We start from the raw sequence: 144179 nt of genomic DNA on the forward strand, positions 1-144179 counted from the left end.
GAAGTTTGCAATTCATGGTGTTTAAAACAACATCCAGCTTATTGCGGAACCAAATGGTGTACATACCACACCAACAGAAAATAAAAGCTGCCAAATATCGTTGAAATTGCTGCAGGATACAATCATCAAAATTTCCCCCAAATTCTAATCTTATGAAGAAAATGTATCACCCATCATCTTTTAAAACCCACTTAATCTAACACAAGGGAGGGGTTATTTTCTACCCCACCATGTGCTAAGGCAGTTTCCAGGAATTTAGAAAACATATATACAATACGTTTGTTATCATTGACAGCAGCTCAATGTCCAAGAAATTACTTTCTACATTTTATGAGAAATACTCTGGTAAAAAAAAATGCTGAGCTCAAACAAAATTCCAGATTATTGACATCACACTACACTGTCGATATAGCCAGGGCATCTAGCCACACAGTCCACCCTTCAGTCCCTGAGACAACAGTTCCAGCCCCAAGCCTCTATTTTAGTCCTACATGGTTTGGTCTCCCTGAATCTCCTCAGTCTTCTCTCTATGAGCTCATGGAAGCCCAGGGACTGAGTATTATTAAATCAGTCATGCTGTCCTTTGACTGTGGAAGAGTCTAGCTTCTTAGGAACCAAATGTAGGAAGCCTCTTCTGTCTCTTTAATTTTCTCCTTCTATCTGGCTTTAGTCCTAAAGTGATTCAAATGTTTTCAGCAGAAAACCAAACCATCCCTGGCTGAGGGTGGGCAAAGATGGCTCCTACCAGACTCCTGTGAGAGAAACACATAAATGTTCAATTCTCCTTTAGTTCCCAAATGACCTCAACCTCTACATCAAATTACAGCATTCAAGACAGCTAGAGCCAATTGCCCAAAAGCAACTTGATTACAAATCAATATCTGCAGGTGTTTAGGAAACATCTAAAATTCCTCTTTGAGCTATCCTCACGCATCCCAAAAAGGTAAATTTCATATTTCATGGATTTCACACAGCCTGTATTTTAAGTCAGACCATCTAAATTTACTCTTCAAAAATGCGATGAAAATCCATCCAGCCATTCTTCCGTCGTGTACTAGTAGGCAAACAATTTTCTTTTATAGATGGGAAAGAAACCAACAGATAGGTCATACCTGCAAGAATTTCTCAGTTCAAATTTCAGGAAAAGAGAAATGAGAGGGATGATAAAAGTTTGGGCAAAAGCTTAATTGAAGTATTAAGATAAGGAGCAAACTCTAATGCATGGAGGAGGAGGAAGGTGACTCTCAGAAAAGCTGCATACGTGAGGACAGGGGCACTAGAGAGCACATGTTTTTAGAATGAGAGCAGCAGCCTCTCCATTCCTGCTGCTTCTGGCCACATGCGTAAACTAACCCAGTGTTGCCAGGTCTGTCTCTCCAGTCTCAAGCATGTTTAATTCTGAGTCTGGTAGTTCAAATTCTTGAGAAAAAAAATATCACTGAACAGCTCAGCCTATGTACTTGTTCTCCTGGGAGCAGATGTCTACTCCTATTCCAGTTAGCTGTGGCTAGGGGACCTGAGCCAGGTCACACAATCTACTGCCTACATTGGAGGAACTTGGGAATGGGGAGTTGATTTATGAGAAAGGGGCTGTGGGAGAAAATGGTACAGTAAAGCCTCCCTTTATAGACCTAAAGGGCAAATGTAGACTTATGATAGCCATATAGTGATTTCTACTGGGGAAGAGATTCTTTCCCACCATTCCCCAATGCACAAACAGGTACTGTATTTGCCTCTCTGATCCTGTGTTGCTTATTTGAGCCAAGGTGGGTGTATTAGGCCATTCTTGCATTGCTATAAAGAAATACCTAGGTAGGACATGGTAGCTCACATCTGTAATCTCCACACTTTGGGAGGCCAAGGTAGGTGGATCTCTTGAGCTCAGGAGTTTGAGACCAGCCTGGGCAACATGGCAAAATCTCCTCTCAAAAAAAATATAAATAAATAAATACATAAATAAATAAATAAATAAATAAATAAATAATAGCTGGGCATAGTGGCTTATGCCCGTGGTCCCAGCTACTCAGGAGGCTAAGGTGAGAAGATTAGCTAATCTTGGGAGACAGAGGTTATAGCGAGCTGAGATCACACCACCGCACTCCAGCCTGAGCAACAGAGCAAGACTCTGTCTCAAAGAGAGAGATGAGAAAGATAGAAAAAAAGAGAGAAAGAGAGACCTGAGACTTGGTAATTTATTAAGAAAAGAGGTTTAATTGGCTCATGATTCTGTAGGCTTTACAGGAAGCATGGTGCAAACATCTGCTCAGCTTCTGAGGAGGCCTCAGGAAACTTACAATCATGGCAAATGCAAAGAGGAAGCAGGCATGTTACATGGCCAGAGCAGGAGGAAGAGAAAGAGTGGGTGGGAGGGGGTGCCACACACTTTTAAATGACCAGATATCAAGAGAATTCACTCACCATAGCGAGGACAGCAAGAAGGGGTTTGTGCTAAATCATTCATGAGAAATCCACCTCCATGATCCAATCACCTCCCACCAGGCCCCACCTCCACTGGGGGTTTCATTTCAACAAGAGATTTGCATGGGGACTAATATCCAAACTGCATCAGTGGGAATGGGGTGTAAATAGCAAGGCTTCTCTCCTTGTTTCTCTACACTATTATTAAAGGCTGGGCATACTTGGCCAAGGAGGAAGCTGCCTCAGACGTATGATTGAAGATGGCTCCAAATATGCCTGTCACTGAAACACTATTGCCACCTTCAGAATATGACATTTGCATCAGGAGTAATGTATTCTTTGAAATATGGCAGCATATATTTAAGAGTGTCTTGCTGTAAAGAGAAAAATCTCCAAGAAAATAACGAAGCTATGAATACCTAACCTACTGCAGCTTGGAAAGCTGAGGTGGGTAAATTTCGATCTGGAGAAGGATGGAGAAACTTTTGGTGGTGTGCCTCCCAAGACAGTATAATCAGGATCTCACTTCACAGACAAGAAATTGAAGCCCAGAGGGGTTTAGAGTCTGGTGTCTTCAAATAGAATATGAGCCTTACATCCAGTCAGGGCTTTTCAAATGTTTGTAGCAGCCTCTGGGTTTGAGGGGGAAGAACCAGAGAGAATATGACACAACTCTAAAAGCTACATTTTTCTATAGTAGACTCCAAACTAAAGACATTTATCACTTGTCAAAAGTAGACAGTGTCTTGAAATACAATGATTGAAGGGCAAATGCTCCTTGACTTGACAAGAGTCTGTTTATAATTACAGCATTAGGATAGACACACTTTAATTAAAAATCATGAAAAGGACCTTAGCTGTACTGTGAAGCCTCCATTAAAATCCTGGCAGAGGAGCCACTTTCTGGCCAAGCTTCTATTTTCAGATACCTGCCCTTTATTAAACGATTTCCTTCAGTCTAAAATTTCTTAGACTTATGCTTTGACTGTTGACGACTTTTTTGGCAATATCCAAAAAAGAAGAAACCAAGAATTATATCCCTCAAACCTGAGCAGATAACATCATTCTGTCCCTAGTCCAAGCAGCTGTGGTTGAGGGGCAGAGTAGTAGAGTCCCAGGACTACTGCCCACCTTGCGGGAACTTGAAGTGGCCCTACAGGCCATTCAGCCCAGCTCTCTAATTTTATACACAAAGTAACTGAGGCTCAGGGAGGACAAGTGACTGTCCAGGGCCACCATCCAGCGGTGGGAGACCTGGAACATACCAGTATCCAGTCTAGATGATCACTTTCAGGAAGCTGAGCTGCTCAGTCAACTGAAAGAGAGAGAATTCTGAAATTTCAAATACCATCACCTATAACTTCCCAAGCTGCACTCCCCAAAGCACCAATCCTCTAGATACTTGGTTTAATAAATAGAAAAATAGAGGAAGGAAGGAAAGAAGGCCATCCAGGGTCAATAAACCTGGGACATGTTACATACCATATTTCCTTCTTGAAGATTCACATCACACACTAGGAAACCTGAGAAAGAAGCCCAGCAGAAAAGAAATCTGTTTAACTCAAAACTCTTTTTTCCAAGTGACATCTATTAACATCCTGCAGACCTGGTGTTCTAGGAAACATACACTGGGACATGCTGGCTTAGTGAGAAGACAAATGAATTTCAAAATAATTGGGCTGGAAAGTAAAGAAATTGAAACAGTCTGGCTCATGTCAAGCAAGAGTTCAGAAATGCTACCATGTCATCTTTATTTTCTTCCCCTGGGTCTTTCTATCCTGGCAACTTGGAAAGAAATGGAGTATAAGGGTGTCTTTGAATAGCAAAGATAAAGAGAATAAACTTCTTAGTTTTCCATTAAAGGTATGTGTAAAAATGTACACACACAGACCCTGCCTCTGCCACTCTTCTCCATGGGTATTTAAATTCCTACCAGAAATGTAATGCTTAGAATAGTATTCCCACCTATTTATAACTTCTTTACGGTCAACTACCATGACTGTTCCCCCTCAAAGCTGGTAAAGTTACATTTCTACCTCAGAAACTGTGAGGAAATCAAATGTGGCCTTTAAATACACTAATTTGAAAGGTTTGAAAAAATATTAGAGACTTTAAAAAAGGAATAGGGGACTTGAATATCCCAAAGTGTGAAAATGCCACATTTTTATACTCAAATGATTCAAAATAGATGAACAGAATGCTTCCAAACTTTCCAAAAATATGCACCTTCAGGCAATAAAAAAAATCAATCTAAAGGGTCATTTATTTCCAGAGCCTACAAGCCCAATTTAGCACTCCAATGAGCCCCCACAGCTGACTGGATATGGGAGACAGGGCTGAAGGAAGGTCATTCACACTCCTCCCTAACTCCTTAATGATATGTTTAGCTGGGCTAATTTTAGGCCTGTCGGAAGCTTTTGATTCAGTTAACCATAAGGTGTTGGTAACCAGACTGTGGTCAACAGCAGGCATGGGCTGCACTCTTTTGAAGTCAGTAGGTGAGTTCATTCCTGCAAGGAGGGTGCCAGTAGGTAGTCACAGAGAACTGCTCGTGATCCACATATATCTCCTGGGAGGTCTTTTCTCCCTGCCCTATTTACTCAGCATGGGCAGAAGACTCTGGGACCCATGTGTGGAAGCAACGTCTTCTTAATGGCACCCATCTCATTATCATCTTTTCTACTGACTGATTCAAAACTAGCTTATTCTTTGACTTGGCTCATGGTTATTTTGGTTTAGGCAGGAAGTAGTAGGCTTCAAGTCAACCTGAATAGGCTGAGTTGTGATCTTCAGTCACAGGAAATGCTTTAAGGATGTCAGAGGTGGAGTTGCATCATAGCTATTCAGGGATGGAGGCTCACTAATGCATCTTTTAACAGGAGCTTCAGCATGGACAAGAAAAGCCTTTTTTTTCTTGAATTCAGAGATGCCTGTGCCTACGTCAACTTCCAGAAAAGGCTACCCCTCCAGTTCCTATGTTTCACCTGGTAATAGCCACCCTTTTCTCTACTTTGCTAGATTTTACAGGGGAGTTTTGTTACCCTAATTTCTTTAGCCTTGTTACTTTTTGTACCAATCAATTCATATCCTTTCTACTGTCTCAAGGTTTACTACGAATGGATTTTATTTGGTGCTGTGCAATTTTGTTCTACATATGCTCTGTAAAGGTATCTGTAGCAAAGAAAATGTCAATGTTCTACTCAAAAATTCACCAGCCCAAATGAGGGAAAAATGCTTTTAGTACTGTCTCTTACTAGATTTCAACAGATTCTTATGCTATAAGGAAAAGTAGGGTTAATCTATCATCACCCTTTCATTTTATAAAATGAGAAAGCAAGACTTAAATTTCTTTAACTCACATTCAGGAGAACAAAAAAAAATTCCATTGAGCAAGAAATCTAATACTATCTTTCCAAATTCTATCAATCACTCATGGTCCTCACTATGGGTCAAAAAGTGTGGAGAACAAGAGGAAGTCAAGGGGGTTGGAAAAGAAACACAAAAAGGGTCAAAAAAAATATGGTTAGACAAAGCCAATTAGAAACTTGTTTCCTGTCATCCTTTATAATCATCCTTTTCTTTCTAACTATATATTATTTTTGGCCCCCTCAGATAAACCAGATATCCTTGGTAATCCATATCCAAGGGGCAGAAAGAGGCAGAGATAGGAACATCTAAATGAGCCCCATTTTCCAGCTTTGAGACTATAGATGCTTCCATGGTTAATATTGCAACTGAGGATTTTAATGCTCACTTCATTGATTTGACAATCATCCACTGAACATCTGCCATGTGCTAAGAACTATGCTGCACACTCTAAGGGACATAAATATGAAGGAGACATAGTCTTGCCTCTAGAAATGTACCATTTAATAAGGGAGAAGAAAAACATGCCTCCTGGTTGCAAAATGCTAAGACTGTGACATTGCACATCAACAACTGTGCCATAGGGAGGAGTCAGCTAGGTGCCTAAAGACAAGCTCAGCCTGAGTATTGTGGGGTCCAGAGAGGGAGTCTGTCACTTCCAGTTGGAAGGATACAAGAAATACTTATCAAAGAGGTGGCTTCTTGAGCAGGGACTTGAAGGATGGAAAGGACTTAAACACAGCAAGAGGTCACTGAAGACTGAGCTTTCCGGAAAAGGAAATTGACAAAAAGACATAAAAATAAAAGGCCTGCTTAGGAACTAGCAAGTGGACCTGTTTGGCTAATATGTGGGATAGATAAATGAAGGGAGACACAGTTGGAAGCATGTTTTAGAAGCCAAGTTGCAGAGTATCAAGAAGAAGCCAGAAAGCTTGTGGTAAATTCTTTAAGTAACGGGCAGCCACTGACCATTCTTCAGAGGGCCTGTCTTTAGGCAGATTCATTGGGCCTCGATGAATTAGAGACCAGAGATGAGAGACACTAGAGGAAGGAATCGCTTATGATCATCAGAGTGAGAGATAAAGAGCACTCTAGCAAGAACGGAGAGGAGGCGGAATCACCAGGCACCACTGATAGAGAAAGAGCAGGAATAATTTGGTGTGAAGCCTGGAGGAGCAGTTTCTAGGGTGTTTGTGATGAAAATAAAATTCCACCGTGTCAAGTAGACACTTGGAAGTGTGAGATTTTGAACTTACCAATATTGATTGATGAATGATTTTGTTATAGGTTAAGGATGTTTCATTTGCTATGAGTTTTTTAACTGTATTGTCTCTTCCATATGTTTTCAGAGGGTAGAATGATAGAATAAGCAAATAGACATTAGATATCACAAATATCTCATACTGAAAAAGAGCACAGGAGGTCTCAGTCTTTTCTGTTGTGTACTCATTTTGCACATAATCATATAGTGGTGGGCCCATAGCTGTTGAATATAAAATATATTACAAACTGCCCAAATCAATTATTCTGCTATACCATATTCTTCCTGTCAAATATATGCTCCTGTCCCCATTCATTTTTATTTATTTATTTATTTTGTAGAGATGGGATCTCATTATGTTGCCCAGGCTGGACTCAAATTCCTGGGCTCAAGTGATCCTCTTGCCTCAGCCTCCTGAGTATATGGGACTACAGGCATGCGCCACTGCACCCAGTTCCCCATCCCTTTTTATATCAGCAATTTTGTTTAAAATTGACATTATTGAATTAGCAAGAACCTATCCATGAATGGTCCCTATTAATAAAGAATTCAATCTTCACGTGTCTCTAACCTCTATTCACTGAGCAGCCTCAGTCACCTAGTCAGATGCTGAAGAATTTGGAAACAAAAAGCAATAGCCCTTTCATCTTATTTAGCTGTGAATGCACACATTGTTGACCATCTTCCTCAGGTAGTCTTCTCTGATAAACTAGAAGCAATCTGACTCCATGTCATTCTCACTGAGCTCTCTATTTGATTTAGACTTTATTTCTTTGTGCACTTGTTCTCTGCCTCTTTCTCCCTCTCCTCCTCCTCTAATATTTAGCAAACATTTAGTGAGTACTTGGTATATACCCAACAGAGGCCCAGTGATGCAATACAAAGATAAAAGGCAACTATCCTTTGCTTTATGCAAATATTAATGTGATGAACTCATTTGCCCCGTGGAATACCTGGCTTAAAGGCAGGGATCATCTCTACCTAAACCTTGTGGCATCTGAACACTAGTGCTCCAAGGTGGTTATGCCAAGAATGCTAGGGCCAGCTGGGCCAAGTACGAGGTGTGCAAACATGACAAGTTATTTAAACCTTCTGAGCCTCAGTTTTCCTCTTCTGTAAAATGGAAAGGATCATACTAGTACCTATCTCAGAGGGTTCTGGTAAAAATTAAATAAGACAATACAAAGACCTTAGGATAACACCTGCTATACACTAAAAAACACTGGCTAAAAATTATCATCATCATTAATAGTATTAATATTTGACCCATGATCAGTCTGCAAATGACCACCAGTGGCTCTGATGGTGACCGTCCTTTTAGCAGGTAAGAATAAAAGACTGGCTGGCATTTCATAGAAAGATCTAGAAAGCAATGCCATTTTAGTTTGCATGTCATAGAAGCAACTCCTCTTCAGCCTCTATGTCATGTTTTCTGTTTTATTTCTCTCATTTTCTTATACCAAAAAATTTTCATCTGCTCCTGATGTTTATCCCCTATTTAAAGACACAGTAGCAGTTTGTGAAGCCAGCAGTTCTCTGCCAATGCTGTCACACACACTCCTGTTCCCCCCAGGTCTGTAGCTCTGAAGGCCTGATCTTCAACAAGCAGTGACACAAAACCACTACTGTTCCATCCAGAGGGAGTTGCTGCTGTGCAGGGCGTGTTACAGGATCAAGCCCCAAGTGAGGAACATAAGAGAAATCATAGAAGACAAGTAAAATAGAAATGTGTTCCTCATGCAAACATTCCGAGCAATTAAAAATAAAATGAAGGAATGCATGAACTAAAATAGAAAACTGTAGTGAGGATGGGATGGAACACTTTTGAAATCAAAGATCGTGCTTCTTTCCTTACTCTCTGGAACTCTAGATCATTACTTAGGTGAATTTATGTCTGTTTTCAACATTTCTGTTAAACACGACAAAGAGCTGGACCCTAGTTGCTGGTTGCCAGGCAGGCTACACCCCAGAAGGTCAGAATGCATAATTAATCCACGTGAGGCTGCAGGAGATTTGTTATCTGGGAGCCTTTAGGTTCCCCATGCACAGACTTCTGCATGCCAGAGCAGGTTGCACCTTATAAAGTTTTCAAGGTGATTCTGACCTTCTCCACCATTCCTCACCCCCAGCTTCCTCTTAGGCATTTCCAGCCTACTTATCCCAATATTTCAGGAAAGGCACGATCTCCTTCAAACACCACACCCTCTCCTTAAACACTATCTGCAGAAACAAATTTGAAATTACATTACAAATTACATCACCACTTTGTGCAGATTACAGACCCAGACAACAATTTCCCACATGGGCCAAGGTGATCCAGGGAGCCTGGAGTACCAGTCTGTCTAAATTGGAAGGGGGCAAGACCTCTTGGTGAGCAGATGCTCTGCCCAGCAGATCTAGGAATTCTCTCTCGTTTTTAATTTTTTTGCCTTTAAAAATACAGATAGGAATATCAGACCTAGAAGTTTTCTGTGCTGCACAATTTATGCTAGCTCATTACCTCCCGCTAGACTCCAAGGCTTTGTAACGGAAATTGGCTGTGATTTCTGAGATGGGCATTACATCATAGTCTTCTTTTAGCACATTATGTCATCCCTGCTGAGACGCATTATCTAGGGTTGGCTCAGCAGTAGTGATTTTTGTGGGCTGACTGCAGTGTTCCCAAAGAACTGCTGGGAACCACAGATTGAAATCTGAAACATTTATCTTCTAAAAAGCTGAAAAGGGGGGAAGATGTTCACACTGGACCCCACTTATTTTCCTTAACCCTCTCCTGTCTCAGCTCCCTTTATGTTACATTGCAGCAAATGCCCATAAACAATATGCTGAATCTGTGCAGGAATGATCATTTTGAGGTAACCACCATTAAGGATGCCTGAAATATTGCTCCCTGGCAAGGGCTGATATACCTGACAATTGCCATGGTTGTATCTCAGGGCATGTTACAAAATGCTTAAAAGAAATCACCTGGCACTCATATTAATAACATAGAACTGCTTAAATCTTGGGTTAAGAAAAAATTTCTTTTCATGATCAGTCTATAAATGCATGTGAATGAAAACTATATGTACACATATATACATGCTTATCCTTCTGACCGTGTTGCAGCGACAAAGGCAAACTTCTAGAAGGTTTGTATGAGAAATAATTTTTATGCAGGAAACTGAGCTGATATTATCTCTTCTCACTTCAACCATGAAATTAGAAGCCCATTTTGTATCTCTCCATCCTAGGCAGGATTAGAAACCATTTCACAGAGGGAATAGACAGGTGCTTTTAGGATAAAGCAAAGATATTCCCAAACCCCAGAGAATCCCAATACCTCTCTCATCACAAAAGCATAATTATAAAAAAAAAAAAAAGTCTCGAAATACCGAAAGGAAACGGGATACATTCAACCATGACTAAAGTACAATTCATCCCTTATGCACCAACTAATGAGATTCATTGGGTGGGGAATAAGTGCTGGGGGAGGGGCCAGAATGAAGGGCATGATGGTCCTTTCCTCCACCCATCTATGCGCAACTTTTTCACTCATTTTTAAATAGTGAGTATTTTTATGCTGTCACTTTTTGTAGCTATAAAATGGTAGCCACATCCAAGCAAACAACCTCATAATTAAATTGGAGATGAGTAAAGTTATCATTTGGCCCAGCCTAAGAGTCTAGCCTTGTTCCTATTCCAATTAAAATGATTTTTCATCATGTTCAATTCTAGTGTACCCCTGCCATGGGTCATAAAGCAAGATGGCAGGCTTCATTCTTTTACTCAGTCCATGGCAAGGCCCTGTGAGCAGTCCCTGCATTCAAAAAGGAATTGGGACCACTGGCCCTACGCTTATGGTAAAAAAGTTACTTGAGTGACATTTTGCATCCTACTGACTCCCCATCTTCTTTCATATTTCATACCTATTGCCAGTTGCCTTTATTCCTGCAAGGGGACAGTGTGAGGATTGATGGTATGACCCTCAGCGTGCTCCAAGGCTTCCAGATGGACAGTGCTCTATAAAATAGTGTTAACAGCTAAGGGTATTTGCAAGAATCCTCTTACCCTTCTTCCTTTCCTTTGTCCCTTCATCTCCACCCCTTCCCCCTAGCTCTAGGAATTTTACGATCTCAAGGCCAAAATGCTTTAAATCTTAATAACTACATGTGCCACTGGGGATACTGAAATGAATCTATATATACTCTTTACTCGACTCATTCCAAGCTTTTACTGCAGCCAAAGTAATTGCTGCACCATTTAAAAATTCCACTGAAAAAGCAAGTAGCCTTCAACACGTTAAGCTGATTTTCATGTAAGTTGTAAAATATTAAATGATCAGAACTTCTATCCAATACTAAAATTACCTGACCCAATCACCCCTTTTCCCCTTGAAGGAAGAAAGGAGGTGGATTCATAAGCCCTGAAGGATAGACACCTGCCCCTAGATGTTGGCTGCCTGGCCACTAGCTTCTGAAGATGCAGTGGGGCACAGGGCTGAGCATACTACTTCATCTTCCTCCAGTGACCTGTGTGTTCCAGTAGGCCATGTCCAATCCTACAAAAAAGGCCTTCAGGATGCCATCAGCCCTCAATCCACTCCCCAAGCAGAACAACTGTGGAACAGAGCTGCTGTGTTCTTGGACCTGTGAAAAAACAACTGGCTGTGAGAGCCTATGGGAGGAGCTCTTCCGGCAACCCTCCTACAGGGAAGAAGAAACCACACCCCTTATCTGTACGTACTTTCTAAGAGTAAGTGTATAATGGGGGGACTAGACTGTACAGTGAGAAATCAATTATCCCCTGATGGATAGGTGGAGGGTAGGGGCAGCCAAATCAGAATGGAAGATCATGCACCCTACTTACTGGCTCTTGACATTACAATAAAACCAGGGCTTGGAGTGTGGAGGGAATTCTGGGCCTGGCTCCATCCTCCTTCACTAGTTGCCTTAGCACCAGTCATTACACAAGACACTGGTCCTTTCAGGCTGTCCTGTGCCGAGAGTACATGGCGAATTGGGATAGCCTCTCTTGCCCCACCTGCCTGCCCAGCATCACTATCAAGACCATCTAATGCATTAAAAAAATTGTTCTATCAATGAAGGCCTCCATCCTGTCTACCGGGCAATGCCAGGATACCAGCTGTCCTCACCACTTGTTTCTCTGGGTGTCACCCCAGAGTCTCATTGCCAATCCTCTGGGGCCTGTGGCATTTCCTAGGCTACACAGACATCCCTGCTTCTCAGAGTAAGTCAACAGTGCACTTTCAGGCCTGCCTTCTCAAGAGTAACAGAATACTTCTTTTCTACAACACAAGCATGTCATGAAAATACAGACCAAAACCCATCAAGGATTGTAATCCAGAACATCAAGGGTTATAGAGAGGTAAGCTTTATCTGGTTTACGGGGAAAAAAAAACACACAGGTTCCCTAACAATGCAAGTCCAGACTATTTCTGGTCAGCATCCTCTTAACATCTAGGACGTTTACATTCCCTTTACCTCTGTTTCTAGTGCAGGCTCGGTACCCTGCCTTCCCCCTAAGGTTTCTCCTTCTCAGACATCAAGTTCCTACTCCATTTCTCCTCCATGACCTGAGTGGTGGCTCTTGTTTACCCCTGAATAAAAATACTAGATCCTCACAAGTCCTGAACAGTAGAACTAGGTAGGGTTCATTCATTCATTATCTATTGAGCAGTGGCAACTATGTCACAATTATTATAAGAAGTTTTGTGGGGATGGGTCAGACATGGAATCAGCCTTTCGGTAACAGAAAGGATCTCAGATAAAGCAATGCAGTCGGCCCTTCACATCCATGGGTTCCGCATCTATGGCTTCAACCGACCACGGATCAAAAGTTTTTAGAAAAAACATTGCATCTGTCCTGAACATGTACAGACTTCTTTTTCTCACCATTGCTCCCTAAACAACACAGTATAACACATAGTTTACATGTTATTAGGTATTATAATCTAGAGCTGATCTAAAGTGTTTAGAAGGATGTGCACAGGTTATATGCAAATACTGTATCATTTTGTATCAGAGACTTGAACATCCATGGATTTTGGTATCCAAGGGAGGTCCTAGAACCAATTCCCCTTAGATATTGAGGGATGGCTATATTAATAATACGTGGCAGAAACTCCTAGCTTTTCACTCGAATTCTTTTTTTTTTTTTTTTTTGAGATTTTTGCTCTTGTTGCCCAGGCTGGAGTGCAATGCACAATCTTGGCTCACTGCAACCTCTACCTCCTGGGTTTAAGCAATTCTCTTGCCTCAGCCTCACTAGTAGCTGGGATTACAGGCAATCACCACCACACCCAGCTAATTTTTTGTATTTTTAGTAGAGATGGGGTTTCACCATGTTGGCCAGGCTGGTCTCAAACTACTGACTTCAGGTGATCCACCCGCCACGGCTTCCCAAAGTGCTGGGATTACAGGCGTGAGCCACTGTGCCCAGCCCAAATTCTTTTTCTTATTCGTGTGTCTAATACACAGCTAGACACACTTCCCCACTTCCTCTACAGTTAGGCATGGCCATGTACCTGAGTCCCAACCAATAAAAGTGGATGGAAACTTCCTGGCCCAGCCTGTGAGATCCTACGCGCACTTTCCCTCTTCAGCCTAGTTGGGATAGGTGTGACCACTGGCATTTGGAAGCCACATGTTGAACAGATTAGCCTCGGATGACCTGAACCCCTGAATACCCACTTGGAGAAAAGCTGCCCTTCTGGCCTATGCGTGTTCAGGATTGGTACAAGAGCAAGAGATAAACTTCTGTGTGGATTCATCACCGATTGAGTGTATTTATAATAGCAGCCAGGTTACTCTAATTAATACAAACTATAAGATAAGGCAGCTCAAATTGTTGAAATGATTATTTATTCAAATGGAAAGATATTCACTGAATAGTAGAGAGGAACAAATTGAAAAACTTATTATAGTGTGATCCTATTTTTTAAAAGAATATATATGCATATGTATACATACACACAAAGAAAGTTCTAGTATAGAACAAAGTATAGGTGTTTATCTATCTCTGGATAGTGGTAGTATAGGTAGGGCTTATCTACATTTTTTGATATGTCAAACATGAATGTATTCTGATATTATAATGAAAAAATAAAAGCTATGTTTAACATTAAAAAGGAAAGAATATCTTAAAACATATATATATAAAAGCATAGCATCTCAAAGTGAGTAGATATCCTGAGGAAAATTAGAAAAGGTTTCTCAAACTAAACATCTATTAATGACTCTTCTAACACTGAAAATCTATAAATTAGCTACAGCATGAGAAATAGATCAGTTCAATTTACAATGCACCTGGCTCCCAGCCTTTACATATTGAGTCCTCATCAATGGAAATCAATTCACCAGAAAAAAAAAGGAAGAGATACATTTTTCACCTTTAAAAAGAAGGTGCCAAGAAACTAGTCTCAGTAGTTGTTTGGGGTGGAGTTGCCTATAGAAATAAAGAGAAAGGGAGGTTTTGGGGGTTGGAGGCAGGAAAAGTAGCATACTTAGACTCTTTTTATCTTCTGAATATTGCTATATGCATTTAATGCCTATTCAAAACATTCTTAGCTCTAAAACCTTTTGTAAATAATAAGTCAGAAATTCTCCTTGAATTGGTTAAGAGCAGAGACAAATGCTAAGCAAACAATTCATAATTTCCAGGTGGAATTTTACTGACCCGTAAATCTAATTGGTCATTGCAGCAAAGATTCCCCCTTTCATCTGGGAAGAGCCTAAATCTATTCTTCCCATATACTGAAGGACAAGGGACAATTAGTGAAGACACCTCCACTCCCCTCTACACAATCTTCAAAAGTGTCTGGAGAAGGATTTTGTTGTACGATAAGAATCAGAAACTGCAAAACATGGTGTGTCAAAGTCTCAACCCCCATTCCACTGTCATGAAGGCTTGGAGGAACGGAGTTGACCTGAGAGAGGTGGGGCAGGCCTCCAACTCTCTGGATTGAGGAAGAGTGTTGCAGGTTGAGGTTCCTGTGAAACAGACTCTGAGACGGTGATTTGGTTATAGGTGGCTTAACAGGGAGGACTCTTGGGTATAACATAAGTGAGGGAGTAAAGGAAGCAGAATGAGGCAAAAGGAGGAGTTGAGCCATGAAGCAGTGATGACAAAGGAGTCAGGGGATGCCACAGGGCACTCTGGGGCTGAGATGGCCCTTCAGTTGGGGCAAGGGCACCAAGCCTTTACATGCCCTCACGGTCTTGGAAAAGAAGCTCTCTTCAGCCAATTTTCTAAGAGGGACTCAGTTGTGAGACATCAGGAGGCAATACTCACAGCATCTGAAAGGACAAGTGCCCAGGATCAGGGGTCACACCACAGCTCCACTACAGAGCAGCAGGAGGGGCTCACCTCTTCTCCTGATCACTTCATGTACAGTAGTCAAACAGATCACACCACGATCAGCTCCTGCCATTGCTCAATGAAATTCCTCAGCAGCTTTCCATTATCCCTGGAAGCAAATAAACCCTCATAAGCCAGCCCCTGGGCCCCTCTCAGGCCCAGAGGCCAAGCCTCATGTGGCAGTTCCCGACGGAGCCGAGACTCCAGCCACATGGGTTTATTCATCAGTCCCAGGAGCTACCATTCTCTTTCATGGCTCTGAGCCTTCATGTATGCTGCTGGAATGCTTTCTCCATTCTAATCTTTCTAGACAATCCCTAATTATCTGTCAACCCCCACAGTAGTTTCTACTGAGAAACTTCCCTGGCTCCCCTGGACCACTCGGACTCACTCTCCTTCACATTCCCACCCACACTATGTGTATCTATACTACCACCCACACCAGCCCCTGTACGACACAGCAATTTTGCATACCCCATCTTCACTGGACTGGGGAATTCTTGAAAACAGAGCCAGGGCTTTCATCTTTGTTCACTTGATACATAGGAACTACTGGATTAAATGTGCATTGAATGGATAAACAACTCAACGTGAAAGACATGTTGCTGGCAAGGAAAAGAGGATGAATTCTGTCAACTGGTAGGAGAGGGACAGTAACTAGAAACTGGAGTAGAAGGTGTTTATAAGCAGCCATGTGCCAGAAAAATGTGACCGTTTGCCATCTTTGGTTCTTGATATCTACCATCAAAGCTTCAATTTCACAGAATGCAGAGTATACCAGGGTCTTTTACGTGGACAGCAAAATCGCTGTTAGGGTGCAAACACCAGAAACTCTCCCAAAGATAACTTTAAGAAAGGAGGATTGAGCTGCATAGATCCCTGGCTTAGGCTATTTATAAATGAAATGGTGGGATGAGCAAGCAGCCCCCTCTCTGTGTTCTCTGCAGAATCTCTGCCAAGAACAAGAGGATCCACCACACATGCATAGCACACTATACTCCTCACTATTCTATGTGATGCTCATCAGCTATTCTTAATGAGGTAATGAGCACTGGGGCTGTATGATCCAAGACTGTTTAGGACAAAGATCCCAGGTAACAAGGAGAAGGAAGGAAGGAACTTGGGTCATCCTGGAGCTCCCTTGGAAGGGGAAAGCGGAAATGCAGACTCCCATTTTTCTTTGCCTCTCATCTCATACCTATCCTCATCTCATACTTCTATTCTCAGGAGGAATGGAACTAGCCCAAACTATGATGAAAAATGATCATATCTCATTCATATCTTAAGCAAGTAACATTGTTTTAGAACCCCTGATGCAAACATAATACTCTGAGTAATGAAGCAAAATTATCCAAGGTCATTGTAAACAGGCATTAAACCTAGTGTGGCTTCAATTGAGATGAATTTTAGGTGTATAGGTTTTTATTTTCAAATCTTACTGTCTCATTATAGAACCAGGGAACTGTCTGGGAGGGAAGAAAAAAAAATCCTATTTCTTCAGAAAATGCCAAGGGGCCACAAGTCTTAATCTGCTGCAGCCAGACCGGAGGCCGGGGACTTATTCAAGCATACAAAGTGTACCTTCTTGAGTTTCCTTCTGCTGACACCCAAGGTCCTCCTTGACCAAAGTTCAGAAGGAGATGTCCCCATATCCAAAAGGAAGACTGCCTGGCCGAGCAAACGTTCCACCCACCTGAAAGCCTGATTATGATTCCCTTGGAACGTGGGAGTCAATCTCTAAATATAGCCCCGAGAGCGGCCTCCGCCATCATCCTTGTGCTGTAGCTTCTCTCCTTCCAAAATAATAAAATGAGGTGGGTGGGCCCCAGGCTTTTTCCCTGGGAGGGCAGCTTGGGGTAAGGAGACAAAGGGACCAGCCCTGTGCTTAGGGAAGCCTTCTACCCCGGAGTTGTCCCAAGCCCAACCCCTTTCCACTTCCCCACTGGGTCCCTCTCCAAGTAGATGTGCCCTGAGATTGGTCAGCTGCCCCAGGGCACTGATTAACCTCAGGTAAATCCTTGGAGGTATGCCTCTCCCCGTCCCTGACCCAGGGCCCCTGCTGTAAAATTCTGAATCTCGTTACCTTGGGTGACCCTCCTCCATGCTTCAACACACTCTGTTCCTAGCTACGATCATTCTTATCTCACTGGATGGCATTCTAATAACCAATCAATACCGGCTCCACCATTAGTCTTTCTCACTCACCCTGAGATGCCCGATGGCAGGTGTCTTTCCTCATCCATGGACCTTCAGCCCCCATCACAGTGCCAGACACATAACAGATGCCCAATAAATGCTGAATGAAGAATCGCCCCAGCATTGCACTTGGTACATAGAAGGAATGATAGGAACACAGCACAAGAAGCTTGATTGCAGCTCTGCGTTGCAACTCAGGCCATGATACTTGAACCCCACAGGGAGCTCTGGGGGCTCTGAGTCCAGCACAATGGTGCCACGTCTCCCGCACTGTGGGTCATCCTGCCCAAAACTAAATCCAGCTGGGGATGAAGGCAGGTGCTTCCTAGCAGGCCCAAAAAGGAATCCAGTTGGAATCACCTGTGGAACACAGAGACCCTAACAAAACCCCAGGCAGGCTTTCCTTTTCTTCACCTGCTGCTCCCCTTTGGAGGATCAAGGGGTGCAGGTACAGTTCCTTCCCTGGTCACCAGCCTGCTGAGAGCGAGCGGGCAGGAGCTCATGGCAGCCCCTACTGCACCACTGATGGCTCATCCCAGATATGGCTGAGGCGGGCCTGCAGTCAGGTGCAGCCCATGGGTTGTGAAGGGCCACAAATGTTTCCTTGCTGCAGGTGGGCTCTCTCCGTGTGGGCGAAGCCTAAGGGGCCATAAGCCTTTGTGTGGATGGTAGTTGGTTTTGTGGCAATGCCATTTCACTGTCTGACTTGTTTCCCGGGAAAGGAGGGCTTTATTATCAAATCAAGACTGCTGAGCTCCTCAAGCATTGGCAGGTCTCCTGTGGCCAGGAAGAGAGAGGCACCAGCATCAGGGTAACCTGAGGTGAAGAGGGATGAAATTAAGCAAAGGAAAAATCAGGCTGGTGCCAATTAATACGGCCAGAACTCTGCTTTCGTTAAGACCCACCTTCTGAGAAGAAAGAGGCCGCCACTTCTTCTTTACCCACCCTGGACCACCCTTCCCACTGAGCCCTCCCTAGCAGGTGAGGATCTAACCAGCCCTACTCATTTAACAGAGAGCGTCTCTGTCCCACTGCAGTTTCTCATCTGGCTTAGGCTTGGTAAAATGAACAGTTAAGAGCCTAATAGAAACCAAAGAAACCACCCTTCACAGAGGCTGAGGCCTGAGGCTTCCTGGCAACACCTGCCACTCTGTTTTGCTTTAATGACTAATTTTGATTAAAGCCAAAGCCAGAGGTTTTGGTCTCTGTTTTTGAGTCTTTTAATTGACTGAGATAAAGAACTACGTTTCTATCATGATTTTATAGAAAATTATCCTGCTTACACATAAGTAGAAAATGTTTCTACAACAGTAAAGTCAAGAAGAGCAGGCTCTTGACATCTTTTGAATAAATCCTAGGTGCCTGCTATAAGGTGCTTCGTTTTATTTAATTTCACTTTATCTTCCCAGCAACCCCATGAGGTAAGTATTAACCCTCAATGTATGAGGAAATCAAAGTTCATAGAAGTTGACCGACGCGCCCACAGCAAACAAGTGGGGAATCTTCCCTTTCTGCTCTGTGGTTTCCAACCCTGGCCGCAGAATAGAATCCCCTAGGGAGCTTTAAAAACAACAGGTGCTCAAGTCCCGTGCCCAGAGCATCTGATTTAATTCATTAGGAATGGGTCCCAAATCTTATTGGTGGGTTACACCATATTCAAATAGAGGGCACCTAGATCCTGGGAGGAAAAAAAATGCCTTAGAGTTTTCATTTCATCTTTACTCCAACTCTGGGAAGTCAAGCCATGTGACTGTCACTTAGCTATGTAAGTGATGCCAGTAAGTCTCAGCTAGGGTGGAAAAATCAGGCTGACAACTGAGCATTTTCGTAGCTCATAAGTGCTTTTAGCCTATCTACGAAGTTATACCAAGTCTCCTAGGTAACTGGGACTATGTTCATTAAACTAGGAAATATTGAGCAAAGTGGATGGTGAACTGCATTGAGATTTTCATCTCCCGGCAGCTCCTTTGCTGGGGAGTTGGAGGTAACTTACCTCTCTGTGAGTCAGCATGCTTCCCCAGTCACCAAAGGAGGAGGAAAGAAGAGAGCACTGAGCGGCCTTACAGGGAAAATTTGGAGGCATAAATCAATTAGTCCATGTTTATAAAGTGCATTGTGCTCCTTGAGTAATAGTAGAGTGTCAGGGCCTGGTATTATTAGTTTTCACACAAGTCCCAAGATTAACTGCTCCTCTCAGCCTCACTCCCCAACTCACTAGTTCTGCTTTGTGTCCATCCTAAGTTACTTTCCTGGCAGAAAGCAATATTGGGCTGGAGCTCTCCCTGTGGAGAGGCAAAGGGACCCAGTGCATCCTATAGCAATCCTTCTACTCAAGGTGGACTCCTCTGAGCTGGAATTCACCTGCTGCTAACTCCTTGGTATTTGTTTAACACAGGCCAAGTAACCAGATCAAAAACTGATGCTGCCGTCATGTCCATGCTGTTTATAACTAGGCAGATTTCTTTTATAAAGCACAAATAATTTCAAAACATTAGGCAATCAAGGCCTCAACTTAACAAGTGGGAAGGGTCTGCACTTTATAACTGCATGCCTCTTTAGCATCATCTTCCCTTGCTCTTCTATTTCAGCACAAAATCAACACAAAACCAGTTGCTTTTCATAAGTGAAGCCATTCCTTTCTTGAAGTGCCATTTCCTGAACAAAGAATGTAACAATAATCAGCTTCTCACAATCAAGTGAGTCTTGAATATGCCTGGCCTTATGACAGATTGCTGTTTTGTTAAGGAAACCATTGTTGAATGTGTTTGACTTTGACAATATATGGTTTTAAATTCAAATCCAGATGATTTATGTATTTGCCCTTGTTTCTATTATAGAATCTAAGGATATTAAGGTGAGAGGGAAGCTTAGGGACCTAATCAAAGTCCCTCATTTTAAAAGAAAACTGAAATTCAGGAAAATGAAGTGACCCATCCAAGGTCAGTCTGAGTGTCCTTTGTTCTCCTCTTTTCCTTATTCCACTTTCTTTCTCTAGAAATTGCATGTGGTCCCAAGTTTAAATGACTCTCACCTATTACTAAGTCCCAGACCTCTCCTCAGAACTGTTGGTTTTCTATCCCAAGCCTCTTCTCTTATCCCCAAGTCCCAAGCCTTCTCCATCCCAATATTTTGCATCACTATTTCATACCTTCTCAGGTCCAAAGACTTTCCATTATTCTTTAATGTTCCATTTTTCATACACTCTATATCTAGGTTGGCATTTGTCCTAAATTAATTTAGGATATGGGGTGTATGAGGAATGGAACCTCTACTCCCAAAATAAATTACAAATTCAACCTTTTTCTTTAGCCCTCTGCTATAACCTAGTTCATACTACAGTCAGCTCCTGCCTATTTTAATAGCTCTGAAAGAGTCTCCCTCTTTTCACTCTTTCCCTTTCCTGTACATCTACCATGTGGTAATGAGTGGTCTTTCTAAAGCATCGATGCATTGCCTCACACCCCTGCTTAAAATCCCTAACACTTCAAATGCAACTTGAACTCCTTTTCTTTCTTTTCTTTCTTTTTTTTTTTTTAACTGAAACTTACAATCATGGCAGAAGGCACCCCTTCTCAGGGTGCCAGGAGAGAGAATGAGTGTTGAGTGAAGGAGGAAGCCCCTTATAAAACCATCAGATCTCGTGAGAACTCACTCACTTTCATAAGAACAGCATGGCAGAAATCATCCCCATGATCCAGTTATGTCCACCTGGTCCTACCCTCGACACATGGGGATTATTACAATTCAAGGTGAGATTTGGGTGGGGACACAGAACCAAACCATATATCTGGGAGAGACCACAACAAGCAAAAATTGTACTGTAGCATCAGTTCCACACATGTGAGTACATACTATATACAAGGTCCTTTACTGAGGCCCTTCTGTGTGTTAAGCATCATGCTAAACATAGTACATTTAAGCCCTGAAAAAACCTGTAATAAGATGTACATACTCTTATATAGAGTATATAGATGAGATACTTCAGGCCAGAGAACTAAATAACTTTCTGAAGATCGTACAACCAGGAATTGCCAAACTAGGATTCAAGTTCAGACCTTAAAGTCTCAAAGTCTCCCACAAATCTAGGTCCTGGGGGGACACTGAGCCCCTAGAAACTTCCACTGAAGTTAGTGAGATAGGCAGAAATATGTTCATTGACAAGAAGAGGAAAATCAATAGGGAAGTTGGTTTCAAGAAGGAAGTGTTGTGTTTAGCCTAGCGCACGTTGGGTTTGAAGTAAGGATGGAGTGTCCAGGTGGGGATAGCCATGAACCAGAGAGAAATAAGAATGTGAAGGTCAGGAGATAGCCCAAAGCTCGGGCTGCTGAGATATGGAGACGAGAGTCAGGTGTCTGCAGGTAATTATAAAGCCTTTAACAAGAGGTTGGGGAGACAAGTAAGGTGACCACCCATGCCTAGGTCTGTCCTAATTTTAGCACTGGCAGTCCCATGTCCCTGGAAGTCCCTCAGTTCCAGGCAAACCTGGACCACTGGTCATACTAGAAGACAGTATTGAAAGAGAAGGCATACAGGCCAAGTATGGAAACTGGAGAATATTTATGCTTAAGGGAATAAAGAGGAGGACAAACTTGCTAAAGAGAGTGCAGTCAGAAAGGTAGACGTAACCAATGCATGCTGGGCTCTTCTTGCTGTGAGTTTGGGGCTGGGAATTCAGGTGGAAGGCATTGAAAGAAGTCTCCATCAGAGAGGGCTGTGAGGAAAGTAGAACCATCAGATAAAACCTGGATTTCCATTAGGGCCAGGCAGAGAAAGGAACTTTGTGGAAAGATGGAAGGCAGGACAACTGGAAGACACCAATAGTTATACCCACAAGAAGGCCTGAGACTGGAGAGGAGCTGGGCTGAGTGGGGAGGAGATTGCAGGAAGGTTTGCTTTTCTAACTGGGGAGAAGGGCGGATCTCAATGGCATGGAGGAAGGAGCCAGGCTTGGACCCTTGGCCTTGAATCTTATCCCCTTCACTCAATAGCTGCGTAATTTTGGGCAAATACTTTCCCCTCTCTGAGATTCAGTATCTTCTACTGTAAAACAGAGATAATAATATCTATGACCTTGCAATCCTAGAAATAGGATTGCAATTAGATCTAGGTAGCAATTAGTGACAATGTACAAAGCAGACTGTCAATAAAAGGTTTCATTGCTGGGTTATCAAATTTTTTTTTTTACTAATATTGTGAGATTTGTCAGGGGCAACATATAAACATCAGAAGAAATTAACTAGGCAGAATTATGTTGTTGAAGGAGTTTCAGGCCTTGTGTTTCTGCTTAAATATCACCAGGCTGACTGTGATGGAACTGTGAGGCACCCAGCTGATCATTTCTTAGAAGCTCGGTATAAGGGCAGATGGTAAGACAGGTCTAACTTTCAATGTCAAATGATATCATTAAAGTTAAACAGTCTGGATAGGCTTGGGGAGGTTAACTCCGCTTCCTATACTCTGCACACCCTAGAGCTAAGTGCCTAGAGCTGAAAGTGCTGCCAGCAAAGTGAAGCTGCTCTCGAGGGGAATACACTTGGCAAAAACAGCGCTCATCAGCAGCAGGTGGTGAAAACTCCACTAAGTTAGTGAGAACATCTCAAAGCCCAGAATCTAGGCTTTAAATATTAATCTGCCTTCAGTAAGAAAGAGCTAGTTTTTACCCATTAGCTGAGAAGCACTTTAGCTCCGACTCGTTATTTTTAAGCAGTAATGTTTTTTTAAAGAGTCCAATTCTGCTCCCCATAAGGGAGAGGACTAGCTTGAGTAAACCCCAGTGGTCTTTGTTTCTTCCGAGTGTGGGAACAGAGAAACAGTCAGCTATCACTGAGCTTGTGCCTTCCTGAGGTCACCACGCCTGACGCTGGTTTAGAGATGAGATTAACCACAGTTCAAGAACAAACTCTCTCCACAGCGTAGGCTGGAATGGCTCCACGAGCCAAACCACTTGACAGAATTTTAACAAACAGAAATCTATTGCTGTTTCCTTTCTATACTGGAAATATACAAGATATTGAGGCTACTCGCCCCACCAGGCCACCAAAAATACGTGTATGTTCTATTGCCATCTGATGCCATCCTACCCCACATGCACAATGCCAGTGTGGGGGCTACAAAGTACCTCAGTGCCTATTTTAATCCATTTAGGCCGCTCTAACAAAAATACCATAGATTGGGTGGCTTACGAACAACAGAAATTTATTGCTCACAGTTTTGGAGACTGGGAAGTCCAAGGTCAAGGCACTAATCTTGGTTTCTGGGGACAGCACACTTCCTGTTCATAAGGCAGCAGTCCCTTTGCTGTGGCAGAATGGGTGAGCGACCTCTCTAGGGTCTCTTTTCTAAGGGCATTAATCTTATTCCTGAGGGCTCCACCCTCATGACCTAATCACCTCCCAAAGGCCCCACCTCCAAATACCCTTACATGGGGGATTAGGTTTCAACATCTGATTTGAAGGAGACATAAATATTCAGTCTATAGCAGTGCCCCAATTCTGGATTTTTTTCCTCTCACTTTCAGAGCAGAACTCATCTGAGTGAGAGTGATTACCTTTTCAAATAGATGTTAGTTTCGTTCTAATCAGGGCTTTGGAAGAGAATCAGGGAAAGAGTCTTCTCAGAAAAGGAGTCTGAAGGAAGAAGTTGGCAGAATTCCAGCAAACAGGAGTTTAAAAAAATCTAACATCATGAATCTGTTCACTAGCAGGAAAGAAAATATATTGTATTTTCAAGGCAGGGTAACAATGTTGCATAACTTAGGGTTGGGGGGTTGCCATTCACTTTACAGTCTATGTGAAGGGTGCCCCCTAGAGTTGTACAGTGCGCAGCCTCTGCACCCAAATTTGAAAAGCCCTGGTTCAGGGTATCCAAGTCAGAAAAGTACCTACAATCATTTCCACACAGGCATGAAAGCTTTAGTCTATGGAAAAAATTAAGTTGTGATAGACTATTCTGTGGAAAATTCTTAATGCACACAGTGGAACCCAAATTTCCCACCAAAGAGTGTCCTAAATTATAACCAGGGGTGGGGAGGGGCACTTGGAGGTCATTTAGGCCATCACTTCATTTTGCAGATGAGGCAACTGAAGCCCAGAGACATATGTCTTGCCCAAGGCCAGCAAGGCTATGCTAAAAAAGTGAAACAGACTTCCCCTACTTCCCATAGATGGCAAAATAGGCCACTTTGCTGTGAATGGCATTCAGTCACCCAGACCCCAAACTGAGTCTAATTCATCATTATCATCACTCTGCACTTACAGAGCACCTTCTAAACACTAAGCCTTCTTGAGAATACACAAAGAGTCTCTCCAAAGGTCCCAGCCCATGAGGCAACAGTAGGGCAGATCTTTGCATAAATCACACATCCTTTGGTCCAGGAAATGAAGACTTTGCTAGAAACGTTTCCAGGCACAAATGTAGTATAACCCTCTTTGAGCCATGAATGGTTATGGTCCGTTGAACAAATCCTTATTTAGGCTTTTCTTTCTGAAGAATGTCCCCGTTGGAGTTGACCAACTTCTTTGAAGCTGCCTTGGTTTATCGGTTAAATATTTACTCATTAATATATTTAAAAGCCATATTATTTACACAATAGATTTGGAACCATTCTGGACTATTGGGTAATTATTACCTATTTAAAATCAGGCTATCCAAAGCAAGAAAACTGATGGTCATTTATAGAGAGAATGGGGAAATTTACAGGTTACTGAGGTTGACCTTTAATTTAAATTTTATTTTTAACCCAGTCATTCTACTCTAACGGGAGTTTTGTGCATATTTGAATGCGTGTGATAAAAGTGAAGTGGGAGGAGAGAGAAGCCCTTTTACCAAAACCCAGTGCAATTAAACTGCTTTATGGACAAGCTCTCTGCCAAATTTCTTGTTGAAATCAAAGACACCTTTGAGTTTGTTATCCAAGAGCAGGGCAAAAAGCACCTGCAGTCACGTCTGTTTCTCATTTTGTACTCGTGTAACTCAGATGCCCTGTGGATTAAGTGGAATCTGCTCCTGAGTTAAAATCATGTACACCACGTGTCAGCTCAGCTTGAATTTGGAAACAGGAGCTCGGAAGGTGCCATTCAAACATGTGGCTCTGGTTTTCCCCGGGTGTAACTTGAACACGGGAGTCATGTTATGGGGCCCCTACCCCCAGCTTCGCTCTAAGTAAGAGATACAGCAGCACCTTGTTTCCATTTGATGGTGCTGCCCCCCACCCCTCACCCCCATATGAGTGCCCCTTTAGGCTTTCATGAGAGAAGGTGGAACATAAGTGCTGTGAATGTGTGTGTGGACAGTTCATGACCTGTGCATGAATTTACAACCGTGTCCTGACACAGAAAGGAAGACAACCAGAATGCGTGACCAAACGTCCCCAGGTAGCCAACATAGGTCACTTCTCTGGGCAGATACTGTTTGTGCCCTACTTAAATGTAAAAAGGATTCTCTGGGTCTAGAGAGGTTGCGTTAGGGTAAAATAAGGACTCAGCTTTTATGTTAAGACTCCAACCAAATTCTTTCCAGTTTTAACCCAAAGAGGCCTCTTTTAAATATCACACTGATAAGGAATTCTGGATCTTGTCTCTTTGATCACATTTTAAAATATTAGCTTCTTATCTGCCTCTTCATTCACTCCGTGGATTCAACAAATATTTAATGAGTACCTGCTATGTGCTGTCGAGCATCAGCAGCTCATAAAACACCAAGGACTTTGCTTTCATGGAGTTTCCTTTCTATCTGGGGAGGGGAAGTATTGGCTCTGAACTAGCTTGGTGAATATGTGTTCCAGTTAAAGTCAAGTCTCCATGTGGCATTCCAGATTTACACAGGATAAATTGGGATGTGATAATTTGCTTCAAAAAAAGATTCAATATTTTACTAAAAAAAAAAAATCACAGAAGGATTCCCTTTAAATCTAAAACTCCTGTAGCGCCCCCTCCCAACCCAGTCATTTTATTTATTCTGCATTTTTGAGGACTCCATGTCTTATTAAATGGAGTGCCCTGCGCTGTTCTGAAATACATCCCCTAATCACCACCGTAGGTAGACAGTCACTTCCCTGGGAGGATTTGACTACATAAAAGAAGTGCCTTATGAAAGCACTACTTATTCCAAAATAAAAACCCAACCTATTCGGCAAGAGGCTACCGGCAGGCCCAGAGAGGAAAAACTCTTAGGGAGTTCACTGTCAGTGGTTTCCCCAGAGCCTCTGCGCACCCTCAGTATTTAAGAACTGAGTTAAGGGCAAAAAAAAAAAAAAATCTAGAGTCAAGTGGAGGTTTTCCTTTAAGTTTTTCCAGATTTTTCTCATTAACAAAAATGAGGTAAAAGAAAAACAAGCTTAACCAATACAATTTAAAAAATGAACCTGGCAAGGTGAAGACATCACTTTTCTCTCTTGACACTTTTAAGTACTTGGATACTTCATTATCTGTCACCAGCATCTCTCCTTGTAAGCACCAGCAATTTGGCCCATTAGCAGTTTGTGAGAACAGTGACCCCACTAAGCTTTTGTGTGAGAAAATAGAAAGCCGCCACACACAAACACACAGACTTGGAAGAAATGAGAGAGAAACTGAAATGAACATTCCTAATATTACAGTGGCCCTCCTGTTATTTTCCCCATGTTGGGGTTTTATTGATCAGTGACCACATTGCTCCTCGGGACCATCACACTGCCAGGAAGCTTCCCGGTTCAGCTGCACTGTGGTTAGTTGGCATTTAAAAATTAAAAAAATTAACAGGTCTTTGTTTTTTGTTTTTTTAGAAAAGTGAATGCCATATCATAAATTTCAGTTTTATGAGTTGGAAGCCCATCCCACTAAAATCAGGGAAGGAAAGTGAAGCCAGACTTGGGTGGTGGTGTTTATCTGTTCAAGAAGGATTCATACTAAAAAGACATCATATTAATTAGATAAGTTTGGTGGATACAGGTACAAAAGGGTATTCAGAAGTCAAATGAGCCATTCTTCAATTTAAGAACTTTGCTTTAGAATAACCATGCTCAGTGCAGTCATTGTCACTTAAATTAGCCCAGGAGGAAAAGTTTTCTTAAGAACATACGTACAAATAAAATGAGATTGAGGTAGGAAGAAATTGAATGTTTTTTCTGTCCCAAGGTTAGATCAGTCTAAACAGACTATATCAAAAGCTAAGCCTCATACACATGCCACAACCATCACTCTTCAAGGCCTCTCCTGGCCTCAGCGTTTGGGTCTTCACAGGCCCAGAGGCCAGGTCCAACACCCACTCTGTTACTTTTTCAGATAAAGACTTTCTGATTCCTCCAGGAGAGCCTGTGATAGCTGCCATCTGACACATTGCAGAATTATACTTGACTTTCTGAAGGGAACCAGATTCCTTTTGCTGCTGCTTAGACACAGCACTTAGAGTGTGTCTTTGGCTGGGATCTGAACTAAATAGCAACTATGCAGCTTCCTAGGCAGAATGGGAGGTGTGGAATCTGCATGTAGGTGAAGCAGAGAAACTCAGTTTTCCTTTGTCTGTCACAGGCCTCCCCCTTCCTGGTGGAAGCACTGAGCAAAAGTATGCCTGGACTTCTCATTACAAGTCACCTGTCCAGGCATGTCCTTCATTCATGCCACCATTTTCCTCAACTGTTTTATTTAAATGAAAAGAACTGAGGAATATTTTCATGGAAAAAAAAAATGTTTCCTCAAGCATACCCAAGTTACTGGCAACTCCCAACACGAAAGTCAAGCCTGGAACTCTTGGTATCCAGGCTTTAGACCGCATGGAAGCAGATAAAAATCTTTGAAAAATCACTCACAAAAGTCATCAACATCTTAAAGCCTATACATTAAAATGCAATTCCTTCTAAGGCATTTACTACACAACAAGAAGTTAAACCAATGGATTTATAATGACACCATGGCTATTAAGAACTGCCTGCCAAGTGGCTGGTGTGATACCCAGCACTGTGTTGCAACATCCTCTATTCCAAGTAACCACTTAGATCTTAGGGTAAGATAAAACCTCAAAACAGACACATTGAAAGGGAGAAGGTAGACATTTGACTTCAACTCCATTTTCCAATTAAAACCTGCCAAACGAATGGTGGAGAAGACTACGGAAAGACCAACTGCACTCAGTGGTAACAGTCATCTGGAATTCCTAAGAGGGGTACAAGAAGATAATGAGAAGATTGCGGTTTAGAATAGAATACATAGGTGTGTGCTTTGGAAATGTGGCATATTCATTGACTTTTTCTGTGTCTCAGTCTCTTCCGTATGGACTAGTGGAAGTTGATGATTCAGATTTCCTGAGGTTTCCCTGGAGATCATTTTTAAGACCTTGGGCTTACTGCCCCTATTCATGGTTCCATGTTCCTCTATTACTTGAGCACAGTTTTTCAGTGCCTGCTTTTCCAAGACAGCGTCAATTAATTCACTCTGAAATGCAAAGGTTATTGAAGAGCTAGGTTTCTTCTACGATAAAGGTGTATCAGGGCTTTTTCATCTCATGAACTGTCCCAGTGGAGTATAACTATAAAACACTGTTCCGAAAATCCTTAGAGGTTTAGGATACACTGCTCAGAGATTCTTGAGGATAAAATTCTGCCATCTAATTGATTCTAATTACCAAACATTTTTGAAAGTTTATCAACTCTATTATCCATATTTATACTAATCCAAATCTAAAGTATTTCCTAGCTAGAATTCCATGATTCTGTAATTCTGGTCATAAGTTTTTTCCTCCCTCTATGCTTTTAAGAAGATCATATCAGTGAGGAGCTTCATTTACTATCTCCGTCTCTAATTCCTTCTCTTTAGTCCTCTGTGTGTCCATTAGAAATAAGAACCAACACATTCTTTTTTATGGCCATTTTCACTTTCATGGAAAACTCCATTTACAGAAAACTCCGTTTTCACAGTGGATATTATTTTTAAGAACTGTGAAGTAGTTGTCATCAGTACATCTGACCACCTCATTAAAGAGCTACTGCTTCACAAGCAGGTCTATCAGAAGGGACTCCTGGCTTAACCTAGAGTCAGCCTAAGGAAACAGTTACCTGTCCATTCTACAAACGTCCTGATGTTCATTAAATATTATTAATGCCTACTTCAGAATTTTATTGGTATTAATGTCAATAATTTTAGACCTGCTTCACATGTTTGCTAGTGTTGCTTAAAATTTTGGCAGATTATAAAGATAGCACGAATTCTGAGGTATACTTGCTTGATAATTTTGCTGCTTTTGTCCTAGAATGCTGAATGTGATGTGACTGAATAGTTCTGAAAGATTTAAACCTGCAGAAATCCCACACACAGTGCTAAAAGGCTCATAACAGTCTTGGATCCAATTTAGCCAAATCACAATCAGATTTGACATTCGTTGACTGACAGAGAGACTGACAAACCAATATTCAGAAGCTTCTTTCTTTTTCATAGTTCATTAACAGCAGGGGAGTTTTCATTTCTTTGTCTCAGTTAGGCAAACATTTGGTGAATTTAACTGATGCAGAGAATCACACTAAAACTCCAAGTCTCAAAGGTAATGTGCTCATATTTGTGGGTTTCTGTGAGGAAAATGGCCACTTTCACGGAGCAGCCTACGAAGCACAATGCTTAAGTTGCCGGTGCCTGGCGTGGGATCTCCAGGCCCTGGTCTCGGGGTCAGCCTTCCCACCAGCGATCTATACAACCTTGCTACGGAGGATCCCACTTACCATTACCCCATACATCAGTTCACTCATTTGGTCAATGACAACGAAAACGTCAACTGTTACTTCTTTTGCAACTCTGGTGATTTATTTATATAAATAACAATCATTGGTTTGTCTCCGGACCTGTGCTAGGCATTGGGATCCTTTATGTACATGACTAGCTCTAAGGTAGTGAATGGGAATCAGAGAAAGAAGAGAGGAGGGGGGTAGTTAGTGCACAGTGTGGGCTGGAAATATAATTAACCAGCTTGAGATTTCCACTGCGCCATAATGCAAATGCAACCCACCAGATTCTGTCAATCTCCAGTTACACCCTTATTTAGAGAGAAAAAAAGATCTAGTTGAATAGGGGACAAGTGCTGACATAGCTCGTTGATTTGTAAATGTAGAAATGACAGTCATAGTGATGAAAACTATATACATTTATATACAGATTATGAAGCAAAAATTTTCCCCCAAAATATCCTATTTCATCAAGGAAAAGAGCTCTTACACCATTCTATACTTTCCTGCCCACCACTTCTCTCAAAATTCTTTTAAGCCTAAATATTCTCATCCTTTCATTTCACCAATGTCTAGGATACAGCTAAGATAGTTCAACAGTAATAATGCATCCAAAACCAAAATTCAACTTAATAGGCATTTATAGCATGATACTATATGCCAATATTCTTACATAAGTTTAATAGCTTCAATTTCAGATGGCACCCTAACTTAGAAGGATTTTATTAGTTTGTATAAAGTTTCAGGTATATTCCTTCCTTATTGGGAAAGTGTGTGAGAACATTTATTTTTGAGAGTCTTTCATTTTTATACTAAATAAAAGACCACTTAAATAAAGAAACAATATTCCTGGTCATAACAAAATTATAAATATTTAATTATCCTACAACCAAAAAGCTTAAGGTTAAGGAAAATATATTCAATAAATTCTTAAATGAAAATTATATATCCCCAGGGCCGGGCTCAGTGGCTCACGCCTGTAATCCTAGCACTTTGGGAGGCTGAGGCAGGTGGATTACCTGAGTTCAGGAGTTCCAGAACAGCCTGGGCAACATGGTGAAACCCTGTCTCTAATAAAATACAAAAAACTAGATGGGCGTGGTGGCGTGTGCCTGTAGTCCCAGCTACTCGGGAGGCTGAGGCAGGAGAATTGCTTGAACCCAGGAGACAGAGGTTGCAGTGAGCTGAGATCGTGCCACTGCACTCCATCCTGGGCAACAGAGCAAGACTCCGTCTCCAAAAAATTAAAAAAAAAAAAAAGAAAGAAAGAAAATTATACATCCCCAAAGGACAATTGTTAGTCTGGATTCTTTCATCCCACTAAATGTAAGTCAAATAGATCCTGATTAAATACCTACTATGTGCAAGGCACATACTTACTAGAAGAAAAAAGAAATGACTTCTCCCTTAAAGAATAACATTTTAACAACCAAGTTAACCAGCTGAACTTTCAAGCAGAGTGCTATTCATGCTTTTGAATAAATGAGTCTGAATATTACCATAAGAATAAAAAAAATTTGATTTCACCATTTCCCAGTGGAGCAGAGACTTGTTGTATCATGTACTAAATGCAAAGTCAAAACATAAATCCCAGGAAACATATATCCTACATGAAAGATCAGCCTGTATATGGAAAGATGCATTCAAAATGGAACTTTTACTTCAATTACATTGATCACTATCTAATAAAAGGTCTTAGAGAGAATATGATTACACTTTCATTTTCATAAGCAGATATCCATAAAGATAGAACAAATCAAAAAGGAAAACAATTGCAGAATAAGTAAGTGATTGAGCTAATTAAAATTATTGCCAAAAAAAGAGTTTAGTCACTATGGAACAAATCAATCAATATCAAGTCTAAACCAGAAAACTATGCCAAGAAATGGTATAACATTTTGCCTTTCCACCTTGAATTTTGAAAGGAATGATGTGCATTTGAAGAACTTCTCAAGTGAGTAATATCAAAAATACAAAGAAAGAGGGGAAAAACAAAGAGATTTCTGCACCTCTCATTTCTAAAATAACAGTGTACAATCTGTTTTGTATAAGAAATATTTTATGAAGTTTTCTAGTGGTGATGTCAATAAAATTAGAATCTTTTTGAATTTAGACTGGTGTCACCCAGTGCTTAAGTACGTATATCTGATGTTTGTTCATTATTATTAGGCTATGTTATAGACTGTATAAATAAGTACCTAATATTTTAGTAGGCTGAAAATCAACCATGTAATATGTTCCTAACTACATATGAAAATGCTATTAAATGAAAATATTTCTCTATGAAAAATGTTCTGACAGTTAAACTAATAGAACATTAAGTACAAAAAAAATTCAACAGGCTTACGTTATGTTAGGTTCAAAGTTACTTAACCAGCACTATGTATACTGTTCCCATGTTTTGAATCTATTAAGATAGTTCAAATCCCATCATAGCCAACTCCACAAGATTGCCCCAGTTCTTTTGTTAGATTGACAATTTTCCATGTCAAATATAACTTGAAATAAATGAGCCATTATACCACCCTTGGAATTAACTTTATTATAAAGAGATAATTATGATAATTCCTGTAACTTACTTTGCTGTTTTGAATATGAAGGTATAAGAAGATTTTAACTACTTAGACTTCTAAGAAGGATCCAGAAAAGGTGCATGTTTAGTTTGAACACTACAGTCAGATTTAAGCTGACATCTGTTTCGATGGTGAAAAAAAAATTCCTCTATTTTATTCACTTAGGGAGGAGTAGTGTACAGTAACTAAGTCAAAGAATAACTGACCAATGGTGCAGCTATAGAGTTGGAAAAGGAGCGTTCCCTTTCAGAGCCCTACTTCTTCCAGTATTATCAAAGGCTCAAAAATAATCCAAATGGCCCAAAAAGCTCCCAACAGTCTAAGTCTCTGACAGGTAACAACTATAAATTCTAGATGAAAACAAAAACAAGAAAACCAACTCCTTGAAGACACAGAACAGGCGGATTCTGGAAGTTGACACTGAGAGAAGAAAACAGCACTGGGTGGAGTTCCTATTTTCATGGCTTCCAGCATGAGGGCAGAATCCCAAGAAGTGGAGAGCCATAAATGGGAAGCTCTAAATTCCCTGTACGAACTCTTCCCAAATCTCTGGCTGACCACCGAACCACACATGTGAGGGCAAGCTTCCAAGCAGTCTCAATAAGAATAAGACAACCACACTGAGGTTGGAGCTGCTGCCCAAGAGGCAGCAGTCACAGTTTTTGTCTAGTTAATTGCCTGTTGTAACAAAAGAAATCAACTCTATTCAAAGAAATATGCAATATTCAGAGGTTCCACAACACATCAGTCATCATCTTTAGGATATGATCCAAAAGTTTTCAGCATACAGAAAATGTCACCTATTCTCAAGAGAAAAAGACAACCCTGAGAGGCCAACCACAGGATGGAATTATCAGAAAAGGACAGTAAAGCAGCTATTGTAACTGTGCTCAATGGCATAAAGAAAAATGTGTTTTTCATAAATCTAAGATAGGAAATGTCAACACACAACCCGAAATTATTAAAAAGAACCAAATGGAAATTTTAAAATGGAAAAGCAAAATGTCTGAAAAAAAATTTAGGGACAGGGTTAACAAAACAGAGGTAATAGAGCAGAGTCAGTGAACTTGAAGACAGAGCAATAGAAATTTTCTAATCTTAAAGAAAAGAGAGAAAACAGATTGGAAAACAATGAACAGGGACATATGGGACAATATCAAAAGGCCAAACACACAGGTAACTGGAGTTCTAGAGGACAAGAAAGAGAAAATGGAACAGAAAAAATTTTTGAAAAATTAAAAGCCAAAATGTTTATAAATTCAGTGAAAGACATAAATTCACAAGTTCAAGAACCTTAATGATTCCCCAAGCAGACTTAATACAAATAACACCACAGCTAAACATCATCAACTGCTGAAAACCAAAGATAAAGAAAAAAATCTTTTTTTTTTTTTGAGACAGAGTCTCGCGCTATCACCCAGGCTGGAGTGCAGTGGCGCGATCTCGGCTCACTGCAAGCTCCGCCTCCTGGGTTCTCGCCATTCTCCTGCTTCAGCCTCTCCGAATAGCTGGGACTACAGGCGCCCGCCACCACGCCCGGCTAATTTTTTTTATATTTTTAGTAGAGACGGGGTTTCACCGTGGTCTCGATCTCCTGACCTCGTGATCCGCCCGCCTCGGCCTCCCAAAGTGCTGGGATTACAAGCGTGAGCCACCGCGCCCAGCAAGAAAAAAATCTTGAAAAAGCATTACAGACAGGGAAACAAAGATTCAAATGATAATTAACTTCCCATCACAAACAAGTCAGAAAATAGGAGAACAACATATTCAAAGTTTTGAAAAAAAAAACTGTAAACACAGAATTCCAGGTTCAGTGAAAATATCCTTCAAGAGTGAAGATTAAATAAAGACATTTTCACATCAAAGGAACACAGAATTTATCATAGTAGACCTGTACTGTAAGAAATGGTAAAGAAAGTTCTTTGGCCTAATGAAAACTTCGATCTTTAGGAAGGAATGAAGAACATCAGAAATGGTTTGGAGTTGTTTGTGATAAAATGATGGACAAAAAATAAGTAAAATATATGTCCCTGAAACTTTACAAATCTCAATATTCTAGTCTAAAGGTCAGAATAATAAGGCTATGCGAATTAAAAGATAAATGAACACACTTTGTTAAAAAGTTAATTATTATTAAAAATGTATGATATGCTTATACACATGCCCAGAACCAGGGAAAAGTCACAAGACTTTAGTGTACAGCTTGGCATTTATGCAACCAGCATTTATTGAATGGCTAGAATTTGCAACATAATATGCTACGTATGTCAGATGTTCTGCTTTTAAAAAAAGTGGTTTTAATTTCCAAACCAATTTGATAAAAATTCTTGCCAAACAAGGATTTTAGGGGAGTTAGGAACAAAATATAAAATAGCCAAAAATGTTGAATAATCTGCACCTTTATTCTAAAAGCCATCTCCAAAAAACCCAGTTTTAGATAATGAATCTATGTTTGTATATTACCTTCCTTAAGGTTTTACTTAATTTTTCCTTGCAAAACAATGCAAACAATGTTAAGTCATCAGATTTCCATTTTGCCAACCTGGTTTCCCTTCAAGATACTCAAAGATTACATATCCCAGTATAACCTAAATTACACAGCGAGTAAGATCAAAGAAATCAAAGTGTTTTATTTTTGACACCTAGAAATTTGCATCGACTGCAAACCCATGGAAAGACAAATGGCTACCCAATTACCCATCTTTGTGATATTACAAATGAAGAGAAGATTTATATGTACATAAACATAATGTATAGAAAGATTATAAGCATAAAGTTCTGAGTATCTTTCAGAAATGTTGATTCTGGGGAAAACTTCAAACTTCATGTTCCTTAACTAGTTCTAAAAATCCCTAACTTTTAGAGATTTCCCTTTTCCTTCTCATTCAGCATCACAAGCTATTTCTACTCTTACTTGACTCCATACCCTGACAGATTAGGGTCAGAAATTGCACACATTCCGTAAGAGATTTCTCTATCACACATCACTGCGATGTCACTTAAAGAAAAATCATAACCAAATGTCAAATATCAGAGTTTTATCCTAAAGTCCTCTTTTGCTTCCCCATGTTTCTGTTCTTCATTCCGTTTCTGCACCTTCTTCCAAACCACCTTCTGAGACAGAAGCAAACTTTTGCCTCAAATTTGGAAAGATATCTTCCTTTCCTAATTGAAAGAGGAATTGGGGACCAATTTGGTGTGTGTGGTGATCTGGCTAACCAGCTATTATCTTTTCACTTGACTCTGCTGTGTGGAATCATGCCTCTTTCATTTGTAGGTGGAAGTTCATGTGTTACAAGAGGAAGGAAAAGGAGAACGCGGTATAAACACAGGTGCCCCTGTCAAGATTAGATTGTCATTCTGGCTTATTCATATCCTTGGCAAGCAGAAAAAGGATATTTATGGGCCATGTGGTCGTTGAGTGAACTAATTTTGCAAAGCAGTGATTAGGACCCATTCAAGACAGGACAAACTATCTGTCTTAGGATTTTATTTTGCCTACAAATTCAGTGAAAATCTAACCCACCCAAATCTTTTGTACCTTTTATATAAATGAGTTTCATACAGTACTATTCTATGAATGCACTCTACTTTCCCAAGGCAAACCTTTTGGATTTCTTAAGTTTAGAAAATTAAATCTTTCTATAATGTATTTCAACTTTGCATTTTAAAGAGCCAGCAAAGCTGACTGATCATCATCCAAGGGGCAGTCCCCTTTGCTTGCTGTTACGCTCAACTAGAAGTATATTAGTGGTGGTAATTGCCCAACGGATTGGGACTGAAAGGATGGATTGCAGTGGGAAGCCTGCTTAACAAACATTGCAATTAATGCCACCTAAGTGTTGGAGGGTGAGCAAGGTAATAAACAAAAGAGTAAATTAATATGCATGTTCATTCCCCAAAGATAGCCAGATGGCTGGCTGCAACATCAGATGTTTCCTCTTTGCCTTTGCAGAGAGAATCACTCCTTTGTGCAGTGAGTGGTACAGTTGACACTTTCTGTGAGCATGGGCATCTGATGGTGGATGACACGAGCCATGAAGCAGCCTAGCTGGGATGCCCCGAGGACCTTGAGCTCAAAGCCATGCCAGGTGTCCCCAGGGACCAGGAAGCACAAGGAACAGCAGTCATAAATTGGATAAAGAGCAAATTTCACAAGCATAGTGCTGACCCTGTCACTACAGACTCACACTGCCCAGGGAAGAAAAGAGGGAATAGAAGAGTTGGAGAACTAGAAAGTTTCATTTTTTCTCTGCCTCAGAAGCTCAGAGTGTCCAAAGTTTTCCATTCTGTGTGGTCAGGCTGTGACTAAAGCCACATACGTAAATTCCTTGTTCCCACTTCACTGTTAGAAAACAAACGGGCCCTTATTTCTCTCTAATGTAAGCAGCCATATCCACAACTTTTGTCATATTCCAAAACCAAAAGGTGGTCATCTAAACAAAGCCCTGGACACCAGGGATGGTCTCAGTGCTCAAGACTGGGCCCACTGGACACATGTGCCACCAAAAAAGCCTTTCCAATGACCCCCTCACTTTTTCCTTCTGCTTGTTTTGTCCTTCTGTCTTTCCAACTGCTCCATTTGTGTTTTACCAAAATTTTTCCAACTAACAAATAACTAAGCAGCCCAGAACAAAAAGTCTGGGCAACAGCACATGGTATCATAACAGAAGGGAGTGTCTCTATTACTCTCTCCCCTCTCCCCAAGGATTAGAAGACAAATAAACAGCACACTCCCTGCTGACCACCAAGGCTACCCACACCTCTATTCCACACCTTGTACTTGATGCCTTTCTGTGGGCACGGGAGGAATGCTCTCCTCATTCTGCAGAATTCATCAAGAGGCCTTCTTAGGCAATGGAGGCAAAACACATTGGAGCTTGAAAAACTAAAACACTGTGGGTGTTCTTGGTTGACTCAGTAAGCATGGACCTTTCCAGTTTTGAATAAATCTTGATTTTGTAAATCAAATTCTATCTTAAAACCCTAGAAGAGCTCAAAACTTAGAGTAACACTGTGGTATATTAATTTGCTAACCCCTGTCCTCCAAAGGAGTTCCTAACTGGAGTCCATGACTCCCAAGGCATGTGTAGATAGACTTTACAGAATATATTAATTTGGATGGGAAAAAACATTCATCTTTATTTTCAATAATTACTCAAACTTTGTAGTTTCTTTAATTATAACTGTAGGTATCAAACCATAGTATTAGCAGTCCTAATCAATAATTGTACCACCAATTGAGATCTTAGATATTTTCGTATTACATTGCTGTTATTGCAGATATCTCAAAATATCACTTAATCTCATCAACTTGGAGATTACAGTCATGATTAGATTGCCACCAGACCTTGTTGTTTATTCCAGTACTAATGAAATACTTATATTATTATATCATAAATTTGTGTATTTTATCGATGACTTTATCTCAGTGTAATTGCTTTCTCCTGCAATCCTATTATTTTGATTTATGCACTAAAATATTATACTAGGGATTCTATAGGCTTCCCCAGACTGTCAAACAGGGCCACAGCACAACAAAAGTTTCAGAACCCCTGCTGTAAATTCAATGGACCTCTCACTCTTTCCCCAAACACATTCTACACTTTAAGCCAAGCTGACTTCTACTTTCAGAATATCTCATTGACTTCTTTCATTACCACAAATTAAAACCTTACCTTACCTGCCCCTCAACGTATAGGCCAAATGCCACCTCTTTTAGAAGGCTTCCCCTGATTCCCTTCAACTGGTCAGATGGCATTTTCAATCTCTCCTTTCCCATTATCTCATTCTACCTTGTACTATTTGTGTACACATTTTATTTGACTTGATTAAAATTTCCTGGTGGGCAGGCACCTGGTGTTCTTCATTGCTGAGTGGCCAAAAACAGTAACCTTTGCACAGGTCTGCTGCCCTTCCGGCCCCGTTCTCTACGCTGCCCTCATTCCTCTACATTTCTACACCGCAGTGCTGTTCATGACACTCCCCTTTTATTTTACAGGATAAAATCAAATTCCTTGCTCTGGCATTCAAGGCCCTTCCCAATGCCACCTACAATTTAGGTCTTCACCCCTTCAATCTCTGAGCCCTATGTTCTAGTCATTCCTCAAATTCCCACACTGTTTCATACTTCCACACTTTCATGTCGGATAATCTGTCTTCCCAGAATATTCTATGTCCTTTTTCATGGAGAAGAGAAAATGACAGCCCCATTTCCAAAAGAGCATTTATTTTCATGGGGTTTCTACTCAGATGCACACAGACAGACACTTTGCAAAGCTGGCTGCAGCAATAGCGCTCCATTACCTGAGTTTCATTACTGAAAAACTTGGTCACAAAATTCCATTCTAAAGTGCCATATTTATGTTTTGTCACTTTGTAACAGAGCTCCAAATGTTCCAGAACCAGGAGACAGGTTGAAACTACTAGTACATCCCTCTCACCTGTCACCATCTGAACTTCAAAGCCATTGCCAAACCCTCACCCTCTTTTGCTCTGGGCCTGCCGCATGACAGCCTAGCCTCCAAAGTTGACCAACCACCCAGTTATTTCCACTGATCCCTATAGAATTTCCTTAGCTAACAGATGGCTCCATTACCATGGAACCACATCATGGAATGTTAACCCTAGATCCCTTACAGTCATCTCTGGGAGATACTGTGAAGGCAGATAGTAATGTAGGCATTCTCCCAGCTCACCACTGATCCTTCCTGCATTTGATGAAGCTCATGCCATTCAGCTTGCCCACCTTCTACCTTTGCCTTATTTCAACCCCCATCTACCGCCAGTGGATATTTAATGATGCCTGGTAAGGATGAAGGCACCTGCTTCACAGACTTCACAACAACTTATGCCATCTTCTGGGATGACTTGGGTCCCCCATCCCCTGGTCTTACAGTTCCTAAACCTTCTAGACTCCATTGGTCACTTGATCTGCACATCAGCAACTATTCACATGGTTCACACAGGACCTTATCTCCACCTCTTAAATCATTAAGCCTGATGTCCCATTCTCTAAGCATCACCATCCATCCTACCAGTACTAACAGTTAGTCATTCCATCTAAATATTCTGTCCTATCTCATAGAATCCTCTTGGCCCTTTATTTATTTACTTTCTTTGAATCTAGAAAACAAACAAAAACAACACACTTCTTTAAGATTCATTCTTCCCTCCAGAACATAATTTTGTGCTCCCATCCCTCTCCCTGAATCCCATATAAACCATAAGACTCCTTGACCACATAGACTTCTCACTCTACAAAGAGGACTAACACAGGGCTTTGAAAGGCAGGGCCCAGGGCAGGAGACCCAGTGCAAGGGTCTAGGGGTGATGTTGCCACTCTGCCTGGAGTAGAGGCATTGTACCCTTGCCTATGTTCCCAATAGATTGTCAGCTCCCTGAGGTATAGGAGTTTTCTATCCTACTTCCCAGAAAATGAGAGAGAGGGTGCTCTTATTAGGCTTCTAACCACACAAAAGTACTGACTTCACCCAGGAGAGCTTGCTCGTAAGAAATGCTGAATAAATAGTTGTTTTGTGAATGAATTAACAAAGACTCCTTTTATACTTGGAACAATTAAAAATTCTATCATTTAGGTTATTTATTATTAACTCTTACATTGTTATTCAACCTTATGGTCCTTCATGCCTTGTCTCCCCTAAAAGATTTTATGTTCTTAACAGGTTTTCTATCTCCCATAAAAATCTCAGTGTCCTAAACAAAACCTGCACTCAATAAATATTTGTTGGATTTTTTATGAGTCCTTTTCATTAACATGTTGAGGTTTTTATTTTTCCCATCATCTTAGTAGTTATATTGTGAGTCATCATAGCCCAAATTGTAATAGGATTATAACAGAAAGCTTCTGAGAGTCATTTCAACTGGTTGTTAGTAATAATTTATTTTTAATTTTAAAAATAAACTGTAGCTGTATCTATTTTACTAGTAAAACACAATAGCTGCCATTAGTCATGCTCAGGCAATTGTAAATTAACAATTGAACCCGTGCTAATGAGTCAGAGAAAAAAGTGAAAGAAAAAATGATAGGTTTAGAAGACAGAATTTGAGAAATTGAATTTGTGTGGAATTGTTGCAAAAAAATTGGCTGAAGAAAGAATTAATGATGATTCCCAGAGCCAGGACTTTTCACAACTCTAGGAGCAATTTGGCAACTCCATCAAAATTAAAGCAGCCTCTGATTAATAAATGGGTCTTTTGAGACGATCATTTTAAGGAAGCAGGGAGACCTACATAAAGCTTCTTGAACGTGACATCCTATGGCCACAGAAAAATGAACTCCTCAGGAGCATTCATTCCACTGATACTATCTTGCAAGTTTCCTTGAACTTTAATAAACCTAAGGAACCTGACCAGAATGAGTATTTTTGCCCAGGAGAATCAGGAACAATGTAGGCAGAAGAGTGAACAAGCCCCTTCTGTTCATTAATTAGAGTTTTTTTAATAACAACTTTATTGTGACATAATTTACATACTATAAAATTCACCCTCTTAAAGTGCATTTCAATGGATTGTACTAGGTTCACCAGGTTGTGCACATAATCTAATTCTAGAACACTTTGTTTCTGCAAAAGAAACTCCATACCCATTTTTAGTCACTCCCCAATCCTCCTATCTCCTCACCCCTAAGCAAACATTAATCTACTTTCTGTCTCTATGGATTTATCTGTTCTGGACATTTCAGATAAGTGGAATCACACAATATATGGTCTTTTATGACTGGATACTTTTAGCATAATGTTTTCACGGTTCAACTATGCAGTAGCATGTATCAGTACTGCATTCCTTTTTATTGCCAAATAACATTTCATTGTAAGGGTAGCCCACATTGAAATTATGTTTAGAGAATAACAATTCTGTGTCTGTTGGTGCTTCTACCTAAACCCACCTTCTGAGATCTCCAGTTTCTAGATACAAGGATACATGATCGAATACGTTCTATCAGTGTATGAACTTCACAGGTTACTTCTCCAAGCTTCAATTTCCTTACTTGTAAGGTAGAACTAATACTAGTACCACTTTGTAGAGTTATCAGGATTATTATAATTTATTAAAGACTGGTACAGTGATTTCCCACGGGAATAACTTAATAATCATTAGATGTCATGAGAACATAAAAATGTTAACATCTTTCTTTTAAATTTGATTGGATTTTTAATTACAAAAGGAGATACATATTGATTACAACCAATAAAAAACACGGATATTAGTTTTTAGGTTCATAATCTTTCTCTCAGCTCTCTATCCATCCTCAGACATTGCCAGTGTAAAGCGTGGTGTGTATCTCTTCACACCACTCTCTGTGCTCATACAAACTCACAAAATCAAAATGCCCATGCAGAGAGGTTTTTCCCTTTTACTTTAATATATACTATACATATTACTTTGCAATTTACCTTTTTTAAAACTCAAAAACCTGATTATTTTTTCCAGGCCAATACGTGTCTATCTTTTTCTCTTTAAAAGCCATGCCATATTCTCAAAATATATTCAACTCATCTACTACTGATGCACATTCAAGTCATTTTCACTTGCCATTATAAAAATTCTGTGATAAACATTCTTTTAATGAACAATCATAATCGCAATTTTGATATCATCATTATATCCATATCTTTGCATTCTCAAGGCCAATCTAGGTCCATTCTCTACCTCATGAACACCAAGGAACAGGACTTTAATGAACCAAGGATGGAGAACCAAATTATCTATAATAAGGAATTTCAAACAGAAGGAATTTGAGGAAAAAGAAACTACTTCAGCCAATGGACAACTACAAAGACCTAGACCTGCACAGAAGGTGCTACAGGGCATTCGGAACAAGAGAAGAAGGACAACCGAGGAGAAGGCAGAAGAAAAGGTGATCAAACCAGAAGAGGCAGGACCGGTAAGCTTCCTAAGAAAACTCTGCTCCTCCCACTGGGGGGAAAGTGAATTTTTGGCCCTCTACCCAACCTAGTTATTTTCCTTAGTATTAGAGATAGCATCCTCCTTTAGATTACTTCTTTCTGGAAATGATTTTCTAAATTTTAATTAAAACTAAAACCTTTACAATGAAGCCTTCCTATTACATTCTAAATGAAATAAATAAAAATATATATCCAAACATATTTTAAATGGGGCAATGGAAGGATATGGTAAAGCTATGTGACAGGCTGAATGAATTTTAATGTCATCCTGGAACTCGACTGTATGTAGTGTTTTTGTCCGTTTCATGGGAGAACCTGCTGTTGGGCATATATGCTTATAAAGCCTCTTGAGGAACTTCCTTCAGTGGGTTTTAGTCACTAATGTACTAAAATAAGATCTGAAAATGATTAAATTGCAAGGTATTTTAACCATGGTTTTCTCATGACACAGGCTCTGCTTTACCTTACAGCTGGTTCCAGTGTCCACGGATGAATTTACTATGAACCTCACATATGTTACCCCCCTTCCCAAGAGCCAAACCAATTTAGAGAGAACACAGGGAAAATGATCCTTTTCTTTATTTCTGGAAATACATGCTATGTGGAAAAAGTTTCTATCCAGAGGGAAAACTTCTGGATTTTACTGGCTCACTGAAATATAAACCATTTAGTGGCTTTTTTTTTTAAACCCAAGATTAAGCTTTCTTTCGTCTGTTTGCACATGTCAACCAAAAATAGCAGAGTATATATAAGAAAAACACTGTTTGTATAAAAATGAAAATTTATACCCCAAAAGCCCTGATCTCCTTTTGCTGAAGTGTTGTTTCATGAATTTTTTTATTCAGGTGGTTTATTACATTACTGTAATAACATGAAAGAGAATAGTGATTCCCTATCAACCCTAAAAATTCTCACAAAATTTGCAAGGGGATCACAAAAGATAAGTGACTGCTGACAGCTCAGGGCTAGCAATTGCACAGAAACCCAGCCAGGTAAATAAATATGTTCACTGAGATTTAATATTCTGTTACAGTATAGAAAAATTAATAACTCTTTTAATTGACAGATTCTTTATTTCCTTTTACTAAGGTATAGATGGCCCCCTAAATAACCTCTAGATGTTTTAAATCTTGGCAGCATACACCTATTTCCTCTGTGGTCTTCAAGGTCCTGACACCCTTCATCTTACACAAGGCAGCATATTTAAATCTTTCAAGGGGCCTTTTATAACTGGGCCACCCTGTTTCTCTTCACAGAAGATACTGAAAGCCTATTTGTCAGGAGCAATAAGGGACTTATCAAGGCCTGCTGTCAGGCCAAGAGGAGGCCCACCTGCTCAACTCCTAACTCAGGGATTATGTTTCTGTTGGTTGCGGTCTTTCCAACAATTTTGGAATCAACACTTCACACCTTATCCTTGATAATCTATTTCAGCCATAAGTAGGTAGCCATTTAGCATGAAGAAGTTGTCGATTTGATACAAATTCACATTTCACACATGATATCTAATACAGCCCCTGTCATTAACTCAATGCCATTGCATTATTCATGCAAGTCAGGAGTTCAAGGCAGTATGCCTCTACATTGATCTAGCTCTCTGGGTCCCTAAGACTTAAAGTGGTACACCCAGAAAAAAGTTGTTCTCTCTACCTCATCTCCTGCTCCTTCAATCACTCCCAATCAGCCCTGCCTATTCGAGTTCCCTTCCTGACTTCACTATTCTTCTTACATCCACACCTACAAACCTGATGTTTCTCTTACTGATTAAGATCTCCCAGAATAAATCCACACACAACCTACCCGAACTGGGTCATTTTTCCCAAATAAAGACTCTGGAATACCTTTTTGCCATAGGTCATGAACTACTTGATGGCAGGGACTGGATTTAATTTATCTAGGGCCTGGCACTAGTATATAGTAAGTGCTTAATTTGAAAAAATTGTTAATAGTAGCAGTAGTAATAATAATGATAGATGGCAAACATTTCTTGAGCACTTATTTTGCACCAAGAACTCTGTTGACCTTCTTATTTGCATTGTCTCATTGAGTCTTCACAACTGTAGTATAAGAGAAGCATAATTATCCCCACCTTACAGATAAATAAACAGGTTTGGATAAGTACTTTGCTCAAGATCACACATACAAGTGGGAGAAAAGAGGTTGAAATCCGGGTTCATCTGACCCCAGAGCCCAGACTCTTTAACCCAACCATTATTGCATTTTGATAAATGAATTTAATTATATGTCCAGCTACATTAACCTTTAGATGCTGTTAACAGGGATCCTGCAGGCAGAAAGAAACAGTCAAGTCCTTAGAAACTTTTTGAGCTATTAAGATTTCTCTTTATCACTGATAATTTGTGGTACCAAAGAACTATGCTACCAGGAGATAATGTCGTCTATGAGATCAGCACTTATCTATTTTGGGACCATGTGGGAGTGTACCAAACAGTGCACATGTAATTTTATACTTTGCTTTTCTTATGGCGGGCTCCAAATTAACCAATGCTTGACAAAGGAGAACTGAACAGGATCCAGGCAAGGAACACGAAGTTGCAACTCGGTTCTAATTCATCCAATAATCAGGACACCTTTCACGTGGTGTTTATTCTGCTCCCATTTACCTCTCTTGAATAATCACCATCATTTCAGTTTCCAGCAGTTCTGCATGCTGAGCAGGTGATGAACAACTTCCAGGCACCAACTTCAACCTGCAAATGGTCCCATCATCACTTCTCCACACGTAGTCTCTTATGTCCTCAGGTGTTATGCAAGTTCAGTTACTAAGCTTGCTGGTCTGTGAGCTGCTTGCCTTCCTGGAACTACATAAGCAGGAGGAGAGAACTATAAGCCACTAGCTTGCTTCTCAGATTTGGAGACATGAGGCCTGAGGTTTACTGGCAACTAGGTTTGTCTTTTTTCCAGATCCTTCCAGCTCTGGCCCCTGTTAAGTTCTTTGAGCACACCCGCTTCTTTTCCCATTTCCCAATCCACTGAAATTTCATTTCTGGGATGGAATCATAAATTACAAGGTGTAATCTAAAGGAAAACATTTATTTTGGAGTCTCATTAACAACTCAGAGGAGAGTAATAGTGTTTATTCCCAGCACGATGGCGTAGACTCCTGCAGATGCAAAAAAAGGCCAAGCCCTCTTCCTAATCCTTACACACACACACACACACACACACATACACTGGGTCAATATTCACAATAGTGAAAGTACCACATATAGGCAGAGGTAAGAAACACTCCCACAGAGACAGTCTCTTAATATTCTGTTCAAACATCAAGTTTGGAGCTCCTTTTAGTTAGTGATTTACTGGCAACCATACATCATTATTCACCCTACCTGCCAGTTTTTATATTGTCTCTCAGTCCCAAAATTCAGCCTTCTACACTCTGTGATTCTAAGGCCAAGGCTCTGCAAACCACATCTCTCCTTTGCCAAGTGACTCTATATTTGACTGCCAATGAGGCACACCAGAGGGAAACTGCAAGGTAGAAGCCGGAGAAGCCACGTGGTCCTTCCTGCATGCTCCCTACTCCTGTCAGCATCACCCAAACACTGGCCCTTCATCCTGGAAGTGACCACTGGTTTTAGTCTTCTACTTCTTTCTGCCTCTTCAAAACCACCCTCATCACACCTCACTCCCATTGACCTCTCCCCCAGGCTGCTGAGGTATCTGCACCAGCTGGTGGTGCCTTTCCCTCAGAGGTCTGAGTCTTAGCTCTGTGAGGCCCTCCTCTGAGCTTCCCAACCTCTTCCCTGTGTTCCCCAGCCAGCTCTGTGGTTGGTAGCTGCGTCACGTAATTATTACCTCCGTGTTACCTCAGTGTTCTCTTTTTGCTCTATCTGAAACATGTTTAACCAATTCCCTGTATTCGATCTTCTCTGTCAGAAGACCTGCAGTGGCTTCTATTCTTCTGACTAGCAACAAGGGGTACTCCCTGTTTTAGCCATACCTTGTTTTAACCCTACTGTGTGACCCCCAATCCTAATCATTTTGCTCCTGCAAAACTTTTCTAACTATAATATTTTCTGGTTTTCACACTCAAATACCTGGGTAGTAATTGATGTTAGTGGATGGCATGGAGGAGAGGGCAAGGCATCAGGAATCCTATAACTCAAGAACTGGAAGCAATCTCACAACATAAACTATTAATGGGCTCGCTTATGGGATGGGGCTTAGGGAGGTCAAATGAAAGCAAACCTTCCTGTCAGCTTGCTCCAAAGTGGAAGCAGTAAAGATTTCTTACTAAAATACTTGGAAAGAGGCTCAGAAACTAATGAGCAATACTCACATTTGAATAAGTCCAGGAATTTGAAATGACACAATAAATAGGCAAGTTACAGGTATCACCACTGAGTGATTAAAAGAATACCAGAAATAAATTATTGCCCAATGTTACCCTCTACTCTACCCATTCTTTTCCACAGTCAATGAAATCCCACCTTCCAAGAGTCACTTTCTTGGTTTGCCTCCTTAGCATTCTCTGAGGTTCTCTTCTAGAATTGCAGGAAGAGGAGTGATTTAGTAGGAAATTTTCAGTCTCTATCTTTCTACTGAGAATTGGCCTGTGAGCTACCCTTCACTCAGGATTGCTAGCTGAGATAAGAGCTTTGGGAAAGTTGGGAGCATTCATGAAAACAAATGAAGAAAGTTCTGTAGCACCAGGGCAAAACACATAATACATGTTACATCAGACACTCATGAGTACAAATCCTGGATTTACCACTTTCTAGCCTGAGACTAGGTCAAGTAACTCAGTTTCTGACCCTGAGCCTCAGATTCTGTAGCTGCAAAGTGAGGGTAATGACCTTTCGGTACCTCTATAAGGATAAGATCTAAGATACAGAACATCTTTGGTGTAATGTTCTGGCAGGGCATCACTTGGCAGTGGAAGTTTGTGATTAAGCCTGTCTGGAGGGGGGTCACATGTTGTCTCAGACTCTAGCAAGCTCTCATCTTTTCTTTTACTCTTTGAAACAAGCCCAAAGCCTCAGTCCCAGCTTTTCATTTTCTCTCAAAGGCCTCTACTGCTTACCCTGCTTCTAAGGGCTTTTCTCCCCCTTCTCCAAGATGTAAAGGGAAACATTCACCCCAGCTCTTTTGCTTTCTTGTAGCCTCAGAAAATGATCACATGGTATTTGTTTTCCTTTTAGAAGTTTACTGCTAAGCACCACTAGGATGGGAGGAAACACAATTAACAAGATGGGTAAGGCTCAAAGACCACAGAATCCTCACTGTGGTGATTTGTAGTTTCTAACTCGTCCAGGAAGGTGACCCTGGGCTTCCGCCCTCCTGTCATATCTGTGGGTGAAGAATGGAATAACCGATGGTTTCTCTTCAGTGCCTCTCCTCTCAGGCTGAAGAGGAAGAGAAACATACATGTCTTTTGTCTCCAGAATGCAATTGGCATCTCCAAGGCCCTGTTCCAGGATGACCAAAAAAAAAAATCTGCCCTGCCCAGGCCAGAACTCCTAGGGCCATTACTTTCTGGTGGTACCATATGTGTGCCTCTGGGTATCCTGAACAAGAGGAATTTGCATTTGGGAGAGGAAAATAAAAGTGTGGCCAACAATGGAGAGAGAGAGAGAGAGACCCTTAAAAGATATTCTTGAGTTACTTCCCAATTTACCTTCAGGCTGCCACCTGCAAAGGGTCTGATCCCTCCCTCCTTCCACTGCCACATTCTCATTTATGATTCTATTTTAACAACCACAAAACCAAGAGCGTAAGTCCAACACTTACTATGTTCCAGGCACTGTTCTAAATGCTTACCTGCATTAATTCCCACAACAACCCATAAAGTAGTTGTTATTGCCCATTTTACAGATGAAGGAATTTAGGCCACAAGAAGACAACTTGTCTGTGATCCCATCCTAAGGAAAGGGCAGAGCTGGGATTTGAACCAAGGCCTGTCTGACTCCAGACCTTGAGTCTTCATGATATTATGCTTTTCCAGTAAATCCCTCTCCCCATCTCCCTCAGAAAGGCCATTCCTAATCCTTTACAGGATCTCCTAATCCTTGGCAGAATACTCCTAGAATGTTTGCCATGCAGTGAGAAAAGAGTGAGTGCTACCAAACAAATTCCCCGGATTTCTTCTTCTCACTCTAGCTGGAGCAAGGTTTCAATAGATACGCCTAAGTTTTAAACGTAGCATTTGGATCTCAACAATGAAATATGACACACAAAGACACATGTACTTTGGAACAGGAATTAAAACTGGCCTAGGCAGATGCAGGCAGAAGGCAAGCTGAGGGTGAGGTCATTGACTCAAGTACTCTCGGCCCTTTATTTGATGCCTGGTGGGCTCAGACCTTGGGACTAATCTCCCTTCTCCTCTAAGCTGATGAGCTTTGCGGGAATCTGTGCATTGCCTTAGAAAGAGGAGTGGTAATAGGAGGTTGGGATGAAGGGGGCTGAAATTTTTTGGAAATTTTATTTTTTCTCCCCTTGTCCACACACTTTTTAATTAGTTTGCTGTCTTTGGGGTCTTGATATTTTTAATGGACAACCGTGTTATTTGGCTTTAATTCCCTTCAAGATTGGGTCATCTCTGGGCAAATAAATCAGAGGCTTCTTGAACCCCTTGCAATCTGTAACTTTGGGAAAGAAAAGGGTTTTTCTGTGTTAGTCAGTGTCTTGTCTTTCTCTATCCTGTAATCCATGCCAAAATAACAGTGGGGAGAAGGATGTTTTAAAAGACTGGGCCGCAGTGGTCCTGGCTACCAGGCTCTTGCTTGCCAGCCCCATTTTAACCTGCCTTTTTTTTTCGGCGTCTACCTGCACCCAAGCAGGCACAGGCCCCCAGCTGCAGTGATGGGGAAACTCTTGCCAGCCACTCCCGTGGAATTAAGCAGCCCTGCTGAGACCATTTTGGCACCACAGTCAGATAAAAAACAACGCTCTACTCCTGGCCTCATCTCATCTCATGTCCCTTCTCTCCCAGCTGGCTGCTTGGACAGGTCACCTCTCAGCTCACTGTTTACCCAATTCCACTTCAAAGAGAAAATACCTGTTCCTTCTGGTCTAATAAAATTTCATCTGCTTTTCCAGGCCCCAAGACAGGAGAAACTTTGGTAAAATTTGCCCAACAGCACGAATCTAATGCAAAAGAAAAAAAATTTAACGTTCTGAATTTTTTAAGCCTTTCCTCACCTTATTCAATTAATAATATCAGCACTTCTTTTCTTAATTCTAGAAATATTTATTGAGCCACTACAACAAATTGGGTACCATGCTAGGCACTGAGATGGCACCCGTGAATACAGCACAGACCCTAGCCTGGGTGAAGAAATCAACTCAAAGTGGGAAAAAAAAATACATGGCTAAATAATCTTCACCATATGTAGCTTGCCTGTCATCAGTAATAGTCACCAGACGTTTTCTGCTAAAACACTAAAATAGTCCTACAGTAAGGCATTAATCTCATCTCATAGGCCATATTCAGTCGGCCCTGATCTTGGCTGTTGATTTTCTCACATATCCAGAATCAGAGTAGAGCTGATAATAATGTCTATTAAGATATAGCACGGCAGAGTGCCTCTTCTAGCAGGCAAGTGTGGAAGAGTTTCCATTACCCATTGCACGCACTGACAGTTTTTCTGATCCAAAGCAGCTGGGGCCCTGAAAAGACTGATGGCTGTGTTTTGATTCTTCTTCAGTGCCAATGAAGAGCCTTGCCTTTGTGATGCCAGTGCTGGCACCTTCTTCTGTGTCCCTCATTGGCACCTTCTCACGTGCCCTTTTTCTGTTTGTTTATGTATATCCTCCTGTCAGCAGAAGGGGGCTGAAGACAAAAATCAAATCCACATGGTCTGGGGAAGCAAATATTAGCACAGAGGCCCTCCAGCCCCTGGTCTTCACTGCAGTGAGTGTCCCACAGTGGCTTCAGAGCAATCCTCCATCATGTATGCACAGATAATTAATGAGATTTTTTGGAAGGGGTGGGTGTCTCAACAACTGTCAAGGAACTCAACAAAACAGAGTGAAGGCAGAGCCCCAGCACCTCGAGGAACTTATGGATGTACAGCCGAAGGACCTGCATGCATGAATGCATTCAAGCTCTAAGGCAGAGAAAGAGGGAACTATGCTTTGAGGAGATGAAGGGAAATTATACTTTAGGAATAATTATCACTTACCCACCCCTATCTAATGAGGTAAATACACAGCAGTGCACACAAATTATGTTGGAAACAATAGAGTAGAATTTAAAAAAAAAACTATAGAGATTTACCACATGCTCTCACTTGCACTTTATTTAATTCTCCTAACTACCATATGCAGTAGGCCTTTCTATCACCACCATGGTTGTGGATGAGAAAACAGAGTCAGAAATAGTAACTAATTCACCTGAGAAGCCACAGTGCACAGGGTGAGCATTGCGGCCTGGGGTGCACAGCCTCCCGCTATGCCCACTGTCCTGGGGAGCACAGGCCTGGAGGGTCTGCAGAAGAGGAGCTTGTGCCCTGAAAGTCACATGGAAGACCCTGGCGAGACGGTCAATGAAACATACACGGACTGGGAGAGGGAGGATATACTTGACCCGGATGGAAGAAGACAAGGAAAAGGGCAAGAAAAAGAATGTAGAGAAAAGATAGCCAAGCGGTGATCAAAGAACATCTGGTTTTATTTCAGACTTGGTTGCACTCGTGACTGAGACTCTCACCTTTGCCCTCTTGTCCTCAATCGTCCTCTCTCCCTCCTTTCTCCTCCCCTCACCCCTGTCTCTGTGTCTGTCTGTCTCTATCTATCTATCTATCTATCTATCTATCTATCTATCTATCTATCTATCTCTTTCTCTCTCTCTCTCTCTCTCTCTCTCTCTCTCTCCTAGAGCTACCTCTGACCTCTCTAGCACCATATACTCACATAGCAGGGCATATAATTATAGTCAGATTTAAATGTAAATCTTCCTTTCTTCCTGTGGCCTCAGACTTTTAGTAGAGGACCTCAAAGGAATAAAGCCATAGTTTTAACAATGCTGGACCATCCTTGCGAAACTTACAAGTAAGTGGGGATGTGGATAGGGCCCTAAACCTACCTCTAGTCCATAAAAAAAAGCTCAAGTTGGGGGGTCAGGAGAGAGGATTTCTTTGGAGAGAGTTATCAGTGCCCTGTGCATTTCCAACACCCACCCATCCCAACAGAAGATGCTTGAAGGGAACCATGTGAGAGCTTGGCCTGTGTTCTCTGGAGTTTGAAGGGCATAGAGACTGGTCTGTGGTGCACACTTTCTCTGTTAGAATATACTCCATGCATATGTTAAAAATCTAGTAAATATTTGTTGAATGACGGAATAGATGATGAAAGAATGAGTAAGTGAATGAATGCCGAAAAGATAAAAGTGAGAAGCTGTGACTAGAACTAAAGAGAAGAGATAGGTATATTAGCTACACAACAGCGACAGAAAGTATATTCACACACATTGCACACAAGTTTATAGAATGAATGAATACAGTGAGGAAACCAAGGCTATGTTGGCTAAATATACCTTTCATCATATTAGACATCCCGGCTAGCGGAAAAGCCCACCATGGCCCAGGACTTCTCCATATTGTCCTTCAAGGGCTCTGGCCTCAAGTCAATCCCTAAAAAGTAGACAAGAAAAATATATAGGCAACATCCCATATGAAAGAAATCTCTAGACTTAAAAGGTATTTGGGTTCCATATCTGGCTGATAAGAGATTCTGATTCTTGAGTCTATTTCTTTGCTTCTGTCTTTCACGTCATTCTTTCTTCTACTCTGAATTCTTCCCCTTAACCTTAGTCCAGTCTTTGCTTGATAACAACATTTGACAATAGAAGGGAAAGGAAATATTGTCCCACTCATTTATCTAATCAGCACACTGAGTGCTTTCTCCATGTGCTGATCTCAGTATCTCAGCCCAGAGACCCAGGTAAAGTGCCCACTTCTATTCCAGCGATGAGCATCACTTGCCTGTACACTTCAGGACTTCTAACATAGTAAAAATCCTCCATGTAATTAGGTGGTAAAACTGCATTTATAATCTATCCTAATGCTCCAGCACAAGTTCCTGAATTACAGACCCAGTATCTGTGCTCCACTACTCCCCATAAAAGACAGCATGTGATATGGTTTGGCTGTGTCCCCACCCAAATCTTATCTTGAATTGTAGCTCCCATAATGCCTGCAGATTGTGGGAGGGACCCAGTGGGAGATAATTGAAACAAAGGGGCAGTTTCCCCCATACTATTTTCGTGGTAGTGAATAAGTATCATGAGATATGATGGTTTTATAAGGGGAAAACCCTTTTGCTTGGCTCTCATTCTCTCTTGTCTGCCGCCATGTAAGATGTGCCTTTCGCCTTCCACCATGATTATGAGGCCTCCCCAGCCACATGGAGCTGTGAGTCTGTTAAACCTCTTTTTCTTTGTAAATTACGCAGTTTCAGGTATGTCTTAGCAGCGTGAAAACGTACTAATACAGCATTTTTCTGGAAACACACTTAACACAGCCACAGCAATGAGAGAGAAGTATGGATGTTCAAGCAAACACGTACATTTGAAAGACCAGATCCAAAGGAGAATCATCATAGTGGACCTTGAACGCCCTTCCCCAGGATGGATTCCCTAGGCCTTCTGATGCTCTTGTGAAGGAGGAAGATCAAGCCAGTTTCCGAGCAGTGACCAAAACCAAATCCCACCATACTTCCAAGATCCAAGTTATCAAATGAAAGCAGCCAGGGTCACCAAGCATGGCAGTGCGATATGCCGGATCTATTTATCCTGTCCTATTTGGAAGAGGGTGAGATTCCAGGGCAAGGAAATTCCAGAAGGCTCCATATGAGAAGCCAAGCCTTTGATACAAATTTCTGTCACTCCTTGCTTCCCAATGCAAATCTCTCATTACTCCATCCAAATAACTTTCAAAACCACAGCTTCCTCTGTGTCTTGCCATAAGAAAATCTGTGAACGGGTACTCTGATAAGCAGTGTACAGAGTACCTGCTCTCCCCCTACCATTTGGAGAGAAGGAGGCTTGAGCTCATCAATGGCTTGGTTCCATGTGTCCCTGAATAGGAAAGGGAGGATCAAAGGGCCAAAAATATTCATTTATGAGGGAAAAGTAGAAGAATTAAATGTGTAGAATATGCCAAATGATGCCTGAAGGGGGATATAAATACCTATAAGCATTTGAGGGTGTAACTAAACACCACAAGGAGGGACTTTTTTTTTTTTTTTTCAGACGGAGTCTCACTCTGTTGCCAGGCTGGAGTGCAGTGGCACGATCTCGGCTCACTGCAACCTCCACCTCCTGGGTTCAAGTGATTCTCCTGCCTCAGCCTCCTGAGTAGCTGGGACTACAGGTGCATGCCACCACATCTGGCTAATTTTTGTATTTTTAGTAGAGACAGGGTTTCACCATGTTGGCCAGGATGATCTCAATCTCTTGACCTTGTGATCCACCCGCTTTAGTCTCCCAAAGTGCTGGGATTACAGGTGCGAGCCACCTCACCTGGCCAGCTTTTTGTTTTAAAGGTGGTTCCACTGGCTTAACTAGGAGAGACTGAAGGAAAGCAAAGAAAATCTGAACCAGGTGTTATGAAAATTTTGCCCTCGACAAAGGCTACTATACAGAGGGAACAGGCATCAACACAACCTCTAGATGGAAACTTCTATTCTCTAGAATTTGTGTCATGTCTCATTTCCAATCCATTTCTCAGATGCATTTGTTTGGACTTAGAAATATACGCAGTCCCTTATGTCTATATTTTCTACGTACATTGTTGCCTTTTCTGTCTTTGTTCTCTATGTACTTTTTGGCATGTACTCTCCACGGCATAATTTGTAAATGCCCTGGTCTTGCGGTCCTATAGGGCAGTAGGTATGCATCATTTATCAGATCAAACAATCTTAGTAATGGTGATTTTAGGAATAAAATACCAAACAAAGAATCCCTCCATTTTAGTGACTTCGATGCCTCAAATAGATTTGAAGTTCTGGAACAAGCCTAAGTGCTTCTCAGTCTTCTCCAAGTTCTCTGGAGGGAAGAGGGATCAAGTCAGCTGAATATAGTCAGAAAATATATGTTGACAGTTTTCTCCGGAGATGCACTATATGGCAAGTCCTTCTGGAATTTCTAGATGGGAAGAAATATGTATGGTGAGAACAGCTTTTCTGAGAGTCTTTCGACACATTTATTCCCAGATGGGTTCAGTGCAAAAGTGAAAATCATTTTTTTAAGGAATGAAGAAATTTCAACAAAGGTTTGGTTTGAATTTAAACTAGAGAGCTAGGCCTCTTCATCATTATGAGTGGTTTATGAGGGGCTCTAAGCTTCATTTACAGCTCTTACTAGGCTCATGTTCTACTGGAGAAGGGGCCCTGACCTGGTGGTCTGTAGAGTTTATATCCTTCCCTTATCATTTAGATATCTAGATGACCTTGGATAAATCAACTTTCTACTCTGGATAAGCTTCCTAACATATAAAAGAGGGAATTGGACTAAACTGGTGGTTTTTTTTTTTTTTTAACATTTTTTTAGGCAGTAGAGGCCCTTTTTAAATATAATATTACACGAAAATCCAATAATAGAAGCAAGACAAAAATATAGCCTTTCTGATTAAGGCAAATGGAGTACCCAGAGCTTTGACCCTCCCCCCATACCTCCCACTGTAGATCCTGACCCTCAGTCCCCTCTCAGGAACCCCTGGGGCACCTCCAGGGGACAGTATCCCTCTCCAAGGAGAATATTTTGGAAGCCACTAGATTCCATGCTCCCTCAGATCTTTTCCAACTCTAGTTCCTTACGAGTTTAAATGACAGCAAGCAAAGAAACACGCCAGGCAGCAGGGACACAGCTGATCATAAGGCAACAGATTAAAATGACTGCAAAGTTCATGGTTCAAAGTCTCCTTGAAGATTCAAAATCTAAAGAAAACAAACCCAGAAGAGCACTGTGTGAGCGTGAGCAGAAACAAGGAAGTTAGTATCCTCAGTCTCTCTCTCTCTCTCTCTTCCCTTCGCATCCCCTGCTTCCCCCTCTCTCTTCATCCTTCCTCCTTTCTCCCTCCTCCTCCCCTCTTCTTCACACTCTTCAGACCAAGGCCAAGTGGGACTCCAAAGGCCTGAAGTCATGTCTCATGAGAAATAACCAAATGAAATACACATTCAGGAACTGGAGCCAGGTAAGCCAAGGACTTAGAGAGTAGTGGCACAGGGAAGCTCTAAACCAAGCACAGAGGACGAACCAGGAGAGAGTTCAGCTGCCCTCTGGATTTCTGGTGCCTGCAGCCTCAGGTGTGAATGTGCTGGGAAGAGGAGGATGCCCAGGGCAACCCCAAGCAGAGAAGTCTGAAGGCTTCTCCTCAAGGCCCCACCCCATCAATTTAGGCTGGCTTCACAGGAAGAGACTGTTCACTACCCAGTCACCCAGCTTGAAGATGATTCTCCTGCACACATTTGTTGGGCATGTCCAATCCCTCGGAAGACAATTTGGTAGCATCTATCAAAGTCCAAAATATGCAAACCATATGACATAGCCATTCCACTTCAAGTGGAATATCTTACATATTCCACTTGAAGTGGCATATGTGCACAAAAATATCTCTTCAATAACTTTCATTGCAGCATGTTTGCAATCACAAAAGACTGGAAACTGCCTAAGTATTGATTGACTGAGATGAGATCAATAGATTTAGGTTTGCTCATACAATGAAATACTCTGTAGCCATTAAAAAGAATGAATCAACTTTATACTAATGACAAGGAAAGAGCTGTAATATCTAATGTTAAGGAAAAAAAGCCAAGTGTACACATTGTGTACAATGTGGTATTTTGTGTCTTATGTAAGAAAGGATATGTACACATATATGCATGCATTTTCATAGATTATTTGTAAATGAATATACACAAAATTATAACAATGATTACCTTTAGGGAGAGAAATTGAGGTGAGTGATGGGGAGCTATATCTGGAAGCAAAAAGGCTTTCTTTAAATGCCAATTCATATACTGATTCCATTTCTTTCTAATGTGCATATTGCATTTAAAACAAAACAAAAACAAAAATGTGTGCTAGAACAAATCCTGTCAAATTGATTTAGCATTCAACAAACCATTGTATACTTTAAGAGTCCAAAAGTCAACCAACTGCTCATCAGAAACTAGAATCAAATCGTGAAACTGGCTGAGTCATTAAAACCTTTACTGAAAACCAGTTTGACAATGGTGTGCAATGAAAACTCCTGGACTCAAGGGCAGGAGACCTGGTTTCTTGTGGTGTCCTCATCACCTTTAACAAATTACATATGCTCTCTTGACCTATTTTTTCATCCATAGAATGACTGCATGGGCTGTAGCTTCCTTTCTTCCTGTAAGATGTGCAATGTCTGACATGTCATAAACTTCTCAGATGTGCAGTGTCTAATGTTCCAGGCCCTTCTTGCATTGCCATAAAGAAATACCTGAGGCTGGGTAATTCATAAAGAAAATAGGTTTAATTGACTCATAGTTCTGCAGGCTGTACAAGCATGATGTCAGCAGCTGCTTAGCTTCTGAGGAGGTCATTTTACTCATGGCAGAAGGCAAGCGGGAGCAAGCACTTCACACAGCAAAAGCAGGAGCAAGAGAGAGAGAGATGGGGGGCAAGGCCACATTTTTAAACAAGCAGGTCTGATAAGAACTCACTTACTATGGTGAGGACAGCACCAAGCCATTAGGGATCCACCCTCTTGACCAAACATCTCCCACCGGGACCCCCTTCAACACTGAGAATTATATCTCAACATGAGATTTCAAGGAGACATCCAAACTGTATCATCTGTTCATAAATTTTAGCTTTGGAGTTCTAATTTCAGCCCCGCCAACCTATTACTTGTGTGATAGTGGGCAACATATTCAATCTTTCAAACTCAAATTTCCTGGCCAGGCGCAGTGTTTCACGCCTGTAATCCCAGCATTTTGGTAGGCCAAGGTAGATGGATCACTTGAGGTCAGGAGTTCGAGACTAGCCTGGCCAACATAGTGAAACCCCTGGCCAACATGGTGAAAAATACAAAAATTAGCTGGGTGTGGTCATGCACGCCTATAGTCCCAGCTACTTGGGAGGCTAAGGCAGGAGAATCCCTTGAACCTGGGAGGCAGAGGTTGCAGTGAGCTAAGATCACGACACTGCACTCCAGCCTGGGCAACACAGTGAGACTCCGCCTCAAAAAAATTTTTCCTTGTTTGGAAAACACAGATATTTATTTCTGCTTCATTGAGTTTTGGGGAATTGAACAGGAGACTGCACTAAAGCACTTAGCACAGGGATACTCTCTGTCTGGTATGCTCATCCGAGATACCCTCAACTGAGAGTTCCTAGCTCAAATGTCACCTTCCCTGACCACCTGATGGAAATCGACCTCCCTGGTTATTCTCTATCACACCACCTTGTTTTCTTCCTTTATTGCATAAGTCACAATTTTTAATTACCTTGAATGTTCGTTTATTTTTCTCACTCCAACCAGAATGTAAGGTCCATGAGGTTAGTGGTTTTATTTTTTGTGCTCACCACTCTGTCTCACCCCTAGCACAGTGGCAAGCTCATAAAAATTTGTTGAATGAATAAATTTTTAAAAACTGTGTTAGCTACTAGCTGCTGTTGATCCTCTCAACAACTCCATGCCAGAGGAGACCAATGATATCACTCTCCTAGAGTGGTTGTGAGAATTACAAATCCCACTTTATGAAGGCTCAGAGCACTTAAGCAATGTGCCCAAAGTTATCTAGTTCATAAGTGGCAGAGCCAACATAGAAACCCATCCATTTTTTTACTCCAAATTCTGTTCCCTTAAACAGTGGACTATTCTAAGACAGAATTCTCTCGACTGGAGTTCATACTTACAACTCCTGCCTGGTTCCTAATGACATGCCTCAAACAACAATCATGTTCAACCTTTCAATTCTACATTGCCTGAAACACCACTAATGGGAAATCCTGTAATGAATGGGAAATCTCACTAATCTATGCCATAACACATTTCTCCCCTGCAGTCCCCTCCTGCCAACACTTTAAAGATCTTTGCTGGAGGCAGAAAACCGAAGATATTCTTGGGCCATTCAACAACACTTTGAAACATCGCTGTTGAAACTCAGAATTACTCACAATTACCAAAGAGCAAAAGTGGCTAGTTGTCATTTGAATATCACCAAAGTCAAAAGAAGTGGTCACACAGAAAGTCTTATTACATTTGGAGAAGGAAACAGAAGCAACTGAAAAAGAAACATTAAAATCTTAGAGGCTGATTAATGGCTCACTATGTTGTAATTTTGAGGTTATGTAAAGTTTATGAGCAATGCTTGCCTAATGCTGTTATTGTTATTGAGCTATTCAGCAATTGTAAAATTCCTGGCTATAAAGCACATAAAAATACAAGTAGCTGTAAATAACTCCTTTGTTTTTAGATAGAAGTTCTACCATTGTTAAGCAGAAAAAAATCTTTTTTTTTTTTTTTTTTTTTTTGAGACGGAGTCTTGCTCTGTTGCCCAGGCTGGAGTGCAGTGGCGCAATCTCAGCTCACTGCAAGCTCTGCCTCCCAGGTTCACGCCATTCTCCTGCCTCAGCCTCCCCAGTAGCTGGGACTACAGGTGCCTGCCACCACACCCGGCTAATTTTTTGTATTTTTAGCACAGACGGGTTTTCACCGTGTTAGCTAGGATGGTCTCGATCTCCTGACCTTGTGATCCACCCGCCTCAGCCTCCCAAAGTGCTGGAATTACAGTCATGAGCCACTGCGCCCAGCCAGAAAAAATCTTTTAGACACAAAGTTTTGGAGAGAAAGAGAGAGATGTAAACATTGTCTTGGCCAAGGCACCAGTAATAGGTAGCATTGCCCTGAGAAGAGCAAATCACAGAATAAGCAAGCAGCTGTTATTGATTAACCAATTACACACATGTTCAGAGGTAGATGGCTTTGAATCCTAGGTTGAAACCATTCAGTTAGAAAAAGCATCCACATTTCTGTTTTGCTCTTTTACAATGGAATGGGAAAATAATCACTTCTTTATGTATATGTATATATAGATAGGTTGGTGCCATTACTTTCATGGCAAAAACCGCAATTACTTGGGCACCAAACTAATACTTCATTCCCCCAGTAAACAAGAACTATGGCTTTGTCTTTACAAGTCAATTCATTCAAAATCTGTACTTAGGCCAGACATGGTGGCTCATGCCTGTAATCCCGACACTTTGAGAGGCTGAGGCAGGAGGATCACTTGAGCCCAGGCATTCGAGGCTACAGGGAGCCATGATTGTACCACTGCACTCCAGCCTAGGTGACAAAGTGAGACCCCATCTCTAAAAAAACAAACTCACACACACACAATAACAACAGCTAAATCTGTACTTAATTCGATCTCCAAGGAAATCAAACTGGTTTTGATTTTTTTTTTTTTTTTTTTTTTGAGACAGGGTCTGGCTCTGTCATCAAGGCTGGAGTACAGTGGCACAATCTCAGCTCACTGCAACTGCCACCTCCTGGGCTCAAGAGATCCTCCCACCTCAGCCTCCTGAGTAGCTGTGACCACAGGCACGCACCACCATGCATGGCTAATTTTTTGTGTTTTTGGTAGAGACGGGGCTTTGCCATGTTGTCCAGGCTGGTCTTGAACTCCTGAGCTGAAGGAAGCTACCTGCCTCGGCCTCTCAAAATGTTGGGATTACAGGCATAAGCCACCGCACCCAGTTTACTTTTTACTTCTGTAGATTTTTCACCCTATTAAAAAAAACACACAGCTCAATGGGATGTTATTTTGTACACATATAAATATGGCCACCAGTGGGATCCACACACACAAATTATACAGATTCAAGCCACAAAATACACTGGCATCTCAATTAAATGGGTCTTTCAAGGACAGAGATCTTTAATAACTAAAGAAAATGTCAAACAGCAACTAGTAGCTAAAATATACTATGGTAGTGGTTTTCAAAATGTGGTCTGTGAACCACTTTTCTCACAAATGTCTGGAAAGCATCTGAAAGCACAAATTTCTAAGCCACACTCTAGTCCTAGAATTCTATGGAAAGGATTCATTACTACTATGTTGCAAAAACAAGAACAAACAAAAACCGCTTCCCAGATAGTGAATCTTTTACCCTCTAAGGTTTGAGAACTATGGGACTGTAAAAATGAGGATACCTGTTCAGGCCAAGGAAACTAGGCTTCTTACATCACACAATGTAAAGCAGGTTGTAGACAGCAGCAAAGAGGGAGATCATTTCTACTTTGGTGAAAGCAAAAAGAGAGCATTACATGGAGAATTATCAAAACTATAGCTTAAAGACATCTAATTCCACCTTTTCCTTTTCTTCCTTCAATAACATGGAGGGGGGCTTTTTCAAAAGAGCAGAAAGCCTCACACCTTATGCTATAGGAAATACATGGTCATTTCATGTACATAAAACTAGTAAACAGTAAGAAAAGCAGAATTGAATACGTAGAAAAATGAACAAGTTCTGGACATTGATTTATAAAACAATAATTTATTAGTAATCATTTTCAGTTTGAGCAGTGTAGGGTCATCCAAGTAGAGTTTTCCTGTGGGCAGCTAAATATCCTGGTCTCAAACTCAAGGAGCAGTCTAGAGTCAACAGCATAGAAGTGACACTAGAAGCCTTGAATATAGAGGATATAGAATGGCAAAGAATGAGTGCAGAACCTTTGGAAATATCAGAAAGAAAATTTGCAAAGTCAAATAATGGATAATGAAGATGACTTAGGAAGAAGAAGAAAAGCTGAGAAAGTGACATGATGAAAACCAAAGAAAAAGTGTCAATAAAAAGGAATGGTCAACAGTGTAAAATACACAAGAGAGAACACATAATATAAATCCAAAAAGTACCTGCTGCATTTGACAACTGGGTCACTGGTAATCTCTGTAAGAGATGCTTTCATGTAGTACTATAGGATGAAGCCACATTGCAGAGAATTGAGGAGCAGCAGAGAGATGAAAAAGTCAAGACAGCTGATGGGAACAATACTTTGAAGATGTTTGGCTGGAAAGGAAGAAGATGTCGCATTAGGAGAGGGATGTTTAAGAAGAAATAGAAAGGCACTTATACACCAAGAGAAACAATTAGTGAAGAGGAAAAAAAAAGATATAGAATGAAATAAGAGTCATTTGTGGACAAGCTCTTAGAGAAAAAAGAAGTGTATTAGCCAGCTTGGGCTACTAACAAAAATCCATAGATGGTGTGGTTTAAACAATAGATGTATATTTCTCACAGTTCTGGAGGCTGGAAAGTCCAAGACCAAGTTGCGGGCAGATTCAGTTCCTGGTGAGGGCTCTCTTTCTGGCTTTGAAATGGCTGCCTTCTTGCTGTATCCTCACATGAGGAAGAAAAAGAGGGCTTTGGCCTCCTCCTGTTCTTAAAAGACACTAATCGCTACTACCTAAAGTGATCTACAGATTCAATGTAATTCTTATCAAAATACCAATGACATTCTTCACAGAAATAGAAAAAAAATTCTAAAATTCATATGGAACCACAAAAAAACCCAAACAGCCAAAGTTATCCTGAGCAAAAGGAACAAAGCTAAAGCCATCACACTACCTGACTTCAAAATACACTACAAATTAGAGTAACCAAAACAGCACGTTGTTGACATAAAAACACATAGACCAATAGAACAGAATAGAAAACCCAGAAATAAATCCACACATTTACAGACAACTGATTTTCAACACAGGCACCAAAAACATACATTGGAGAAAGAACAGTGTCCTCAATAAATAGTGCTGGGAAAACTAAATGTTCATATGCAGACGAATGAAACTAGATCCCGTATTTTCATGTATACAAAGGTTAACTCAAAGTGGATTAAATACTCAAATGTAAGACCCAAAACTATGAAACTACTAGAACAGAGGAAATTCTTCAGAACATTGTTCTGAGCAAAAATTTTTTTGATAAGACCTCAAATGCATGGGCAACAAAAGCAAAAATAAAGAGGATTATATGAAGCTAAAAATCTCCTGCACAGCAAAGGAAGCAATCAACAGATTGAAAAGACAGCCTATAGAATGGGAGAAAATATTTGTAGACTATCCACTCAACAAGGGATTAAAATCCAGAATATGCAAGAAACTCAAACAACTCAACAGCAAAAACACACACACACACAAACATACACAAATAATTTGATTTAAAAATAGGCAAAAGACCTGAATATGCATTTCTCAAGAGAAGACATACAAATGGCCAACAGGTATATGAAAAAATTTTCAACATCACTAATCATCAGGGAAATGCACATCAAAATCATAATAAGGTATCGTCTCACCCCAGTTAAAATAGTTATTATCAAAAAGACAAAAAAATAACAAATTCTGATAAGAATACAGAGAGAGGAAATTCTTACACTCTGTTGGTGGGAATGCAAATTAGTACAGCCATTATGGAAAATTATGGGGGTTTCTAAAAGTACATCTATCATATTAACCAGCCATTCTACTACTGGGTGTATATCCAAAGGAAAGAAAGTCTGTATGTAGAAGACATATTTGCACTCCCGTATTTATATTGCAGCACTATTCACAATAATGAAGATATGAAATAACGTAAGTGTCCATCAACAAATGAATGGATAAAGAAAATATGGTACATATACACAATGAAATTCTATTCAGCCATTAAAAAGAAAGAAATCCTGTTGTTTGCAACAACATGGATGGAACTGTACATCATTATGTTAAGTGAAATAAGCCAGCCACAAAAAGACAAATACTACATATGCTCAATCATATGTGGGAGCTAAAGAGTTGATCTCATAGAATTAGAGAGTAGAATAGTAGCTACCAGAGGCTGGGAAGGGTGGGGGGAAGGAGAATAGGGAAATGTTTGTTAACAGGTACAAAATTACAATTAGATTGGAGAAATAAATTCTAATGTTCTCTAACATGATGGCGTGACTATAGTTCACAATAATTTATTGTATGTTTCAAAATAGCAGAAGAGAAGATTTCAAATGTTTCCGGCACCAAAAAATGATAAATACTTGAGGTGATGAATATCCCAATTACTCTAATTTGATCATTACACATTGTATGCATGTACCAAATTATCTCATGTACCCCATAAATGTGCACAATTATGTATCAATTAAATTTTTTAATAAAAAATCTTTTAAAAGGGCACTAATTTTGTCATGGAGGCCCCACCCTCATCATCTCTTCTAAACCTAATCACCTCCCTAAAGTCCTATCTCCAAATACATTGGAGATGCATGCTGAAGCCCTAAACATTAGGGTTTAGGGCTTCAACATATGAATTTTGGATGAGCACAAACATTAGTCTATAACAAGGAGGATGTGTGACATAAAGCATGAGAGAATTGCCTTTAAACAGGAAAGGCAAATTTTGCTTGGATACTATATTCAAGGCTACAGGAAAGTCAGGAGCAGATAACTTTGCAGGTTAAGAGGGAAGGAGAGAAATGGGTAAGGTCACAATTAATAATGTCAATGTCCCCTATGAAATAGAAAAAAAAAAGGTGTCTATTTAGACATAAAGTGGTGGGATTAGAATAGAACTGCTTGAGAGATTAGAGGACTGAGAATGGCTATTATAGGACATGGAAACAAAAACTTACCTAGGCAAGAGGTAGGACTGATGAGCTGAGTTGAGAGCCACTTAAAGTCCGAGATCGCAACTATTAGCGGGACCAAATGACAAGGTCATTCAATTTTCTCCAGCAGTACTTAGTATCCTGGTAATAGTAGAGAAGGTCCTGACAGCAGGCACCTTAAGTAGCATAGACGTGAAGGTCATAGAAGACAAAGAGGCTAAATAATTCCAAGAGGAAATATTAAATAGAAATTGAAATCAATCAAGACTTGGAGCAAAAAATAACCCATAAGCCAAGTTGCACAGTCCTCATAAACGTTGGATGCAAAGTTTTCATAAAACCAACATTTATGATAAGGAGGGGGGAAAGTGAAATAGCTAGATTGCATAAAATCCAAAGGAAAAGAAATGTTTGCATGGGGATCTAAGAGAAATGGTTTAGTACAACACGCAGAAATACAAACCCCTTCCTCGGCCCAGTGATGTGCAGTAAATGGCCTTCCTGGCCTCAAAAGGGCCACTAGGAAGTAGGTTCCAAGGAGGAATAAATTTCAGTTAAAGCAAGGAGTGAAGAGAATGTTCTGTAAGAAACCTAGAATATAGGAAAGTTAATTTAAAATACAATGAGGCTCAGCCAGGGCAGTAGAGGAATAGTGAGGGAAGAAACAAGATGGGTCAGTGAGGAGGGAGTCCATGACAATGGGCAAGTAGACGGAAGTTCAAAAGGATGTTCTTGTTCTCAGCCCCCACTCCATTTGATTCTGGCCAACTTTTAAGCCTATGGTGTGCCCTCCCTATCTGGCTTTAGTCCTACCATTGCCCCTTCATCATAACTGACCTTAACTTCCTAGTTTAGATGGGAAGGCTTTTTTTCCTGCATATTCCTGGCTACCCAGCCCAGCCTCTACCCACCAGTGTGCCCTGTTTCCAGCAGTCTCAGGATCTGAGTCCTGTTCTTTGTCCACCATCCTTCCTTGCCTTTTTTTTTTTAATTACAATCTAAGCTCCAAATTTTATCTCTGTCCTCCTCCCTGAAATATAATCCTGATCTCTGACCAAATTTCCCTGGAACACACCACATTCAACTCAACAGAGGCCTGCCTCAGAATGGCTTCCCACAAATGTATCCTTAGGACTGTTGGCACAACCCCACCCACATTCAAAGGACCATAAATGCCCTTTCCTATATCCCGTTGAGCTGCAGCTCATTGCCTTATATCCAATCCCCTACGAGGATTTTTTTTTCTCTCCTTTATTCAGTCTTCTAGCACCCATGGGGCAAATATGTGAACCCCATGCTAACTATGACATTGAAGGAACTAGAGTAAGTCACTCTGATAGAATCAGTTAGGTATTGGAGACAAAATGAAACTCAAGGGATGTAGCCAGGACATTGAACTGTGTGATTGTCAGGAAGGTAATAAGTGGGTATAGTCAAATCTGTGCCACAGGCTTTAGGAAGGCAGATTCCAAATCCTAAGATACCAATATGATCACATTGTCTGAGACTCTTGATAGACAAAAAGGAGCAAGAGGATTAGGAAACTTTTAAGAAACTAAATTCCAACAAGACAATTACAGATGCATGTCAACAAACAAGCAACTTGTGAAAGAAAAATACAAATGGCCATAAACATGAAAAGTGTTAATCTTATTAGCAATGAAAAAATGCACATTATAACAAGACATGATTTTTTTTACCTAGACAATTGACTGAACCTTTTAAATTGTTGTGTTGAGAAGAATGCCAGGAAATCAGCAATGGTACTCTTAAATACTACTGATGGAAGAGTGCACTGTCATCTCCTTTTTGGAAAGCAAATTAGCACCAGGCGCAGTGGCTCACGCCTGTAATCCTAACACTTTGGGAGGTTGAGGCAGGTGGATCACTTGAGGTCAGGAGTTTGCCACCCTGGCTAGTATGGCAAAACCCCATCTCTATTTAAAATACAAAAAAAATCAGCCAAACATGGTGGCAGGCACCTGTGGTCCCAGCTACTTGGGACCCTCCCAGGCTTGAGCCTGGGAGGCAGAGGTTGCAGTGAGCCGAGGTTGTGCCATTGCACTCCAGCCTGGGAGACAGAGCGAGACTCCATCTCAAAAAAAAAAAAAAAGAAAGAAAGAAAGCAAATTAGCAATATGTGTCAAAAGCTTAAAAATAATTTGTAGTCATTAAGAATAATGTTCTAAAAGAAAAAATAACATGAGAAACAATCATAGTATATTTTAGGTAAAAAAAATTTACAAAATGTCATGTGTGGTATGATCCCAAATTTGTAATGACAGTTTATACTTACACAGATCCATGCACACATATACATACACACATATAATGTTTGTACAGATATGCATAGAAAAATGACTGAAACACATCAAGCAAAGTGTTAATATTAATTATCTCTGAATCATGGAATTGTGGTGATTTTTTTCTCCTGGATGAGTCTCTCTACTTTCAAATTTTCTACAATGTAAATTTAATACTTTTGCATTCAGAGGAAAAAAATGTTTAAGTTGATATTTTAATAAAGAAAGAATAAGAAAGACAAGTTTACATCCTGAAGGGAAAAAAGTGGGGGTAGGGGAGAGAAAAGATACTTCCAGAGGACAATACGGATGTGAAGGGAACTTACTAATATACTCAGGCCTTTAAAAATAATTCAAAAGATGAAGAAAAGAGGACACACCCAGAGATGATTATAAAAGGCTGAAACACAGGGTCAGGAGGTGGAAGCCCAAAGTAAGCTCAGGCTTGCACTGAATGGAATGACAACAAAAAGGACCATTTTACTTATGTTTAGTGTAAGAAGAACAAAAATGGTCTAAGTGCTTTAGGACAAATGGACTGACACTAATAACAACTTGTATTTCCCACCCCATTTGCAAACCAGAAAATAACAATGAACACAAAATAGTATTCCCTTGGCTTCGACTCTACCCATTCTGCAGAATTTCTAACATATGCACACACACACACACACACACACACACACACACACACACACACACACCACACACACACACACACACACACACACACACACACACACACACACACCCTTCACAAGGTTTCTTTCATATGGCTTTAGGAATGAATCCCTAAGGGTAAATAAAGATAATACCAAATCATTCAGGTTTCCTTGCTGTACTTACCATTTTTTTCTTTCTTATTCTAACTCCATGTTTGGAATTCTCAAGTTATGATCAACACCCAAGGTGGGAGCTACTGCCGTTGCTGAAGGAGCAACCACCACTGTCAACCTCTCTCCTGACAACACTAATGCCTACTCACAGTTTGCATTCTCAAAGTCCCACCAAATCTACGAGAAATAGTCCTTTTGGCATTTACCTGCTTTTGTAATGGCCTCCTCACCCCTGGACACTGGTGTGAATTCCCGGGGTCTAGATCAGAGGACAGCTGCAGCGACACACGTTAGGCTGTGCTCTGAATCGCCGTTCCTTCTGATAACTGTTCTCCTTGGACCAAATTCTTGGCCTCCACTCTCATTTCCTTCTGTTCTTTCTGGTAATTCTATCCCTGAAAAGTCCTCAGACCTTCAAGTTAAACAGCCCTGTCAGGCTGGCCCCACATTACTCTGGGCAAACAGGCTCACCTCTGACTTCTAGGACAACTGCTGTTTGGGCTACAGCTGGGATTCTTGCTGTGCTAATGGAGGACAGTCAGAAACCACGACACTTCTGCTCTGATTTGGCTTCTAGCTTCTTTGTCAAAAAAAAGAGCTTCTGGAATTGGTGGGATAAATCTCACTCAGAGGGAATTAAAACCCAAGGTAAGTGAAGAGATCATGAGATATTACCCAGCTGTTCAGAATCAGTTATGGACCCTGGCTCCGACGCATCACAAACTTCTTTTGTGAAAATCTGCAGGTAAAATGACCATGATCAGTAACCAGCGAGGAACCTCAGAGAACCACAGGACAGGTGCTAGGGATAGCCAGTCCCACTTCTAACCAGGGAAAAGAAAACGAATCTACAAACGAGAAATGGTGAATTTGTTCACCACGCAGGCAATAGTCTAGATTTTTTTTTAATGTAGTAGCTAGTCATCTCAGTCCACTGACTAAAGAGCACAAGAAATATAACTTTCTTGATTTTCTATAACAACTTAATTTCTCAGTCTGCACCCTTATTTCCAGGCTAATGGAAAACATAACCTCAGTCTCTCTGGAGACTGCTCCATGATCCCTGAGTCTTCTACAGAGCCAAGATGTGAGCGACAGGGGAATCAGGTCCTCTAGTCTCCTCTGAGACATCCCTTGTCCCTGTTCTTGTGGCTTCTTTGGATCGAAAAATGCTTATCTCTCAAAAGAAAAATAAAAAAGCACTGATCACTGAAAATTACTCCTGCTGCACCAGCTTTATTGCGTGTTTTCTAATAGGATTATAATCATGGTATCTCCAGGGTACCAAGATTTCAATAGAATAATTAAAAATGTTATTTTGATGTTCCTGAACAAAATGGATAAGTGATGTCTGGATGCTGATATAGTCAATATATTTATAACCTAGTGAACCATGATAAAAGATAAGACACAGTCTAGTGCAGTCGCTAAGAGCACAGATTCTAAAGCCTGACTGTCTAGGTTCAAATACCACCTATTTCACTGCTAGGCAGGCCCAAGGAAAAGTCCTTAAACTTTCTGCACCTCAGTTTTCTCATATATAAAAATGGGGATAATGATTTCAACATAGTGACAGGGATTATTAGTGTTCACTAAATATTTAGTGCTCTATTTGTCAGCTCTGGTGCATCTAGATGAGGTCATGTGACTAATACAGGCCAATGGAATGTGGGTAGAAGTGATGGGAGCCAGTTCCCATCTTGGTCCTTAAAAACATCCACCAGGTTCCTCCTCCATCTCTCTTTCTCTGTCTCCCTCTCACACACACACACTTTGCAATGGCAGCCTTGCCAGCCACATGTACCACATAACCTAGTTACAAGATGGAAGCAGCCTAGATTCCCACTTGGAGAAAAGAGCCACCCTGGAAAGCCTTCTGACCCATACTGAAATATGATGTGAAGGAGAAACTTTTTTTGTGTGAAACCATTGAGATTCTGAGGTTTATCTACTGAGGTTGGTAGAGCTTATTATTCTGCCCAACAGGGTAGTACAGAACTCACATCAACGCCTGCCACATGAAGTACACTCAATAAATACAAGTAATATTTGGCATCATCTTCATCACCATTAGTGAAAAGAACAAGGCTGGGCGCGGTGGCTCACGCTTGTAATCCCAGCACTTTGGGAGGCCGAGGTGGGTGGATCACGAGGTCAGGAGATCGAGACCACAGTGAAACCCTGTCTCTACTAAAAATACAAAAAATTAGCCGGGCGTGGTGGCGGGCGCCTGTAGTCCCAGCTACTTGGAGAGGCTGAGGCAGGAGAATGGCGTGAATCCGGGAGGCGGAGCTTGCAGTGAGTCGAGATTGCACCACTGCACTCCAGCCTGGGCGACAGAGCGAGACTCCGTCTCAGAAAAAAAAAAAGAACATTTAGGTTTCAGAATATTTGGGATTAAATGCTAATTTGTGTTGATGAAAAGAGTCAAACTCTGTAAAATATTTGAAAAGATTTATTCTGGGCCAAATGTGAGTGACCATGGCCCATAAACACAGCCTCCAGGAGGTCCTGAGAGCATGTGCTCAAGGTGATCAGGGTGCAGCTTGGATTTATATACATTTTAGGGAGACATGAGACTTCAATCAAATACATTTAAAATGTACATTGGTTTGTCCAGCAATGTGGGATAACTCAAAGCTGGTGGAGGGTGTGGGGGCACAGCGGGAGTTCTTTCAAGTTATATTTCAGGTTATAGGTGTATTTAAATTTTTTCTGGTTGGCTATTGGTTGAGTTTATCTAAAGACCTGAGATCAATAGAAAGGAAATGTCTGGGTTGCAATAAGAGGTTGTGGAGACCAAAGTCTTATCATGCAGATGAAGCCTCCAGGTAGCAGGCTTCACAGAAAATAGATTATAAAGGTTTCTAATCAAACTTAAGGTCTATGTTGATGTTAATGCCAGACAGGTGTGACGTGACATGATCAACTCCCACTTCCTGTCATGGCCTGAACCAATCTCTCAGGTTAAATTTTAAGAGCTCCCTGGCCAAGGAGGAGGAAGTTCATTCAGATGGCTGGGGGGACCTTAGAATTTTATTTGTGGTTTACACTTGCTAGTGATAAGATGACCCTTCATGTCTCAGGATTTAATTTGGTAAATAGAGAAAGCAACCCTTTTCTCTCAAGGTTGTGGCAATTGACACAGAGAGATGTGAAGACACTTTGGAAACTGTTACACAAATGATACATACTTTTACCGAATGACTTAGTGTTTCTAATTATTCGCTGCTGCTCATTCCATGTGAGTTCTGCAGCGTTCCTGCACGAGTATGCATCCTCCTCCCATTGATGCTGGGATTGGTCACGTGACTTCCTTTGGCCAACAGGGGGTGAGGGGACATGTATATTTGAGCAGAAGCTTTATGAACCCTTGTGTGTATATGAATTAGTGAAACAGGAGAGTTCGCTGACCCCTTCACAGGACGTGCGACAGGGGTGCGGCTCATATATTCAGCTGCTGCACACTCAAACCCCTTTTGGGAAGGGGAGCGCACAGACGGGCAGATGCAGAAGCCAGGGTGAGCACTTTTGGGCTCCGGCCCTACGGTAGCATCTACAGGTGGGTGCCTGCAACTCCCGAAGCCCCAGTGGGAAAGTTACAGTGCTCCTTTAGCTTTCCCGATGGCTAAAGTGTTAATCAGTTTAGTGTCTTCTACCCAGGTCCTTGTCCAGTGTCCAGAAAGAATCAGGTCACACACAGACTCGAAGGATGGTAAATGCAGGGGTTTTATGGAGTGGCAGAGGTGGCTCTCAGAGGGATGGTTTGGGGATCTGGAAAGGGGATGGAGTGGAAACATAATCTTCTCCTGGAGTTTGGCTATCCTGTGATCAGTCTCCTCTCTGACCAATTCTAGTTGAACTCCTCTCAACGTTCAGATGCTCCTTCTCTTCTCTCCTTCTCTGCTGTGCCACTCTGCTGCTCTTCTGCGCTTCTGTTCATCTGCTCATCTGCTTACAGCGCCTGAAGTTTGGGGTTTAAATGGGTACAGGATAGGGGGGCGTGGTGGGCCAAACATTTGGATGCAAAAAGAGGAATGCCTGTTCCCATTTAGGGCCATGGGTTTCCAGGCTTGAGGGTGGGGCCTTTGCTGGGGACCCACCCTCTCCTACCCAGTATTTCCTTGCCTCCTGTCCATACCATTAGCAATATCTCTTCTTCTCCCTTTAACCTGAGGAAAGCATATCCCAGATTGGGACCTCTCCTTGCTGGCCCTGTAATGAAGACAAATGGAGCAGAGTGACAGCTGAACCACAGTCAGCACAAATTGTAAGAAATAAATTCTTCTTCTTGGAAGCCACTAAGATGTGGCAATTGTTTGTTACTGCAGCATAATGTAACTTAACTTTAGCTAAGCTATATATTAACCAAAGGGAATTGACTAATAGAATAATGTTAATGTAGACATAGACACCTGGCAGTTTGCTCCAGTTTTCCTTCCTCAACATTTTTTTCTAAACAGCTTTTATTAAACGTGAAGAGGAAATAGTGCTCAGGTGTGCATATGACAAGCTCTTGAGGTTAATAGCTAATAGTTTGAATAACAGAATCAAGAGCCAAAAAGAGAGAAACAAACTGGAACAATGGTTTCACAAGATGCCATTTAACTGGGAGAAATATAACATCTTCCACACAACTGCAGGATAAGGAAAACAGCAGTTCTCATGAAAATAATGTAAACTTTTATTTTATAATCAACAGAATATAAGGCAAGAGTGTGAAGTTGTTTCCAAAAAAAAAAAAATGGACTTCAGGCTATATTCACAGAATGTGGTACCCCAAATAGTTAGTTTTAAGTATCTTCACAACTGTAGTCACTTTAATTTGTTGAATTCCCTCTTGGTTGCAGAACTTAAAGTGAAAAGAATCGGATTTGGTTTAACTCCCAAAAAACAGTGACTAAATTGTATAAGGCATGTGTAAATCCTGTAGGAGAGGAAAGTAGGAAAACTTAAGAGAAGAGGGGAGAGGAAAAAGGGGAGGCTACCACCTTAGGAGAGTTTAAATGAATGAATTTAAGCATTTGAAAGCCTGTCTTTTAGAATAAGTATTAGAATTATTCTGCATGACTTTGAAGTACAAAACAGACATGGCAGGGAAAAGAAAGGGATTTTCAACAAATAGATCCTCCTCCTCACCCCCAAATTGAAGGGGCTGCTTAGGATGTGTTGGAGAGGAGATCCATGTATGAGTACGAATAAAAATTAGTCTCAATGACAGCAAAAGTCTCTTCTAAATGTGAAGAATCAAAACCAATTTGCAGAGGGCAAGACTGGATTAGGCCAGTGGAATACCTTGGGGATGCTATTAATAATTCACAATTTGCAGTTCATGTTGGAAAATGAATTTCACTTACCAAGGAGAAGTGCAAAATTGGTATTATTTAAGACAGTTCTACCCTCACAAAGGGGGGAATCACCTCACTCCCCCACAGCCAGGACAGCCAATGTGCATTTAGATTTAGAAATGGGCTGGTCTGTCACATGTGCACTTTCTTTCTCTTGTCAGCAAAAGAAAGACACATCTTTGGCAAATCCTCTGTTTTAAACCTGGCATTTCCATTTTTTATTTGTCTAAAACAGAGGGAGGGAAAATAGCTATGAGAATACAACTAGTCCCAACTGGTAAAAAGAAAGGCAAGTGGCCAACAGAAATATTATAGCATAAGGCTGAAGCAGAGAGAAGAAATGAGAAGAAAAGATCAGCCCCTCAGGAAAGGTTGTCTCAAAAAAAAAGGCCATGCCAAGGCAAGCCACAGGGGCAACACCACAAGCCCAAGGAGAGCTTTAATCAGGAAAATCTGGCCTCAGGCACACCCATGCAGCTTCCTACCTGCCTTTCTGCGTGCCATTTTCTGAAAATTAGGAGACAGGAGGTTTGTTCATGGCCAGATGAAAAAGCAATGCACGCTTTCAATGGCAGCCCTGCTAGGATTCATGTTTCTACAGGTTTTTTCCTCTACCTCCCGTAAATCTCATGCTATACAATCTCCCAGGGCCATCTCACCTGATCTTACGGTTTCAGTCGTAAGACTGTGGTAGTCTTTAAGCTACCCACCCCTAAATCTACACCTGCAGATTGAATCGACCAAAGGAATCAAAGACATTTATATCCTATTGTTTATTAAGTAACTGTCCCTCGGATTTCCTACTGACACTTCACATTTACAAGGCCCCAAACTCCCACATTTATCCTCCTACTGATGCAAGATTTTTCCTTGACCCCCTTGCAGAACAGGGGTGCCGTGTTTACTCAGCCCATCATGCTCAGCCCCTCGCAGGAGGGAGCATGCAAGTGAGTGAGTGCAGGAACTTGCTGGCCACTTTGGTGCCAGCAGAAACAAACTCTGTGCAGGCCCTGTGGCAGTGTCCAGGTGGGGGTGCCTGTGACCCCAAGGCTCCAGAGGGCATGTTACAATGTTCTCTTAGCTCAAACATCCATGGACAGCAGCGTGCTATCAGCTCAGTGGCCCCTTTGCCTCCGCGAGGGGGGTGGCTACCTCCCTCCAGCAAGGGCAACAAGCCAGTGTGATAGCCTTTTTGGGTATCCATATTTGGTGGGTCCCAAATTCTTGTCCAGTATCCAAGAAGAATGAGGTCGTGCAGATAAATTGGATGGTGAATGTGCAGAATTTTATTGAGTGATGAAAGCAGCTCTCAGCCGAGAGGGGAACTGGAAACGGGACGGGAAGGGTAGGTTGCTCTCCCCTGAAGCCAAGTTGCCCCTCTGCCTCTTCCTCCAAAGTCAAGTTGCCTCTCTCTGATGTCCCCTATCTGCCTAGAGTTTCTCCTCCTCCTGCCTCTATCACTACTCTATTTCTATCTCAGGGAATAATAGATAGCAGGGTCAGGAGAGTGGAAGTCATATTCCTTATTTTCCTCTCTCCCTCATCATCTCCCCCATCTATATTCCACCTTCCCTCACCTCCCACCTCCCCATTCCAATGCAAGTCCTGTTAATTACAACTCTCAAGCATTTCTTCCATCCTGGTAAGCACTATCGTAGTTCACTACCATCATCTCTCACCTGAATTACTGAGACAATCTCCTGGCTGGTTTTCATGATTCTGATCTTACCACCCTCTAATCTGTTTTTCACATAGCATCTAGAATAATCTTCCTGAAAGTGCAAATTGATATTACTCTCCTATTTAAAACCCTTCAAAAATTCCCTTTGGCCATCAGGATAAAGTAGAATAGAAGACCCTTGTATTTCATCCCGTGCATATTCCCTGACCTCTCTCTAGCCTTTTAGCCCTCTTCCCACACACTCCCAAAACAGCTTCATCACGTCACTGAATTTATCATACTCTCTTTTAATCTTCGTACATTCTACTCCTTTTGTCTGGAAAGGTCTGTCTCTTTAGAGGTCACTTGCAACCAGTAAACTCTTACTCAAACTTCGGGTCTGTTGAAAAGCCTAGCAGACCTTGTTAATGCTCCCCTCTTCCCCTACCCCCAAACAGTACCATTATCATCTGAGCCCTCTGCAGACTGTTCCCCCACTGACACACCAATAGTTTCTTGCCTAAGTCTCATGGCCTAAAGGAACATTCTGGTCAGGAGATGGTGCTCCGCCCACTTGTCAGGGAGCTACCCCAGGAGTGACCCTCAACTAATGAGGGTTAGAAGTTGCTGGATAACTTGCTTACCCCTCCATAGGACAGCTCTGAGATGTGCTCTATACAGTTTCTTAAAGGGTCTCTAGGGCCAAGTCCTGTTTACCCATAGCAGAAACTTGCTCACTAATTCACCCAGTATTGGCTTCTCTTCCTTTCCCCTCTTACTTTCACATTCACTCACCATGGTTCTTGGACTCATGCCCCAAATAAATTCTCATAACGTTAGGGGAAGCTGGATGAGAAGTCTACAGGAATGCCCTGTACTATCTTTGCAACTCTTCTGTTAGTCTATAATTGTTTCAACATCAAAAATAAAAACAAAAATAAAGTCACCTTTTCCCTGTAAATACCAGAATTGTAGTAGCATGCACCCCTGCTGGTTTTATTCAAAAACTGTGGCCCCTGGCCAGGGACAGGGGCTCACACCTATAATCCCGGTTCTTTGGGAGACCAAGGTGGGAGGATCACTGGAGCCCAGAATTTCAAAATTTGCCTGGCAACATAGCGAGACCCTGTCTCTACAAATAAAAAATTAAAAGTTAGGGCATGGCAGCATGTGGCCATAATCCAAACTACTTGGGAGGCTGAGGCAGGAGCATCAGTTGAGCCCAGGAGTTTGAGGCTACAGTAAGCTATGATCATACCACTGCACTCCAGCCTGGACGACAGAGAGAGATCCTGTCTCTAAATATACATATTAGGTCCCCAAAAATGTCCTCCAGCTTTTTCTAGGAGTTCTTTCAGTTTTCTCTCACATGTACTCGGCATTGCTGCTGCCTCTACTGTAAATACTTCGTATTAAGTCGTTACTTCACTGGACACAGCTACGATTCACCATCACCTGTTGCTGCCACACTATCTACCCTTGAAGGAAGGGAAGCTCTTCTCTTGGCTACTCCATCTCAAGGGTGCCACAAGATTTTCCATTAATTTATCACAGCAAATTAGAGAGTAGGCTGTTTTCTTATGGAAGACTTATGGCCTTGAGTTTTATTTTTCACGAAATTTTTTCTCACTTCATACATTAACAATAATTTTTTAATGGGTCATAGGTTTAAATATAAAACCCAGAACCATTAGTCTTCTAGAAAAAAAAAAAAAAAAAAAACATAAGAGAATATCTTTGTGACCTTTGCGTAGGCAAAGCTTTTTGGACAGGATGCAAAAAGCCATACAAGAAAAAATTGACGTGTTGGACTTCAACAAGACTGAAAATTTCTACTCATTAAAGTATGCCATTAAGAAAATGAATTAAGCCATAGACCAAGAAATAACATTTGCAGCATACATATGTGACAAAGGTCTTGTATACAGAATATGTTTTAAAATATCCTGCAAATCAACAATAAAATTCTGTACAATTTGATAAAAAGTTGGCAAAAGACATGAACAGACATTTCATAAAAGAAGATATATGAATGGCCAATAACCACAGGAAAAGGAGCTCAACATCGTTAGTAATCAGATAGATGCAAATTAACATATGTAAAATACCATTTCAACCCCCACTAGAATACCTAAAATTTAAAAAAATACTTGAAACACAAAATGTTGATAAAGATGGAAAGCAACAGGAACTCTGATAAGAAGGTAGAGTAGTACAAGTTTGGAGAACTGTTTGGTAGTTTCCAATCAAATGAAGTGCATGTCTTAACTTTATTAGTAGTAGAAAATTCTAATCCTAGGTATTTACCCTGCGTTGGGGAAGCAGGGAGGGACATGTCCACAGAAAGATTTGTGAAAGAATATTCATTCATAATAGCCCAAATTAGAAACAACTCAATGTCCATCAATAAGACAATTAATAAACAAATTGTGGCATATTCATGCATTGGACTACTACTCAGCAATAAAAAAGAATAAACTACAGGGCAGGCACAGTGGCTCACGCTTTAATGCCAGCACTTTGGGAGGCTGAGGTGGGTGGATCACTTGAGGTCAGGAGTTCGGGACCAGCCTGGCCAACATGGCAAAACCCTGTCTCTACTAAAAATACAAAAATTAGCCCAAGCATGGTAGTGCACAGTAGCTGTAGTCCCAGGTACTCGCGAAGTCCCAACTACTCAGGGGACTGGGGCAGGAGAATCGCTTGGACCCAGGAGGCAGAGGTTGTAGTGAGCGGAGATTGTGCCACTGCATTCCAGCCTGGGCAACAGAGCAAGACTCGCCCTCAACAATAAAAAATGAACTTCTGATTCATGCAACAACATGCATGAACCTCAAATATATTATGTTAAATGAAACAAGAAGAAAGAAAGACAATCAGCTGTGGGAGGCAGTGTCAGGGCATTACTTTATTTCTGAGCTTCTCTCCTTGACTAACCCCAAGGCCAAAATAAGTAAAGTGAATTCATTAGCAAGCATGGCTAACACCCAACCAATACCATGTGTTCCACCCATTCAGAGCTTTGGGCTGTCAGGAATTAACCCCCAGTGGGCATCATTCATCAAGTATTAATTACAATTGCTGCTTGCTCAGATTTTTCTGGAGATAGGACAGCCCAGATTTCATCCAAATCCCAGAGGAACATTTCCTCTAGAAACCGGACCCTGCCACATCAGACATGACAAGGCTTCCAAGCAGTGGACAAGGCAACCATCCAGGAGACTGGCAGTCACTGGCTGGCTCTGCCAACACCCCACGCAGCTGCCAGCAGGACAGGACAGAAAGGGGCAGCCCTCCTACAGCCCCCAGCAGAAGCCACACATTGTATGGTGGGGCAGAAGCCACTGGAAGCAGGAGAGGGCTATTTCAAACTATGAATTGGGAGCAAGCATGGCAAATTGTGGCCTCATTCCTAAGAGGAAGCAAAGTCACTCTGGCTACCAACAGTGCCCAGCCCCACTGCCAAGACTGCATAGGCCTTCAGTGGGAAGAGCCTTCTGCTTGGGGTTTTAATGGCCCCTAAGAAGGAGAAGGAAATAGGCTAAGAGAATGGTCAGCAGGTTTTTTCCTGGCTGTCCGGGGAACACAAACAATGCCATTACTAGACTCCTTGAAAGGGAAATGGCCACCCAGGCACCCCTGAACCCAGGCCTGGGGCCTCAGGCCTACTGGCCAGTGGGCAGCCTGCTCAGTGTGCTGCTTCCAAAGCAGTTTCCAAAAGCAACTGAAAGCTACAGCATGGGTGAGCCTGGAAGACATAGCACTCAGTGAAATATGGTAGTCACAAAAAAGGACCCATGCTGCATGATTCCAGTTATACAAGTTACCTAGGAGAGTCCAATTCTTAGAGACAGAAAGCAGCATGGTGGTTGCCAGGGATTAGGGGTAAGGGTGGAAGGGGATGGGGAGTTATAGTTTATTGCCTATGGGGTTTCAGTTTGGGAAGATGAAAAAAATTCCCAGAGATGGGTGTTGGTTGTACAATAATGTGAATATATTTTATGCCACTCAACTGTACACTTAAAAATGGTTTACATAGTAAATTTTATGTTACGTATATTTTACCACAATTTTCTTTTTAAAAGTAGCTGGGGAAGGGATATTCCCAATCATGTCTCCCATGCTATGAAGTCATCTTGTCCATCAGTTCTGCTCCTTGGACTGTGTCCTGACCCAGGTCTATCAGTAAGCACAACTCTAATTTTTCCAGAATGTGCATTTGGGCTTAGAAAGGCCTTTCTTCCTCATCCTTCCCCCAGCATACCACCTCATCACACACCTATCGGGGAGGTGAGTTGGTCAGCAGAATTATACTGAAGGATTAAGTCAAAATATTCAAAAAAAAAAAAATTCAGAGAGATGATCCTGACCAAGATGGCAGGAAGAGGGAGGTAGATAGCCATCCCTGGGTGGTATAGCCAATCATGTTTTCCTACATGACTCCTCATTCCACTACCTCCTTTCCTCACCAGATATCTCTTCCCCAAACCTGGCCTCAGGTCTCCTGCTCAAGAAAAAAATCCTATTTTTAGGAAAGAAGCTCAAGACTCATTCCATGGAAATATAAAGTAAAAGTTTTAACTTGTTACCTCTAGCAGGGCTATTGTATCTGTGAACATGGTGTTAGTAGGAGAAATCTAGCTGTGGGATTTTAGGGAGTAAACAAGAGGGTGGTAGGGCAGGAGGTACAAGAAGGTCTTCGGAAACTCCTAAAGGAGTATTTAAAGGCCGTCTACTCACCAACTACAGGCAACCTTCAGCTTTTCCTCTGCAAAGATTTATTTCTATTAGGGCCCACTCCCAGATTACTGAGCATAGGAAGAAGAAAAAGCAAAAACTCTGGAAAAGTAAATACGATAGCTACTTTTCGTTAAGCATTTACTATATAAAATACATTATCTTATTTAATCCTTCCAGCTGCCTTGGGAGAACATTATTATTCACATTTGACAAATATGGAAACAGACTTTGAAAGCGAAAGCAATTGCCTTTTTAAAATATCTACATAAACACATGGATAGTCTTGGAGTTGTTTATTTTCATTTTGGGGGGTTTTTGCCACATTTTCACATTTCCCTTTTCTTCCATTGACAACTCCTTCTCTTGGACCCAAAATACCAGCACCGCAGGCAGGAGATTATAGAAGTCAAGAGCACAGTTTGGAGTGAGAGAACCCCATGTTTGAACTCATCACTTACTTGTTGAATCGTGTGTGTGTGTGTGTGTGTGTGTGTGTGTGTGTGTGTTTGCAACACCAGCTCATGTCTGAGAGAGCATGCATGTGTGTAAATCAACCCTATCTAAGGACCAGTCTTTACGTAACAAAATTAATCATCTTTAGAATAAAAATCCTTAAAAAGATGGCTGAAAACATACATCAGAACTGAGCACTATGAGCACACTCTGTCTGGTTAGGTCTTCATCAAAGAACATGTTTTTGCAATCCAGATTGTATATACCCCTCCAATATTTATGATTCTGTAAGCATTCTTTTAACAACAAATATGTTAGGCACCCCAGTGGGATAGCAGATAAAAAAATTAATAAGATTCCACCCTCATCCTCAAGTAGTCCACAGTCCCGTAAAGGATATAGACAGGAGACGTGTAAATGAGTAGCACAATAAGTGACAATACAGAGATGGATGCAGTGCTGTGAGGTCACAGAGAAAGGGGTGCCTCAAATAAGTAGGAATATGCCAAGGGAAAAAGATGGGAAAAGCACTCCAAGCAGAAGGAAGATTGTGTGCAAGGATACAAAGGCTTAATAAATATGTCACTTCCAGACAACTGCAAGTAGTTCACAGCTGGTACACAGGTAAGGGCTGTGGCAGGTGACAGGACCAGTCCAGTAGGCCAGGGCAGCTGGAGTGCCTCTTCAGTCTCGAATGAGTTTGAATTTCACCCTATAAGCGACAGGAGGCTGTTGGAGATTTTTAACCCAGCGGTAACATGATGAAATTTTCACGTCGCAAAGATAGCTTAGGCCATCGCTGTGTGGAAAATGGACTGGAAGGAAGTGGAAACATGGAGACCCATGAAAGTTCCTGCAGTCATTCAAGTGAGAGAATAACGGAGCTTGAACAGCAAATTCAAAAGACTGTCAGGGACATTGGACAGAATTTGGTGAAGAGAGGGGTATTAAACAGGAAATTATTTAAAATGATTCCAGTGTTTTAGGCTCATACATTAGCCAGCTGTCCGGCAAAGAGAGGGACACACCTTCTCCAGTGAGCTTAAGAGCACATCATGGAAGCACACAGATCATCTAAAGCCCCATGAGTCCCCCTCTACAAGGTTAGGGCACCACATAAAAGCAAACTTTCATTCCTGTCATCTGCTCCCCTCGCCACTTTGTCTCCCATCCTGCTTACAAGAGTTCCATATACAAAAAACCCATCTTGAAAGCTGGTCCTTCTGCACACCCTGCTGCCCATGCCAACCCTAAAGGCACAAACACAAGCTTTTCCCAATTCATTTTTGTGTGCTTCTGTAGAACTCTTTCCTTGGGGTTCCTAAAATATAATTTCAAGCAACTTGTCATCATGGAGCAGCACACCTTTATTTTTAAAGCCACAGTGAGTGCATCTGGGCCTCTAAAGAATTCTGAAACCCATACATGTCCTTAATTGATCCAGTGGTCAAGTGCTGCCAGGCAGTCCACGTGGGTCAGCTGAAACACCCACATGTGGTTTGCCTGCCCCAACCTAAGCCATGCGGTTAGCCAAGTCTGTCAGTGATACCCTCTGGGCTCAAGTGTCTCTGGGACTAATTGCCTGTCAGTCATAGCCAGACAGGGCACATTTATTCCTCCTACCTGGGGGAACATTTAGTTTTATGAAATTTTCATTACAGCCTTTATCTCTAATAAAGATGTACATGAATATTAGCTACAAAAATGTTCATCAAATCATTGAATTAGCAAAAAGTTGCAACTCATCCTGTTGGAAACAATAGGATACAATTAAATTAAAATCTATCAATACTAGGGAATAGTATGTGACTCATAAAAATGTTATTTCATAAAATGATCTATTGATATGAAAAGATGCTCACTACAGAATGCTTTTACTAGAACATAAGTTCCATGTAGGCAAGGGCTTTGTTTTCATCAGTGTACTCTCTGTGCCCAGCACAGGGCTGGGCACACCACAGGCATTCGTTAAATATCTACTGATTGAATCAATATAAGTGGAAAAGCAGATTACAAAAGAATATGATTTCATATCTATAAAAATATACACGCACAGAAAAAATCTAGAAACATATACATCAAAATGTTAGCAGTAGTTTTCTCTGCATGGGTGGGCCATTTTATACTGTGTTTTGTCTCTTTTTTTCCCACTCTGTGAGCGGCACAAGGTGCTATTACAACAAGGGTCAAAACACAAAAGAAACTATCTGGGGGGTTAAAATGGCATTACAAACTCAGTGCTAACTTTTCAAGGTCATCTATGAACCCACTGGCCCTTGCATGCCCGAATAACATTACATTATCTATCCATAATCCCACATGTAACTCAAAGCACTAATTTGCACTAACACAGAACAGAATCCCTGTATCCTGCGTCTGAGTTGACCCCTTAACTTTAGCCTCATTCTTAACCTGGATTCCACCCACTGCCCTCAGGACTCCCATCACTCTTGCTAGAGCCCCATCCTAGCCTCTCCTTACTGAGCTCTGCAAAAGCATCCAATTCCTCCCAAACAGGAAAAGGACATTTTACCACTCTCTCCATATAAACAGCTTGCCCATGTTTGCAGTTGGGCTCCTCCCCTTACTACACGAAGCATGAGAGTGTGAACACTTTTCACCCAGTTTCTCCACAGGCAATTTGAAAAGTACCCAAAGGCGTCACCTGCTGGAGCCTAGCCCCAGTTAAACTGTGACTGCCCTGGAGGAAAATACGGCAAGCAAAAACACTGAAACTTCAAAAAATCGGCTTACATCAATTGCCTGGTACCAACACCAGTGCACATAATCCTCTCCTGGCTGAGCTAATTGGCTTAGCTTGCTGATGATTTTACAGCACCAGAAGCTGTTCTCTGGTTGTAGGAATGAACATTGCCAAATGATCTTAAACCACAGCCCAGACGGCCCAGCGCCACCAGAGGCATATCTGGGAAAAGAGCTATTTTAAACGAATGCTCCTGTGGGTATAAGGATCCTTTTCTGTCTAGACTCCTGCTAACACCTGTTGCTCACTCATCCTGCCCCAGTTCACCCACTCTTCGACAGCCATGTGGCCAAGACAAGCCATGGCCACCTGACAGGGCCTGAAATGCGGCCACGTGAACAGCAGATCCAGGCAGCCCAGGCATCGCATGCTCTGGCACAGTGTGTTGGGCCCCAACAGCTCTGTTGCCAGGTGTCAAGGAGCCATTTGCAGGCAGAAAGCAGACCTGGCAAGGCAATATTTTAAACTTTCAGCATGGCCAGGGAAAGGAGATTGTTCCAGAGACTCTGCCATGCAAATCGGCATCAATCAAGTAGAAGGAGAAGATGGCTGCATTTTGGTTCAACCAATCCCTTCATACCTAAGGCCCCTTTACCACGTCCCCAGTAGGTGGTTGTCTAGCCTATCCTTGAATCCTCCTGGTAACCAAGAAGCTCACTACCTCATAAATAGCTCATGAGGCAGTCTTCCTTATACAGTGCTGAATTCCTTCCTGTGGCCTTTGCTCCTCTTGTTACACTTTAGAAAGTTATATAGAATGAATCTCATATGTCACTCATGTAATTCCATTCAAATCAATCTATGTTTCTGCATAAAACAGTTCAGATTCATAGGAGTAAGTGAGCACCGGAACCCTGGGGGAGTTGTTCAATTCCTGGAAGCTTACAGCCTGGGTTTTAATAAGACCTGGGGATAAGAGACTAAGCCTGTGCAGGGTTGGAGGTCAGATCTGAGATCACTTTATAAAGCCAGGATTCCAAAAGGGCAGTCCTCAGAGGGATGAAAAAACAGTTTCATATCAACAGTAAAGATCCTGTTTGATTCAACCTAGATTCTGGACAGAACAGGGAAAAAAATATTTTCCCAAAAGCTTCCTAAACACAAGTTCATATTCTTTGAAGAAAGTATTCATACTACATATGTAGACTGAAAAACTCAAGCTGAAATCTTCATTTAAAATGGTCCTGAGTTAGTCATGGAAAATCAAAGCAAATCCACTCTGAAGGAACACACTTTAAACCCAAGCCTTAAAGAATTATGAAAGATAAAGTTTCAAGTAACATCAGCTCAAAATCAAAAACCACCAAACATACAAGGAATGTTAAAGAGTAAAAAGTATCTACCATGATACAGAGTAAAAAGAAAGAAAAATATGTAGAATCAGAACCATACAGATTTCAGATATTATAATTATCAGATATAGAGAGTAAAATGTGCTTAATGTGTTTCTTTTTAAGTTTTTTTAAGTTTTGGGTGTATGACAAAGGAAAAAAGAAAGATTATCAAAATTAACAGTTCAGATTGGAAAAATAACAAAATAGAACTTCTACAAATTTTTTAATGTAAGAATTGAAATTATAAACTCAGTTGATGAGTGAGACTACAAAACTGGAAAGAGAATAAGTAAATCAGAAGATAGGTTTGAAAAAATCCACAAAATGATACACAGAGACAAAAAGAATTGCAAAAGATGTTAAGAGATATGGATAAAATGAGAAGGTCCAACATATGTCCAATCTGAAATCTATAAAGAGATCACAGAAATAATGAGGTAGAAGCAATATGACTGGGAATGTTTCCAAGGAGAAATTCACAGATTCAAGAAACCCAATAAATACCAAGGAATATAAGAAAGTAAGGAGAAAAAAACAAACAATCTCAACCCATCATAGTGAAACTGCAGAACATCAAAAGCAAAGAGATATTTAAAACAACTAGAGAGGAATAAAAACAGATTATCTATAAATAATTTATATGACACCGACAGCTAATTCCTCAGTAACAACAATGTAAGCCAGAAACCAGTAAAATAAGCCTAAAGCACTGAGAAAAAAAAAATGTTGACCTTGTGCTGTATTTTCTACCAAATGAAATTTACTTTAATGAATGATGGTAAAATAAAGATATTTTCAAATAAATCAAAACTAAGAGAGTATGATATGAGCAAAAACTTACTAAATAATTTCCTAAAGGAGATACTTAAGAAAGAAAATTATCCTAGGAAGGAGGTCTTAGATACAAGAAGTGGTGGGCAAAGAAAATGGTAAACATGGAAGTAAGCCTAAACAGTGACTATGTAAATAATAACAATTATAGTAACTAGACGAACTAAAAATCAATGCATAACTAAATTTATGGCAACAATAATTTATGATTAAAGAAAGGGAAGAAAATTAAAGTTAAGGCATTTGATTTCTTGTATAGAAAAAATAAAAATATTAATTACCTTTAGACATTGTTAAATTAAATGTACCTCTTAAAATTTCTAGGGTAACAATTAAAACTATTGAAATAGTATATGTAATTTCTAAACTAGTGTAAACAATTTTGATAACTAGTGTTAATACAAAATTAACACTAAAGTCAATAAATGAGAAATAAACATTGAAAAAGTGGGGGGAAGTATGAAATAAGATAACATGAATTCAAATCAAGCAGTAATCATTATTTAATGTATACAGATTAAATTCACCCATGAAAAACAAATATTGTCAGTTTTTTTAATCCAGCTATATGCTAACTATAAAAATAGAAAAGCATAAGGATGCAGAAATATAGAAAGTAAAAAGATAAAATATGCCAGCAAATAATTAAAAGAAACCTGAGATTGCCAAAATATATTTTAAGGCAAAAAAATTTTATTTAGAAGCTAAAATGATCATTGCATATAGATACAAGGTTCTACTCACTAGGAAGGTATAACAATTTTAAACCTGGAAACCCAGGGTTATCATATTTATACCAGATGAAATATATTTTAAGGCAAAACTTGGATGCTAAAATGATTTATATCAGATGAAATATATTTTAAGGCAAAAGGTATTTAGATGCTAAAATGATTATTGCATATTGATACAAGGTTCTATTCACTAAGAAGAAAAAAGAGTTATGAACCTGCATGCCCCTAAAAGGCAAAGTTTTGAAGGAAGTACAAGAAGAAATTGACAGGTTCACTATCACAGAAGGAAATTTTAATATATCTCTTTCGGTGATTGGTAGAGCAAACAGACAAAATTGTCTCTATGGACGTGTGGATTTTTTCACTCAACATCTACTCTAACCTCTCTCTAGTATGTCCTTCTGTACTGTGGGGCAAGAACACTCAAAAACTACATTTTCCAGTTTTCTTTGGACAACCCAGTTTTTCTGAGACAATCCTGGTTGATGCTCATTGCCCTGCCATAATTACTAACAGCATTCCCCTTTGCCTTTGAAAATGTCTGATATAGATAATAAATTTTATTGTTCCTCTACCTGTACGTAAAAACACCATAAATGCAAAAGGTTCTTGCAAGTGTGCCGTATTGGTGATTCAAATAGCAAAGCCACATTACCTTCAATGGTGTAATTTTTCCAAACAAGTGAACAACTTTTCGAAACAAAACAAGCTAGGCTTCTTTTGGATTTACATGAGAGTGGCATTCCTGGAAAATTCAGTGTATGTTAAAAACATGCAAAAAATACTCAAAGTTTATACTGAAAAAGGAGATCAAGTCTGGTCTTAGATTATTTTAAACAGGTTTTCCACCTAAGTTTAGGTTCCACCTCGGTTTAGGTTTTCTAAAGCATAGAAACACTTTAGGAAATCATGCAGGCTGGGTGCAGTGGCTCACTCCTGTAATCCAGCACTTTGGGCAGCCAAGGCTGGCAGATGCTTGACCTCAGGAGTTTGAGATCAGCCTGGCCAACACGGCGAAACTCTCACCTCTACTAAAAATACAAAAATTATCCAAGTGTGGTAGCATGCACTTGTAGTTCCTACTACTTGGGAGCTAAGGTGGGAGAATCACTTGAACCTGGAAGGCAGAGATTGCAGTGAGCCGAGATGGCACCACTGCACTCCAGCCTGGGCAACAGAGGGAGAACTTGCTGAAAGGAAAGGAAGGAGAAGGGGAAGGGAAAAGGGGAAGGGAAGGGGAGCGGGAAGGGAAGGGAGGGGGAAGATATGGGAAGGGAAAAAGGAGGGAAGAAGTGGGAGGCAGGGAGGGAAGGAGGGAAAGAAGGAAGGCAGGAAGGAAGGCAGGAAGGAGGGCAGGAAAGCAAGAAGGAAGGCAGGAAAGAAGGAAGGAAGGGAGGGAGGGGAGGGGAGGGGAGGAAGGGGAGGAAGGGAAGGAAGGGAAGGTAAGGGAGGAAGGGAGGGAGGAAGGGAGGGAGGAAGGGAGGGAGGAAGGGAGGGAGGAAAGGAGGGAGGAAAGGAGGGAGGAAGGAAGAGAGGGAGGGAGAGAGGAAGAAAGAACATCATGCAGGATGAAGGCATAAGGGTGATATAATGGACTTTGGGGACTTGGGGAGGGAGAAGTTGGGAGGGGGTGATAGACAATATGTAGTGTACACTACATATTGGGTGCAGTGTACACTCTCAGTGACAGGTGCACTAAAATCTCAGCAGCCACCCTAAAGAACTTATCCATGTAACAAAAAACCACCTATATCCCAAAAACTATTGAAATAAAAAGAAAGAAAATCATGCAAGATGTGGGACACTCCTTCACTGTATGCTGCTGTTCCACACCTTGCAGGACACTGAGCATTTGCTGCTGTTTGCCCACAAGGCCCATTATGTATCCCCCAGTTGTTGTGACAAAACCAAAACACTGCCTATATTTCATATTATAGATGAACATCAAGAACTTGAATAATAACATGCCAGAGGCTCTCAGGCCTTTCAGTATATACTGTTTTCCTATGAGTAAACTGCCTCCTCTCAGGCTCCAAAGTAAGTTAGACAGTGTCTGTGGGCCTGGATTTACCATATCTCAACCCCAACAGGCACTTCCAAAAGTTTCCTTTCTAAAATAAAAATACACTTTATTTTAGAACCGTTTTAGGTTGATAGAAAAACATTGTAAAGGTGGTGCAGAAAGTCCCCATAAACACCATGCCAAATTTTCCCTATTACTAACTTCTCACATGAGTGTGGTACATGTCTTGCAATTGATGAGCCCATAGTGGTACATTATCATTAACCAAAGAGCACAGTTTCTTCAGATTTCCTTAGTTTTACCTAATATCCTTTTTCTGTCCCAGGATGCCACATTATATTTAATAGTTATGCCTCCTTAGGCTCCTCTTGTTGATGAATTTCTTAGAATCTCCTTGTTTTTGACGACCTTAACAGCTTTGTAGAGTCCTAGTCAGGTATTTAGTACTGAATCCCTCAACTGGGATTTGTCGGATGATTAGATTGGAGTTATAAGATGTTGGAAGGAAGACCCCAAAGGTAAACCACCATTGTCCATGCATCATATGAAGGATATGCACCATCAACATGAATGAGTGTTGTTGATGTTCATCTTGATCACCTGGCCGAGGTAGTGTTTGTCAGGTTTCTCCACTATAAAGTTACTATTTACTCCCCTTTTCTATGCTGTGCTTCTTTTTCACCCATTTGTTTATTTATCCAATTATTTATGTTTTATATCAGTATGGAGTCACACTCATGGATATTCATTTTATATTGTGTGTTATAATCCAATGCTGTTTTGTTGTTATTGTTGTGTGGTTTTTGTTTGGTTCATTGGTTGGGTTTTTTGTTTTTGCGGCTTGAGTACTTCCTTACTTTCTGGCCCTACAAGATGTTCCAAGATCATATATCCTGCCCCAGTCCTAGAATTAGCTATTTTTCATTTTTTTAATAGAAGATGGTGTTAGAAACCAAGATCTGGGTGCTACATGTGCTTGTTGCTATAGGGGTGTTGTTTCCAGATCCCTTCAACTAACAGAGTGAGGAAATATATGTGTGTATACTAACCCACGTATATAAACATTTCTAAAAAATGTATTCATGTATTCATACATGCATTCATCTGTGTCTATATTAGGCTAAGCATGAGTTCATACTGATATCCTCAACTCGAATCTAACTACAAAGGATCATTCTAGCCTCTTCCCCTTGCTTATCAAAAATGTCCCTCTACAGAAGGGAGAAGCCTGGCTCCCACCACCCATCATTCATTTACTTAATTATTCCATGTCAGCTGGGTGTGGCAGCTCATGCCTGTAATCCCAGCACTTTGGGAGGCCAAGATGGGAGGATCACTTGAGCCCAAGAATTTGAGACCAGCCTGGAAAACTTGTTCACCAAGTATCCTGTATCCACAAAAAATACAAAAATTAGCTAGGCCTGGCGAAACGTGCCTGTGATCCCAGCTACTTGAGACACTGAGGTGGAAGGACTACCTGAGCCTGGGAGGTTGAGGCTGCAGTGAGCCATGACTATGCCACTGCACTCCAGCCTAGGTGACAGAGTGAGACCCTGTCTCAAAAAAAAAAAAAATTATTCCTTTTCAGTATACAAGTGGTTTCCTAATTGTTAAGCCATGCTCACATAGAAAACACCTTTCTTAACTAGAGTACAGTGCTTACGTACACTTCCATTTGTTTTTACTCCTACAGACTCATTTCTAGCATTACTTAGGTCAGCACCTTTTTTCTCCATCTCATTCATTGAGGTTGTTTTGTACTTTCGTAATGTAGCTAGTTTTATCACATTCTGCATTGCATCTGGGGGATCCTCTGACTTTCTAAATGATGTTTTAACTTGGATGGACACATTGAGGTTCACTCCTTGTACTATAAAGTACTGTGGGTTTTGACAAATGCATAATGTCATGTATTCACCATAACATGATCACAGTATCCTACAGAATAATTCAATCACTCAAAAAAAAAAAAAAATTCCCTGTGCTTCACCTAGTCAACCTTCTCTCCACCTGTGAATCTCTAGCAACCCCTGATCTTTCACCATCTGTATAGTTTTGCCTCTTCCAGAATGTCATACAATAGGAAATATACAGTGTGTAGCCTTTTCAGACTGGCTTCTTTCATGGCAATATATTTAAGATTCATGCATGGCTTTTTGTAACTTGATAGCCCATTTCTTTTTATCATTGAATAATATTATACTGTGTGGATATACCACAGTCTCCTTATCCATTCATCTATTGAAGGACATCTTGGTTATTTCCAGTTTGGGGTGATTATGAATAAAGCTGTTATAAATATTCACATGTAGGTTTTGTGTGAGTATAAATTTTCAAATCAGTTGTGTAAATACCTAGATGCATGCTCATTGGATCATATGGCATGACTATCACTAGATTAGTAAGAAATTATCATTCCAGCCAGGCGTGGTGGCTCACGCCTGTAATCCCAACACTTTGGGAAGCCGAGGTGGGCAGATCACCTGAAGTCAGGAGTTCAAGGCCAGCCTGGCCAACATGGTGAAACCCCCATCTCCAAAAAATTACAAAAATTAGCCAGGCATGATGGCAGGTGCCTATAATCCCAGCTACTCGGGAAGCTGAGGCAGGAGAATTGCTTGAACCTGGGAGCCAAAGGTTGCAGTGAGCGGAAATTGCACCACTGCACTCCAGCCTGGGCAACAGATTGAGACTCCGTCTCAAAAATACATTAAAAAAATAGAAATTATCATTCTATCCTCCAAAGTAGCTGTATCATTTTGTATCATTTATCTTTCCAAAGTAGCTATATCAAGTGGAATAAGAGTAACCCTTGCTCTGCATCCTTGCCAGCAACTGTTATTGTTCATTTTTGGGATTTTGTCCATTCTAATAGATGTGGAATGCTATCTCATTGTTGTTTTAATTTGCAATTCCTTCATGACAAATGTTTACCATCTTTTCATATGCTTATTTGCCATCTGTATATCTTTTTTGGTGAGATGGCTGTTCAGATCTTTTTTCCATTTTTTTGGTTGAGTTGTTTCTTATTGTTGGTTTTTAACAGTTTTTTGTATATTTTGGATACAAATCCTTCATCTGATATGTGTTTTGTAAGACGTATTTTATCAGGTATGTGTTCTGCCAGTCTGTGGTTTGTCTTATCTTTCTCTTAGTATCCCTTTCACAGAGCAGAATTATTGATAAAAAGTTCATGTCTTAGTCTATTTTCTGCTGCTATAACAATATTACAGGCTGGATAATTTATAAAGGATAAAGTGTTATTCGGCCCACAGTTCTGGGAGCTAAGAAGTCCAAGATTAAGGGGTTGTATCCTGTGTGGACCTTCTTACTAAGTCGTAACATGGCAAAAGACAGAAGGGCAGTCATGTGTGCAAGACAGAAAATACACTCCCAAAGCCCCTTTTTAAAGCCATTAAACCCACCCATTAGTACAGAGCCCTCACAGACTAATCACCTTAAAGGTGCCACGTCTTAATGCTGTTATAACAGCAATTAAATTTCTTATGAGACCAGGCACAGTGGCTCATGCCTGTAATCCCAGCACTTAGAGAGGCCGAGGCGAGTGGATCACCTGAGGGCAAGAGTTCAAGACAAGCCTGGTCAACATGGTGAAACCCCACCTCTACTAAAAATACAAAAATTAGCTGGGTGTGGTGGCACGTGCCTGTAGTCCAGGATACTCAGGAGACTGAAGCAGGAGAATCGCTTGAACCCGGAGACAGAGGTTGCAGTGAGCTGAGATTGCACCATTGCACTCCAGCCTGGGTGCCAAGACCAAAACTCTGTCTTAAAAATAAATAAATAAATACATTTATATATAAGTTTTGGAGGGGACAGTTAAACCACAACAGTTCAATTTATCAATTTTTTTCTTTAATTGTGGTTTTGGTATTGTATCTAAAAACTTATAGCCAAACACAAGGTCATCTAGATTTTCTCCCATTTTTCTTCTAGAAGTTTTACCGTTTTGTACTTTAAAATTAGGTATATAATGCATTTCAAGTTAATTACTGTGAAAGGTATAAGGTCTGTGTCTAGGTTCAGGTTTTTGCATTTGGATATCCAGTTGTTCTAGCACTGTTTATTGAAAAGATTATCCTTTCTCCATTAAATTGCCTTTGCTTCTTTGTCAGAAATCTGTTGACTGTATTTGTGTTGTTCTATTTCAGGGCTCCAATTTATTGATCTCTGTGTCAACCTTTTAGTATCATGTTAGCTATTCCATACAAATTCTAGAATCAGTTTGTCAATGTATACAAAATAGCTTGCTGGAGTTTTGATTGAGTCTGCTTTGAGTCTGTAGATCAAGTTAGGAAAAATTGATGTCTTAACAATACTGAATCTTCCAATCCACGAACACAGAGTATCTCTCCACTCATTCAGATCCTTTTTTTTTAATCAGTCTTATAGTTTTCTGAATATAGCTCCTGTGTATATTTTGTTCAATTTATGCCTTAGTATTTATTTTTGTGCTTTTGTAAATGGTATTTTTAAATTTTAAATTCAAATTGTTTTTATGTATGTAGGAGTACAGCTACCTCATAACAGAATTTCTAATTGCTCCCTTTTATCCCTTATGACATTGTAGTCATTCATTTTACTTATCCATGCTATAATCATCCAATACATTGTTACTACTAATACTTTAAATAGGTGGATATTTTAAATCAAATAAAAAAATAAAAATATTATCTTTATTTCTTTTCCAACACTCTTTATTTCTTTATATAGATCTGGGTTTCTGACCTATATCACTTTCTGCCTGAAGAACTTAATATTTTTGGCAAAGAAGATCCAGTAGTCATAAATTTCCTCAGTTTTTATTTATAATGACTTTATTTCTTCTTCACTTTTGAAGGATAATTTCAGTGTATATAGAATTCTAGGTTTGTGGGGTTTTCTTTTCTTTCAACACTTGGAGATAGATATCTCATTCCACATTCTTCTTGCTTGCATTATTTCTGATGAGAAGTCCACTGCAATTCTTATCCTTGTTCCTCTTTGCGTAAGGTGTTTTTCCCTCTGTTTTCTTTCAAGACTTTATCCTTGCCTTTTGTTTTCTGCAGTTTAAATATGATATGCAAAGCAAGTATTTATCCTGCTTGGCATTTTCTGAGCTTCCTGGATCTGTTCTTAGGTGCCTGTCATTAATTGTGGAAAGTTCTTGGCTATTATTACTTCAAATATTTTTTTTCTCCTCTGCTTTTTCTTCTCTTCCTGGTATTCCAATTATACACATGTTACACCTTTTGAAATTTTACCTACAGATTTTGGGTAATCAGTTCTGGGGTTTGTGTGAGTTTTTCTTTTCTTTCTTTTTTCACTTTGCACTTCAGTTTGGAAAGTTTCTATTGAGCTATCTTCAAACTCAACGATTCTTTCCTTGGTTATGTCCAGTTCACTGATGAGCCCGTTGAAGCCATTCTTCATCTCTGTTACAGTGTTTTTAGTTTCTAGCATTTCCTTTGATTCTTAGAACATCTATTTCTTTTGTTATATTATCCATATGTACATGCATGCTGTCTACTTTTTCCATTAGAGCCCTTAATTATAATCATGGTTATTCTTTTAAATTCTGTATCTGATAACTCTTAACATCTGTGTCATATCTGAGTCTGGTCCTGATGCTTGCTCTGTCTCTTCAGACTATTTTATTCTTGCCTTTGGCAAGCTTTGTAATTTTCTGCTTAAATCTGGACATGCTGTATTAGGTAACAGAAACTGGAGTAAATAGGCTTTTAATCTGAGGATTTATGTTACTATGGCTGGGAGTTGGATTGTGTTTAATGCTTGGTACAGTTGTAGGAGCCAGAAGCTTCAATTTCTCCAGTGTCCTTGTTTTTGCCTCCCCTCTAGACTTGGGGCTTTCCTAAGTATTACTCTCAGAGGAGTATGTGAATCTTGCATTTATTTCAGCTATAGTCCATTCTTATTATACTGGAGCCTTATTGGTGTAGTAGCAAGGTATGGGGGGAAGGGGCATATTGTTAAATCTCAGTCTTTCAATTGGCCTGTGTCTTTGGGCTGTGACCGTCACAAACTCCAGTGGCATAGCTTCACCACCCCTACTTAGACGAGAAAGGAAGGCTGTAAGAGGCTAGAGTGAGAGGGATGTCCTTTCACTAGTCAGATAAGGTTCTGTTATTTTCCCTTGACAGTGGGCCTTTGTTAGGGAGAACGCTCTTGGTGTATATCACAATGAGTACTCTTCCCCTCCCCCTGCCAAGGCCACAGAGGATCTTTCTTGGATCTTTACCGTGAGAACCTGGTGGACTTCCTGGATGTAAAACCCACAAAAGTGTGAGTGTCCCTTGTGATGGTTAATACTGACTATCAACTTGATTGGATTGAAGGATGAAAAGTATTGATCCTGGGTGTATCTGTGAAGATGTTGCCAAAGGAGATTAACATTTGAGTCAGTGGGCTGGGAAAGGCAGACCCACCCTTAATCTGGGTGGCCACTATCAGCTGCTAGTGCAGCTAGAATATAAAGCAGGCAGAAAAATGTGAAAAGACGAGACTGGCCTAGACTCCCCGACTATGTCTTTCTCTTGGGCTGGATGCTTCCTGCCCTCAAACATCAGACTCCAAGTTCGTCAGTTTTGGCACTCAGACTGGCTCTCCTTGCTCCTTAGCTTGCAGATGGCCTATTGTGGGACCTTGTGATCATGTGAGTTAATATTTAATAAACTCCCCTTTATATATATATTTTTTTTCTCCTATTAGTTCTGTCCCTCTATAGAACCCTGACTAATACATCCCCTAAGACAACATAATACTGTGGCCCTACAGGTTTCTCGCTTTCAGCTAGCCCACAGTCCACCTCTAGCAAGTCATCAAAATTATCATTTAATTACCAAAGTTATCAGTGGCTTCTAATCCAGGTAAGCAGGTTTCAGCTGTGGCTCTTTGCATTCACCTGTCTCTCTAGATTTCAGGGTGGTGATTTGTCCTGCAACTTCATTTCTCTAATGGGTCTGAGAAAAGTCCTTGGTTTTCCATTTTTTCAGGTTTTTTTCTTTTTGTAAGAATGGAAGTGATGACTTCCAATCTAAAGAATTTGCAGAGCTGAAATTGAAAGTCCAAAACTTATCTTTTTTAATTAGAAAAATTTAAAAACAAGATTGGACATAGCTGGGTGATAAACTCATAGGGGTTCTTTATAAAATTTCTACTTTTAGGTATATTTGAAATTTTCTATAATAAAAAATTATGGTTAAGAATCTGAAACAGGGTAGCTTTAAACAATAGGGACAGCAGAGAAAAAAATTAGTCAGCAATATTTGAGTATTTAATATGGACCAGGGACTGTGCCAAGATAATTTGGATATAAGAATGAACACTGCTATCTCCTGCCCTCATGGAGCTATCAGCTTTTGGGAAGAGAATGACATTAAATAAATAATTATGACTTAATTACTTAGGCTAAGGGCTACAGCGGAGGCAAAAATGGTGCTGTGGGAGCAGATAACAGAAACTAGAGAATCTAACCTCATTGGGAGAGTTGGGGGAAGACAACTCAAAGACCACCAGGGGACTGGGTACAGAAGCCATGCTGTGCCTATTTCCAGGAGACCCAGCAGCCTGGATCAGTGGTATAACCTGAACTTAGTCGGGCTGGACCCAGGGGCTGGTCTCCAAAGTTAACACGTAATAACAACAATGTTAAAGGTAAGAAGAGAGAGAATGTTTCAGAAGAAAGCAGGCTTTCCGTAGGTTGGAATCCCCCGTAGACTCTAAAAACCCTGACCACCTGAATTTAGGTGAAACGACCAAGTGGGATTTTCACAATTCATTCTTACTTTCTATAATATTGACCGTTTTCATGAATCCTTCTTCCCCACTCATTCAAATTCTCTTTGGATACCAGTAAACTCCGTGCTTGTTGTTTTGTTCCTGGGGTAATACCATAGGAGAAGGATTGTAATTTATCATATTGGACAGAGCAAAAGTAACAGGAGCCAGGCAGAGGGAAAAAAAAGATGATATTTTGAAGGTCTGCACTCAGATATGCCATGATTTCAACATATAAGTTAATGCGAATCACATGATTCTTGTAACATTTTTCCCATCAGGAAAACAGAAATGCCACTTACCAACTCTGGTACAGATTATTACTAAGCGAGTTTCACAGTTATATCTACATAAATGTTTACTACTGATTTATTACACAGCTAATGATAATTAATGATGGTAATTATTAAAATACAGATTGATATTAGCATTTAGAGCAACATCTAAACTTTCCAAATTATCATCAATTTATAATTTTTTAAATAACAGCAATTAATCATTATTATGGTTAAATGATAATATTTTGTAATATATTATCATGTTTTCTACAAATAAGAGAAGCACTAGTCTATTATGGTGAAGATAATAACACTAACGATGGTACAGTAATGATTGCTCATCATTTCCCATTATTGCTATTAAAATGTACGAATCACCCAAAATGACCAAAAATCTGTGAAATAAAAACCTAGTGAAGGCATACGATAAAATAAGCAATCTATAGTTACCAAGCCTACCAAATCAAGATTCTGGGCCCTGGTCACAACAGTGGCTGCCCACCAGAAAAGACTGGGGACTTTTCAAAATATCCCAAAGCCCACCGCCCTACCCAGAAAATCTGACTTAACCAGTCTGGGGTGTGTCTGACTTTGTTCTGAAAGTTTTCTAAGTCTAATGTGCATCCAGAGTTGAGAACCACTGCTCCAGGTGTCTGATTTTTATGCTTGAGAATAAAGACGTATTCAGTCCTAGGGGCAAAATTGAATTGGGAAACCCACTTGCCCAGCCTCTGTCAATCAGTGCTGTGTGTAGCTGAGGAAAGAGTTGTTAGTTTTCGTTGTCAGGGAATTTTCTTCATAGAAAAGTACATTAAAATACCAAATTACAGTATTTACATATTTCATGTATTTTTCCCAACTGCGTTCCCATAGCAACTAAATCCATTTGCTCCCTACTTTCTTGAGTTATTTTCCATCATGAGCCATGCTTTATTAGTGAGGCAAGCAGTTTGCCCTCTGAATTGACTGTTTTGCTCTTTACTATTTCTTTGCCAGGGAACACAACTCTGTTGTGTCTTTCTAACTCCTGTACTCCCTGAATTTGATAAAGTTGGCTTTGCTAGTTTGGGCAGAGACAGTGTCCCTGACTACTTTCCTCAGTCTGGAGCAGTCCCTGTTTTTTTCCAGTGAGCTGACCAAAAACAAAAAGCAAATGGCGAGGAAGGGTTCCCTCAAGAAACCTGTGACTGGGAAAGGATGCAAGGAAGGGAATTGCTTAAATCCCAAACAGTGACGAGTTCACCTAAATCAACAGTGGACAAAGGATAACCCAGCTCTCTGGGACCTCACTAGGCTTATCAGGTAGGGTCAATGGTTAGATATCACGGCTTTGGAGACAGTCACCTACTAGCAAGCAGGAAAAAAGTCAGTCCTGCTGCAGCTTCTGAATCCCGACAGAGAGGGCCCAAAAGAGCCACAGGACACTGACATTTCTTTGTGATTTCACCCAGACGACTTGGCAGACTTTAGGGCTTGTTTGTTTGTTTGAAACTATAACATTTCACTTGCTAATGAGGCTCTGCCTTGCAAGGGGACAGGGATGCCAAAGAAGACTGCGGGAGGGAGGCAGCAGGCCCAGTGCTTCAGGGCAGCTCTCCTTGTGGCCGCCTGACGCCAGGACGGACTTGGGCCGCCAGTGCCAGAGGAGAGAGAAGCGGCACCAGAGACAAGGCGATGCTTCAAAATCATCTGTTCTCAGTTGCTGACTCAGACGCCTCCTTCTGTGCCAGCAGCACTAATGAAGAGGACTCGCTTCCTCCTTTCTCTCAGGCTCCAAATAAAAACCAGAGCTATGGTGCAATGGCTCCCAGGCCAGGGGGCAAGTGATCCAGGCAGTATCTCAGAATACAGCAACAGCAACCACACGCAGCAAGAGCGTCCCTCCCATCTGCAAGATCCAGTGCAACTTACGTAGGTACATCTGTGGCATTGCTTGCTGCTGGGTTCTGGGGGTCATGGTGAAGTCCTTCAGTACTCTTCCACCAATAGCATTTATTCAAGAACAACTTCTATCAGTTAGGGTTCCAGCAGGAAACAGATGGCACTCTCAAATTGGGTTATTTGAGGAGAGTTTAATTAAGGGACTATTTACAAAGGTATGGGCAGGATGTAGGAAAGACCATAAGTCACAGTGTATGACCTCAGAGCTAGGAATAACAAGGCACTGCTCCTACCCGAGGCCTCAGCAGTGGAATCCAGAGACAAAGCCGTGTGGAGTGACAGGAGCTGAGACCTTCAGTTGCGGGAGATGGCCAGCACACCACGACCAAGCAGGGAGGAAGCTAGGAAATAAATACCTGGACCTCATTCTCCTTCCTCCCTTCGATCTGCTGCCAGTGCTTCCTGGTGCCAAACTCAACCAGAAACTGAGGGCCTGGGAGCCCTCACTGCTGCAGTCCACACAGGTCATCCTCCTGGGGCTCAAAACAAGATGGAGAAGTGGGGACCTAGGAGGGTGGAGAAAGACATCAAGCACCCTCTCTTACAAATCAGAGCAGGTGAGAAGATGAGGAGGTCATCCTTCATGACCAAGGATGTATTTGTTGTGCCACTGCCAGAGCCCTCCCAAATGCAGCAAATTCTGAGATAATAGTGTCCGGGGATTGGAAGATAACATTGAGAGCTTGCAAAATGTTTAACCACAGAGAAGGCAAATAGAAGCCCAACCTCCTCAAGAGCAAAGAGGCGATACTGAGAACACAGACGAGCATCCTAGCCCTGATTCAATGATACATCCCAGTCATGGATCACACAGTTGCTCTCCTGCTCAAAAGGAAATCGTGAGCACCGTGATATGCTCACTTCACATGGAACATTTTGCCTGGTTACCTATTTGCACAGGTGAATGGAAAAGGAAGCCTCCATTATTCTGCAGTTTGGCATCATTTGTGCTGAGAATGTGCAGAATTATAAATAGACACACTGGCCAGGTGTGGTGGCTCACACCTGTAATCCCAAAGCTTTGGAAGGCCAAGTTAGGAAGATCACTTGGGACCAGGAGTTCAAGACCAGCCTTGGCAACATAGTGAGACCCTATCTCAAGGAAGGCAAAAAAAAAAAAAAAAGTAGCTGGATATTACGGTGCTCCCCTGTAATCTTTTCTACTCAACAGGCTGAGGCAGGAGGATTGCTTGATCCCAGAAGTTTAAGGTTGCAGTGAGCCATGATCATGCCACTGCACTCCAGCCTGGGCAGCAGAGCAAGAATCTGAAAAAAAAAAAAAGAAGGAAAGAAACAAGGAAAAAAACACGCTTTAAGAGTCTGACAAGATATACTTGGTTATCAAGAGTTCAATGTTTGAGGAAAATCAGCAGGGTTGGTTTCCATTCTGATGGAGCTAGGAGAAGAGCAGATATTTGAAATGGATTTGAAATGGATGTACAGAAGGCTAGGTGAGATAATAGCAAGATGCTCTTCTGCTACCTTTATGGGGTGGTGAAAGTGGAGAGGCAATACTAATTATAACATCTATCCTACCTGATATAAGAATCTCTGTTATACATTCTATATTTTGGCATCTGCTTGTCTTATAAGGAATCTGAAGGATAAGTGCTATGTACAACTCAAAAAAAAGATGGTCTGACCAAATATTTATGGTGATGGTGGGAAGTATCACAGATTTTTAATTCAAGTTCATATGCAAACTTGATGGATCATTCTCTACTGCAATTTGTTCCTAAAAATTCAAAATTTCATATTGTAGATTCTAAAACCAGCCCAAAGATTTATGCTTATATCAGTTCAACTCTAGAATTGTTCCACTCTAAGATTATTAAAAAGAAGACAACATTTACCAAACTGCTCAAAAGAAGAGAACTGAGGTGGTAGCATTAATTTACTATCTCTGTGCTTTGAACTGACTTTATTCAGTATATTAAATTTTTCCTAATTGTTTGCTTAATAAGGTACCCCATGCACTTGAATAACTTCATTAAAAATCATTCTCTTCACAGTCTATAGCTATAGTGATCATGTAAATATTTTCCCAAATAGATATTAAGTATTTTCCCAAGAAAATATTACAACTTACCACCTTGACACATGTGAACCTGGAAACCATATGGTCACTATGTTTATGATACATATAGTGGCACACTAGGGGTAACGGCATCCACAATAATAGCCAAAAATAGTCTCTCAAAAGCCTTTCTTTCACCCATGAACCTGTTCTCCATGAAACTTGATTCTTGTGATTATAGTGGTTCAGAGTAAATTTGGACAAATAGAGGCATTTGTCATTTCCTTTGCACTTTCACCCTTTTGCCTCCTCATATCCAACAACCACCCCCTCCCGCCGCAAAAACGACATAGTAAACGTGCAGAACACAAGCCAGTATGCTCCACTTTGCTCTTGAGCCATGGAATTTCTCCACTGTGCTCATTGTACACAAGCAACAGTATTATTTTCAGAGTGATAGAACACTTTGCCCAGACAGCTGAAGCCACAATTGTTCAGAAAGGCCCTTCAGTTTTCAATCTTTCATCTGTTCTCTACAATAATTGATGTGCAGGTCTTCAAAGCTATAGTCTCCTTCTAAGACCCAAATACGGGGCACTTGGAGAGCTCCCTGTTGTCTCCTGTGGCTGTACAGCAGGTTTCAGGAAGGAAAAATAAGACTGGCCCCAGTTGAGGGGGAGAGAATCGATCATCTTCCATCCACTGGGTTTGTGGTTGATTCAAAGCCAAGAATTTTTTAACCTCTCCTATAGAAAATAGGGAGCTATCACAGTTTTGTAAGCAGCGATGTGAATTAATAATAACTTTGTTGACAATGTGAATGATGAAATGGGAGGGATAGAGAGATAAAACTGCAGTAGAGACATCAGATAACAGGAGTTTAGCTCGGGCAACTAAAGCAGTGGTAGTAGTGAAGAAGACAAAAATAGAGAATATCTAAGAAGAAAGTCTTTCAACATAGTCAAATGTTATGGAGAAGTTAAAAAGAATAAAGATTAATAAGATTTCTTTGAATTTGGCTATTTGTCTTTGTGGTTGCTATTACGAAAGCTCCAAGGACATAACCCCTTTTCTCAGAAAACCTTCACTCTAATTGAGGGTCCCAAAATGTCATTGAAAAGTTAAATTATCTAGAATACAGTTTATGCCCGTGAAATATTTGTTAAGTGACTAAGAAGGTATTCTTCCATCTTTTCCTTCCCACTTTTTCTTTCTTCTCTTCTTTGCTTCCTAGAGACTTGCTTTTTCCCAGATGACAAAAAGTTGCCACGAAAACAGTATGTTAGCTTATGAGTTCCTAATTTAAAGTTATTTTTCTTTCTTTGAGCTAGTTCTGACATCACTTACCATGTTAAGTAGTGGGTTTGATTGTATTTCTTAAAAAGATCATTCCACTGTAGAAAAGATGATGGACTAGAGGTAAAAGGATAAGGTAAGAGATATTCTTGTTTCTGGTCATTCAAGATGGCATCCTGTCTTTCAGGTGCCAAAGGATGAATATGATTCCTTACAAGGCAAATTCGAACTCCACTGGGTCAAAAACACAAATATGCAGTTACAGACAAAATTCTTTCCCCAAAATACAAAGCTTAGAACCAGGCAGTCAGCTTAATTCTTAGAAGGGCAGAGTTCCTCAAAGGTGACCCCAAGGCTGCCACAGGAAGCAATAATAAAGCTCAAAACATGCTCTGGCTTAAACAATTTGCAATTAAGTTCAAAATTCAGAGGTGCTCAGAGTGCAAAGACATTAAACCTTGATATTTATTCTGCAGAACACACAGGAACAATGAAGAAAGAAATCTGTTGTGATATTATGAATTTTCCCAATCTCATAAAATCCTCTGTCTTCTGTTTTCTGCCATGAGCTTCATTTCACTAAAATACACCCCCAACCACTTTGTGGACATGTTTTACATGTCAACAAAGGAGCAAACAGTAACTAGAGTAGACAAAGAGACATTTATCTCAGACTTACAGGTTTATATATAGTGTGGCCAGACATTCTTTTCTGTATTTTGCCCTTTGCACTTGCATTCTTCAGATGGTGTGTCTAATTGCTATGTTGTATGCTCAAGTGCCTCTGAATACAATATATTACCTTCTGTTTAAACCCACATTGTACTCCCCCTGGTTTTTGGTCATCTCCCCATCCTCTATGACTAGTGTAGTGGTGGGGTTTGCTTTAATTCCAATCGGCTACATACCCTAAATTCCATCCACAGCATTTATTCGCCTGGCTTTTTGGCATCTTCCCATGTGCGTCTGCATTCCTGTAAGGGTAACATCTTCATCCTTTTCCATTTCCCCTCTTTTCCATTTCCTATGGTTTTCTCTGTTTCTGTTCTTCGGCCAACCTTCCCTGCAGCTACATGTGCTTTTCAATCTTCCGTGTGTTTTTAAATTTTCTTGGTATTCTTAGCCTTTGGGCTTTCAGGACTTACTCAAACTCTCTCATCTTTCCTCTGCCGCCTTTCCAATTATTTCTCGGTCTCATTTTTCGTGGCCTACCCATAGCTTCTTTGTAAGTAAAATTTACTTTGTATGCAGTGAAATGCTTTACTAGGGTAGTAGGATTCTGTAACCTCTCCTTGCAACACAAACTTCAAAGTCTTTGAGATGAGTGATTCACATATCCATTTTGCTTCCAGTCTCACTCATTCAGAGTTCTAGCTTCCCCTCTGCCATTCCTCTATTAGAAAATGTCCCAGGATTGGGAAACATGCTAAGAGTGAGATGGTGCCAATGGCAAATAACTTAGATGTCTTTTCCTAGTGTTCTACATGATCTCATCATCCTTCCGCAAAGGATTTTCTAAGCCTTGCACTAGGCACAAACACAATGCCACAAAGATTCACATTGGAAGCTTGCTAATGAAAATTAACCAGGAATTATCCTACAATCCACGTGGTTCTCATTGTCTTCCTATTAGACTTGCTGATCATTAGTCAGTTATGTGAGTCAGCTATTTAGGATTCATCTTCCTTCTCCCCTTTGTGGGCTGACACATCTTGATGAAAGGCCTCATTTAGAAGGGACAGTCTACACATTTCTATGAGTACAAGATCATATTTATTTTTAGTCCAAAACACAATTTTTAAATGCCACAAAAAGCAGATGTATGGATCATTCTGCCTAATGCTCTGCTTATGATAATGAACTATGGGCATATTCTAGGATATTCCTACCTTAAAGAGGGACTATAATATAAGAAAATTCATTGTAAGATGCCAACTTGAATTTATGCATTAAATTGCCTTCCCTCCCGTATTCCTTCTGAAATGCCCAAAATATTAAAATGGGGGAGAAAACATTCACATCAGCCCATGAAAACAGGAAAGTTATACAAATAGTCCAAAAACAGAAATGAAGTTTTTCAAGATATAGCATAGGTGGACTGGATTTAAATACCAATATAGAATTACGGTTAATATTCTGAGAGGAGAATAGTGTTAGTCTTATGCTAGGAAATACATTCTGAAGTATTTAGGAGTGAAGTGTCATGATATCAACATACCCTCAAATAGTTCAGGGTGAAAGGAGATGTATGTAGAGAGATATAAGCCAAGTAGAGCAAAGTGTTGATTTTTGGAACTTGAGTATATGGATGTTTAATATACTACTCATTCTCTTTTCTGTATACTTGAAATTTTTCATAATTAAAATTTGGATAAAAAATTGAAGGAAGTACTGACATTCCTGTGACTCAATCCATGCCAAAGGAAAGCTACTCTGGCAATACTTAGGCATATGATCTATCATGAAAACTATCACTCTCTTTCCCCGAATAAATAAACAAACTCAGGGAGTCTGGAAGTTTGGGGAGGGAAATACCGCAAATATGAAGACCTGGATCAAATGAGAACAGGTAACGAAAAAAAAAAATCAGTTTTCCATCATTCTTTTACATATGTGTTAAATATGAAAGATAATGAAGCAATGTATATAGAATTTTGAGGATACGTTAAACATTGAAGTCCACAATTATATAAGCAGCTAATCAAACATACAAGAACTCAGAAAGGAAATTAATCACATAGTCTCTTGACAAATTTATTTGGAAGAATATTCTAGCATGCTAGGAAATAAATTCATAAACAGAACTCAAATATAAGTATGTTCCAATATAAAAATCATGACAGTGGGCAATGAAACCAATTTCTATTAATTTACCATTAATGTCTACATAACCAATTTGCAAAAGATTTTGAAACTTAATACAAATGCTAAAAATAATTATTTTAGAAATATTTGTTAATGTAGAAAAGAAGTTAATAAAAATAATCTGGATCTAAAGGGTTCAACATAGTCAAATGCTGTGGAGAAATTAAAGAGAATAAAGGATTAACAAGATTTATTTGAATTTGGCTATTTGGATCTCAAGAGTTGGTGGGGTGAAAGCAAGAAGGAAGAAGGAATGAAGATGTGATAAATCATTCATTTTACATGGGGAATGTCATTTTATTCCTGATAGACAAATATGAGTTTATACTCTTTAAATAATTAAGAATAACTACTGGGAGACTAGAAATAAGTAACTTTCAGACAATACACACTAGGAGGGCAGGAAAAAGACCAGGGTTAGGTAGAACAATGTTGGGGAAAAAGAAAAAGAGAGCAGGAGAGAAAAAAGTCGAAAAAATATATAAAATAGAATGACAGAAATAAGACCAATACGCGTGAATGGGATAAAATCTACTCATATAAGATAAAGACACACTGGATCAACAAATAAAATTCAACTATATACTGTTTACAAGGCACACATTTGAAGCAAAATGATATGAAACAGTTAAAAAAAAAAAGAGAGATGAGCAAGGATATGCCAGGCAAATGCGAACAAAACAAGAATAATACTAATGAAAAAAACAGCATCGAAGCCAAGAAAAATGATTAAATTAGACAAATTTGTCAAACAGAAAAAAGTAAAATCTACAATGAATATGTAAAAGCTAAGTATAGCACTGAAATATTTTTAAAACTATTAAAAATGCAAGAGAAAATTAACAGAATTATTACCATAGTAGAAGATTTCACATTCCATTGGAAGATCAAATAGTCAAAAGTAAGAATATTTTTTAAATTGAAAAATACAATTATAATGCCAGAAATTAAAAACAAAATAATAGACAAAAAAATCAAGATACTTAGAAATTAAAAAGTACTCTTCCAAACTATTTGGTCAGCAAAATAGTACAAATTCTGAAGAAAATACTATTAGCATCACATCATATTTTCCATGGTTTATGTGATGTTTGGCCAAAGATACACTCAGTAGAAAATCTATAACATAAATATTCTTATTAAGCAATAAACAGTAAAAATTAAGCATTAAAAATTAAGATGTAAAAAACTGATTGGGATCTGCCCGCCTCTGCCTCCCAAAGCACTGGGATTACAGGTGTGAGCCACCATGCCTGGCAATTACTAATATAATAAACTAAAGATATAATAATAAAGTCATCCCCATTAGAATGAGAAACAAGACAGGCATACACCTAATATTTAGCATCACTCTAGAAATATGTGACAATTAAAATGTACCCAGAAACAAAATAAAAGTATCAATATTGAAAAAGAAGAGGAAAATTATCATTATTTCTTGATGATTTGATTGGTTAAACTGGAAAACCTAAGAGAAACAACTGAAAAAAAAAGCTAGGATCAGTAAGAAAGTTTGTCGGGGTGTCCACTTAAAACAATAAAATATTTTAAAAGCAATAGTTTTCTTATATGCCCTAAATAAGCAGCTAGAATAATGGGAGAAAACCATTCACAATAGGAGTAAAAAGTAATAATAATAATGCTGTGGACCCAATAATCAAGTTAATAAGAAATATGCAGAACAAATATTCATAAAACAAGAAAATTTTAATGAGACATATAAAGACTTGAAAAATGAAAAGATATACTGTTTCTAGATAAAATCACTGAATATTGTAAAGATTCCCTCCAAATTAATCTGTAAACTTAATGTAATTCATTTAAGATCCAATGGGACATTTTTAAGATGAGAAAAGTATTATAAACATAGAAGATAAACATATAGAAAAACCCAGAATTATTTTCGCAGTATGGAATTGGTCAAGGAAATTATAGCACATCAGTACAAAGCAACACGTAGCAGTCATTTGAAATGTTTGTGTAGCTCTAAATTTACGGACATGGAAAGAACATCACGAAATATCAAGTTGAAAAAGCAAATTGCAACTTTGCTTATTTTAGTTTGAGCCCATTTGGATAAGTTAAATACATAAACAAAACAAAAAATAAAGTCTTGAAGATGTACATCAAAATATCAAAAGTTATTTTTAAGAAATTATAGGTTTTTAAGCTATTTAAAATTTTGCTTATATAATTTTTCTAATTTTTCTACAATTAATATATGTCGTTATTCTGATTTAAAACAAAAAGTATGGCCTATTTCTTACACATGCCCACTACAAGTCCTACACCCTTGAGTTCATCTGAGCCCTTCTTAAATTCTACCATATTTTGACCTATCTCTTAGAATAATATATAAAGCCACACTTTTTCTCTTAAAACTACCTTCAGTATGTATTCTTTGCTCTTATTTTTCTGAGTTGTTTTTTACGAGGAAAATATTCTCACCTGATTCATTTCCTTCATGACACTGTAAATTTTTATCACATCCTACTCCACCTTTATCCTTCCAGATTGAGAGCATTAAGTAGTCAGCCCGTCCTCATAAAGGACTCATTTGCTCCGTCTCTATTCTTGCTACATCATTAAAATGACCACATGGCCAGAACTGTGCAGTACACTCCCAATTTATTTTTCCCTAACTTCCACTGTGTAAGAGTTATTCTCCCAAATGTAAAATACCATCTTCAATACTATTTATAACAATACTCATTGAGTCAAATATGTCTATGGATTATTTCTGCACTGTCCACTGAGAAAGCAGAATCTCTCTTAGGTCAATTTCAGTGACAACATCTATAATACTATAGCTTTTTACCTCCCAAATAGACATAGATTTGTCTAGACTGCACAGCTGAATTTGCATCCACATTCCCAAGGAAGGCCTTTTGTGAATCAATAAGTGCTATCCTCATGTCATTTTTCTTGCTGTCAAAATGCCACAGTAAAGGAAAAAAGGTCCCAACTCAGCCTGTGTAAATTGTTAGTTTTAGGCTCTTCCCAGATTACTCTGTGTGGCCATGTACTCACAGAATGTCTGAAATGGTCTGATTAAATGTGCAGCATCACTAGGAAGAAATGGAAAATCTGCTGTTTAAATTTGGATTAAAGAGACTGGGAATGGGAAGGGAAAAGGGTAAGACCAGGAGAGCTGGGCAAACATGGAGAGCTGAGGGAAGGAGTAGAGGCCATGATCCATCCACTCATCAAGTCAATATAACAGCACACGTGTATGGAGGAGATCAGCTATGCAGCAGCGAGCCATTTTGATTATCATTATGAGGCTGCTCACACAGACCATTTACATGTTCACTCTTTTGCGTCCACCATTTATTGTCACACGGAAAGGGAATATTGATATCACACTTCCCCTTCACTTCTTCTCACCCGGCCCAACTGTCAGAGCCTCCCAGTACAGTTCCATTCCTCTCTACTTCATCTTACACATTGGTGTCAGAGTGATATGTTTAAAGAAAGTTTTTAAGTTGTCACTCTTCTGGTTAAAAAAAAGAAAAGAAAAGAAAAGAAAAAAGAAAGCTGTCTCTTGGTCCCTATTGCTTCCCCTGAAAACCTTTCCGAACAGAGGAAAATCACATCATGTAGAATATGAAGCCCCTCTAAGCCAAGCCCAGCATCTTTTCCAAAATGCACCTTATCCCAGCTCCCAAATTCCTCCCTCCCCAATGAAGCCCTCCCATTTGCTTTTGCTGGCCATTCCTTCTGTATGGATTCTCCGGCTTCCACTTCTACCTGTCCCAATATCACCCATTTTTAAGATCCTCCACAATTGCACCAGCTGGGGACTACATCATTACCTTCTTCCTACTTTCCTTTCTATTCTCCAAGGACTTTTGATGAATCTCAATAAATCCCTTAGCACAATAAGAAAACAACAAGCACATGAAGAGAACTCACAAAATACTGGGTAGGGTGCTAAGTGTTTGAAATAGGGAATCCTTTGATTGTAAGAAATAGAAACTTTCTGGAAACAAGCAAAAGGGATTTTATTATTAAAACTCAAGGAACCCTGGGCAAAATGTATAATCAGAAAATCAAGGAGGCACTGTCTTCTCTCTCTCTCTTTCTCCCTTTCGCTCCCTTGCTGTCTTCCGGCAGTGCCTCTTCCTTGTTGCTGAACAGTACAGTGGAGACATTGTGAAGACACTCCCTCCCTTCCTCCACCAGCCACTACAAAACTATAGAAATGACTCAACCTCTAATTTATGAATGTTGAGTGGATATTCTTTATATGTGCAGATTATTACGTATAAAAATAATTACTAGCAAAAGAACAAAAGAAGATTATTTGTATTAGGTAAATATACCTTATTTAATCAAGTCTAAGACACCACTGATTGTGGGATATCTATTTTAGGTACCAACAAGAAAGAAAAAAATGCCACCTTTCATAATGTTTAAGAAGCTGTCAATTGTAAGATAAATCCTTATTTTTAGAGATGTTAAAATGTAAAACAATATGATTTTTTTTACATTTCCCATTTAATTATATTTTACAGGTCTCCCAATTTTTCTCACCATCAAACGTGCAGATAACCCATCATTCTCCAATTTCTTTTCATCTCTAGCTGTTTTTTCTCGATCAACTAACGGTGTTTTTTTCTTTTTTTATTGATATACAATAGTTGTACACATTTTGGGGTACATGTCACATTTTGATACAATGTATAATGATCCAGTCAGGGTAACTGGGATATCCATCACCACAAACATTTATTTTTGCTTTGTGTTGAGAGCATGACAATTCTTCCCAAATACTAGAACTTACTCCTTCCATTTAACTGTATTTTTGTACTCCTTAACCAACTTCTCTTCATCCCCTTCCACTTGATGAAATGTTATATGTTGAAAATAAATTCTAAACTTGCCTTTGTGCTGTACCTAAGACCACAAAAGGAGAGGTGGTTTAAATCATTTTCCAAGGAGAAGCCCAAAATGGCCAGCTTACTACTACATAGACCCCCAAAAGGACCCAGCAGGGAGGGCTCCTTCCAGAAGCTATCAGGAACTCATCAACTCATCTCAAAGATGGTATCAATGACAGTAAATCAGTAATTAAAAGCCTTTTGGGTCAGACCATATAGACTACCCAGATAAGAACTGGAAAGAGTTGGTCACAGGTTTCCGATCCTGAAGCAAAAGAAAAATTCCTCACTGTCTACTCCCTAGCCCTCTGAGCCAACTCAGTTCAGGAGTCCAGATGTTCAGGCAAAGGGTGGCTCTCAACCTCATTACCAAGATGAATATTTTCACTCTGCACTGCTCTCCCTTCCCTAGGTTGACTAATATGGTGGTTCTGGAACAGTGACTACTACTGCCCAGCTCCGCTTCTGCTCCCTGCTTGTACGATGGCCTAAAAGTGGGCTGCCGTCAGGGCCAGTTATTGATCTAAGGTCCAAGAGGACAGCATATAAAACTCTCCACAGAGTCCAACTGTTCCCGAAAATAGTTTATTCTTCCTCAATATTGCCTCTAAGATCTGTTCCCACTGTTGAGTGTACCTGTGGCTCCTCCATATCCACTCCTGCATACTACTCTGCCGTGTGAATGCACAATGCAGTCACCTATCCTCCCATCAATAACATTTGGCTTACTTTCTTTTTTTTTCTTCCTCATCAAGAGAGACTCTGCAAGTCATTATAAATGTCTGCAGAGTACGTGAGCAAATGTTTTTCCAGAGCATATACCTAGACATGGAATTGCAAAATCTTAGGCTACCTTCATATTCAGCTTTGCAAGATAATGCCAGATTATTTACCCAGAGTTGTTGTCTTAATTTACATTTCTATAGGAGATATGAGTTCCCATTACTTTAGACTTCACGAACAACTTGAGATAGTCAGAATTCTTAATTTTTTTTGTCCATGTAGTGGAATGAAGCAGACAACATAGAGTATATTACTTATAAAGTTCAAAAAAATGCTCAAAAATAAATTGTTTAGGTATATCTATACTTGTGATAAGAAATGATAAGCACAAAATTCAGGATAGTAATGACCTCTAAAGAGAGGGGTTATTGTGTTTATACACAGACATGTATGTATATATTGATTTTATTATTTCAAATAATACATAATAAAATAATATTTTTCAATTGCTTTATTCTCTGCTCACGTAACACTGAAACAATGGCTGCAGGCACCCTTGAAATTACTTGCTTAAAGCCTCATCATCCAAAAGAAAAAAAGTTCTTCCCTTCTAGCTCCAGACAGAAAAAGATAAAATCTCAGAGAAGGAATCTGATTGGCCCAGATTAGATACTGTGTCCATCTCTGAACCAATCACTGTGACCAGAGGTAATAAACACTAACTGACCTATATTGGGCCCACTTCTGTGGCCAGAGGGATAGAATCTGTAGCCATAAAGTGTGAGGTGGTATGGAGCATTGCGAAAAGGCAAAGCATGACAAAATCTTATGAAGTGTCAATATCATCATCTTCTAAAGGTCATGGAAATGATAGGTGGCAGGGCTGGATTCAAACCCAGATCTGCATGACTCCAAAGCCTAGGCACTAATCACTTCAGTTCCAGCTTCTGCTGGATAAAAATATTGAGTTTTCTTTAGTGTTATGCCAGGATTTCCTTAAAGGCTGGATCCTGTCTTATTTATCTGTGTCCTTCCACCTGGCACTTTTTAGGTGTCTTGTAGAATTAATTAAATCATCAAACCACAGATTGCTTACTCGAACATATTCTTATATCAATGTGGATGTGACCACGTCTGAGACCAGCTGTGTGGGTCTTGTGCTCACAAGAGAACAGATGGGGATTTGAAGAGTGGGAAGGGGTGGAACATTTTAATTTCAAGAACATTTTAGCATCATAAAATTCAAAAGAGAAATAGCAATACTAGAAATTTTATACTCAAAGTTGCCTGATAATCAAAATTGAGCATAATAAGAGTAGCAAGGCATAGCTAGCATGTATTTTTCTTATTGAGAAAATTATGACCTTCCAGATTTGTTATTTCTTGTATGTTTTTTGATAAACTCTTCGGACAGGAAAGTGGGATTTGGTGGGGCCAAAGGAGGAACTTTTTCTTTGACTGCATCATTTCAATTGTTATTTTTAAAAAATGTATTCAAGAGATACTTGCAAAATTAAAAATAAAGAAATAAAATAATAAAAAATTTACTGCCTAAATACATATTTTAAGTCTGCTGGCAATAATTACCAGTTTTCCGTCTCTTTCCACTTTGCCCAGCCATGATGTGAAGATATTGTTCAAGAAATGATCTTTATCTTCATCTGTTTTCATTTGGGTAATGTTATTTTCTACCTTTTTTCTTCCATAGAATTACATCTTTTCCTGAGACTTGTCTTTTACATTCGTTGTGAAGCCTAAAATAAGACAAACAATCACAAAAACATTTCTTTAAGTACATTCTTCTCACTTCTCACTGTTCATTCTGTCTTGCTTTGAAATGCTTCTAGACCCCTCAGGATTTTGGATGCACATACCTAAACTTTTTATCTTCATTTTAGTCTTTCAACCCTTTTGTTCTCTTTTCTTTTCTTTGTTCCAGAAAAAATAATGCCTCATTTTAAGTGACTCACCATTGTATTGCTTCCTTGGCTTGCATAGCCATTAAGCTGAACATAGTCTATTAATTTAGAGTTGTGTGTTGTGCTGGTTCAGGCTGCTTCTAATTTTGCTAAAGGATCTGTTATGTGGCTGCAATTAATTTATTTTTAAACATTTTCTTTCTTTCCTTCTGTCCTCTTCTCTGTATTATCCAATCTGATATCTACCAGAGCATTATACTCTGATCCAAATTTTGCCCCATTCCAAATTTCAAATTTTCCTTTTTTCCCCCCCTCCCATTAGACTCATTTTGTTTCTAATTATAATCCAACTACCCACAGGCTTGTTTCACCAGAGGCCATAACACTAGTGTTTATTCAAGGGATTTTTGAAGTGAGTTTTATCCTGCATTTACTAGGAAAAAGGAGAGGGGAAGGGAGTATAGAAATAGAAAATAATAATTGTTTCAATCTTGAATTCAAATATTCCCTATTGACTGTGTACACTGCTCGGATTCTCTGAGCCCTTATTTAATCCTACTATTGCTTTGCCTTTATTGACTTGTACATATAGTAGGCTCAAAATAAGCAACGAAGACCCAAGAACCCTGACTCAAGACTTCTCTTCCTCCCCCTAGTCCTTTTCCCTTACCTCTCATTTAACAAACACTAGGTCCAAATCTACCCTTGTTCTCTGGACAAAAACATTTCCTTTCACCTTCCTCTCCAGTCTAGAAGAGGTAGGCAAAAAGAGTATGGCGTAGCTGGACCCAGGACAATTTTTGACATAACATTACTGTCATGGCCCAAGAGCAAGATCTTAGCATATTTAGCTCATGGAAAGCCATGGTGCAGGGAACAGAGGATAGTTTTTGTGGGGTTCATTAAATCTCCAAACTACAGATTGCTTATTTGAACACATTCTTATATCAACATGGATGTGATTATGTCTGAGACCAGCTGTGTTGGTCTTGGGCTCACACAGAACAGATGAGAATGAGAGCTCCTTCCCTGGGATATCAGAAAGAATGGGACCTTCAGTAGAGTCCATGCTCACCGTGGTCCGTCCTCTTAGGGCTACATGCCGGATGTGGGGCTCATGTGACTACAGCCATGGGCAAAATGACTCTGCCTCCAAGATGAGATCTGTAGCCTCAGTTGTAAAGAACTGAGGCACTGTACCTCTACCCTAACTATGAATCCAGTAGAGTGCCTCCTCTGCTTCAGGTATCAGACTAAGAGAAAATTTGGGATTAAAATCTCGCATGAACTTTTCTCTCATGTCTTGTGGAGACATACAAAAGCCCATGGAAAAACAGAAACTTGACATCAGAGAGAAGTTGGGTCCTAATGAAAGGGCTCTGGCCATGTAGGCCTGGTGCACTGGGAGAGCCCTGACTGCAACACACATCTGCCTGTCTCGCTGGGCACCAGACGTCAGTGGAGGCTGGAGTTAGCAGACGCACACAGTCTGTCTCCTAGTCACAAAAGTTTCCACCATCACCCCCACCATGATTCACTGACCCAAGTCTGGAAATCCCAAGTACAGGACCAGACCTAACAGAAAAGCATGAAGATGTCCCCAAGTCTTTTCCAGGCAAGGCTAATGCTTCCTGTTGGTTACAACAGATGCCAGCGACGCCAAGACTTAAGCAACGCATAAAACAGTTCCTCACAGGGAAACATTCCACTCCAGAGTCAGAAACTAAACCTGTAAGCCTAGCCAGCCAAACATTTTGCAACCATAACCATAATGAAGTCAGTTAATTTTCTTTTCAATTTTCTACTGTTTGAAGGGATATTGTCACTTTAAATTCTATGTCAGAGGCAGTCTCTAAAGAATTTGGTTCCTGGAACAATGTAGCCAAGGGCTATAGATGAAGAGCAAGATGGAAAAAGATTCCTTCTGAGAAAGCAGAAAAAATATAAGTAGCAAAATCAGAAAAGCCTCCTATGATTACAGCAAGCCAGACACAGGCGTATTTAAATCTCTGTTCTATAGATGCAAAGGAAAATACATGTGCTTCGTGGTAGATTCTAAATTCAAAAATGAGAAACTGAATTAAAGAAATACCAAAGACGATTGATTGTTTTCCTCTCACTGAAAACCATCTCCCTCACAACCAGTGCAGGACATCTTCACATGGATAAAGAAATTAGGATACATAAGAGAAACTACCAGTGAGTTGAAACCAAAATAACGAGGGGCGACGGGTTAAGAATAGAAAATGATCTCATTCACTGTTGACGGGAGTGCAAATTGGTACATTTCTGGAAAACAGTTCGGCAACATAGTTATCAAAATCCTTCAAAATATATATCACCTTTGACTTAGTATCCCTACTCCCAGGCATCTGCCTTAAGAAAATCATAAGGAAGGTAAGGAAATATGCATGTCACAGAACTATTTACAATGGTGAATAGTTAGACATCTACATAAACAATAGGAGAATTCACACTATAGAAAATTACGCAGTTATTTAAATTGCCACCTTTTAGATTAGTAGGTAATCTGAGGACATGCTCATCACATGTTAATGGAAAAGAATAGACGCAAAATAAAACAAGTAGAACTATCATAGGTTTTTACATATTTTTGAAAGGAAATACACTATTAATAGTGGCTATCTCTAGGCAGCAGAATCGCAGATCATATTACCAACTTGCTGCATCAAACCAGGACTGCTTTTACAGTCACCAAAAACTTATTTTTAAAAGAAAATTTAAAGGTTTATGCTATAAACTTTTAGGGGAGGAAGGGGAAGCAGAATATAAAATTCTACAGAAAAAAAGACCTGAAAAAATACTTAAAATATTAATGTTTGTTCTTTTTAGGTTATAGGTCACTGTATAACTTTTCGCTTTCTACTTTTTCATATTTTCACATTTTTCTTTAAAGAAAATATGCCCCTTTTATACTGAAATAAATTTTTCAAAGAAAAACAATATAATAAACAAGAGCATGTAGAGATTCTCATTAAGAAGAACTAAACACCTAAGAAGTATAGAAAGGACCCGTTCTTTTATGGAAAGATATAGTAGGATGAGAAGACCTTTTCGTGTTGTTCCAAAAACTGGCTACCAAACCCAAATCTAGTAACAAAGAACCATAATGATACCACATTATAAAGAAAGCCAAAAAGAAGGTGAGGGGGCTGCCCCTTATGAGAGAGGCTGCACTTGCTCAGCTACCCCATCAAGCCTTACCACCTCTCTCCAGTTTAAACACACAGACAACTACGAGATATAGGGGTTTTAAGGAGAATCTTTGTAATCATGAGTCATTGGTGTAGCCTATGGAAGAGCACTAGAGTTTGCGGTTGTGGTGGCCATGAAAATGTGCCTCTCAGATCTCCTACTGCAGAGAACATAACAGCCCAGCTGCTACAGATTGCCGTCTACCACAGCATTGGAACCAAGATCATGCTTTCCTTTAGCTGCTCCCAGACCAATGACTGAATGTAGCAGGGACACGAAGTTAGGCTCATTCCTGGCAGCCTTGATGGAACTATCTTAGAACTGCACTGTTGTCTAATACCGTCCTTCTTTTTTCTTCCCTGTCTCCTTCACAGGGGTCAGATCAATATCACAACCGGGTAGTGCTCTCAGCCTCCTCCATCTCCTGCTCCTTCTCCTTCCCAAGCATTTTTCCCCCAATAAATCCCTTGCACATCTAATCGCATTTTGGCATCTGTGTCTCTAAAGACCTGGACGAATACAGGAGTACTCCAGTCACTAACATAGAGCCGACTACCACAGAGAGTTTTCTCTGACTGGCAACAGAAGAGGAAGTCAGATTTGAGCATAATGGGGATGTACACTAAGGGATTTTGCTGCCAGCTTCAATGTTGCAAATGGTTCTGTGGATGGCCTTTGGCAATAGACTGTGAGAAGCTTCTAGAAGATGACAAAAGCCCCCCACTGACAACCAGGAAACTGGAACCTCAGTCCTACAGCCACAAGGTTGTCCTGCCCACAGCCTGAATGAACTGGGAGATAGGCTCTTCCAAGATCCTTCCGTAAGTACCCAGTTAGCTGACTCCTTGAGGGTGAGACCCTTAGCAGAGAACCCATTTAAGCCATGCCAGACTTCTGACCTACAGAAACTGTGATGTCAGAAATGGGTATCTTTTTTTTTTTTTTTTTTTGAGACGGAGTCTCGCTCTGTCACCCATGCTGGAGTGCAGTGGCGCGATCTCTGCTCACTGCAAGCTCCACCTCCCGGGTTCACGCCATTCTCCTGCCTCAGCCTCCAGAGTAGCTGGGACTACAGGCACCTGCCACCACGCCCGGCTAATTTCTTTTTGTATTTTTGGTAGAGACGGGGTTTCACCGTGTTAGCCAGGATGGTCTCGGTCTCCTGAGCTTGTGATCTGCCCGCCTCGGCCTCCCAAAGTGCTGGGATTACAGGCGTGAGCCACCGTGCCCGGCCAGAAATGGGTATTGTTTTAAGCGGATAATGTTTGGTAATTTGTAACACAGCAATAGAAAAGTAATGCAAGGAGATTTGACAGCATGTATTTAATAACAGTAACTGGAAAAAAGTAAACCACTTGTGCCAACAGCAAGTTAAGAATGCTTAATAAACTGATCACAAAGTTTTATTATTAATCTTGTCTTATATTGTTAAATGAATACATTCAAGTGTTTCACAAACAAATTATGTCAATTATTGTACAATGCAGTGGCTTAAAGACTCATAGTAATCTCTTTCCTCAGATCATAACTGTTTAGAACCAACCTGATCATTCCCTATTGTGTTATTTTTAAATTACCATGTACATGCTACATACCTAAATTAATGGCATGATATTTAAAGTAATCAGCAATCTCCATACCACTGAATCTAAAATCTCTATCAGTGTCCCATCATGGCTTGTGATATTATATGGCATTGCTCACTGAAGGCATACCCATTCCCATGAGTGGGAAAGCAGGGTTAGTAGCTCCACTGTGATGTATAAGAAGCTGAAAAATATTCTTGTCTTACCCCGGATTTCCTAGAAAATCAAGCCTCTGAAGTACAGCTTGTGTGCTAATGCTTTATTAAGGGGTGCAGTCTCAGGACAGCAAGAGTAAGGGGGAAAGGGAAGGGAGGCAAGAAAGGAGGGAAAACATATAAATGTGGTTCATCACTGGGCTGGCCACAGCATCACTAGAAAACACAGCTGGTTCCTTTTTTATGCAGGACATCTCCAGAGAGGCCATGTGCTTCTCATAATAGTCCATTGTGGGAAAAGAGAGAACAGAGTGTATCTGCCAGGTCTTTCCTGTCTCCTGTCTCTCACTGCTCGAAGAATGCCTGACACTTCTAGAAGCGTGAAAGCCCAAACACTTCTGGGTGTGTCTGTGTTACCTGAGCTCTCCAGTCAGCCACTAGGGAAGTCAGATCCCATGCCACTTCCCAACACTTCTGAGCCTAGGTGTGGTCAAAAGGTCAGGGGTGGGGTTGCTACAGTTCTGCCCAGTGAGCATAGTGAAGCTATACAAAAGCAGGCTCCTGGCAGGGCACGGTTGCTCAGGCCTCTAATTCCAGCACTTTGGGAGGCCAAGGCAGGTGGATCACTTGAGGTCAGGAGTTCGAGACCAGCCTGGGCAACATGGCAAAACCCCATCTCTACCAAAAATACAAAAATTAGCCAGGCGTGGTGGTGCATAACTGTAGTCCCAGCTACTTGAAAGGCTGAGGTGGGAGGATCGATTGAACCTGGGAGGCAGAGGTTTCAGTGAGCTGAGATCGCACCACTACACTCCAGCCTAGGTGACAGGGCGAGACTTTGTCTAAAAAAAAAAAGTCAGTGTCCTCACCTTGGGGAGGCTGGGACAGCTGACAGTGTTAAGAGATGGAAGAAAGGTAGCGGTCAAGGCTTCTCTGCTGAGCAAATGGCCAGCGCCTAGAGGCAGCTGGAGCAAGCAAATCTGGAGAAAAACAGTAACACGGATCACACAGTCCCAAGTCTTATGTTGTTTGCACTGCACCACCCTTCCTCTCATACTAGTATCTTGACAGCTAGGTAACAGAGAATGGACACATCTCCCCCCACCTCCCTGCCCCACTGCTTCTAAGAAACAACTACTTCTTTCCTTTCATCATCCTTAATTTTGGGTTCTTCCATCTGGTTCACATTTCTTCCCAGAAAGCTCTTGATGCCCTTATTTCCAAATCCTTTTCTGTACATGAAGCTATTTCTTTCCCACCAATTTTTGTAATCCATTCTGGAAAACACACCCAAAGCCCCTGGGCTTCTGCCCATTCTGCTTTTCATTATTGCGATTGCAATGTGGTTAAACCAGTAATGTCAAAACCGTGTGTGTGTGTGTGTGTGTGTGTGTGTGTGTGTGTGTGTGTGTGTGTGTGTGTGTGTGTGTGTGTGTGTGTGTGTGTGTGTGTGTGTGTGTGTTTGCAATGCAGTCTCCTCCAAAGCTGATAAGAGCAGACTTAAACACACACACACACAGGCACACACAGACACACACTTTTCTCCTGGGTAGGGCAGTATTTGGACAGAGATAAGATTACATCTCTTGGAAAGGAGAAAAGGCCTTGGTCTGAGGGATAAGTCTTCCAATTTTAAAATGGGAAACATTTCAAAACTGGTTGCATTAAGCCCTTACGTTCAGGAGACCAAAACCTTACGAAGGGCATGACAAATTTAAAAATAGTCCATTAATAAAGAAAATTATTTTTCCCACAGATTAATTGGGCTTTGAGTTCTTTATCCAAGGCCTTCTTTTGACATTTCAGGGATTCTTGTATTTATATTCAAACTCATCAGAAATGGTCTTCAGGTGACCAATCACTTCTTGTGGTTTTTCTTCCTTCCTCTTGATTAGTTTTTCTCTCCAGACCTTTGGCTGACTGCTTTGCTACTGTTACCAGGACTGAAGCTCCTACCAGGGTTAAAAGAAAGACCCATGAGTAGCAATGCTGTGTTCTCACATTTTTTCATCCAGAGCAGGAAAGGACCATTTATGGACTGATCTTCAATCAGAGAACCATGTCACCCAATGTCCCTGCTCTGCAACTTGCCACAAGATTGATGGTAAATATCATACATAAGAAAATGAAGGAGGAAAATGTATGCAAAGCCTCAGTGGTGGTGCAGGGGCTGGAAACGATGTGCAGTACATCATTTCGTCGGAATTTCTCATTTTCAGGACATCGACTCTAAAATTACTGCAGTCGTAGTGTTTAATGTTCCTGTATTGAGATTCCAAGGTTTTCAAAAAATGATTTGAAGCCAGAAAAGCAAGGATGACTTCTTTGGACCCATAATGTAGAGTGACCAGAAAAATTGCAAGGAAATTTGTAAATGCTATAAACACAGACACACACAAACAGACACACAAAAATGATGGGGGCAGGGGCCAGGGAGACTCACAGTGAGCTTAATACTCTCTCTAATAGAGCATCAAGCAGGTTGCCAATAAAAGAAGGAACACAACATAATAGTAAACTAATGAAGCTTAAGTGCACGGCCCTGAGAGGGGACCCAGCGATGGCCTAGCAACATGGTCAATATTTTTACAAGTTTTTGTAAAATTTAAGCTATTTTAACCAAAATGCTTAAGATTGCTGTCTCTCCCTACTCCAGTTTTCCTTCTGTATTGGGTGACATTAGACAGGCCATGAGAATGTGGAGGATCCAGCTAACAGAAGGTGAGCTGATATTTCTTTAGGGTTTAGTGGAAAAGTAGGCTATATTTAGGTGGATCTCAGTCATTTCTGTGTTAGTTACGTGATTGCCAGCGTTCTGGTAGAACACTGGCTTCTAGGAGTGCTCCTCTGGCTCCTGAGCCACACAGAGGTGCAGGGCAAGGACATCTCAGCATGAATATGAACTTCAGGGCCCAGCACCAAGAGTGTGTTAGGTAGTGGAGGAGAAACCAGAAGACAGCCAGAAGCTAATCATCTATGGGAAATTCTTCCAATCATCAGATCCACTGATACAGAGAATTCAAGTTTCACTGATGCCCCAAAAAGATAGAAGTTTTCTCCTCAATAAAGGCTTTTCCAAATTTGACACCAATCCTAACAATTTATGTGATATTAATCTAACTTGGGACACTGGAAAAAAATTATTGTAAACTATCAGTAATTTTTTAAAACTTCAATCAACCATGCTAGAACAACTGAGTTCTATCTCTATTCTCTCTATGAAAAACATATTACAAAATTGTTGTCCTATGAAGGGGCAATCAAAGTTTATGAAGCCAAAGAATGTATTTTTAATGTTTGTGATATCTGTCAGCTTTTTCAGATTTGTAATTGGTTGCAACTCTTTTCTCATTCTAAATACATGTTCTTTCATAATTTATTTAGTATTCATGACTGGTTGCATATAATCACTTACATTTTCTTCTGAAATATTTATTATCTTCTTGTTTATACTTAAGTCTTCAGGGCATCTGGGATATATATATATATATATATATATATATACACACACACACATATATTTTTTGAGACAGTCTCGCTCTGTCACCCAGGCTGGAGTGCAGTGGCACAATCTCGGCTCCCAGGTTCAAGCGATTCTCATGTCTCAGCCTCCTGAGTAGCTAGGACAACAGGCCTGTGCCACTGTGCCCAGCCTGGAATTTATATTTGCATGTTTTGTGTAGTAGGGTCCATCTTTATTTTCTTCAAGAAAGATAGTTACACTGACACTATTTATTAATGATTTATAATGTTACTGTTTATTAATGAAATATTTAATAACTATATAATTTATTTCCTGCTGCATTGAGGTACCACCTTTATCATAGAGTTTTTCATATATACTGAGATATATTCTTTTATTATAGTTTTAACTTTTATTTTAGATTCAGGGGGTACATGTACATGCTTGTTATCTTGGTATCTTGTGTGATGCTGAGGTTTGAGGTACAATTGATCCTGTCATCCAGGTACTGAGCATAGTAACTGATAGTTAGTTTTTCAATTCTTGCCCCACTCCCTCTCCCTCCGCTCTAGTAATCCTCAGTGTCTATTGTTGCCATTGAGATATATTCTTGATTCTATATTCTATTCTACTGATTTGTTTATTCTGTGTCTATATCATATTGGTTTTTATTACAGTAGTTTTGTTGAATATAATGATATCTAATAAGAAAAGCATCTACAAAATAGATACTTTTATTATTTTGGGGGGTGTTTACTTTTCTATACGAAATTTGAAATTATTTTATCCGCTTAAAATGGCTGAGAGTCGGCCGGACGCGGTGGCTCACGCTTGTAATCCCAGCACTTTGGGAGGCCGAGGCGGGTGGATCACGAGGTCAGGAGATCGAGACCATCCTGGCTAACACGGTGAAACCCCGTCTCTACTAAAAATACAAAAAAAAATTAGCCGGGCGTGGTGGCGGGCGCCTGTAGTCCCAGCTACTCGGAGAGGCTGAGGCAGGAGAATGGCGTGAACCCAGGAGGCGGAGCTTGCAGTGAGCCGAGATCGCGCCACTGCACTCCAGCCTGGGCGACAGAGCAAGACTCCATCTCAAAAAAAAAAAAAAAAAAAAAATGGCTGAGAGTCTATTGGTGTTATACTAAATGTATGTAATAGTTTGGGGTAATTTGACATTTTTATGATATAATGTCTCCCCTTCTAAGAATGTGGTATGACCTTCTAGTTATTGAGATTTATTTCAGGTTTCTTCATATAGGTTCTTCACTTTTCTTGCTAAATTTATTTCTCAATATTTCATAGTTTTACGTCATTATCTTGAATTGAATACTTTTCCCACTTTCATTTCCACATTTTATTGATAGTGTGAAAAAAGTGCTTGTGTTTTTTAAATTATTATTGATCCAATTATCTTTCAAAAATTATATTCTTATACATTTTTATTAGTGTCTCCTGGGTTTTCTGGGAATACTATTATATCATCAGCAAAAAAAGAGTTAGTGTCATTTATCTCAATTTCTCTAGCACTGAGCACAGTGTCTAATACTGTTCAGGCACACCATAAATGTTAAGAATGAATGAACAAATGAATGAACACAAAAGTGGGTCGGAGATTATTCACATGGAGCACCAAGTTCCTCACTATTGTAGTTCTCCAATGAATTCTCCATCCTCCTTCTGAATGCCACCACCATTTCTTTAATTGAAACTGCAGAAGTTTCCAAATCTAGTAAAGTAGAAGATGAATAAATATGATGACCAAAGGGAACAGGTTCCTGATGAGTGCAGGATCTTCCTGAGTGAATTGTAGGGTGTGTTCTTTAAGTTTCCCTTTCCATTCGAGCTGAGACAGAGAACACAAGGGAGGCTTTTTTATTCTGCCCAGGAAAAAAGCAATGCGCTGTCACTGCACTTTTGAATGAATTAGAAGGCATAAGGACGCAAACAAAAAAACATTTCTTTTAAAAAGAAAATGAGGCCGGGTGCAGTGGCTCATGCCTGTAATCCCAACACTTAGGAGGCTGAGGCAGGTGGATCAACTGAGGTCAGGAGTTCGAGACCAGCCTGGCCAACATGGTGAAACCCCCATCTCTACTAAAAATACAAAAATCGGCCAGGTGTGGTGGCATGCACCTGTAATCCCAGCTACTCGGGGGGCTGAGGCAGGAGAATTGGCTTGAACCAGGGTGGCGGAGGTTGCAGTGAGCGGAGATCACGCCACTGCACTCCAGCCTGAGTGACAGAGCGAGAATCTGTCTTAAAAAAAAAAAAAAAAAAAAGAACAGGGAGCTAGTCAGAGGTTTGCCAGCAGAAGCATTTCAGTGAAGGGTCCAGAAGCACAGATAACAAAAATCAAGGCAGCCTGGATAGCTTTCTAAATCTCAGAAGAGAGTTTTTTTAAAAAGTCTGTAGGTGGTGATGAGGAGAAAACCTAAGTGATGCCAATTTATAGGTAGGTATTCATGTTCATTTTAGTCTTGGTCCATATATTATATCCATACTTAAGCCTCACAAATGCTGCATAATTGAACTAAAAGCATGTGCTCACCAATCTAACCTCTCTAAGTCAACCATACGTGAGAAGAGCCAAGCCACTAGGCCTAAAATCACAACCACGACCATTCACATTTTGGGAGCTATCAGAGTTTGTAGAATTGTAGGCATAATTTATTACTGAGGGAATTAGCCATTATGTTGCATACCTGAAATTCCAACTCAACTAATTGTCAATCTGACTCATAATAAATAATAAATAGGCCCAAAATGCTAGAAGCTTCTGACTTGGCATCATAAGAGTATCACTTAATCCTGCAAGAGGTTTTCCAACAAACCACAATAGCTCCCTGCTTTTCCGCAAAATTAAAATACACATACACAAATTTATGAGTGCACACAAAGAATTTTCCACTGTAAGAAACACCTTTGTTTTCAAAAACAGAAAATGATGACCACCAAGCTGGAGAGCATGATGCAAACTGCTCCCCATAAATTAGCAGCAAGAACACCACGTACTAAGACAACCAGGAGAAAAGGGTTATGTTCAAGTTGTGGAAATAAATCCAAACCCTGGCGCAGATTACAAAGGATGGTTATCTGAAGGATATCCAAACTGTTCTTCTAGGGAAAACAAAATGTTTCTATTAGGGAGTCCCTAATAGGGAAATCACTTGAGAAGCAGCTAGAACACCAGCGTAGTAATTGGCTAGATAATCCCAAATACTGCACTTGAGCTGACAGCACAAGGCCGAATGAGGAGTAGCAGCTTTCACGCACACACCAGGCTACTAGGTAGGGCTGATGCTTTGAAGCGTCTCTTTGTGTTTTTAGTTGGTGAAAGGTTTGTAAAGAAAATGTGTCCCTCTAAATAAGCCTAGCCCTGCAAACACACGAGTACATTGGTGATGTGGCTCGGGTCTTTAATTTGCCTTGGACAGCAGCTGGCACCCTGCTGTTAGGCCTTTGCTCACAGCCTGGTCCAGATGGAAGTGTTCTTGCCCTTCCTCTCTGAGGATCTGCATCTTTCTCATCTACTGTGCATCTGCCAGACTTAGAATCACTCCCTTCCCTGAGCCAGGCCATACTTCAATTCTTTTGATCACAAGATAGAATTTGAAGACATTAAGAGACAGATCTCTCAAAGAGTTTCCTATGACCTTAATTCCCTATCAAAGGTAATGCTAGGAAGATCCTGCGTGTTACCCATATTGTCACGCAGCCTCTGCCCAGCAGTGAAAATCTTCAATCATCCAAGTGGCCGGGATCCCTGGAGCTGGCCTTCTTCACTCAGTGGTTGGGATAGACAATAATGAGGTTTTTCCCTGCAGCCCAAAACAGGGCCCCTGAAGATGACCAGGAGGGTAGACCCAGCAAGCAGAAGGAGTGCTCTTTATTTTCTCTGGGGCAGAATTATAAGTTTAGATTAATTGAAACCAATTATAACATCCCTTAATTTATAAAGTGACCATTAAGTCATGTTTGCCTCCAACAATCCTGGTTTATACCTATTGTCCCTGAGTCATTATTTATAGTGCTCTCCCTTGCACTCTCAAAATTGTTCCACTTTGGAAAATAAATGATATTGTCAACCCACTTATTTAGAATACCAAGGGCAAGTTCCTCCTTGATCAATACAAGGTAACATATGTATCAACAAGGACAAGTAAGGATGCCAAAGTCAAGGGACTTCAAGCAGAAGGCTGGGGCTTTAGAAACGTTACTCATTCTCCTTTGGCACAGATATCAAGTTTATCTTTCTGTAAAGGGTGTAGCAACTTAGCATATCTTGCTGGAGAAAAACAATCATAATCTGTTGGTTTCATCTCTTCTATTAAAATGAAAATTTGTTACACAGCTGTGTTGTAGCTTCCCAACAGTGAGCAGATGACCCACCTGAAGTAGCATAGTTCAAAGAGGACTTGTTTACAATAGTGTGGATGTAGGGGGACCACAATGAATAGTGCAGAAACCTGATGCTTAGTGCCAACCAAACTGATATAACCACAGGCCAAAGCAAGGAAGAGAGGGAAGGCATCTTGTGAATTGGCTTCTGGAGAAGAGGAGAGTCTCCTCTCATGATACAACTCGAGCCTCCCTTCTTTTATAAACCAAACCCCACCATCTCAGCCCATAAGGATTCCACCTGAAAGCTCTATCACAAACTGCACTATGCATCTGGCACTCACACAGATGAACTTGTGTTCTTACACCTTTTCACAGTACAGGTTGAGTATCCCTTATCCAAACCACTTGGGACCAGAAGTGTTTTAGATGTCAGATGTATTTAAACTTCAGGATATTTGCATTATACTTACCAGTTGAACATCCCAAATCCAAAAAGCTGAAATCCAAAATGCTCCAACGAACATTTTATTTGAGCATCATGTCCGCACTTAAAAGCTTCTTATTCTGGAGCATTTCAGCTTTTCAGGTTTGGGATGCTCAACCTGTATTGTCTTTTAACTGAGGTCATAAATGCCATGAAGGAAGGTAGAGACCACATTTCTTACCTCTAGATCTCAAGCATCACAACACCAGTGTTTCTTTTTTTTTTTTTATTCTTTAAGTTTTAGGGTACATGTGCACAATGTGCAGGTTTGTTACATGTGTATCCATGTGCCATGTTGGTGTGCTGCACCCATTAACTCGTCATTTAGCATTAGGTATATTTCCTAATGCTATTCCTCCCCCATCCCCCCTCCCCCCTCCCCCCACCCCACAACAGTCCCCGGAGTGTGATGTTCCCCTTCCTGTGTCCATGTGTTCTCATTGTTCAATTCCCACCTATGAGTGAGAACATGTGGTGTTTGGTTTTTGTCTTTGCGATAGTTTACTGAGAATGATGATTTCCAGTTTCATCCATGTCCCTACAAAGGACATGAACTCATCATTTTTTATGGCTGCATAGTATTCCATGGACAACACCAGTGTTTCTAAACCATTTGTTTTCTCACTACAACACATGAAACCAATGACATTTGCATGCAAGACGTTCCCCCCAAGGCATCCATTGGGTTATGCATAATTCCTACCATGCTCCCTCATTTACCTCCCACTCAAGAAAGCATACCAGAATATAGATGAGTGAGGTCAGGTTATTGTATAGATAATGTCAAATCTACTCCAAATTTTTAATGTAAATTGTGTACAAACTATGTTGTTACTATTAACTGGTGACACATCTCACAACCTGTCCTGTACACTGTGTGCCATAATGGCACAAACACATAAAGTACTTGATGATAAGGAAAAAGGATTCACAAAGTGGATAAGAAATGTGGAGGAAAAGGCTGTATCTGTCACCGTGGACACAGGCGTAGACCTGTAGAAGAGACCCCAAGAACCAGCATCCCAGCATGCTATTGTTGGATCTCGGAAGATATTCCACTTTTACAGTCCCAGAAGAATGCAGCCAACTTGCCTTACATGCTACCTAGCCCAACTCTGAATTTTACAGATGACGAAATTGAGATATGGAATCTGACCCTGATCATACGAAGTACTGATCACAGTGATGTTGGAGCCCATAACTAAATCAAAGACATTCAAGGAAAAATAACAACAACAACACTTTTTTCTTATCTGGAAACTAATGAATTCATTTGTATTTACTGGTTTCAAATATTTTCTGATTGTCACCTTGTCCAAAGTAATGACACTGTGCTAGGTAATGATGATACACAATAAACAAAAACAAAAATGGTCTGCTGTCATTTCTGTGGGTCAGGAAAAGCTTTCTAATGTGGTGACATTTGAACCGAGAGGTAAAGGGAGTGAGGGAGTCACGTGGTTCTTTAGGGTAAGAGTGTCCCAGGCAGATGAATGAACCAGAGCAACATGTACTTGGCATGTTCCAAGTGAGCAGGCCATGGTGGCCAGACTGGAAGGGGAAGAAGGGGAGAGTGGCTGCAGGTGAGATCATAGATATGGAAGGGGGCAGATCATGTAGGGTCTTGGGTTTTACCCTGGGTAAGACGTGAAATCACTGAAGGATTTTCATCAGAGGAGACTCATGACAATATGTTTTTAAAACATCACTCTGACTAGCTTGTGGAGAAGAGACTGGGAGAGCAAGAGAAGAACCAAGTGGGAAACTATTGCACGCATCTAGGAGAGAGATAGGCAGTTTGGACGAGGATAATGGGCCTGAGGCAGAGTGGTCAGATTCTGAACATATTGTGAAGGAATCGCTGACATTTGAGGATTGATTGGATTTGAGCTGTGAGGGAAGACGGGAGTAAAAATGAGACCTAGGCTTTTGACCTAAGAAACTGAAAGATCAAAGTGGACATTTACCAAGAGAGAGGAGAATGAGGGAAGAGCAGGTTTGGAGAGGAAAGTCAAGAGTCTGGTTGTTTTGCCAAGTTAGATCTGCCTTTCATAAGTCTAACTGGAATGTCCAGCAGGCAACTGCACACAGAGTGTACAGTTCAGAAGAGAGGCTGGGGTTGTTTGCACAGAGGTGGTATTTTAAGTCATAAGACGAGATATGAGGGCAGACAGAGAAGAGGGCCCAGGACCAAGCTCAAGTTCAAAAACTGTGTTGCCCTTTCCATACATCACATTTGCCTTTAACTTAGATGTTCTGCAGATAGTGCCTCTTATTTTCCTTCAACAATCAGCTGAAGGAAGATTTACTGCTAGAATGTCAATGAGCCTCACCTTCCTATTCAGGGAAGTAGCACTTCCCTTTCAGCCTTTTCACCCTTAGCAAGCAGCCAGTGGCCTTTCACAGAAGCAGGAGGAGTTGTGAAGGAGCAAAAGAAACCACCCTGAATGTGGGGGTGCTGGGAATGCAAGGAGAGAGAACAGGAGTACTGCCATTGTCAGAAGGTACATAAAAGAGAGAGATGCCACCTCATGGGCCCCTCCCAGACATCGCTCATGAAGCCATCCCGAAACAGAATGGGCGAGGAGAGAAGCGGGCAAACCAAGTGGACAGCTGAGCAAGATTTTGAAGAATGGCACATCCAGATGAGGGTGGGACTCTGAGCACAGCCCTGAGTTGCGGTGATTATGTCCTTCAGGCTATAAGGAACGATGACTAGCTATGAGTAGAATGCAAGGCTGGGAGTTACAGACATTGTGGGATTGAATCATTTTTGTGGCCAAGGACAGAGTGATGACAGCAGGTCCTACCATTCAGCTGAGGCAAGAGCTTGACACTGGGAAACCTCTTACAGATTATTTGATTTCTCTGAGACTCGGTTTTCTCTCCACCATGAATTGGGACTGGTGAACTAGACCACCTTTACAGGGAAAGTTTTTCAGAAATAACTTATGGAGAATTATTTTCCAAGTAAAAATAGCAAGCACCACCACATTAAGTTTTAGACAGTTAAAAATAGGTAAACTCCCATTGTGTTGAACTCAGGGAACTTGCCAATTATTTTAATGAAGTAAAATGGTTCTAAAATTAACACATTGTTAGAAACCAGGCTCCAAGATGAGGAATCTGGAAAAGAAAGAATGCCAGCATCCGGCTTCTGCTTAATAAATTCATGAGCTAAGGGAACTCAGCCCAGCAGGAAGAAAGAAAGGTCACAGACGCACAAGTACCTATATTCCCCCTTACCCTCCTTAGGTGCGGGACTTTTATGATATATGGGGTTTTTAAATCATTATTTGGAACATTAGATGGCACCAAATTTGATGGCTAGCTCTTCCAGGTGAAAAAATAAGAGTTACTGAAAAAAAAGCTTTATTTTTTTTTGAGACAGAGTCTCGCTCTGTCGCCCAAGCTGGAGTGCAGTGGCACAATCTAGGCTCACTGCAACCTTAGCCTTCCATGTTCAAACAATTCTCCAGGCCGGGCGCGGTGGCTCACGCTTCTAATCCCAGCACTTTGGGAGGCCGAGGCGGGCGGATCACAAGGTCAGGAGATCGAGACCACGGTGAAACCCCGTCTCTACTAAAAATACAAAAAAATTAGCCGGGTGTGGTGGCGGGCACCTGTAGTCCCAGCTACTCGGAGAGGCTGAGGCGGGAGAATGGCGTGAACCCGGGAGGCGGAGCTTGCAGTGAGCCGAGATTGCACCACTGCACTCCAGCCTGGGCGACAGAGCGAGACTCCGTCTCAAAAAAAAAAACAAAACAAAACAAAAAAACACAATTCTCCTGCCTCAGCCTCCCAAGCAGCTGGGATGACTGGCACACACCACCACACCCAGCTAACTTGAAAAATCACTTCTACTGGAAAAACTAACCTACTAGGAAGAGCTGAGCTATCTTCTCCAACCCACAATGCAGGAAACATACAATCATTTCTTTTACTATTGGAGTGGCTACAATATAGACAGGCATTCCATCTGATTGTTATTGCTCTTAATTGGCTGAAGCCAGACCAACAAAGACTTGTTTGCAGAGTATAACACAATGACCATGAGCAATAATTTTGGAATCAGACAGAGGTATGGGTCCATATCCCAGCTCTATAAATTTTCAGCTATGTGAACTTGGGCAAGTTACTTTGCCTCTCCCATGTGTTGGTTTTCTGTTCTGTAAATTGGAAATTAATCCCATCTCATAGGGCTATAAGGGCTGAATAAGTGTACATCACTTAGCACATTCCTAAATGTGGCTATTAACCATCAATACTCATATAACAGATTATTTAGAACATGGACTTGACTTTATTGTCTAGAAAGCTTTCCTATAACAGTATTTCTTGTGATGGGATTTAAATGAAAAGGACAAGCAACAAACATCTAAAAAGCCAATGCAGCTACCCAGGGAGTTCTCTGATAAGTTCTGTTCTCTAACAGGCTTTTATAAAAGGAAAGAAGGATACAGAACTACAGCAAGCTAATTTTAGTAGCATTAACCTAGTGCTTGGCAAGATAACATACAAATGAACTGAGGTTTGTAAGGGAAAAGTGACAGAGACAACAGAAAAATAATGTTTAAAATTCTCTCTTTGAGAGAAAGAAGTACATGAGATTAATGAAGTACTCTAAGACACTATTAATATTCTAATTAAAGCTTACAACTTGAAATTTTCAAAGATAGAATGATATAAAAGTACAAACAACAAGAATTGGAAAAAATGGTTCAGTGACAGAAGTCGGACACATTTGTCCTGAAAATCCTGGAGAATAGTGAGGCTCTTCCAGCCTAGAAAGGCCTGACAGTGCCTGTTTCTTATTCCCATTCCAGCAATGAAGGTCTGCTGGCTGCTGCGGAGGGGTTTGCATGGCAGGCAAAAGGCTCAATGCACTATGATGCATGCAGCTAAGATATGAGGATTTTTTGGTCAGTGTGTGGCAAAATCATTATAGTGGGGAATCCATTCACTATTTTATTATGCATTATGTGTTAATTAGGTTTACCAGATTTAGCAAAAAAAAAAATATAAGACAATCAGCTAAATCTGAATTTCAGATAAGCAGGGAAATAACTTTCAGCTTAAGTATGTCCCATGCAATATTTGGCAATCCTAACTTTGGGCTATCAATAATTTGTCACTTCAGCAAGGCCTGAATTTAGGAAGGAAGTGACTCTATTCAACTTTTGCAAAGAGCGCAGGTTCTATTTGACAGTTTTTTTCCCCTTGCTTATTCATCATTGATCGTTTCTATTAATCTAATCCAGTGGTTTTTAAACATACACACATAAAAAAGCTCTTCAGAAAACAAATTCTCAAGTGGAATCCTAATACAGTCGACCCTTGAATAACATGGGTTTAAATTTCTTGGGTCTACTTATAGGCAGATTTTTTTCAATAAATATATTGGAAAATTTTTTGGAGATTTGTGACAATTTGGAAAAACTCACACATGAACCACATAGCCTAGAAATATCAAAAAATTTAAGAAAAAGTCATGTCATGAATGCATAAAATATATCCATATACTAGCCTATTTATCATTTACTACCATATAATATACACAAATCTATTATAAAAAGCTAAAATTTATCAAAACTTATACATAAAAACACCATATATGGTGCCATTAGCAGTCAAGAAAAATGTAAACAAATGCAAAAATGAAGGAATAAATCATAAACTGCATAAAATTAGCTATAATACATACTGTACCACTGTAATAATTTTGTAGCCACCTTCATTGCTGTTGCAGTGAGCTCAAGTGTTGCAAAATGTCTGCTTAAAATGCTGTGTGATGCTAATCATCTCCATATGAGCAGTTCCTCTCTCTAGTAAATTGCGTATCGCAGTAAAAAGTGATCTCTTGCAGTTCTCATATATTTTTCCTCATGTTTAGTGCAATACCGTAAACCTTGAATAACACCATGGGACCCATTTGAAGTGTTGCTAGGGATGCTGGAAGTGCTCCCAGGAAGCAGAGAAAAGTCACGACATTACAAGAAAAAGTTGAATTGCTTGATATCTTCCATAGATTGAGGTCTGCAGCTGTGGTTGCCCACTATTTCAAGATAAATGAATCCAGCTTAAGGACCACTGTTAAAAAAAAAAAAAAAAAAAACACGAAATAAAATAAAATAAAAAGGAAATTCATGAAGCTGTCACTGCAGCTACATCATCAGGCGCAAAAACCTTACACTTTTTTTTTGTTATTATACTTCAAGTTCTAGGGTACATGTGCACAATGTGCAGGTTTGTTACACAGGTATACATGTGCCATGTTGGTTTGCTGCACCCATTAACTCGTCATTTACATTAGGTATATCTCCTAATGCTATCCCTCCCCACTCTCCCCACCCCACAACAGGTGCCAGTGTGTGATGTTCCCCACCCTGTGTCCAAGTGTTCTCACTGTTCAATTCCCACCCATGAGTGAGAACATGCAGTGTTTAAACCTTATACTTTTTGTGAAATATCTTTTAACTCAGATTGAAAATGTAGGTGTAAGATCGCTATAAGAAAGGCATGCCTATAGACTCTAATACAATTCAAGAAAAAGAAAAAAGGTCATTATGTGACAACTTAAAGCAAAAGGGAGATGAAGGATCTAAAGTTGCAGAATTTAATGCCAGCAAAGGATGGTTTGATAATTTTAGAAAGAGGTTTGGCTTTTAAATTGTCAGGATAACAGGAGAAGCGGCTTCTGCTGACCAAGAGACAGCAGACACCAATAGTTCTGAGTTCAAGAGTTCCCAGACACCATTAAGAAAATAATTGAGGAGAAAGGGTATCTGGCTGAACAGATATTTAATGCAGATGAAAGTGCCCTATTCTGGGAGGGAAAATACCACAAAGGACATTTATTAGTAAGGAATAAAAGTAAGCACCAGGCTTAAGGCAGAAAGGGATAGGTTAACTCTATTATTTCGCGCAAATGCAGTTGGGTTTGTGATCAGGACTAACATTATCTATAAAGCCACTAACCTCTGAGTTTTGAAGAGAAAAGATAAACACCAGCTGCTAGTCTTTTGGTTTACAACAAGAAGGCCTGGACAATGAAAACTCCTTTTCTGGATTGGTTCGATCGATGACTTTGTCTCTGAAGTCAGGAATTACCTTGCCAATAAGGGACTGCCTTTTAGTGTTCTTTTGATGTTGGACAATGCCCCTGGCCACTCAGAACCCCATGAGTTCAACACCAAAGACACAAAGTGGTCTATTTTTCTCCAAACAGAAGGTCTCTAATTCAACCTCTATATCAGGAGGTTAAGGACTTTTAAAGCTCACGACACACAGCATTCTGTGGAAAGGATTGTCAACACCATGGAAGAGAACCCCAATAGAGAGAACTTCATGAAAGTCTGGAAGGATTACACCATTGAAGATGACACTATTGTTAAAGAAAAGGCAATGAAAGCCATCCAACCCAAGACAATAAATTCCCGCTGAAGAAACTGTGTCCAAATGTTGTGCGTGACTTCTCAGAATTAATGACAGAACCAATCAAGAAAATCATGAAGAGATTGTGGATATGGAAAAAATAAGTAGGGGTGAAGGGTTTCAAGATAGAGATCTTGGAGAAATTCAAGAGCTAAAGACATCACATCCGAGGAATTTACAGAAGGCAACTTGATGGAGATGAGTGTTTCCAAACCAGTGCCAGGGATTAAGGAAGATGTAGAAGAGGCAGTGCCAGGAAACAAATTGACATTAGACAATCTGGCAGAAAGGCTCCAATTATTCAAGACTGCTTTTGACTTATTTTACAACATGGACCTTTCTATGATATAAGCACCGAAACTAAAGCAAAAGATGGATGAATGATTAGTACCATATAGAAACATTTTTAGAGAAATGAAAAAGCAAGAAAGTCAGACAGAAATTATAACGTATTTCCATAAAGTTATACCAAGTGTGCCTGCCTCCACCTCTTCCACATCTTCCACCTCTGCCATCCCTGAGACAGCAAGACCAACCCCTTCCTCCTCTTCCTCCTCCTCAGCCTACTCAAGGTGAAGACAATAATAAAGACCTTATGATGATTGACTTATACTTAATGAATAGTAAATACATTTTCTCTTGCTTATAATTTTCTTAATTTTTTTGTCTAGCTTACTTTACTGTAAGAATACAGTATATAATAAATATGACATACAAAATATGCGTTAATCAGCCTTTCCTGTTATCAGCAAGGCTTCCATCAACAGAAGGCTATTAGTAGTTAAGTTTTGGAGGAGTCACAAGGTATACATAGATTTGTGATGGTGTGGAGGGTTGCTACTCTTAATCTCCACATTGTTCAAGAGTCAACTATATATAATAGAATTGTATTGCAGTTCAGAGATATTATGACTCAGTTTTAGACCACTATAATAAAGTGAATATTGCAATAAAGCAAGTCACACTAATTTTTTTGTTTTCCCAGTGCAAATGAAAGTTTTGCTTATACTGTACTGTAGTCTAAGTGTGCAATAGCATGTCTAAAAAAATGCACATACCTCAATTTAAAATTTTTTTATCACTAAAAAATGCTAATAATCATCTGAAGCTTCAGTAAGTTGTAATCTTTTTGCTGATGGAGGGCCTAGCCTCAATGTTGAAAGCTGCTGACTAATCAAGGTGCTGGTTGCTGAAGGTTGATGTGACTATGGCCATTTTTTTTAACTTTTATTTTAGGTTCAGGGGTACATATGTAGATTTGTTATATGGGTAAACTCATTTCACAGGGGGTTGTTGTACAGATTATTTCATCACCCAGGTACTAAGACCAGTACCCATTAGTTATTTTTCCTGATCTTCTCCCTCCTCCCACCATCAACTCTACAGTAGGCCCCTATGTCTGTTGTTCCTCTCTTTGTGTCCATGTGTTCTCATTATTTAGCTCCCACTTATAAGAAAGAACATGTGATATTTGGTTTTCTGTTCCTGCATTAGTTTGCTAAGGATAATAGCCTCCTGCTCCATCCACGTTTCCACAAAGAACATGATCTAATTCTTTTTTATGACTGCACAATATTCTATGGTGTATATGTTTCACATTTTATATATCCAATCTGCCATTGATGGGCATTTAGGTTAATTCCATGTCTTTGTGATTGTGAATAGTGCTGCAATGAACACATGCATGCATGTGTCTTTATGTTAGAACGACTTATATTCTTTTGGGTATAAACACAATAATGAGATTGCTAGGTCAAATGGTAATTCTGTTTTTAGCTCTTTGAGGAATCACCACACTCCTTCCCACAATGGTTGAACTAATTTACACTCTCACCAACAGTATATAAGTATTCTCTTTTCTCTGCAACCTTGCCAGTATCTAGTGTGTGTGTGTGTGTGTGTGTGTGTGTGTGTGTGTGTGTGTCTTTTTCATTATAGCAATCCTGACTGGTGTAAGATGGTATCTCATTGTGGTTTTGATTTGCATTTCTCTAATGATCAGTTATATTGAGCTTTTTTTCACATGACTGTTGGCCATGTGTATGCCTTCCTTTGAAAAGTGTCTGTTCATCTCCTTTGCCCACTTTTTAATGGAGTTGTTTTCTTCTTGTAAATTTGTACAAATTCCTTACAGATGCTGAATATTAGACCTTTCTCAGATGCATATTTTGCAAATATTGTCTCCCATTCTGTAGGTTGGAATGTGCAACTCTAAGAGATAAGGTGATTTCAAATGGTACCTGCATATTTCTATCATCTTGTCCAATCATGTTTCTCCATTCCATGAGTGATCACTGCAGACATTCAAGTCCAGTTTCCCAAAGCCTGATGTGACCTCCCATATCAACAGTAACAACACCACTTTTGTCCCACTCAGCTAACAGTGCATCTGTGTCTGAAATGGTAGACAGCCATGTGGCATATGGCGAGAGAGATTCTGATCTGGAAAAAGGAATCCAAGTGAAGCTAAGAGACCATAAAAATAAAGCAGGAGGGATGACACTGCACACTGTAATATTCTTTACTGTTGAAAAAGTATGCTCGGCTGGGCGTGGTGGCTCACGCTTGTAATCCCAGCACTTTGGGAGGCCGAGGCGGGTGGATCATGAGGTCAGGAGATTGAGACCACGGTGAAACCTCGTCTCTACTAAAAATACAAAAAAATTAGCCGGGCGTGGTGGCGGGCGCCTGTAATCCCAGCTACTCGGAGAGGCTGAGGCAGGAGAATGGCGTGAACCCGGGAGGCGGAGCTTGCAGTGAGCCGAGATTGCACCACTGCACTGCAGCCTGGGCGACAGACCGAGACTCCGTCTCAGAAAAAAAAAAAAAAAAAAATATGCTCACACTACTCATTCTTTTACACCTGCTCTTACCTATGTCACCACATAGGAAGGTTATGAGGATATGCTATGAGCAAAAGTTCTTAAACAAACATGCCCACTGTTGATAGTTTCTTTTGCTGTGCAGAAGCTCTTAAGTCTAACTATACCCCATTTGTCAATTTTTGCTTTTGTTGCAATTGCTTTCGGTGTCTTCATCATGAAGTCTTTGCCAGTTCCTATGTCCAGAAGGGTATTGCCTAAGTTGTCCTCCAGGGTTTTTATAGTTTTGGATTTTACATTTAAGACTTTATTCCATATTGAGTTGATTTTTTATATGGTGTAAGGAAGGAGTCCAATTTCAATCTTTTGCATACAACTTGCCAGTTATCCCAGCACAATTTATTCAATAGTGAGTCCTTTCCCCATTGCTTGTTTTTGTCAGCTTTGTTGAAGATCAGATGGTTCTGGTGTATGGCCTTACTTCTGAGTTCTCTATTCTGTTCCATTGGTCTGTGTGTCTGTTTTTGTGCCAGTACCATGTTGTTTTCATTACTGTGCCCTGTAATGTAGTTTGAAGTCAGGTAGTGTGATGCCTCCAGCTTTGCTCTTTTTCTCTTAGGATTGCCTTGGCTGTTCGGGCTCTTTTTTGGTTCCATGTAAATTTAAAATTTTTTTTTCTAGTTATGTGAAGAATGTCATTAGTAGTTTGATAGGAAGAGCATTGAATCTGTAAAATGTTTTGGGCAGTGTATGGCCATATTAACGATACTGATTCTTCCTATCCATGAACATGAGATGTTTTTCCATTTGTTTATGCCATCTCTGATTTGAGCAGTGTTTTGTAATTCTCCTTGTAGAGATCTTTCACTTCCCTGGTTATCTGTATTCCTAGATATTTTATTCTTTTTGTGGCACTTGTGAATGGGATTATGTTCCTGATTTGGGTCTCAGCTTGGCTGCTGTTGCTGTATAGGAACGCTAGTGATTTTTGTACATTGATTTTGTATTGTGAAACTTTGCTGAAGTAGTTTATCCATTGAATGAGGTATAGACCAGGACTATCAGTTTTTCTAGATATATAATCACGTTATCTGCAAACAGGAATAGTTTGACTTCCTCTCTTCCTATTTATATGCCCTTTATTTCTTTCTCTTGCCTGATTGCTCTGGCTAGGACTTCCAACACTATGCTGAATCAGAGTGGTGAGAGAGGGCATCCTTGTTTTGTGCTGGTTTTCAAGGGGAATTTTTCCAGCTTTTGACCATTCAGTATGATGTTGGCTGTGGATGTGTCATAGATGGCTCTTATTATTTTGAGGTATGTTCTTTCAAAACCTAGTGCATTGAGAGTTTTTAACATGAAGGGACATTGAATTTTATCAAAAGCCTTTTCTGCATCTTTTGAGATAATCATGTGATTTCTGGCTTTAGTTATGTTTAGGTGATGAATTACATTTATTGATTTGCATATTGTTGAACCAACCTTGCATCCCAGAGATAAAGCCTACTTCATCATGGTGGATTAGCTTTTTGATGTGCTGCTGGGTTCAGTTTGCAAGTATTTTGTTGAGGATTTTTGTATAAATGTTCAACGAGGATATTGGCCTGAGGTTTTCTTTTTTTTGTTGTGCCTCTGACTGTGGCAATTTCTTAAAATAAGAAATAAAGTTTGCAGTATCAATTGGCTCTTCTAATATAAAAAAATTTATCTGCAGTATGCAATGTTATTTGATAGCATCTTACCCACAGTAGAACTTCTTTCAAAATTGAAGTCAGTGCTCTCAAACCCTGCTGCTGCTTTATCAACTAGTTTTATGTAATATTCTAAATCATTTGTTGTCATTTCAACAATGTTCACAGCATCTTCACTGGAAGTGGATTCCATCTTAAGAAACTACTTTCTTTGCTCATTCATAAAAAGCAACCTCTCATTCATTCAAGTTGGATCATAAGATTGCAGGAATTCAGTCACATCTTCAGTCTTCATTTCTAATTCTGGTTCTCTTGTTATTTCTAACACATCTGCGTTACTTCCTCCACTGAAGCCTTGAACCCCTCCAGGTCACCCATGAGGGTGGGAATCAACTTCTTCCAACCTCCTGTTAATGTTGGTATTTTGACCTCCTCCCATGAATCACAAATGTTCTTAATGGTATTTATAATGCTGAATCCTTTCCAGAAGGTTTTTCAATTTACTTTGCCAAGATCCAGCAGAGAGATCACTCTCTATGGCAGCTATAGCCTTATGAAATGTATTTCCCAAATAACAAGACTTGAAAGTTGAAATTGCTCCTTGATCCATGGGCTACTGAATGGATGCTGTGTTAGCAGGTATGAAAACAATATTGACCTCCTTGCACATTTCCATCAGAACTCTTAGGTGACCAGGTGCATTGTCAATGATTGGTAATATTTTGAAAGGAATCTTTTTCTCTGAGCAATAGGCCTCAACAGTAGGCTTAAAATAGTCAGCGAACCATGCTATAAACAAATTTGCTGTCATCCAGTCTTTGTTCTTTCACTTATAGAGCACAGCATGAATTTAGCATAATTCTTAAAGGCCCTAAGATTTTCAGAATAGATGAGCTTCAACTTAAAGCCACCAGCTGCATTAGCCCCTAATAAGAGTCAGCCTGTCCTTTTAAGTTTTGAAACGAGACTTCTCTCTAGCTATAAAAGTCCTAGATGTCATCTTACTCCAATATAAATCTATTTCATCTACATTGAAAGTCTGTTGTATAGCTCCCTTCATCAATGATCTTAACTAGATTTTCTAGATAACTTGCTGCAGCTTCTCCATCAGCACTTGCTGTTTCCCCGTGCATATTTATGTTGTAGAGACAGTTTCTTTCCCTAAACCTCATGAACCAACTTCTGCTAGATTCCAACTTTTCTTCTGTAGGCTTCTTATCTTTCTCAGCCTTCAAAGAATTGAAGAGAGTTAGGCCCTTGTCCTAGGTTAGGCTTTGGTTTAGGAGAATGTTATGGCTGGTTTGATCTTCTATCTAGACCACTAAAACTTTCTCCGTATCAGCAATAAGGCTCTTTTTGCTTTCTTATCATTCATGTGTTCACAGGAGAAGCTCTTTTAATTTTCCTCAACAATTTTTCCTTTGCATTCAGGATTTGGCTATTTGGCACAAGAGGCCTAGCTTTCAGCTTCTCTCAGCTGTTGACATGCCTTCTTCACTAAGCTTAATCATTTCTAGTTTTTGAATTAAAATGAGATGTGAGAGTTTTCCTTTCACTTGAACATGTAGAGGTCATTGTAGGGTTATTAACTGTACTAATTCTAATATTGGTGTATCTCAAGGAATAGGTAGGCTTGAGGAGAGGGACGGAGATGGAGGAATAGCCAGTTGGTGGAGCAGTCAGAACATTCACACCAGTTATAGACTAAGTTTGCTATCTTACATGGACATGGTTCATAGTGCCCCAAAACAATTACAATAGTAACATCAAATATCACTAATTACAGACCACCATAACAGATATAATAATAATGAAAAGTTTGAAATATTGCAAGAATTACCAAAATGTGACACAGACACAAAGTGAGCACATGCTTTTGAAAAAAATGGCCCTAATGGACTTGTTCAATGCAGTGTTGCCACAAATCTTCAATTTGGAAAAAACACAATATCTATAAGATGCAATAAAGTTAAATGCAATAAAATGAGGTATGCCTCATTTTAGATTTTTTTTCGCAAAGGAGAGGAAGGTCCTCTGGTTGAATGGAGAAGTTAGGGTAAGATGGAAGAAGATGGAGAGTCTAGACCTCTGCCCACTTGGTTTATCCATCATCTTTGCCCTCGATAGTACCCCCAAAGGATCTTCTTGGAACAAAGGGACTCTACAGAGGAGACATGAAACATCAATCATTTGATCATTCTCTTTGCCCATGTCAGGCTTTTTGTCACAGCAGACAGTATCATCCAATTCCCATTAGAGAAACACTGGAATTCTATTTGACTCATTTCAATCCTTCCTTTACCATTATCAATCTGTTATTGCAGCATGCTGTTTTTTTACTTTACAACTGTGCTTCTGTGATATAAAATAACCAGCTAAAAACAGACAAAGTCACCCCAACAACTCATCTATATAAGAACAATAATCCAAGAATTGAAATAAATTTCTAGATGCTTTGACTAAATTTGCCAGTTATCGTCTAGACATCACTATTATATAGATATAGCCAACACTCTTCCATGTCAGCCCTTCCTCTCTGGGTTGGTTCAGAAGAATGTTCTCACCATCAGGGACAAGAACCATTGCTGTGACTCATAAGCCTTCTCTTTTCCCCATTACTATGACTATCTGTAAGGGTACACAGCACCTCCTGTAGCCATACCTCCATTTGGTATGTGAGGAGTGTCCTTGGATAGACTTTTCATATTAATTTAAATTCTCATAATTCTTGCCCACCATACTTTGACATACTTCCTGGCTTCTATCTGGGAGTAATGACTTACTATGATTTTGCCCCCAACCATTCTCCATGAAAGACCCTTTATTTTGGAACAGTCACCACAGAGCCATTCCCAGAGCACATGGAGGACATCATTGATGAGCAAAAAAAAAAAAAAAAACTCTAGACCAGTGCTAACAAAAGCTATCTTTCACCCATAAACATAATTCTGACAAGTCTTCTCACCAAAAGTTATTCACCTGTACAAATGCTACCAAAACTAATCAGTGAGTTTAGCAAGGCAACAGGATTCAAGATCAACATACAAAAATAAACTAGATTTCTATATGTTGGCAACAAAAAATCACAAATTGAAAAAAAAAGTATCATTTGTAAACCATCCAAACAAACGAAATACTTAAGGATAATTCTGACAAAAGACTCTGCAAGGCCTGCACTGAAAATGATAAAACATTGCTAGGCTAATTTTAAAAGATCTAAATAAAAACCATGTCCATGAGTTGGAAGACTCAATAATGTTAGGATGCTAATTCTCTCCAAATGATCTAGAGTCAATGCAATTCCGATCAAAACCCCAGAAATTAGCAAACTAAAATTCATATGAAAGTGCAAGGGAAAGAATAGCCAAAACAATCTGACAAAAAAAGAACAAAGTTGGAGAACTAACAGCACCTATTTTCAAGGTTTACCCTAAGCTAGTAATCAAAACACTCTGCTATTGGTGTAAAGATAGACAAATAGATCAATGGAACAGAATAAAGAATACGGAAATTGAATACAGAAATTGACCCATAAATATATGGATTTTTTAATGGGCAAAGGCAATTTGGTAGAGAAAGAATAGTCTTTTCAACAAAGGGCACTGGAATTATTAAATTACTATATGAGGAGGAGGAGGAGGAGGAGGAGGAGAAGGAAGAGGAAGAACTTTAGTCCATACCTCACACTATATACAATAATGGTTCATACACCTAAAACTATATGAAAATAAACCTACTACTATGAAACTTCTGGAAGAAACCACATAAAATTTTTGTGATCTCGAGTTAGACAAAGATTTCTTAAATATGGTGCCAAAAGCACTATTCATAAAAGGAAAAAAATCCATAAATTAGACTTCATCAAAACTAAAAACATCTGCTCCTTAAAGGACACTGTTACCTGGGTAACAAAATAATATGTACAAACCCCCATGGCACGTGTTTCCCTATGTAGCAAACCTTCACCTGTACCTCCAAACCTAAAATAAAAGTTAAATAAATAAATAAAAGACACTGCTAGGTAATTAAAAGACGAATCACAGACTGCAAGAAAATATTTACAGTCTGTTAAAGGACTTTCAACCAAAATATGTAAAGAACTCTTAAAATCAATAAGAATACAAGCAACTCAATAAAAGGGGGCAAAAGATTTGAACAAAGAAGATATATGGGTGGCAAATAAGCACATATTCGACATCGTTAATCATTAAGGACATAAACATTAAACCCACACTGATGCGCCACTACATACCTATTTGAATGGCTAAAATTATAAAAACTGAGCATACCGAGTGCTAGTGAGGATGTGGAGCAAATGGAACATTCATACACTTCAAGTGGGAGTGGAAGATTGTACAATCACTTTGGAAAACAGTTTGGCAGTTTCATAAATAAAGATGTACCTACCAGATCATCCAGCAATTATGTTCCTGAGTATTTACCCAAAAGCACATTTCCATAAAAAGGCATGAACAAAAATGTTCCTAGCAGCTTTATTTAAATAGTCAAAAACTGGAAACAACTCAAATATCTACCAACAGATAAACACTCCATGGTATATCCATACAATGGAATACTACTCAGCAGTAAAAAGGGATAAACTATTGATGTATGAAAAACCATGAATTTCAAAATAATTATTCTGAGTAAAAGGAGCCCAGCCTCTACCCCTCAAAAAAGAGTACATACTGAATCATTCCATTTACATAAAATTCTAAAAAATACTAACTAATCTATAATGACAGAAATCAGATCAACTGTTGCCTGGGGACAATGGAACAAGGTAAGGAATTTAAAAGATTCAAGAAAACTTTTGAAAGTGCTGGATCTGCTCTTCATCATGATTGTGATGTCTCACAGGTGCATACATGTCAAAATGCACCCAACTATATACTTTAAATACGTGTACTTTATCTGCCAGTGCTACTGTGTCAATTATACTTTGATAAAGCTGTTCATATAAAACTGAAAAAGTTCAAAAGGAAATACTTAGGAAGGATAATTAATTTTATTTGGTCTAGTCTCTGCAGTGGTCATATGTAAACAGTTGTTTGACAGCTGAGAATTAAATGACAACAGTCTTAATCTTTAGTGAGGCTGTTGAAAAACATCAAATGGAACCCAGTTCATAACCTATAGCAAACACCTTCAATTCACCATCTCCTCATCTTATTTATCTTTCATAGATGCCCAGGGCTGCCCCTAAAAGACTCTTTCCTTCTCTAAACACCCCGAATTCTCTCTTCCTCAGCCTTGCCCTGGAAACTGACTGTGGTCATTTTCCCCATCTGTCCCCTGCCTTCCTAGAGATATTCTCCAGTTACTCTGTCGCTGCCTCCCCCAGCACCTTTATTCTTCTCGACTCTGATCTACTCCTTCTAGCTCAGCATTTTTCTATCCATTATCCTAAGCAGCATAACTGAAACCCCAGAGGCCAAAAAGTAAAAATAATCTTCTTTGGAAGCAGAATGAGTAGGGGCAGAGAGGAATGCTGAGCGTAACAGCTGGGTGTTGGAGGGGAATCTCTTATTTTAAAAAGAAAAGATTGGTCCCAAGATCCTGGTCCCCTCTCTGCTCAGAGATCCTCTCTCTGCTCATGTCTCTCCTCATTCATTTTCACAGGCAAAGAGACTCGGTTTTGCTCCAGTCTTCTCATACTGACTCTAAACCGCATCCCTATCCCTGAAACACATTGCCCCTTCCCAGCACACAATGCCCATTCTCTTTCTACTGCTGTTTTAGGCTTTTTTTTTTTTTTTCCCTCTTCTCAACCCCTCCCAAGCCACTAGAAGAGAAATGACCCATTTCATCGTTTTAAATAGCTCTCTCTTCACATGTATCTTTGGACTTGTAGATGATGCAAATTCTTTATGAATTTAAATTTTAAAGGCTCTGTTTGTTAAATGTTTGTCCATTTGTCTGCACTGAGTTAGTATAATTAACCTGTCTCTCTGCAGCACTGCTCTCTGTAGAAGATGGTAAAGTCTGTTGCATCACTTCTTCCAGGTTTTGTATCACGGTGGCTGCAGGGTTTGTCCACACTGAACACGCAACTGTCTGCCACCACTTCACCTGCTCCTCCCATTTGTCTCACTCTCCTCCTCCTGCTTCATGTTCCAACATTATCAAACCACCTATCATCCCCAACTTTATGTCCCTGGAACACCATCACCTGGGAATTACCCTCTGCCTAAAGCAGAGGTCAGCAAACTTTTTCTGTAAAGGACCATATACAAATATGTCTGGCTTCACAGCCCATGTGGTCTCTGTGCCAACTACTCCATTCTGCCATCATTGCACAAATGCAGCCACAGGCTATACATAAATGAATTAAGTGTGGCTGAGTTACAATAAATCTTTATTTCCAAAAACAGCCAACAGATTTGGCCTGTGGGTCTTATTTTGCGAAACCTTGATCTAAAACATCCTCCCTTCCCGATCTCCACCTGACTACCTCCTAGTTCTCCTACAAGACTAAGCACATTACCTTCTGGAGAGTGCTTTCTCCTATGACTGGTCAGGTTCATCCTTTCTTTGTGCTCTCATAGGAATATATATGGTATATATTTTGTAGAGGCAGGAAAAGTTTCTTGCCAAAGACTAATGGTTTCTTCCATGAGGAAGGAGCTCTGCTATCATAACACTACTGGCCTTTCTCTACTCCTACTTACTCCTCCCCATGGGAGATGAAGCAACTTGGAGGAGTCTAGCTCCTTCTCTCACTCGTGGAAGCAAACTGGCCACAGAGAATATGTATTTCTCCTGATTTTCCATGCCACAGAGGGCACTCTCTGCCACTCCTGGGAAAGGCTTGTCTGCCAGTACTACTGTGCTCGGACACATGAGTCTGTCTTATTCCAGGGTTCTCCATTATCAGTTTAACCAGTAACAACAGTAATATTTTTATCTCCATCTATCTTACTTCCTGATTACCTCTTAATTGGTTCAGAACTCTAGAGGGAAACAGAAATGCTATTTATAAGGCCCCACTGAACCCCAACATACACCAGTAGCCATGTATTCAGCATGTTGCTCAGGAATTTTCTTTGTGTATCTTCTATCACCTCAGTTCAGTGATTCCCCAAGTGGACTTCAGTCATCTGGAGAGTCCTTCCAATTGTCACAAACAGATCCAGAAATGCAAATCTTTCTTTCATACTGACAGCAAATGACACCATTCTGTTAGCTTTTATTTTTACCTACAATCAAATACTGCTTACTAATAACCTGTTGAGTACTATAGTCTAGATATGTTTGTTCCCCAAACCTCATATGGAAATTTGATCCCCAATGTTGGAGGTGGAGCTTAATGAGAAGTGCTTGGGTTATGGGGGTGGAGCCCTCATGAATGGCTTGGTTCATCCTCAGGGTAATGATTAAGTTCTCACTCTCATTTCTGCAGGAGTTGGTTGTTAAAAAGAGCCAGCACCTCCTCTTTCTCTCTTTCTAGCCATGAGATCTCCGCATATACCAGCTACCCTTTTTCTGCTGCCATGTATGGAAGCTGCCTGAGTCCCTCACCAGGAACAGATGGTGGCTCCATACTTCTCGTACAGCCTGCAGATCCCTGAGCTAAATAAACCTCTTTTCTTTATAAATTACCCAGCCTCAAGTATTCCTCTATGGCAACACAAATGGACTAAGAGAGTGAGTTAGTAGTAGTTTCTACATTGAAAGTACTAATAGAGTTTACTAAATATTTAATTACATATTCAGTTAAGAAATCTGGCAGCCACACTTTTGGAAATCCTGTAAAACTTTTATTAAGCGTGACTACATAAGATAGAATTTCAGTAGTTTTCAGGAAAGACAGTTTGTGAATAGTGTTATCACTGATGCTGTCTTCAATTGGTCATGGTTTTCATCTACTGT

The 144179-nt window shown here is 40.2% G+C and overlaps 1 long non-coding RNA gene across 1 annotated transcript; it reads right to left on the reverse strand.

Annotated features, from left to right (window-relative positions):
* Positions 1-71390: 71390 nt before the first annotated feature.
* LOC131382344 (uncharacterized) lies at positions 71391-110911 on the reverse strand. Its single transcript, XR_009211751.1, has 3 exons — positions 110784-110911; positions 71651-71724; positions 71391-71473 (listed from the first exon to the last, which is right to left on the reverse strand). It is a non-coding gene; the product is annotated as an uncharacterized LOC131382344 (long non-coding RNA).
* Positions 110912-144179: the final 33268 nt, after the last annotated feature.

The sequence above is a fragment of the Hylobates moloch genome, unplaced genomic scaffold (assembly GCF_009828535.3).
Source record: "Hylobates moloch isolate HMO894 unplaced genomic scaffold, HMol_V3 SCAFFOLD_23, whole genome shotgun sequence".
NCBI lineage: Eukaryota > Metazoa > Chordata > Mammalia > Primates > Hylobatidae > Hylobates > Hylobates moloch.